This window comes from Myodes glareolus, chromosome 7 (genome assembly GCF_982192425.1).
Source record: "Myodes glareolus chromosome 7, mMyoGla1.1, whole genome shotgun sequence".
Lineage (NCBI taxonomy): Eukaryota > Metazoa > Chordata > Mammalia > Rodentia > Cricetidae > Myodes > Myodes glareolus.
In genome coordinates, this window is record NC_142032.1 from 40,148,353 (window position 1) to 40,290,366 (window position 142,014).

The 142,014-nt window shown below is 43.6% G+C and overlaps 1 protein-coding gene and 2 pseudogenes across 4 annotated transcripts; all 3 read right to left on the reverse strand.

The window, feature by feature from the left end:
* Nucleotides 1-16,215: 16,215 nt before the first annotated feature.
* Cemip2 (cell migration inducing hyaluronidase 2) lies at nt 16,216-103,840 on the reverse strand. Of its 4 annotated transcripts, XM_048438704.3 has the most exons (25): nt 101,275-101,703; nt 99,744-99,806; nt 86,819-87,161; nt 82,618-82,758; nt 81,660-82,221; nt 76,118-76,287; nt 69,483-69,671; nt 67,593-67,762; nt 65,200-65,409; nt 64,737-64,942; nt 64,534-64,603; nt 61,380-61,508; nt 58,658-58,746; nt 53,307-53,438; nt 51,400-51,435; nt 50,308-50,463; nt 45,562-45,739; nt 43,409-43,624; nt 39,186-39,394; nt 33,425-33,607; nt 30,850-31,069; nt 26,783-26,881; nt 21,436-21,590; nt 18,629-18,732; nt 16,216-18,282 (listed from the first exon to the last, which is right to left on the reverse strand). In XM_048438704.3, exons 3-25 carry the CDS (start codon nt 87,147-87,149, stop codon nt 18,086-18,088), a joined length of 4,152 nt encoding a protein of 1,383 aa, XP_048294661.2. In that variant the 5' UTR covers nt 87,150-87,161; nt 99,744-99,806; nt 101,275-101,703; the 3' UTR covers nt 16,216-18,085. The 4 variants fall into 4 exon arrangements, with proteins under 4 accessions (XP_048294661.2, XP_087764161.1, XP_085549823.2 ...); XM_087908035.1 differs by lacking the exons at nt 99,744-99,806; nt 101,275-101,703 and adding an exon at nt 103,788-103,840; XM_085693697.2 differs by lacking the exons at nt 99,744-99,806; nt 101,275-101,703 and adding an exon at nt 103,275-103,360.
* LOC125403399 (eukaryotic initiation factor 4A-I pseudogene) lies at nt 33,615-39,178 on the reverse strand (annotated as a pseudogene).
* A 21,699-nt stretch (nt 103,841-125,539) lies between the features above and the next one.
* LOC148121359 (large ribosomal subunit protein uL14 pseudogene) lies at nt 125,540-130,718 on the reverse strand (annotated as a pseudogene).
* Between the last annotated feature and the right edge of the window lie 11,296 nt (nt 130,719-142,014).

The window sequence follows — 142,014 nt, forward strand, 5'->3', positions numbered from 1 at the left end:
ATAAGGAACATTCTGCTGAATAATAAAATAAACCACCAAAGTCATAAAGAAACAAAATAAACAAGAAATAACCCAAAGGAAAGCCAGGCAGATTATTGCAGTTGAGAGACTCCTAAAAGACAGGAGGAAGGAGTTAGATGTGATATCCTGGATGAAATCTAAGGCTTAGAAGTAAAAAGCCATTAAACACAAACAACGGGGCAACAGGTCTGTCTCAACAGGCAGAGCGGTTATCTAGCACGTGTGAGGCTCTGGCTCCCATTCACAGAACTACACAAATCAATGTGTTGGCACCAGCAGCCTATAAACCAAGCAGGAGGATCAGAAGTTCAAAGCTATTCTCACGTTCACAGCACCCAACCTGAGTGGTGTTGCTGATTCAAGATTCAAAAGCAGTGATTCAAAATCATTGATTCATAACCAGCCTAGGATATATGAAATCTTTGTCTCAAAAGCAAACAAAAAATTATGACTAAAGTATAAACCTTAGTTATTATATGAGCACAATTTTATTATTTATAACAATCTAGCAACCCATATTTATATAAGGCATGAATAACAGTAGAAATTAAGTGTAACTAAAGCAAAATCCTCAGTAATACCTTCACAGACTTTCTGTACATTTAAAACTACCCCAAAATTAATAGCCATTAAAAAAAATATAGCAGAGGGGCCAGAGAGATGACTCAGCAGGAAAAAGTACTTTTCTTGCAAACCTAAGGACCTGAGTTTGATCCACAGAACCCATGTAAAGGCGGAAGGCAAGAACTGACTTCCCAAACTTGTTCTGTCCTCCACACAGATGCTTGTCATGTGTGCCCACACATGCAGAGCAATAATGAAATTTTCAAAAAATTATAGAGGAAATTGTATGAGATAGCCCCTAAGAGAGGTTTTGGCCTCTGAATTGTGAGATATAAAATAATGAATCTCCAAATTTAACAAGAATAGAAAGAAATTCTCTCATTAATGATTTCAAATTGGGTCATGAGTTCTCAACAGTAAGTACACAATCATAAGAGCCTATTATCATTTCATATATATCCATTTTTCACTTTTTAATGCTGTGTTTTCTAAATGCACCCACAAGAATGGCACAGGCACAATTTACTCCTAGTTACTACAGCATGGCAGTCCAGAGTATGAGTACACTACATTATGTTTGTGCAGCCCCACATTGATGGTTAATTTACAAATGGAAGTCTCTGCCCTACCAAGTTCCACAGCCATTCAGTCCCAAAGAAACACAGAGGATTATACTAATTATAAACTGTTTGGCCTATTGCTCTGGCTTATTACTAACTAGCTCTTACAACTTAAATTAATCTGTAGTTCTTATCTATGTTTAGCAAACGTGGCTTGGTACCTTTTCTCAGTAAGGCATTCTCATCTTGCTTTTCCTCTGCATCTGGCTGGTGACTGCATCTCTGCCTTTCCTCTTTCTAGAATTCACCTAGTCTGGTTGCCCCACCTATACTTCCTGCCTGGCTACTGACCAATCAGTGTTTTATTAAACCAATATGAACAAAAAATCTTTATAGTATACAAGAGCACTATCCCACAGCAGTGATCATATTCAAATTTTAGAGTTTTTGATGCAGTAATGAATGTATCTTCATGTTTGCTTGTTCCCATGAACAAGAACTTCCCACATACAAACATTATTATCATAACACTTAGAAAGTGTATGAATGTCCCTGGGTTCAATCTCCAGCACCTTGATCGAAAATAAATAAATAGCTGGGAGATCATGGTGATGCACGTGTTTAGTTCCAGCAGTCAGATAAATAAATAGCCAGATAGTGGTGGTGCACACCTTTAATTCCAGCAGTCAGGAGGCAGAGGCTGGCAGATCTCTGTAAGTTTGAGGTCAGCCTAGTCTACAAAGCAAGTCCCAGGACAACCAGGACTGTTAAACAGATAAATCCTATCTAAAAACCAGTACATAGATAGACAAATAGACAGAAAGATAGATAGATAGATAGATAGATAGATAGATAGATAGATAGATAGATAGATAGACAGACAGATAGATAGATAGATAGATAGAAGCTTTTAGCTACCAATTGGACTTTGTTCTCAAAGTATACCAACTCATTTTTTTTAGCTGACACTGTATCTCAGAGTTTCATCTTATATAGATATAATCTTTTGAATGCCATCTCATTTCTAATTTTATTTTCTATGACTACTAACAAAGTTAAACATTTTATGTGTGTATCCCATTCAGATTTCCTGTATTTTGTGTTATAATGAATATCCCTCCCCCATTTTTTGTTTTTTTTTTCTTTCCTTAATAATCTACCTAACTTTTTTGTTGTCATTGCTTTTTCAAGACAGAGTTTCTCTGTGTAGCTTTGGTCATTTTGGAACTAGTCTGTAGACTAGACTGGCCTCAAGATGGTAGCGATCCATCTGCCTTTACCTCCCAAGTGCAAGGATTAAAGGCGTGTGCTACCAGGGCACAGCCTCTATCTAATTTTTAAAAAATATTCCATATACTAACCACTTACTGGCTGTATTCATAAATGCTTTGCCCAGTTGTGTGGTCTATTGGCTTTCTTTATGATCTCTTCTGTCAAGCAGGTGTGTTAAATTTTGCTGTGATACGAATGCTTGTCCCCCTAAATCTCACTTATTGAAACCTAACCCCAAAGTGATGATGGTAAGAAGTCTCGGAAGGTAACTAGGACACAAGGGTGGAAGCCTCATGATGAGAGCAGTGTTGTTATCAAAGGAATCTGAGAGCTGCCCCGGGTCTTCCGTCATGTGAGGATGCAGTTAGAAGCTGCTGTCCACGAATTATAATGGGGACCCTCGCCAGACACTAAATCCATCCATATCTTGAACTCAGACTTCCCAGCCCCAGAACTGTAAAAGACATAAACTTCTCTTCCTTTTAAGTCACCCAGCGTATTGTATGTTATAGGAACACAAATGAACTGAAGCAGGCTAAACTGTAGTAGAACTACCATGCTTATACTTGCTTGTTTTATCTAAAATTTAATTTTATTTTTTGTATGTTTGTGTGTATGTCTGTATGTGGGTATGTTTATGTGAATGCAGTGTCCGTGGAGGGCAAACAGGGCACTGGATCCCTCAAGGCTCCCAGTGGTACTGGGAATTGAACCCAGGCCCCCTGATAGAGCAGTACGCTGTCTCAATCTCTGGGCCATGTCTTCAGCCCCTCTGATGTTTTGAGGCATTGAGAATATCCTTCTCCTGTTTCAATACCCCAATGATATTCTCCTACATTTTCTCCTAAAAGGTTTATAGTTCTACATTTGATCTATATGAAGGTTATTTTCCTTTGTGATTGGAGGTAAGAATTCATTTGTAAGAATCCAGTTGTTCTTACATCATTATTGAATCATTTGTCCTACAGCCATTCATTTGTACCGTCGGCCTTGTTACATCTGACAGGTTCTATGAAGGCTTAAGTTGCTTGTATAAATGCAAATCTATGAGATTTAATTCAAGATGCTAACATAAACCATCTAGAATATAGACCATGAACCTATAATATCAGCTATAAACCTGTGGTTCAGGTGGAAATGCCCTATAAACTTTACTTTGAGAAACATAATCCTGGGTCTATGAGATTGCTCAACAGGATAAGCACTTATCATACAAACATAAAACATAAAGACCAGAGTTCTGATCTTCAGGATTCATGTAAATGCCAGGCAGGCATAGCAGCCTTGACCTCAGCAATCAGGAAGTAGAGATTAGATCCCTGGAGCAAACCAAGGCTAGGTAGACAAGCTCAAGTGAGAGACCCTACCTCAGTACATAAGGTGAAGAGTGAGATATCAGCCTCTGGCCTCCGTACACATGAGCACACACATGTGCAAACACACATGCACATGTTCATACCACATACATGAAAGATACATGGTCCCAGGCATTGGTAAACATGCTGTGTTAAGAGTCCAGAGGAAAGTATCTTCGAACACAGAGATTCCTCCCCTTAACAGTCCGTTCTAGCCCATGTGGCCCCTAGCAATTTAACACTCCCTGGGCAACAGCTCATTTCAAGACAATTTGACTCACAGAAATCTAATCAGAGAGGCTTAGCCATCCTTCACTCTAAACTTAGAAGCTTACACTAAGCAGGTGGGTATAGCTGAACAGCCAACTTCAGCATAGTAATTAATTAGCAGGAGACTTGACTCTGCCCTTGAACAGGTCTCCCACACACGATGTAACATTACCTCTGTACTCCTCAACAAGCTAATGACATTGGCACAAAAAACGAATTATCAGACATATGAGCAACACACATACACATGCACCCGTGCACGCACACTCACACGCACAGACAAAGCGATGGTTGCAATGGGCAGAATTTGCCTCGGAAAGTCTCCTATCACACTTAGAATAAACTCAGAAATTAGGCCATTAGTCCGTGGGCTCCCACTTTCAAGTTTAAAAGTGAAAATAACAGCTACTTAGAAACTGCTTTTGCTACAAGGCGCTGACTCATTTGGGTCCCCAGGTGACTAAAAGTGAGGTACAATCTTGGCATCCCTGTCTTCAATTTGTATCTCTCTCCTTTGTCTTAAAACTGGGTCAGATTCCTGCTCAGCTCTAATCACTCCAGAAGGGCTGGAGTGATTGTTCAGAGGTTAAGAACACCAGCTGCTCTTCCAGAGGTCCTATGTTCAATCCCCAGCAACTACAGGGTGGCTCACAACCATCTATTATGCAGTCTGGTGCCCTCTTCTGGTGTGTGCATGTTAGCAGAACATTGTATGCATAATAAATAAATTCTTTAAAAAAAAAAATCACTCCAGGAGCCTCTGCCCGAACTGCCATCTTACCTATTTCACGCCTCTTCCAGGCTAAAAGCAGGAAGATAAGATTAACTGAGGTATGTTACTGTTACCTTCTACGGTGTCCTGTCCCAGATTTCCAAATGGTACCTGAGGGTCTCTAGTCACTGCTAAATTTGTAGTCACCTTGAATTTCAGGAAGAACAAATCGTTGCAGACTGGTCACCCTTGTGCTGGAGCAAAGGCTTCATGCAAACCAGCTTGTCCCTACAAAGCAATCATTTCTTCCAATTACCTTTCAAAACCAGAACTGGGATAGTGCTCAACCATGCCACAGCCTGATCAAACTGGCTTAATTATGCCCCATCCCCAACCCAGTTCTATTTTGCTCTATCTAAAACCTAAAGCTCTGGTCAATGGAAAAACTGGCTGAGCCCTGAGTCTTGTGTTGGCTTAAATCCATGCTATTCATCATTACTTTCAGCTGCCTTTAAAAGTTATTTTTATTCTTAATTATGTGTATGAATGTGTGCCTGTGTATAGGTGAGTGCCCCTGAGTACAGGTGGCCAGGAGAGGGTGTTGGAATGCCTGCAGCTGGCATTCCAGGCAGCTGTTTGAGTCCTCCTCTACCCACATCTGCCACGGACAGGCTAGCAGGAGTCACTCAGACCGTGGGAGAAGCAGGGTCTTGGTACACAGGAAGGCACAAGTTCGGCAAATGACAGTCACACAACACACAAGAGAGTGGTGTGGAATCTGCTGCGTTTTTACTGAATTCATGTTTTCAATATATAGCATTCAAACAAAGAACAAATCAGGAAGTCATGTGTCATTGGTTGGCACAGTATGAAAGCTTTTTTAGTCACATCAGCGGTATTTAAGAAAAGTATATTATCAGGGACAGGTGTTAGACATAAAACATCCTTAGAAGAGGAAATCTTGTCCTTGGGAACGTAAACCTCAGACAAGTGGTTTCATCTTATGAATAGAAAGTTTCTGTCTCATTATCACTATCATGGCCCTTCTTCTTTCTAACCCTTTCTTTATCTCATCTAGTGGCCAAATATGTCTAATCAGCTCTCTTCACCTGCGGAAATATACTTTTTAGTACCTTCTAATGCAGTGGACACCATGGGGGTTGGGATCTAGCAAGCCTATCCATGAAGTTCAAAGTATAATATAACACTCTTTGTCTATCAACATTAACCCATCTATTCCCTTGCTCATCATACACCCCGTGTATGACAAAGGTTCTGCTGTAGTCTTATACATTCCCATACTGTATTTCCGTATCCCAGAGTTGTTCCTGAAGAGATGTATAGAATATCATTATTATAAAAGAGATTGTGCAAAGCCCATATCCCACATAGCCAGCTAACCGAAAAACCTGTCTAAGCCCCAAGGGCGGCCTATACTGGGATGTCTGCCATTGACCTCCAGGGGGCCTAGTCCCATAGGACACGTAGCTCTTGTCCGGCATAATGCCATATGTCATGTCACACAGACAACACTGGAGTTGGTGTGGCACACATTCACACGCCATATGGGTTCTGGGAACTGAACTTGGGTCCCCTGCAAGAGCAGCAAGTGACTTGAACCTTTAAGCCTTGTGTCTAGCCCCTGTTTGCTTTCATTGAGAGCAAGTGGGACCCAGTATGCTGGAAGAACCTCCCTCTTTCCCAGCGAAAGCCAGAGTCCATCCATTGCTCTTTCACGTCTTTCTTGACTCCGAGTTTGTTCTTGGACTGGGGAGATGTCTCTGGGGAAAGCCCTTGCTGCGCAAACATGCCACAGATCAGCGTTTTGATCCCTGGAAGCCATGTCAAACCGGGCGGAGTGAAGCCTACAATTTCAGGGCTTCCAGAATGAGATGGGAGAGAGTTGGGGAATATTATTTTCAGGGGTGTGACTTCTGTTTATGCTGCATCTGATTAACTGTGAAGCTGTGATTCTTTGCCTGTCTAAAACGCGTGATGGTCCTAATAAAGAGCTGAATGGCCAATAGCGAGGCAGGAGCAAGGAGAGGCAGGCAGAGAGTAGAAATAGGAGAACCCAGGAAGAAGAGGAGCAAGAGAACAAGGAGAGGAGGACATCAGGGGCCAGCCAGCTACACAGTAAGCCTTGGAGAAAGAAGTAAAGGAAGGTATACAGAAACAGAGAAAGATAAAAACCCAGAGGCAAAAGGTAGTCAGGATAACTTAAGAAAAGCTGGCAAGAATCAAGCCAAGCTAAGGCCTGGCAATCATAACTAAGAATAAGCCTTCATGTGTGATTTGTTTGAGAGCAGGGTGGCAGGCCCCCCATAAAGCAAAAAGAGCAAAAACAACACACAATAGGAGAGGGTGTGAAAGAGATGGGGTAATCCCTGGAATCTTGTAGGCCAACTAGCCTGAGTATGTACCACAATTTCAAACAACAAAGCGATCCTTTCTCAAACATGTTGAAAGAAGACCAATTGGAAGCTGTCTTCTGACCTCTACCCCAGTTCCCTCACACACACACACACACACACACACACACACACACACATACACAAAGAGAGAGAGAGAGAGAGATCAAGAGAGAGAGAATGTGAAAGTCCCAATGTTATTACCCATTAATCAGATCTCCAATTGGCTGACTTTTGTGTTTCTCAATAATCATGTGTCTTCTACAAAAAGTTAATGGACCAAATAAGAGTAAATAATCTTGTGTCATTTTCATCAAATAGGACACAGCCAATGTATTGAAGGGATGACTTAGAAGATGACTACCTAATATAGCCAATATATTATTTAGAGACTTGGGATTCAACGCATTTTTAATTGAGAAAAAAAAAACTCCAAGGAGTTTACAAGAGCTAGAAATTAGAGATCAGTTAAACAACCCTGCTTCTGAAATCATTCAGATCCCCCTCCATATGGGTAAACTCCCCAATTCCCTGAGTCCCATCTTGTTTGTGTGACATCTCCCCACTTGGATCCTTACCCCTCCATGTGTTTCCAACATGGAACTGCAATAGGAAAAAGTTATAATTACCAAATCTCATCCTTTTAGCTATTGAAAAAAGGTGACTTACAGAAATGCAAGGCACCGCAAACAAAGAGCATGTCCAGAAATAGGTCGGGGTGAGTGTGCTTCCTTGTGGCTAAAGCCCTGGGCTCAAATCCCAAAGGACTGTATGCTGCAGAGCCTGACAGTGGCTTTTATCTGGTCTGTGTTCTTGAACAGTTACCTAAACCAGGACAATCGCCTATTGTCTACAACATGCCTGTTCAACAAATGGATTCCTTTCAAACCCAAGTGCTCACATCCTGTTGCTGGTCTTGACTGAATTACTCAGTGACTCAATCACTCCAGGCTGTGGCTCTTCCAGGTTTATAATTCTCCCCACACTTAGATGGCTGCACTTTTGCATTTAGGTCAATCTGTGGGTGGGCAAATTGCCTTACAAATCAGCCAGATTAGATAATTAAAACGTTCAGGTATGCGTTACTTTTAGCACTGTAGGTATTGTGGGCAGATATTTCAGTGGAATTACTGCTCAAATGAGAATGTATTTGGGACATGGAACCCGTTTCTGAATTAGTTTAACAAAGACTGAAAATCCCCAAGTGTTGAACAGGGAACTCATAAACATGACGCGGAGCTACAAAAGAGGTCTGGGAATTCAGTCTTGCCAATAACACACACATACACACACACACACACCACCACCACCACCACCACCACTACCACCACCACTTCTTGAAATCTTGAGGAGAGAGCAAGTAGTGTTGATATGATGTGACCATGAAGAAATGGACAGAAACACAGGCAGGTTTGTTACCAACAGTATTCCTTCCCGAGTCTGCAATCTAGTTTCAGCTTCTTACATAAAACTTAACTCAAAACCATTATGCTGAATGCTAGCGATTCCTCTTCTTGTGCAGGAAGTGAAAAAAGCGAGATGGTTAGCCATGAGGTGTTTTCATCCCATTTCTTTATGACAAAGGGGATTGGAAGAGACAAACTATTTAGCTAGACTCAAGTTGCCCCTCTCAAGACTGGCAAGAGCAGAACGCTCTACTGCCCAGCTATAGAATGGGTGCAGTTACATAGTTTCATTGTAGAAGAGTTGTTTCCACATTTAGTAGCTTGGGTCCGTAACGTCTGGGTTAGTGAGTTGTGGGGCCCTCAGAACCACCAGCATAAACGTAACCCTCCTGTGGGTGTTGAAACCAATTCCCTGAACAAAGCACTGCCTGCTTTCAGGTGCTGCTGTCCAGACACAAGTAAGATCAGGGCGGAGGCTCAGCACAGGGCAGCCTCAGTGTGGGCCCAACATCTTGCAAGCTTGTCTTAAAACTCAGGTCCTAATCCTTAGCTGCTATAAAATATTAAAGAATTTACAAGTATCTGTAACTCTGGCAGAGATTTTTTTAAAGGAGCCAGCAGGTGTTTCAGACTGCCAGCTGCTTGTGAGCCAAGGCCATTCTCATTTACTGCCTCCTGTGATGACACAAAGTGTTTATAATCCCCGTGATAGTTGAGAAAGCCCTCCCAGCAGCACCACTAAAGGCCTTCACTGGCATCAGACCGTAGTTACATTCATCAGAGCTACAGCAAATAGCTACCCGGCATTTCACTGCCTCCATCCCTTAACTGCTAAGGGCTGTCTTCCTTAAACTGACTTCAGAAATGTGTGTGTGTGTGTGTGTGTGTACATATATTTTTGAAGGAATCAACAAGGTTTCTCTTATGAGCCTTCTTTACCATCAGAACTTATTTCTTTTTCCAATGTTGGGAGTTACTCATGTTCCTTACCTTCTGAGGCATGCTCTCCTCCTTCAGAAGCCATCTTGGCCTAGGTGCCTCCCCCAGAAAGTAAGCGCTGATGAGCTGATGGTGTTATGATTAATTGTCACTTTAAGAGACAAGTCACGCCCACTCACGGCGACCCCTCCCCTCCTCTCGCCATCTTGGCTTCTGTGTGTCCCCTTTGGCATGCGTGCCCCCCTTCTCCCCGCTCCCCTTTTTTCTTCTTCTTCCCCCCTCTAAGTAATAAATATCCAATTGTATTCTGTACGATTTGTCTGTCCATGTGCCTTCTACCCACTGCCTGCTCACACCCCCGGGCTCTCTGGGACCAGCCCGTCGGCCATGTGTCTCCCTGCCTGGGACCAGTCACCGCTCGGGACCAACTGCCGTCTCTGCCTGGGACTAGCTGCTCTGTCGGCCTACTGCCGCTGGAGATCTTGCAGCATTTTTAAAAAACGGAAGAAGAGAAACTGTGGGTGCCCACCCAAGGTCCCATCCTTTCCCCCAGTCAAGGATCAGTTTCCTTATCCCCAAGTCCATCCAGCCACCTCTTGCCACCTTCCATAAAGCTCATATATTAAAAGGCATTTGCTTACAAAGCAAATGCTTGTATTTGGTCATCCATCTACCTTAAGACAACACATTTGTATTAACAGAGCTTTGATATATACAAGAGAAATCTCTCTATATCCAAAAACCAAGACACCTGTGCCTGTTATTCTGCATTCTAGTCGTAGCTAGCTACATATTTTTCTTTCAACTCCTTACAAAAACTAAAAAGAATTGCGAAATCCAAAAGACGCCTGAGATTTCAAAGCAGGGATAACCATAGCCAAAGGAATAATTTTAATGGTGAGAATTTCAGACATCATCAAGGGGCAAGCTGATCATGGGCTTCGTATAAAGCTTGTCTCAGTCACCGCCACATAACCCCGGTGTGCTTCAAATCTGGCTGGCAGTAATCAGTCAAAGCAAATTCTGGGGGAGACATGTTCGAAAGATGCAATCAGAAAGCTGAGAATGTCCAGGACTCTCCATCCATGTGGGTAGGTGTGTTTCCACTGTACGAACTGTGGGGAAGAAGCGAGCGGCTTACTAGGTGCTATGGGGTTTTCAAACTGCAGCCTTCTTAAGCAGCACCTGGCAAACGAGTCTACTTTGCAGGAGGCCTGCTCCATCTGCTGGGGAAGCCAGTGAGGTGGGGGAAGGGCAGAGCCTGTGCTTTCAAGTGCCTCCTGAGACTCTGTTGCAGGTTTTTTTTTTCCTTACTACTTTTTAAGTTCTCTAAATGTTGACAAAGAACAAAACAAGGAAACCAGCCAGTGGGCTCTGCTCCAAGATCAAGGCTCAGCAAATTTTCCAGGAAAGAGTTTAAGAGTAGGAATCTGGGGGCCCTGTGGGCAAAAGCCTCCTTCAACATTACCAAGTCACCACACAATGAGCAGTAAGTAGCCCATATGACAACGAAGGAGCTTGGCTGGGTTCCTTCCAGGTCTACCTTACTTACAGACACAGAAACATCATTTGCCTGTAATTTTCACACAGTAAAAGGCCTTCCTTTTCATAACATACCTAAAACCAAAAGGCCGTTCTTAGCTCTTAGCAGAGCCACAGAACACCAGAACTCACTCCTCCATCAACAAAAATGTATTAAATATTTCAAAGCGAAGAGTTTGAATACATTCACGGTAATAAGTGATGAACTCCAAGTGATAGATATGGCCATTTCCAGAAGCAGATCAGTATCTCATGCATACATATCAAAACTTTATAATGGACCTTGTGTATGTAATTGTGGAATTCAAATCACTAGAAAATAGAGAAGCAAGAATTCACCATTTTTAACTCAAAAGGGGAAGGGAGGAGTTATCAGGTTAGTTTGGCAAGTTGAATTATGGAATCATGATCGTAGCTCCTTCCCGTTTCTGGGGGTGGTCTTTAAGTGTGTCACTTTTCTTATTTAAGACAATCATTTTATCTATTTAGGAAATTTTTAATCTATGAATATACTTCCCAACTTCATAGCATTTTCAGCTAAAACATTTTGCTCATGTAGTTACTATCTTTGGAGGTCCTTTGGGGCAGAGTTGCTCATTCAGAAAACAAAGTTCAATCTCCAATTACACCATGTAACAATAAGCATGTGACAGTATTAGACCCTAAGTTAACCTATAAGCCCCACCTGCCCAAGAGCCGTGTGACATCCTGGGATTCTGGGAGTTGTAGTTCTTGGAAAATAACAACAAATCCTCATGGGAAAGTGTGGTGTCCTATGGGTTTTGTCCATCTAACCTCGCCAGCACGTGTCTTGACACCACACAGCTGGAAAGTTTGCAGGTGGTTGTTCTAACCAAATTCCATCTTGGTCAGTATTTAAAATTTTAATAAAACCTTGCTTAAACTCAGCCAAAATTGTGGAACTGGTTTTTCTCCAGTGAATTTCAGGTTTAACACCAGGACCTGAGTGAGTATTTCTAAATCATCTAGCTTCCTCACATTGAAGCTAAATAAAAGTAAAAAACATTCTTCTCCAAATGACTTGGAACACCCACCCAACAAACTGTGTGTAACATCTTGTCTATTGTAAGCAAGGATACAAGATGGGCTCTCAAGGACTTTTTTCATGGTTGAAAAGGGTTGGGGTCTAGACTGGCAGTTAGAGCATATGCCTAGTATGCGTAAGGCCCTATATTCAACCCCCAGTACTAGCGGGGCGGGGAGGATAAGATATGATAAGAGGAAAACAGAAGGGAGAGGGAGAGAAAGCGGAAAAAGGGAGAGACAGGGAGGAAGAGAAAGGCGGGAAGCGGGGAAGAGAACACAGACTAGCTCCGCCCCAGAGCGTCTTCTCCCATTTGTAGGCTAGGTCAAGTCAGAGGAACAGTAATGATACAATCATCTGTTACCCTATTAAAGCTCTTCACTCTGGAATTCCTCAGGTTATTAAACATGACTAAATAAGTACCTGAAACCTCGGTAAGAATTCCAGAGGCCTGGCTTGTACCCTAGACAAAGCTGGGTGTTGGAACTTCCAGTATCTCCAGTACTCAAAAGGCTGAGGAGCAAAGATCTCCTTGAGCAAGGGGCTAACCTGAGCTACATAGGCAGGTTTAACTTAACACAGTAAATAAAAGAACTGCAGGAAATGAACCTCAGTTCTGCAGAACAGAGCTAGTAATTCTCAAGTGGGATCCGAGCACTTGTCTGTCGGAAGGGAATGTGCCCTGGGATTAAGTGTGTGCCTCCCTGAGGAAGGCCTTCCACTGGGCTGCTTCAGACGGAATGAAAACTCCATTACCAGGAGCACTCAACCCTTGCCCATCTCCTGCACGTCCTCCCCTCCTCCATACTAAGTAACCTGCTCTACGCTAATGGCGGAAAGCTATGAGAAGGGCGTGGTGAAGCTGGAAAGCAGAGGCGCCCCGAGCCTGTCCCCACTCCTGCCCAAGTAAACATCAGCCAGGCTTGGGAGTTATCTCCCATGTGGCCGTGCACCTGCCTTTCACCTTCTCAGACAGTCTTCACCTTTCAAAATAATCTTTGCAGCGCAGGCTCAGGTGGACCCTCTGTCAAAGGCATAAAACAACCACCGGCTGACATCTGGAAGCCACCGTACTTCTCAGTCAGCTGTTTTGTGGACTGCCTCATTTCTGGAACTCAGGGAAAGCCCTCGCTTGATCGAAAATGTCCACCAAATTGTAAACCACCTTAGAATACAATTTCTCTGCACAAGAAGAGCACAGGGAAGTCTCAGCAACGGTTTGTGTGACTAATAAGCAAAGACTATCACTACAGACTGAAAAGGACTTCTAAAAACGTCTTTCACATCCACACCCAGCCTGATGCAATTCCGTTCAGATGAGGACTAGCCAGCCTGGGTTCTTAATACTCTGGCTGGCAAATAGACAGCTGTGGGCCCACCCGGTCCTTTGAGGCACTGGGCAGATGAGCCTCAGTATGATAAGCAAATATGTGGTGGAGAAATAAGAGGGAAAGAGAAGCAGAATGGTAGCAGAATGGTTCGTGCACCGTGGAAAGACACAGGAAGAAATGAGGGCGGTGAGGGGTGGGCAGATATTGGAAGCCTGCTTGCCACCCATGTTGATGTCTGGGCCAAACTGTTGCCAAGGATCATGTCTGAGTCCCAGATTCTACAATAGCCAGAGTCCATGTTGATGTCCATGGCTCCTGTCGCCACTGAGGGCCATGAGGATGCCCAGGGTTAGGTTAGCCACCTGAGTCCAGGTTGGAGTTCGAGGGACAGGATACATGCAGATCTGAGTGACCTGCACTGCTAATCAATGTCATGGTGATGTCTGGGCCAGAGTTACAACTGAGGGCCACGTCAGGGTCCATGGCCTTTCTGCAGTCAGGGTCTGGGCTGATGTTCGAGGTTCGTTACTGTACCCCTCTTCCCCCCTCCCCATAGTACTACTCCTGTATTGTGGCGCCTGCACTACAGGACCATTCACGGGCCGAGCAAGGGCCTGGAGATTTAAACACACAGAGACACGGGTCATCCTTGAAACAAGAATGCCCCCTTTTATTGTGTTCAGGGGCAACTTATATAGGGATCCTTAACTGATAGCCACGCCCCAGCCAAACCCACCAGAAACCATTTCCTTGCCATCAGGAACTCCTGAGGGTCTTGTGCTCAGAGCAGCTGCAAGCATAACACGTTGTTTACAAGAAATTCCGAATCTGGGGGTTAACAGCTCCCAACATGTTACCATGAAGGCAATGTTGGTGTCTGAGGGCCATACTGCTGCTGGGGCCCGTGCCGACCCGAGTGGCCTGGGGCAGTCATGATATCTAGACCCAGCTGCTATGGAGGACCATATCTGGCCCTACTGTGGCTGGGGTCTGCTGAAGCCTCAGTCCATATTGCCACCAAAGGTCACATAGAAGCCCAGGGTTGAGGCTACGACCTGAGGCCTTGGTGGTATTTGTCAGCCATGCGGTCACCAGAAACAACCCTGAGTGGCTGTCGCCCAGGGCCAGGATGTCTTCCAGCCCAAACTGCTACTGAGAGCCATGTCTGAGTCCGTGGTCCACATGCAGCTGGGGTCTGTGTTAATGTCTATGGCTCATGTCACCACAGAAGGCCTTAGGAACCAGACAATGTGAAATCATAGGGCCATGCCGAGCCAGCCCCGCCTTTTGCTGGCCCTGTATCTGAACACTACAGCAAGAGAGCTGCCCCTGCACCCTGGAGAGATGGCCCCACCCCTCACCACGCACAGTGAGGATGGATCCAGCATGGACGAAGGGGAGCTGACTCTGACCCCTCGCCTGAGGCAGGTGGCCCCAGTGGCTCAGACTGATCAGCTCGGCTACTACCCAGGCCCAGACCACACCTGGGTGGTGGGTTGTCCCACCCTAGCATCTACCCCATCAAAGACTTGCTGGAGCTTGGGAAGGGACTCTATGGAACAAGACTCAGGATCTCCATGACTCAAGGCAACAACAGGGCATCCCAGAGGAGTTCTAGTGAGGATCCCGTGATGATGGCACCAGGAACCCGACCAGGGATTCGATGCAATGAACTTTGCTAGTAAGGTGACAGGACCAAGGGGTATACTATATGACACACAGAGGCCTCCAGGGCCATCAGGATGACAAGGTGGCGGAGAGGCAGGAAAGGAGAAGCAAAGAGGTTTTTGTTGTTTTCATTATTGTTTTGTTTAGGAGATTGTTCTTATTTTTGTTTGTTTGCTTGCTTACCTTGCTTTGTTTTCTTTGGGGGAGCTTCAGGTGTGAGGGGAGGATATGGGGGGACCGGGAGGTGAGCAGAATTGGGGTACATGATGTGAAAGTCCCAAAGAATCAATAATTTAAAAAACAAACAACTTTTAAGCTGGGTGTAGTAATGCACATCTTCAGTGCCAGCACTCGGGAGGCAGAAGCAGGTGGATCTCTGTGAGTTCGAGGCCAGTCTGGCCTACAAAGCGAGTTCAGGACAGCCAGGGCCATTACACAGAGAAAGCCTGTCTGAAGGAAAAAAAGGTCTTTCAAAAAGTAATAACAGTAAAATACTTAGTATTGAGAATCCTGTGAGTGACATAGGTATCTCAAAATAACATACAGATACATGCAATTTTTAAGATTATTTATTTAGCTTTATTTTATGTGCATTGGTGTGAAGGTGTCAAATCCCCTGGAAGCAGAGTTCACAGACCGTTGTAAGCTGCCACGTAGGGGCTGGGAATCGAATCCAGCTCCTCTGGAAGAGCAGCCAGTGCTCTTACCTGCTGAGGCATCTCTCCAGCCCCGTGTAATTGTTTTTTAATCACAATGGTTTTACAGATGGAAGTTGGGTTGTAAGTAGTATTTCCAATGTGGTTGCAGGGAGCTTAGAAAAACCAAACCAAAAACACCTCATGTGCCCCAGCTTGGACCTAAAATCGATGAACTCATGAACTCCAATCTGGGAGGAAGACAGTGGGGCCCAGGCCCGCGAATTTTTTAAGGCTCTTCAGGTGATTCTGACACACAGCCAAGGCTGGGCTCCTCTTATGGAGAAACTTTGCTCCCTGACCTTTTAATAAAGTCTTGCAAATCTGTGTGGGTGGTCATCCTTTATTTCTGCCAATACCTTCTTGAAAGCAGGAATCTGAGAGCTCAACAACTACAGAGATTCATAAATACACACACACAAAATACATGTACATGTATTTTTGTTTATTTAACTTAGACCCTAATTATTAGTACATAAATCAGAAAAACTGAGTGTCTTGAAACCTGCAACCCTTTCTAAGTATTTTTTTTAAAAAAAACCTGAATTCTAAAAAAAGCACACATCAAATATATTTAAGTCATAATATAACACACACACACATTCCCACACACAATTCCATCACCTTCAGGAGCCATTACCCAGTAATATATCTAATAGGTAAGATCTCGCTGTACAAAAAAAAAAGAAAGAAAAAACAAACAAAAACCCACATCTGAAAAAACCCAAACAAACAAATAACCAGACTTTGATTAAGACACGTGCCCTTCCTGTGAGCACTACAGTCGGCATGGTTTCTCACAGCACTTTGAGGTAGCATGTTCTGAAAAGGAACACAAGTCACGGAGACACACAGTACAGGCATCAGCCTCGGCCCTTCACGCAGGAAGATGAGCTTGTCTGCATGCACTGCTAGTGGCAGCCCTAACTTGCCTAGCTATTCACCCACGCAACTCCCTGCTGCATTGCAGCATTACGACGCAACTTCCTTGTCTGCCAGGCCAGCCTCCTTTGCCACATGTGTCCCCACTGGCTGGACAAAAGCCCAGTAGAAGGGGCACTGGACATCACGGCATCCTTTCTTCTTGTGTTTGACAACTATATTCATGAAGAGAGACTCCTGCTTTTAAGGCTATGAAGAGGTTCATATTGTCTCCATGATTCTGACCTAAAAAGCTGTCTCTTTCCTCACTTGGAAACCATATCTATGGAGAAGCAGTGAGTTCTCTGGGGTTTTCTGGTAGGATAATGAGCAGGGGAGCTTTAAAAGAAAATCCACACACGAAAACACAGGTATAAGATCAAAACCAAGGACAGATTTCGTTTCGCAAATTAATTTTTTGGGGAAAGAGGGGTTGTTTTAGACAAGTTTCTCTACATTGCCCTGGCTGTCCTGGAACTCACTATGTAGACCAGGCTGGCCTCCAACTCATGAGATCCATTTGCTTCTGGAAAGCTGGGAACAAAGGCATGTGCCACCATACCCAGCTCCCTTTTACAAGTTAAAATGACGGGTTTACAGTTTGGGAAGTGGCTCGTTTCTTTTAAAGAAAAGTCAGCACAGCTCTTCGTTTTAAATACAAATATACAGTCAAGACAGGCTAAGGATTAAAGCTGCGAAAAGGTCCACCAACTTCAGACCTGGGTGCAAGTAATCATTTTGTTTTTGTTGTTGTTATTGTTTGTTTTTGTTTGTTTGTTTTTTGCTCAATGGCCACAGATCAAAACCATTTCAAAAGCCCTTTTGTCCCAATATGGTTCGCTCTTTGAAAAGTGAGCCCTCAAAAGCAATTAATAGACAAATGAGTTAAAAGAGTACGCGTCCAGGCAGGAGGGGCATGTGCTGGGCCTAAGTGGCCACTTAAAGCCCTCACCGGCTGTCCAGAAATGAGCCTCCGGCATCACTGAAGGTCAGCCACTGGAGTCAACTGCACAATGAGCATTAGACTTCAAGTATCAAGGTGCTACAGCAGCCGCTGGGACGCCCTCCCCGCATCCCACTATACAAAAAGGGAAGCGCTGCTGACCGGCTTATTGGTGCGAGGGGCGGGGCGAGAGAACTGCTCTCTGAACTCAGCAGCCTCAGGAAGACAAAGGGTTCTTTACCATCTGCGCAATGCCAAGGTGCACGAGCTGGCACTCAAGCGGTTGCTTTGAGTTCTTTCTCTCTTTCATTTTTTTTTTCTCAAACAGGAAAATGGTTCTGTTGGGTTAACAGTGTCACCTTAAAATGTCATAAATTAAATAAGTTAGTTCACATTTTTTCTTTCCCAGCACTTAAATTACAGTAAGTTTCTAAAGCACTTTCGAAGCCTGCTGTAACAGTTCGAGGTCTCTCCGGTGGACGCTGCCGGCCCTGGGACACCCATAGTCCTCCATCTGCAAAGGGACGTACTGCTCAAGCACTCCCAGGCCCTGCTCAGCAGGACTGGTGAACAGCTTAGTCCATGACGGCTTAAAGTTTCCGCTGAATCCCAAAAATACAATACCGCCTATAAAGAAAGAGAGAGAGAAAAGTTGAAGTACATAGCTACCAGTTCCAGCAAGATAATGAAGGAGGTGAGTCAGAGCTGAGCAACACAGAGACACACACACGTATACACATACACACACACATACACACAAACACCTTCACTTCCTTATGTCAGCAAGGAATTCTTGCCACCCAAATGACAGGCCATATCTCAACACATTTCCTCTGACACAGTCCTTTATGAAGAAATTATTTCAACGACACTCAAGGAGAGCTCATGAAATCAGTCTGGCTGACAAGCAGCACCATGAAAATATTTCCACTGCCGCATCCTAAGGGCGTCATAGGATGCTGCAAACACAAACCTTTGCTATGAAGATGTGCTGGTTTGACCAATCCCAGAAGTACTAATGAATCAGAGATGTTCATCTGCTTGATTTCTCCTCTTGTGCTCAACAGAACAATTGACCTGTGGGTCAAAGTTAGAACATCAGAACCAATGCCAATCACTCAGCACGAATTTCCTGAGATTCTTTCTGGACTGAGAGCATTGGAAGCATAGTAGACAAAAGCAAATTTAGGAAGGAAAACAGGCCAGATGCCTTTCATCCCCGGTGACACACGTCTCAAGTCCCTGCTGCAAAGAGAACCTCTCATGTTCTTAGGAGGGGCAGTAACACAGGGAAACCCAAAGAAGTGAAAACCAAGAGTCACGTAGGTGCAAGAGCAGACTGGAACCAAGCCTTTCAAGGACTGGTCTATTCTCTAGAGTACTCTATTATCGTATGTGCCATTACCTCTTTATTATGAATGGGTAATCACAAACTTAAAATGTAAATATAAGGGTTGGAGTGCAGATCATTGGTGCGTGTTTGTCGGTCTAGGATAGAGAGGCCCTAGACTCACTCTCCAGTATGCTACAAGAACAGTGCTACAAACAAAAACAAACGTAAGCCATTCTCTATGGTTTGAAAATGTTTTTTTTTTTTTTAAATTTGTTTGTTTTAGTTGCTGTCGTTAGGGCTGCTGAGGTGGCTCGGCAGCTGAGAGCAGTTGCTGTTCCATCAGAGGACTGGGGTTTGATTCCCAACACCTACATGAAAGCTCACAACCACCTGTGACTCCAGTTCTAATATACCTGATGCCCTCTTCTGGCCTCTGCATGCACCAGCCCCAAACATAGACACACAATAGTAAAAATGTATAGTGTTTCCTGGCACAGTTGCTATGGCTTCATGGTTTATTTTAGTATCTAACCAACACGCTATTTGTATTGGTACAATTTCTTTAAAAAGAGCTTACCACTCTTCAAAGTGGACTGCAGTACCAGCTGCCAAGTACTACAGGAAAGTAACCTGTTTGTTCCCACATGCAGAAAGTGTGCTACTTGCATAATCTAATTTAGTTAGGGATATCTTGTAATATTAATTTCCATTCAGAAAAAGAATCCCTTCTTTAACTCTGGCTGCAACTCCTTTAGCAATGCAGACACTGTCTTCATCCGGGCTTTGACGAGTGCGTATATGGTGCACTTGGTTGTAGTCTTCCTAAGGCAGTGGTGATGGGATTCAGAGTTACTGGAGAGGACTGGCCACAGAAGTCCCTCAGCTCTGAACGTCAACAGGATGAAATTACCAGGCCAGTCTGGAGAGATCCTTACCAGATGCACCCAGGCATGCATGTATGATGCATGTATGAACACATGGGTGCATGCATGAGTGCAGTCTACCCATAAGCTCTCAAAAGAGACACTGTCAGTTGCACTAGAACTTCATTCTGAAGCTCTGGCTGTCTCACTTTTGCTAAGCAGACCAGGTTGGCCTCAACCTTATAGTGATCTTTCTGTCTCTGCTTCCAGGATGCTGAGATTACCACTACTTCTGACCCCTGCCCCGTAACTTCTCAACCCTGTATTAAAATGCAATATACACTCCTAGCAATCCTAGGGTCCAATGCATACGTTTCTGCAAACTAAATACAGTAATATAACCAGCAGGCAAAATAGCTCACTCTAAAAAGTCTCTCTAAGATAGCCCTATTGCTGATCCTCTTAGTCACAGGCTCTGCATACATAAATTCAACAAGTCATTCATTCAATTTATTTGGGAAAAAGCACCAACCAGGTGGCAGTGGGTGAAGAAGGTACTTCCCATACAAGCCCGATAACCCAAGTTCAATTCCCAGAACCCACATGGTAAAAAGAGAAGAACTGTAAGATATTCTCTGACCTCTACATGTGCACCCTGGCATGCACAGACCCACATTCCTGTCACCTACAAAGGACACAGTGAGAGACTGGGGGGAACATCTGCATGTATTCTGGATACAGACACAGGCCTTCCCTTAGCACTGTTCCCTAAACAATACAATGTAACAAGTATTTACACGGCATTTCCACAGATCTTGCCATTATTCAGAGAGAGAATTTAAAGTGTAAAGAAGAACTGTGAAGGTTATATGCAAATATTACACCATCTGAAATAAGGGACTCAGGCACCTGCAAATTCGGGTCTTTGCAGGGAGAACTCTGATAAATCAAACTTCTCTGGATACTGAGGGAAGACTACAGAGAAATGACCTCCTACACATACACACAAGCCATGCCCCCCTCCATACACAAACAACATACAAATGTTACTCCAAAATATTCTAAAGACTTTATGGGACTTATTGGGAGCAGTTCTGCAGGCTACGAGAATATACACCATCAGATCAATGGGAAGGGCTAGAAAGTCAGGCCAGCCTCACTTGACAGGAAACGTGGGCTCTTTCCATAAACGGCTGCACAGAGCAGCAGGATCTTGAGTTCTTCACCCGTCCTCAGTCACAGTCTGGTCAGTCCAGAAAGAGAAACATCATCCAGGGTCTCTTTTCTTCAGAGACGAACGAACAACAAAAACCAGACCCTGCTCTTAAAAGAGAGCTGGGACGCACAACCACTTAAAAAGTTACTCCTTTTCAGATACCGGTGACCTGGGCCGTGACCTCCTAAATCCCAATCACTATACAATGCTCTGTGAGAGTCCATCAGTGAGACCAGCGGCCACTGAAGAAAAAACTATCACACGGAGCCTGAATGTTCATGGAGTGAACAGAGCTCAGAAGGAAACCTGGCAATGAGGAGTCACATTGAAAGGGAGCTTTTCTCTGGGGCAGGGAAAGCTTGACCTACCTTGGAGGGATGCTAGCCTTTAAATACTCTTCCATCTGACTGACATCCGCAGGAAGGAACATCTTCTTTTCTGTCAGCCGGAAGGGAACACTGCAGGCATCCACAACCAGGAGGAGCACACCTGCACTCCGGAAGGTGAAGTCCGTACCATTCACCTGAGAATACAAAAATGCCTTAATGTTGCCATCTGCATTTCAGAAACATCCCTAGGATGCTTGAGTTTGGTTAGTTCGTTCTAAGCCCAGGCTTCAGAATGTATCATGTTGGTTTACTGTCTCCCTGCAATGCCTAAAATGGTACCCATAATCCTTTTAGTTTCTTCAACTGTAGGTCATGATCCAATGTAGAGTCCCATGACTGAAAGGCTTCTTGGATGCACAAAACCAAAAAAAAAATCCATTAAAACATAAAACACATAATGCATCTGGGGTATTTCTGGCTGTGCTCAGTTGCGTTGCCTCTTGTGACCTGCACATCCGACACTGTGCACGCTATCAGTCACATAGTCCCAGCAAATGCTGCTTCAGACATCTCTGCTGAAACAAGGGCACTACATACTACCATCCACAGTAGGTTACATGCACAGTTTTCTGTTCAGGTAGGAAAACAATAGTTGAATTATCAAAAAGAAAAACCTTTAATATTTTCCTGCCATCATTCCTCTGTGTATAAGTACCAACTTGCTATATCTTTGGATTGAACTGTGTTAGAATGTTTGATTTTAAAACCTTGTTTGAAATGCTAACCTGTGTCTCATTAAAATTTTTTTAAAAATCATCTACTAATTCTGGCCTGGGATTAGAACAGAATTCCCAACAGTTTCTAAAATGGCCCTAAAGATCCTTTTGTCATTTTGTATTACGTATTTATGTAAGGTGGCATTCTCAGCATTGATGACTATAACATCAAAGTATGGATAAACTCCAAAAAACACTGAAGATATTTTGTATCTTAAAGTATCAGAGATGCTGTCAAAATTTAATTCCTTTTGTAAAAATGAACAAACCCAGTCATCTCACTATTCAAATTCACTTTAATCTTTGACAACACTTAGTAAAATTATGTGCAGACCAAGAATTGTTTTGAAATACATTTCTTTTAGTGTTTGATTTGTGTAGTTATTTTACATATTTATATATCCAAGGTTTTTACAAAACTTCCTCTGTAAAAAGAAGGCTATGAATAGGAGAATGTTAGGAGGTCTTGCTAGAGTCTGCCCCAGGAATTGTTGCCGGCCACATGACATATTCTAAGGGAGATAGGGCAGCCCCCAGTGAGCTGCACAGGTGACGCTGACGTGTTCAGACCTCAGCCATGAACACCTGTGGCATCACTGAGATGAGGGCTCTGGAGTCAGCGCTCAGATGCTGGCACCCATCACACGTAACCCTTCAGTATCTAGGTCTGGAATAGCAAAGACACTGAATGTCTCCTTCGTCCTCCAAATACAGCTCTTCTTCTCTAACATCAAAATGGCAAAATGGGTCTTTTACTGACACTTAAGTTATGAGGTATTGAAGTAAAACAGAATCAGGGAAAAAAGGAAACATGGGAAGGGAAAGGAGTCCTCACCCTGGAACCTGGCTGAGAATGAAGACACGGCAAGGACGGATAGATGGAAATTGCCCACTAAGACAGCACATGTCTTCCTAAAATATCTTAAAGACATTAAGTGTAGTGATGAGGCAAGCAGGCCTGCTTTCTGTCCCACACGGCTAGCTTTACAACCGAAATAACAACACACAAATTGTATTCATTTAAACACTGCCTGGCCCGTTAGCTCTAGCCTCTTACTGGCTAACTCTCACATCTTGATTAACCCATTTCTATTAATGTGTGTAGCACTACAAGGTGGTGGCTTAACGGGAAGATTCTAACCATCTTGGGCCGGAGCTTCATGGTGTCTGCCTGCCTCTGCTTTCTTTCTCCCACAATTCTGTTCTGTCTTCCCCATCTACCTATGTTCTGACCTATCAGGCCAAGCAGTTTTCTTTATTAATTAACCAATGAAAGCAACAGATAGATAGAAGACCCTCCTACATTAGTTAAAGTCAGAATGTGTGACTGTGAGTTTTACCATGTTAGCACCCTAACAACCCTGAACCCTAAAAGTGTGTCTCACAAAACTACCTTATAGGTTCACTGACAGAAAGAGTAAGAAAGCCTCGCATGTTTCCTTCCATGCTTACGTTTAATCTTTGAGCACTGCTGCAAATGATGTCTTTTGAGCAACATAAGTTAGCACGCCAAAGAACTGAAAAAAAAAAAAAATGAAGTCCAGCTCTCCTGAGAAGCCTAGACCATCTTGAACTGTGCCCTCCCCTTTCCAGAGTGCTCCCTCTGCCCTCGCCAGGCACCACCCTTGCTCTCTGTGTTCACACTCACAGCTAAGGCACAGAGTCTCCCCTACCTCAGAGGTTGAATGAGAATGGCCTCAAATGTTTGGGCCCCATTTGGCAGAATTCTTTGTTAAGGATTAAGAGATTTTCCTTGTTGTCACTGGGTGGTAGGTTTGAGGTTTTAAAAGCCTATGCGCCCTACCCCCAGCCCTTCTGAATGCTGTCTCTCAGCTCACAATGTGAGCTCTCAGGGACCTCTCCAGTGCCCTGCCTGCCTGCCTGCTGCTGCCATGATGGTCATACTGAAACTGTAAGTGCCAATAAACTCTTCCATAAGTGACTTTTGCCATGGTCACTTCACAGCAACAAAAAGTAACTACAACGCTCTACTTATTAATAAATTCATTAATGTTGGCTTCTTGTCCTAAAATTCTTTCTAAGGCAGCCGAGAATCCAGCTTTGCTGAGAGGAGGCCCTTGAGGCCTCTGGCGGCCATGCTGGCCTACTCTCCCTACCACTGACTGTACCACTACAATGTTTCACAAAACCTTCCCTAAGTCACAATCTGTGATCTTGTCAAGAAAAGGAAATGCCATGCCCTAATTTCAGCACTCAGGATTTCTGAGGGAGAGGACCATGACTGCCAGGCCTGCCTGGGCAACTTATGAAAATCTTGGTCCCCCTCCCCCCAAAAAAAGGGAAAGGAAAGGGAAGGAAGGGGAAAAAAAAAGAAGAGAGATAATGAAATAAAATAACAAACGGGGAAAGCTAGAATTACTAAATATTAATTTCTCATCAATAAAAGAGAAGACATAGCAAAAATGACTTCATACTGACCAGACACTGCTTCTATCTATTAAGAGTAAATCCTATTACACTAACAGTTAACAAGAGCTCGAAGGTTCTCTCCGCTATGCCAGTCCTTCCTGAAATATTACTTCTAACCCACAACTTTGCTCATGGGAACTCACGATGATTTGTTTAGCTATGGTTAAGTTGCTCTAATTGAGGAAATAGTTCTGCAAATTCCTGATGCATTTTTTTTTCTTTTTAAATTGTATTCTATTTATGTGTGGTGTGTGTCTGTGTGTGTGTGTATGGGGGGATGTGTGTACCATGGGGTGAGTGTGGAGGTCAGAGAACAATTTACAGGAGTCAGTTTCTGCCTTATACTGGGTCCAAGGGACTGAACTCAGGTAGTTAGGCTTTGTGGGAATCACATCTAGCCACTGAGCCACTGTGACTCTCATGTGCAGAAAGAAAGAAAGAAAGAAAGAAAGAAAGAAAGAAAGAAAGAAAGAAAGAAAGAAAGAAAGAAAGAGAGAGAGAGAGAGAGAGAGAAATCCATTATTCTCAGAAATTCAAACTGTGCTTGCAAAAGGCACCTCCCCCCGCCCCACCAAAACAAACAAAAAACCATAAGGAAGGAAAAGAAGCTTTCAGAAGGAGCTAACATCACACCAAGGCCTCAGAAGTGAGTTATGATGTGAAAGTTCTGGAGAAAAGTGTGCCAATAGGAGTCTGCAACCGCTGATAAGAAACCCTGGAAATCAGGGCTCAGTGGTGGCGACAGCAGCCTATGGTGCATTCACATCACATGACTGGGCATAAGGCTGGGTAAGATGGCAAATTTCATGGGATGTGTATCTTTCTACCTTAAAACATTGGGGCAGGTGTAAGCCTAACTTGGTCCCACACACTTGGATTTGGGATCATCTTACTCATTGCTTTAACACACTGAGTTCCTGCAGAGACCCCAGAAGGCTAGAGGGATGCTGGACATCTGCTAGCAAAGAGCTCCTTACACAGAGACCCCCAGACCACCCTGACTGGACAGACCACAGTTGAGTACTAGTTTCTAGCTGGGCCAGAGGGCCAAAGTCTAGTGCTGACACTATGACTTGCATCTGTTCCACTGAGGCTCTTGGAAAAGACCATACTCTGTCTCCGCTTCCTTCAGACGTGGGGAGCCTTCAAAGAAAAGGCCAAAGGAACTTAGAGGCCATCGTTTCCCATATCTTAAACAGCCTGGGAGTTTATTTTAATTCACAAAACAAGATTAGACATGGTTTTCCATATTTAATGAACATGAGAGCTATTCTTTAACTAAAGATACTTTCCTATGTAATGGTGACTGAAATGTAATTTAAATAATTTTTTCTGGGTGTTTATTCATTTTTAATGTCTTTTTTTAAATTAAATTATAAAAGTTTCCATTTCAGCCCCTTAAATAATTTTTTAACATTAGCCTAATATAGCAGTTCTCCATCTTCCTAATGCTGCACCCCTTTAATACAGTTCTTCATGTTGTGGTGATCCCCAATCATAAAATTATTTTGCTGCTTCTTCATAATTCTAATTTTGCTACTGTTATGAATTTTAATATAAATATCTGATATGGGACCCCAAAAGGGACACAACCCACAAGTTGAAAACCACTGGTCTAAGAGTAATCAATAAATAATCCTCTTGAAAAAATAACTCTAAAACACAACCATTTAAGAGGCCTTTACACCTTAGCTGTATTCCTGACACAAGTAAATCAAATGGGGTAACAAACCCGTGACTGGTCCCAAAAGTAATGCATATCACTAGGACTGACAATCAAGGCAAGAAGCCACACCAGTTCACAGACATGCAGTGCTCTGCACTTGGCAAAGGCCAAGAAGTGATGCTGTCGTTCAAAATCTGTGCTCCTACGAATTCATAGTCTGATATTCTAATCCCCAAAGTGATGGTATTAGGAGCTAGAACCTTTGAGGAATGTCGGGAAGCCCTGGTGAATGAGACTTTGAAGGTAAACCCAAGACACGGCAGTATACAGACAGGAGGGGCAGTATAGGAGCCAGGAACCTAGCCCTGCCCCACAGTACTTTACCACAGCCTCCATCTCAGACTTCCTAGCTCTAAAACTGTGAGCACTAAATTCTGTTGCTTCTAAGTTACTTAGTCTATGGCATTCTGTTGCAGTAGCCCCAAAGACTGAGGCAAGGCCGGACTATACTTACAGAAATAACAGATGGCTCTCCTCGCTGCGTTTCTGCTTTCCCGGGTGACTGGAACCGTACAGGGAGGTAGCTCTTGTGAGGGTCACTGGTAAACACCATCTAGACAAGAACACATTGCATCTTTGAAGACAACTGTATCCACGTCCCATGGGTCTCTCAAAACATACTCAATTAACCCAAATGGCTATTTCTTTATCTGAATTTTATACACCTACTTCATGACCTGAAATTCTAGATCATGCATATAATACACAAAGTATATGCTTCTTGATTTCTGGAACAATCATGGTTTCAAAGAAGAATCTTGTTAATAAAATCAAAGTGACTGGGGGTCTGGTTTGTTGATCCATCACATGCTTACCATGCATTCCCACAATCAAGTCAATAAAACTAACTCAGTAATACGTGCTAAGTGTAAGTCTTTGCAAATATGTCATGGAAAAACAGGCACACATCTCTTTAAAGAACTACAGATTGTTGTGAACCAAACCACCCTCTATCAGTACTAGGAACCAAACTCCTATCTTCTGCAAGAACAGCAAGTGTTCTTAAGAGCGAGCCATCTCTTTGGTCCTGGAACACATCTCTTTAAAACATCTTTTTCAGATCCACTATCCTGAACTGAGATTCATCAATCTAGGACCAAGGATGACGGAGGGCTGTACTGTTGACCAGCTTCTAGTGTCCTCAACAGGGCCAGGTCTCAGTCCCTCTCCAATGTCTGTAAAGTGCTGCATAAACATAGCCAGTCAATACACACAGGCCCCCATTTCCCTCTGTCCTATCACCGCTAAGAGCCAGAGCAGCCCTCCACTTCCCACAGGCACCCCCATTCCTTCTTGCCTCTCTGCTTTCTCTGATGCTGCCCATCCCACCTCCACCTTCCCTTTCACTGCTCCAGTTTACTCTTGGTCCCTGAAGTCCACCTCCCCGGCCAATGTGTCTCAGTCACAATTCAGGCAGATGAACAGCATACAGTCCGTACAAATCATCATCGACAATTCCATGGAAGAAGAATCATCGCCACACCAAGCAACATTTGGAAGTTGAGTATTTCTTTTGAGTCTTAGTTTGGGGCAGAACTATGTGAATCTTTCTAATTATTCCCAATACACATGTGTTTGGCTCTAAGATATAACAAAAACAATCCTCTCAAGTTTCCAAGTAAACATGATGCTCCCAAACACTTCAAATGCTTCGCAGCTGCACAGCCAATCAACTGCACTGTTTCTTCCTTCCTTTTTTTTCTCTGTGAGGTGGGTTTTCTCTATTGGAAACCAGCTGGCCTCAAGTACTTGAGATTATAGGCATATACCACCACACCCGGCATCAACACTTTTTAAAAATGAATTCTTCTAGATGTTTTTGGGTATAACAACTAAGAATGCTAAAGGTAGAAGAAGTCAAGGACACCAGTGATGATCAAGTTATTTTGAAAAGTTATTGATGTGGGATGTCCTTCTGTATATGTGTTGCTTTTACTGGTTGATGAATAAAGCTGTTTTAGTCAATGGCTTAGCAGAGTAAAGCCAGGTGGGAAATCTGAACAGATATATATAGAGAGAGAGTAGGCAAAGTCAAGCAGACACCAGCCAGCTGCAGAGGAAACAAGACATGTAGAAAATGAGGTAAGGGGCTGGGCGGTGGTGGCGCACGCCTTTAATCTCAGCACTCGGGAGGCAGAGGCAGGCGGATCTCTGTGAGTTTGAGGCCAGCCTGGTCTACAAGAGCTAGTTCCAGGACAGGCACCAAAAACTACAGAGAAACCCTGTCTCAAAAATAAAAAAATAAAAATAAAAAAAAAGAAAAAAAAAAGAAAAAAAGAAAATGAGGTAAGGTCATGGCCACGTGGCAATACATACACTAATAGACAGGCGTTAACTTAAGATCTAAGAGCTAGCTAGAAATACGCCTGAGCCACCAGCAAACAGTGTTGTAATAATATAGTTTCTGTGTGATTACTCGGGTCTGGTTGGCCAGGAAACAAAAGTGCAGTCTGTTTATAAGTTAACAAGTTTATTCAGTATTGAAGGACATTATGAACACTGCACTAGAGCATTCAATGTCTTCCCCTATATTATCTAAAAGTGAAAATATTATATGCGACTGGGAATCTCAGTGGTAGAGTATGTATTGTGGTAGAGTATGTATTGTGGTAGAGTATGTATTTAGAATGTTCAAGGCCCTACATTCTGCACAAAGCAAGGAAAGAAAAAAATTTACATGAGCCAGGCAAGAACCCCTATCTAAAAGCATATACCCACATGCAAGCACTCTTCTTGCACATGGAGTCTGAAGTTTGTTGGTGGCTTTCTCTTTTACTTGAATGGGAAGGCAAAGATCATTAGCAAATATGAGAGAGTGGGGTGGTGGCAGTGAATGACACTGAAGAACTGGCAGCAAGGTGTGGTGGCTGAGGCAGGAGGACCTAAATTTCAAAGTGAGCTTGAGCTACAGAGACTCAGGCTCAAAACATAAAACAAAACAAAATAACAAGGGAAGGGGGTACAGAGTGAATACTGGGAGGGGAAGACAAAGGAAGGGGGTACAGAGTGGATGATGGGGGAGGGACAAGAGAAGGGGGTACAGAGTGGGTGATGGGAAGAGAGGACTAAGAAAAAGGGGTACAGAGTGGATGATGGGAGAGGAAGACAACACTAGTTCCCACTCATATGCAGAACCTGGATTTAACTATAAATACGTGAGGGATAGGAGAGCAGAGGGGACTACAAGAAGGAAGGAAGAAGACCTTCAGGAGGGGGGAAAGAGGTGACAGGGTGGGAGTAGATGAGAATAAAGAGTAATGATACATAGAATTGAAAATGTCATAAAGAGACCACTGTTTTCATGGATTACTAAAAGAATGAATGAAAACATGGACATGACAGAGAAAAACAAAGTTCATGTTATGAGAAGCATAGATCTTTCATCCTCTTCCTGGTGCTACTAATGGTAAGAAACGGGGGCGGGATTTATGGAAGTAGAAGAGGAAACCTGATCTTCTCAAATCCCCTACAGAAAGACCTAAGCACTTAAGTATTTTCTGTATTTACATTCAGATGTTCTTTCTTCCTTCCTTCCTTCCTTCCTTCCTTCCTTCCTTCCTTCCCTCCCTCCCTCCCTCCCTCCCTCCCTCCCTCCCTCCCTCCCTCCCTCCCTCCCTCCCTCCCTCCCTCCCTCCTTCTTTGGCTTTGTTTTGGGGGCAGTTCTTGCTCTGTAAGACTGTTGACTAGATGCAGGCAGCATCAGCATCATTTCAGGCTATGGGAGGTTCCTAGGCTCGGGCTGGAGCACTAACTCAGTACCACTGCAGCAGAGCAGGAATTCCCAGGGGATGCTGGCCCAGGAAGGCACTGTCAGAAGCATCTTTTCCTTCACTTATTTGTTTCTTGGAAGATTAAGTATGTCAAGATAACTGGGATATATTCTGAGCAAGTGCTTATCTAGAGAACTACTTTTACCACTAACCAAAGTCAGCCTGTATTTTCAATTACAAGAAAATATAACAGCATATGCTTCAAAATAGTGACCATACACCTTTAAAAGAGGAAATAAGTTTTGATATGAGCTGGAATTTTGCACTACTAATAAAACAAAGAATTATGGGGCATGGTGTCATATGCCTATAATCCCAGCACCCAAAAGGTCAGCCTAAGCTATAAAGTAAGTTCAAGGCTATCCTTCAATTGATGAGACCATGTCTCAAAAAACATTAAACACATATACACATAAATAAAACAATTTTATAACATGTTTAGACATATGAACCCAATGGTAATTTAGAGCAGAATCCTAAACCTAGTAAACAATTTTTACCAATACAATAACCTTCCATTTTAAACCATAAAACTCACAATCAAGGTAAATTAACCTATCCAGACAATAGACGCTTTTGATATACTTGGGGACTGCTTTGTTTCTTAAGTGCAACACTCTCTAGACAAAATCCAAGAGGGGTCAACATGTATTTATAAAGTTGCACGATGGATTCCAAAGCCAAGTACTCCTACTGCCAAGACAAGAAACTGTGACTTCCCTCCACAGGTCCCCTCCTTCTCCCTGCTTACCTGGTGGGTGCCACAGCCCTGACAGAGTCCTGTAAGCATGGCTGGCATGCGCTTGACCGCCGAGGGCTTTTTGTAATACTGTGGGTACGCTTTGGCCATGCAGTTACTGATGTCTTTGGAGTCTGTTGCTGCCTGAATCTTGACTCTTTCGCATCCCTGAGATGAACAGTAACTGTGACCATCTCTGTGGCTATGGGCTCTGAGATACAGAAACAATAACCTGTAAAGTAGAAACCAAGTCAATTGATGTCAGTTCCTCTCAGAAGCATAAAATTTCCCAACTTGATTCATGGCCGAGGGGATATTTCTCCAATAAACAAACTTTTCCTTCAAAGAAAAATAAATTGCAAAGCTAATAAAATATTTCACTTTCCTCCTTATCCCCACAGTGCCTCAGATGGCTGCCTTGGGGAGCACTGTGATACTTTGATTCAGTCGTCCTGAAAGACATCCAAGTTGATTTCTGGTTTAAATTAGTTCAAGGGGTCATCTGAGAGGAAGGAATTTAGCTTGCCTCAAAAACTTGAAAACTATATTTATATTGAGCTTAGAAATGGAAAATTAATATCAACTATTCCTTTTGTGGTTGCTGCTCATAAATCACTGTGGAAAGAAGGATAATAAAGTAGCAACTGTGGCTTGTTTAACTAAGGTCAAGACAATCAAAGCCTTGGGATGCTTTCCAAGGGCACATGGGCCTGGGGTCCATCCTTCTCAATGGGGCCAAAGCCAATTCTGAACTAAAGTCTCCCTACCAAGGTGAAAGGGAAATGTGCGTTCTAAGAAAAGCTGCAGCATCGTCTGCAGACCTAGTGTTTCCAAACCGGAGGAGTCAAGATGCAAAGGGCTTGATTAAAAAGTGACTGATTCATCAAGAGTTCACATTTTAAAATGAGGTCAATGCAAAGTAACAACTGAAAGGTAGCATACAATCTAAGCTGATGGTACAAAATTCTCAAAGATAAACAAAAACATTATAATAAATTGGTTTTAAAAGGTAAGAACCAAGCAAGGTGGTGCATGCCTTTAACTATAGCACTCGGGAGGCAGGACAGGTAGATGGATCTCTGTGAGCTCAAAGTCAGCCAGGTCTATACAGAGAGTTCCAGGCCAGCCAGAGTTTATAGTGAGACCCCCATCTCTCCCTGCCCCCACAAAAAAAGGTTAAGAAAATTGGTGATTGTCCAAACATCTAGTAATTTTAGTGCGAATATTTAATAAATAGGGGCCTAAATGGGCAAAAGCCTTTTAGTATATAATTTAAATGGTCAAAATGAATAGAATTAAAAAGAAAAAGATCTTCAGAAGCTGGATGTTTTTTAATAACCGAACCAGAAAACAATGTCCCATATTTGTACATGCACAATCACTAATTTGTGACCACTGGAATGTCCTTACAAATTTGGTCGTTCCTTTTATTTTTGTGAAAATTCAACTAAGCGTGTGGAAATTCTGTCGTCATTAAAATAAATGTCCAGTTAGACTGTTTATATTTAATTAGAGGTCGAAACTTGGAGACTCTTGAGCTTACCACACTGGCTGCTGGGTACCAGAGGGCAAACGAGCTGCTTTGTAAACAGAGGCTAACCAGATAGTTACCAAAGAGCCCCAACTTTCGTCCCCCAAGCAACTCTGCTCCCACTTCTTCCCACTCTGAACTTTTTGTCTTCCCCATACATGCCATGCCAATGTTAGTCCATGCCTCCATGCATCTGTGCACCATTCTTCTGACTGTTTCCACCTCCCCATGATTGCTCAAGAATTAGCTAACGTGCAGCCTCTGCAGGATGCCACTGTCCTCTCAGCTCACCTGTGAGTTACCCACTAAGGCACGCTAACTACACCGCTGTAGACTTACAGCATTTAAGCTTTTCCCTCTGATAACTTCAGTGACTGCGAATTTACTGCCAAGATGGAGTCTATCTACGTCTGTATCTTTACGCCCAGACAGCAGCCGATCAGCTTACGGACAGAGTTGGAAGGAGCATGCTACTTGCTGGAGAGAAGAGGAGAGCAAGCCTACCATAGCCCACAGGCTCAGAGACTGTAACTGGACAAAAGCAGACAAAGCCACCAGGACCCCAGGAGAGCAGGATAAGAATTAAAAAGTGGAAAGACGCAGCCTAGAGAAAGTTGGAAGCAAATACGCCACGGTTACACAGTGATGTTCAGAAACTCACGGTCAGCTTGAGAACTAACCTTAAGTTCGAAGGGGGAAATGGACTTCCAGTGAAATATAAATAGTATCTCATGTAATTATTACAGAGTTGTTGTGGAAGAACAAACTAATTTCCAATCGGGCCTACTGACGGCTCTTGACAATGATGATCTCTTCCTCTAAACTGCCTTAATAAGTAAACAGTAAATATCTTCACTTGAGTCCTACTTCCAACAATAATTATTAGTCGTCTGAGCTGTGCTCCTAGCCCCTAAGAGTGACGTGCCCAAGTGCCCACGCCAACTGCTCTGCTAAAGAGCTGTCACACCCCGTCTGTTCTTAGCTATGCGGAGGAGCAAGAATTTCATCATTAAAGAAAACCAGCATTAGTTCTCATTCACTGCTTCTGTGAATTACCCTGTGCCAGAGTCAAAATAGAATTTCCTCTCGGATGGCTTCCTCTGCAGCTCTTCCATCGACTGTGCGGGCTCATAGTCTTCCATTCTGGACAGAGAGCCATTCTGCCGCTGCAGGAAGCCGAAGGTAACCTGAAAGCTTGTGTTGGATGGGTAGCAGAGGCCAACTCGGATCCAGTCGTCCCTTTAAGGAGAGACACCAGAGAAAGTTCACAGAGAAAGTTAGCATCTTTAGAATGCTGCGACATATGGAACTTTCAAGCATGACCTCTCTGCCTTTTGAGTCCCGAGCCTGAAACACTTAACTGGTTCCCAAATAGCTTGTATTAATGTATCTAGAACAGAAATATGATCGACCCAAACAAAAGAATATTTATATAAATTTAATATTTAAATATTATATAATTTAAATATTTATATAACTATAAGCTTATATTTATATAAATATAAAGAGAAAATATAAAAAATTTCAAGAGAAGTTGGAATTTATTTGTGAATTAAAGTTAGATAACATATTCTTAAACAGATACGGTTCAAGTTACACAATTAGTTCCACTAGTGTGAAACAACCAACATCCCTACACCCTGCTTTTCCAGTGGCACAACTGAGAGAAATGAAGGCCTGAGCCATTTATCCACACCATCAAATTACTGTAACGGTCTTCCTGAGCATTCTTAGATACAAAATTACTTCATTAAAAAAATAAAATATTTTCCTTTTTTGGCATTTTCTCATGTGACATTTTTATGATAATGAGATAAAATATAATCCAAACCTTATCACTTTAAACATTTCCAGTTGTAGAGTTCAGTGCATTAATTATATCCACAGGGCTCTACCACCACTCTCCTTGCCGTAACCTTTCTCTATCATTCTAAAGAGCCTTAAATACGGCAAAAATTGAATATTACTCATACATTTTACCAAGTAATCTCACTAAGGAATAAACATGAATGCAGACAAAAAGCTGTAAAAGCAAGGCTGCCCTATGAGGTATCGTTTATAACAGCAGAGCAGGGTAGGAATCCTCAGTGTTCGAGACTGTTTGAACAGCTTCAGTCCATCCACAGGTCAGAAAGTCTGAGGTGAAGGGAAAGGGGACTATAACGTTTATCTGCCTTGCTTCAGTTAGGATTAAGGATTACTCAATTTTCTTTTTGGTTTGTTTGTATTTTCCTTATTATGTTTAATAAGTACAACATTTAAAGTTTTAAAATGTTAGCTTCAGAAGAAGTGTATGACCTCTCTGTAATTACACTAAATTCAGAAAAATTATTCATCTCTTCCTCTTGCCTCTGCCCATCATGAAATTTTTATGAACTTTTAGCTAATTGGGCAAGGAAAAAATGACTTTATTCCAAGCTCATGTTGATTTTTGAAACTTCTAGGCTCACTCCTTTTACCCTTCAAAAGTCTCACTTGTCCAGGATTGAATGAAAAGTTTGCATTGCACCTTATAGCACCTGTCTATCATTTCACTGGAATATCTCACCTCAAACCCATGATCCAGCTCAATATAACTTGCAGACCACAGACTCTCTTTGGCATCCCTCCCCATCCTTCCCCCTGTTCTTTTCTCATTAGCTTCTTTGCAACTCCCTGGCAATATCTGGCTGGGTCTGAAGAGATCATACAAGGAACCAAGACTGAACGTGGGGAGACCGAGCAGGGAGCTGCTGCAGGCATCTGGGCAAAGGTGTTGGTGGCCTAAATTCAGTTATAAACTATGGAGACTGAACTGGAAATATCTGGATGACATTAAGGAGCCAGAAATGAGTTTGCTAGCAATGGGATGGAAAGGGGAGGATTAGCATAGGGAATAAGTTGGGCATTGGGGCTTGGCGGTATCAGTAGGACACTTGTAAGCTGCAATGTTAGAGAAAAAAATGATGGTTTATTTGCAACACCCACTAATCTCACACCAAGGGTGTCCACCATCATGAGCACCCAGCCTTAGAAATGAGCTACTTATCCCCAAACTCCCAGTCCATTTCAACTGCTTATTAAGCAAAGGTAACAACTCAAAGCTTCATAGCCAATAAGATTAAACAAGTTAATCAATTTTCAAGTATAGGCTTGAGGAACTGCATGGAATCCCAAGAGCTTGGCCACAACAAAATTCTAGATTACTTAACCCTGCAACTTCCACATAATCAGATTCAACTAACCAACTGCAAATTGAAACTATTCAGAAAAACAAAACAAACTACTATAATTGTTCTGGAAATATAAGTTTTCCCCCTGCCATTGTTCCTTAACAATATAATGCAACAACTGCTTACAATGCTTTAACACTGAAAGCAATCAACAGCAACCGAAAAATACAGGAGCATGCATACGTGTGGATTGTATGCAAACATCATGTCATTTCACATAAGGATGTGAACAACTATGAAGTTTAATATTTGCAAGGTTTCCTAAAATCCGGCTACCCAAAGTCAGAGAGCAATGACTATTGCTCCCCTCCATTCTCGTTTACATTTCTATCCTTTCTCTGATGTTCCCTACATTCCTGTTCACCAAACCCACCATTCTGAGAACAGGCCCTTTCTCAACTCTGGGCTTTTGAACAAGACTGACAAGTGACAAGATATCACTACCTCTCTGTGTCCTGGCACGACTCCCCTGTCGTGCCCTATTATTAGTGTCCCCATCCTATGTCTACGAAAGACTTGGAAGATGATGACAATGAGGAGAAGGAGAAGCAAGAGGAGGAAGACGAGGAGGAAACAAACATCTATTTACTTGATGTTTTCCCCACCTCTCTAATGTGAGCTCATTCACCTTTATGTCAACTGACAGACAGTAAATGAATAAACTAGTGAGAAATAGAGCCTTGGATTAAATGTGACACTGTGAGGAAAGTCACCTGCTTAACTGAGACAGTGTGCTGAGACATTATTAGAAAATCTCTCTAACATTGTAAGATTCTAAGAGGTTTTGTTGTTGTTGTTTTGTTTTGGGGTTTTTTTTGCCTCTAAATGTAACCTTTATCTAAAGAGAGAAAAACAAGATGAACATCCCTTGGCTTCCTTCCCTCCCCCATTCCAGCTGTTCTTTAGTTCTCTGGGACTGAACCCTGGCTAGGGCCAGGGAGCAGGACAACTCCTCAAATGAAATTCACAACACTAGGCAGGGGACATCTTTTCAATGGAAGTGTTGTAGAAAGTCTCAATGTCTTGAAGTGTCTTCTTGTCTTCTGCTGTAACCATGTTAAAAGCCACACCTTTATGGTCAAACTGACCATCACAACCAATTCTGTGGATGTAGTTTGCCCTGCTAATGGAACAGTCATAATTGACAGCTTCTGATCAGCAGATCAGGGGTAATTAATACTCTTCTAGACCAGACCGGAACTCCCTCATGGTCACATCTCGTTCCTTTTGGTCCATATCCCCATACATAGCAGAAACAGGGAAATCCCAGGCATGCATCCTCTTGGTGAGCCACACTTTCCTTCTGGTACTAATAAAGACTACTGCCTGGGTGACAGTATCACACAAGTCACGGTGTGTCAAGCTTCCATTCCTCTCGTTCCACACTGATGTACATTGGCGGATACCCTCCAGGGTCAATTCTTCCTTCTTGACAAGAATCTGAATGGGGTCTCTCACTGAACTTCATTGGTGACCTCAAAGACATCAGAAGGCATTGCAGCCAAAAGTAAAACTAACAGGTACTGCTGAGCTTTGGAAATATATCATAGATATGGTCCTTGAACCCATGGCTTAACATTTCATCTGCCTTATACAGTACAAACATCTTGATGTAGTTGGAGGACAGGTATCTCAGGTTAAGCATATCAAACACCTGGCCAGGGGTACTCACAATTATATTGGGGAGCTTCTATCTATAGCTTCTGCACCTAAACACGTGCACTGGTGCTCCCCAAACAGGCAAGACAAGAGGCACCCATGCAGTCTCTTAGTGTCATAACTATGTTTCGTATCTGCTGAGTCAATTCATGAGTGGATGCCAGAAGAAAAGCCCGGAGTGGCTTTTACATGTAATTCAATCTGCTGAAGAAATGATATGGCAAATGGAGCAGTAGTCCCAGTCCCAGAGTGGGCTTGAGCAATCACATCATAGCCCCTTGACACAAGGAAGATCGGCTCTCTGCTGGACGGCAGAGGACTTCTTAAAACCAGAGGCATAAAAACCACAGAGGAGGTATTCAGAGAGATTCATGTCACCAAATCTCATTCCGGTTACTCTGGATGATGGCTTCAGGCTCCATCCCATCAGGGCCATTGTCTCTGGATGGGGAATCCTGATTCACAGGCATGATCCTTAGTGAGACTGGAACTTTTGCTGGACCTCACACCCAAGTTAAGAATACTCTTTGAGGCCACTTAAGACTGCTACCCTACTGTCTACTCAGCCTCTCTGATTAACCTGCCTTTAAGAGAACACTGTACCAATCAACCTCACTTGCCTTGGATTTCTTATGTAATCAACTTTTACAAACTAAGTTGTAATTTGAAGTTATGTCCTCTTCCGTGTTCCTGACACAGAGTATGTTATGGTAATAAACACTGAAAATAGTAAATAGGTTGAAAGCAATCATATAAAACAAACATTCACCACAGATGCTGGAAGCCACACGGACACAGGCTAATAAGACTGATTGTAGTGATGCTTGCAGTACCGTTTGTTATCTGAGACAGCTGGACTCGTGAGTCAGTAAAACTTCATTCCTTGTGAAACTGTTAAAGATTTCTCTAAAGTGCCCACCTTCCTTCCCCCATGGGATGCTTTCTGTGCTTTTCAGTCGACAGAGTGAAGCCCTTTGCTGAGGACAGATGCAGACTCAGGGATGGGGACAGACAAACAGCATTCAGGCAGACAGATTTCAGCGCACACAATGGGCAGTTTACAGGGAGGAGGCAGGAAGAAAGAGAAGAGGAGAGTCCAAATCTGGGTTGGAAGCCTACTGGCTGGAAAACTGCTTCGACTGATTTTCCTGAGGGCAACACCAATGCATTTTGGGGACTCAGTGGTTATTATCGGTGCACTGTAAGTGACACAAGACAAGACAGAGGGATACCTCCAGGCAGGAGTGGAAATACCTGCTATTCATGCCCCAATATCCCTTCCTCTTGTCCTGGAAGCCATTACCAACTAATCTTGCCACTTTCTTTCGTCCAGTCTATACTTGGACTCAAAATTCTTTCACTATTGTCAGCTATTGTGATTCACACCACAATCCTAGCACTTAGAAAGCTGAGGCAGGAGGACTGTCACAATTACTTCAAGGCCAGTGTAGACTACACAGCAAGGTTCTACCATTCCTCTTCCCCATAGGGGGAGGGTGGGGTAGTAAAAAAAAGAGAAAAGAAAGCAAGGCAGCCTTTTAATTTTCCACATGCTAACTCAGAAAACCACATAAAACCAAGGCCAGCATTAGAAAACTGCAAGACTCAGCAGATGGCTTCAAGACCTGTCTTCTGAGTAGATGATACGGCTGTGAGTAGGGCTCTTGCTAACCTACTTGAGGTCCTGGATTCAACCCAACTACCTCAGATAACAAAAGCAAAGCTGACCCCACTGTGAGGCGGCCTTTCCACACATGACATCTGATAACAGAGAGAAAGCTGAATCGGTCTGTGTCATCGATTCACACTATCACACTTCCATCCACACAGCCTGCAGACTGCTTCTCTGCAAGAGTGAAGTGCAGGCCGCGGCTTTACGTTATGTCATCCTTTTCTCTGCGGACTGCCTGCGCAACGGTTTGCAACGACACAAATAAAAACATTACTTGTTGAAGTTCACGAGGTACAAGAAGGTGATACGTGGCGCCGGACCGTTCCAGTGGATGGTGTAGCCCTTCTCCAGCATGACAACAGGCTGGTACTGTGGAGAAACAGCCCTCTGGTTGATACCCCGAAGCACCATTGGGTGGGATGGATATTCATCTCGTGTGATGATCATGCTAAGATTCGGAGTGTTCCATGTCTGAACATACACCTTTAAGGAAAAGTTAAGAATTGAAGGGACGTGAATAAAAGATTAAACAGCTCCAAGAACTTACCCAGTGCATGTCAAGAGTCTGAGCTTTGTAAAGGGATTCTGTGGTAAGTGCCAGACCAAATATGCAGTGGTCAAGTGGTCTAAGCCATGCTTATGATGTAGCCTGCTTGAGCTAGACATGGCTAAAACCAGACCCTCATTCCGCTAGCCAAGATCATCATCAATTTCACCACCACAGGCCTGCTTATTCGTCAGAATGGACAACAGCTGGGGCTTGCACAGCTTGTCACAGAAACTCATCAGCCGAGGCAGGGGAAACTGATATGCCCCAGGCAAAATCTAAGACTCCCCTCTGATCTAAGGGGTGGTAAATTCACATCTGAGAGCTCGGCCTTTAGTCTTCCATGATCTCCATTTGCCCAAGAAGTCATTTTTCACCCACTGAAAAATAAAAGTTAAAAAGCTCTCTACAGCATCTGGAAAAACATGTTAAGCTTAGATAAACTGGAAAGTCCTGAAGCTTTTCCAGTAGCATTTGAGCCACGTTCCAGGCCAAACTAAAGCCTTCTGCCAAGGCATCCTCCGCAGGACACGCCTCAGAACAATTTCCTAAAATAAATCAATATCCAGCAACATTCTCCAGAAGAACAAAATCATATGCAGAATACTAACATTCTACCCACAATTCATTGGACTCTTCTAGAACTCTGTTCATACTGGCTCCTCCACTTTATGTTCTTGGAGTCAGAATATATTTCCAATACATCCTCTTGAAGATTTTAATTGTGTACTGACCCCATTTAAAGATGCAAAACAGAAACAGGAAACTTTGTAAGACTAGCAATTACATTTCTTTAAATACATTTTTGGTGCGTGTGTGTGCACGGGACTGTGGAGGCCAAAGGATGTCTCAGGTGCCATTCCTGCTCAGACACTGGCCACCTCATTCTCTAAGACAGGACCTCTTACTGGCATGGGCCTCATCTACTAGGGGTAGGCCAGCCAGCCGCTGGGATCAACTCGCCTCTGTCTTCACAGCACCAGGATTACAAGTGTGCACCATGTTTCTGTGCTGTTCCCCAGCTTTTAAATAGATATTTATCACAGACATGGCAGACATGATTTAGTATCCTAAGCGTATTCATACTTAGCATACACTTGAGAGAGAAACAGACAGACACACCTTCTGCCTTCTGCCAGAGGACAAGCTGAGGCAGTGTGCATAACCCTGGGCTCCCATCATGAGCACTATTCTTCCTGAGTGTTTCAACCTTCAAGCCAGTCAGGAGTGGATGAAAATTCCCCCTCAAATACTAATAAGACTAGCACAAATATAATAAAGAATAGCAATTCTGGAAAGCTAGGTATGGGTGCACACGTCCTTAAGCCTGGCACAGGGAGGCAGAGGCAGGAGGATCTCTGAGCGTGGTCTACAGAACGAGTTCCAGGATGGCCAGAACTACTCAGGAAAACTGTCTCCAAAAAACAAAAAGAAAACATGCAAACAAACAAAAAGAATGACAATTCTATCTTGACATCCTGTGCCAAAAATGCACACTTCTAAGTGAAAGCAAACAGCTACAGATTTGGGCTTTTGCCCAAATTTCAATCTTCAGGAAAGAATTTCTGACCTATGGTCCCCCAATTCTCAGAGTCTCCTGGGAAGCATGTACGACTCAAGCCTCCCTTCAACTACAAACAGAACTAAAATGACTGCCCTGCTTCCTAAGGTGGAATGATTAGGTTCGTATCTGAAACAGCATTACAAATCCAAAGTGCCAAATGGTGGACTGAGTAAATGAATAAGAACCTGTAGTATTTAGTTAAAAAAACTGGAACTTATGAAAATGATGAGCTATATAACCATATACCACATACTTTACAGATGTGTATAACATCTTCATTAGTGAGCATTCACCATTTTCAGTCAGTCTGGCACACGGAGACATAGACACACACACATACACACACACACACACACAAGTAAACATGGTTAGCAAAATAAATAAAAACTGCAGCTACAAAAAGAGTGGCACATGCCTTTAATCCCAGCACTCGGGAGGCAGAGGCAGGCGGATCTCTGTGAGTTCAAGGCCAGCATGGTCTACAGAGCTAGTTCCAGGACAGGCTCCAAAGCCACAGAGAAACCCTGTCACAAAAAAACCAAAACCAAAAAAGAGAAGAAGAAGAAGAAGAAAGGCTACTCATTTTTCTTTTGTTTTAACTTTAGAGTATCCATAGAGTCTAAATATTGATGGGGACATTTAATGTAGAACTGGGCAAATCTGAATAAGAACAAAGTGAGAGCTGGGGATCACATTTTAAACCACTCTTTTCGTTTTTTATTAGCCGCAATTAACTCTCCATCCACCCCTTGTTCCCTCTGCAGGACTTGGTGCTCTATCACCACCTCCCCCCCCCCCATTCTGTTCAAAGGAATGAAAAATTCCCACAACAAAGAGTTACAGGAAATGCTGTCCAGCCTTGATCCCTCTTAAGCCTTTTGCTTGTCTACAGAGAACAATCTAGACTTCTTTTCTTTTTTCTTTTAATTTAAGAGTAACATTCTTTTACAGTCATTTCAAAGTCAAAAGAGTAATGATGAATTCTGCTCTAAGGCATTCTAAGAAAACAACAGAAGGCTAAGAAGATGCAAACCACATCAAACTTGGGGTACTGGAGGAAACACTGAATGAGAACCCACAAATGCGTACACTTGTGCTTAGCAGGCTGTGAAGCCACAGGAAAAACCACACAACAACGAGAGGCATCTGGTATGGGCCCTCAAAGTCCAGTGTGATGTCAAGCACCCCTTTCCCTTGTTCTTCCTCCAGTTTCCTTCTTTGTGTTCAAATCGGCCCCTTCTTTTGTTCTGTAATCTCCTCTGATTTTTTTTTTTTTTTGAGACAGATTCATACTCTGTAGCCCCAGCTAACCACAAAATAGAGACCATTCTTCATTAGCCTCCGGAATGCTGGAATCACAGCCATGCATCACCACACCTAGCCTGGCCATCTATTATAAAATCCCACATTTTTACTGCCCTAAATAGGGGCTGAGGATTCTGTCCTCTTTCTCCAGATTCTGGGTAACTTAACTGACACCTTGGTTCTGTAAGATCGTTCCATCATCCTGAATCTCACGGTTAAAACCAGCTTTGTGACTTACAGCGACTCTTCAAACGGCAAAGGTCAGACCAATACTAAATGTGTTATATGAAAGCCTCCCGTCCTGTCACTGCCCTCATTACACACAGCCACAAAATACCTTTGAATATGCCCACTTCTCACTCCAGCAATAGCAGAAGTCCAGGGTTCAAATCCAGTCAGCCTGACTTCAGAGCCTGTGCTCCTCACCATGAATACTTTGCCAGTGAGCCTCTCATCAGTTAAAACACACACTAGCTTAATGATGTCAAAGAAGCATTTCCTCATGTGTCTGTGCTATCCCCTCCACGTCTCCACAGACGATCATATCATTAGGATTTCCCTGGATTCCTTCTCATCTCTGTACTGCCAAACCTCATTCTTTCCTTGGAACACCAGGCTTTCTCAGTGACTCACTGCTGTTCTGTCTCAGCGTCAGACTTGGCAGAGAGAAGGACACTGAAAGCAAACGACATACTTGGAGTGTGGTGAGAAAAACCTAAGCGTCTAGAAACATCAGAGCTAACTATCGGTTTTGATACATGCCTATAGTCTCAGCCCACAGGAAGTGAAGACACAGCCGGGAAGATTGCCAGCTCCAAGCCAGCCACGACTTCTCTTGTCCAAGCTCTCCCAACTTTATCTGACTAAGTGCATTTGCCTCACCTCCCCCACTGACCCACTTCTCTGATCTAACTGGCTTGGGGAAGCTTTGAGTAAAGTGCTCCTCCTTTCCCTTCTATCATCACTTGCTTTTCTCCCTTCCCCAATAAAAACTACTTGGGAACCCCCCCAGTCACCCTGAGGAGTTGCCATCCTCCTCCTGGGGGTAGCTCTGCTGGAGCTGCAGGCCTGCCGGGCCTACCTGGGCATAGGTCCCACTGCAGACCACGGCGTTCCACTTAGTGACGTTGACGCAACTTGGATGGCGGATCAGGTAGTTGTCCATCCTTCCCACATAGACATCCTTGTATCCCGTCACAGAGCCATCGACGTCATGGAAAATGGAGTTCTTGTCACCGTCCAGCTCACAATCTTCAAACCAGGGGCCAGGCTTCCCAAAGAAGACATTCAGAGAGACCTGGGCACAAAAAACCAGACACATCACAGACGCGGGCTCCTGCCACTGGGCAGCCAGTAGATCTGAGTCCTACAAAACAGCATGTCTGAGCATTTCTAAAGCCTCATGAAGCTCGACTGGGGAGCATTAAATTGCAGCTTTATTTTTATTCCCCCCCCCTCCCTTAAGCGATAAAGGCAGGGGAAGAGAAAGTGGAGCCCTATTTATTTGTAAACTATCATAAACTCCATGTGTAGTTGGGCATGGTGGCGCACACCTTAAATCCCAGCACTTGAGAGGCAGAGGCAGGCAAATCTCTGTGAGTTTGAGGCCAGTCTACTCTACAAAACAAGTTCTAGGAAGGCCTGTTCCAGGTCTACAAAGCTAATTCCAGGAAGAGCTGTTACTCAGTGAAACCCTGCCCCCAAAACCAAAGATAAATAAATAAATAATCTCTACAAGTGAGATTCTGTGCATTCCTCTGTAAGCAAATTAAACCTGAGTTAAACAAAAATCCATTCAAAGTACACCAAAATCATTTTACTTCACTCCAAATGACTTAGTTACTTAACCAGATGCACAGTCTCACCCAACAAAAACTCGGTATATAATCCAAAACCAACACACAGTGCTGGTGCTGGCTCAAGATGGCAAGGGGCTGCTGAGCACACTAGAATCTGCCAAGGAAACAGCTGCTGTTGCATCTCCTTTGAACACAAAGGATGCCTGGCTCAGGAGTTCGGTTACAGCCTTTCCTAGGAGGCTGGGGCTATGGCTCAGTTGGTGGCCCCCTCGCCAGGGTATGCAAGGCACTGGTCTGAATCCCTAGCACAGCAGATGAGAAATGAGATGACAGAAACTGTTTACTAAACACGACATCCCGTTAGAAAGTTGGCTGTGGGTGATAGCACTTCCAGCTTTTAGCTATTTCCCATTAGGAGCCAACATTTGACAGGGCACACAAAAGTGTTTCTAAACGCGCCTGTGACTCCTCAACCAGGGATGTCTGTGTGTCAACAGCACATCTAAATGATAAGTCCCTCGAAGGAAAACAACATTGCTTGGAGTCAGCTGGCGCCAGGTTCTTGGCCACTGTTCCCCTTTCTCTTGCATTCACACACTTCCCACAGCATCCCCATCATAGGGAGGATGGATGAGCCCCTGAGGCAATCACTATGGCTTCTCTTAAGCTAAGGCTTGGAAAAACTTATCTTAAGCCCTATTTTAAACCAGGCCACTCCACATTTTATGTGGACGTAACAAAAGAACTGTAAGCTATGTCCAGTTTTGGCTGTCTGTGGGTCAGGGAGCTGGAGGCTCAGTCTCTCTCACACCACAGCTATCATGGCAGGGTATCGGCAAGATGAAGCAGGCCTGACTTTCCAAGAAGATTGGCCTGTATATTACGAGTAATGGTGAAACTGCTAAGAAAAATATTCTGGGGGCAACTGCAACATAAATATAAATTCTAAGTCTTTTTATAGTCTTCTGTCCGATCCAATTTCTATCCCATTGCCCCATTATGTATCTTTATTCTACCGTTTTATCCCTAGTTTCCTACACGCCACAGAAAAGTGACCACCAGGCAGGACCCAAGTCTCTCGGTGTTCCAAAATCACACGCCATCCTTTCCTATGAAACTGGACAGTCTTCCCTCGTCATCACTCTCAGCCATTATCCTGCTGCAGACGTCACCTGCTGCTGGCAAAACCAGCCCAAGTCACACCAGGCTTCCGTTCCCATCCCAAACTTAATGGGATCGAGTGTATAAGTTAGCAGTTGTAACTATATACACCCTTCTTCCTGTCATTTAGACCCAGGGCATGTCCTATGTTTGGACCTTGTCTGTGGGAACGTGTTCTTCCCCTCCCCCACCCCGGCTGGACCGTGTCTGTGGGTACATGGTCTTCCCCTCCCCCACTCCATGCCCTGTGATGGAGCCATGGGAACACACTCACCTGTGGACCAAACTTCACAAGGGAAACATTATTCCTGGGTGTTGTCTGCCAGGAATTCTTCATGAGGAAGCCAATGGCACTGCTGTACCTGTCTGGAGTTGGCATGTACTTCTTGAACGTGCTCTTTGTGAGATGAATGGGCCCATCGTAAATCTGAAAACCTCGAATTGGGAATGTCCTAGTAAAATACAAGATATATTTAATAAATACGGGCCAATCCCCTTCACAGCATTTATGTTTTACGAAGACTGCTAAGTATCCTGTAAGTACCAAATAAAAGTCCAAGACACAGTGGTAAGCAATACACAGTCCTGATGGAGCAAACAATACAATATCCTTGGAGAGACCAAAGATAATTAAATAAAGATAACTGAAGAGAATTGGTGCTATGCTGACAATTAAGACACGGTAATAAAATAGACTGGGTGGGGAGAGACATGCTGTTTGGGGCACAACAGAGGTCTCTCTAAAGAACTTCCCTGAATCAACTTAGTGGTGCTGCTTGGTGTAGAGCTGGGGATGTAGCTTAGACTGATGTAGTTGTAGAGTGATTACCTAACATGTCCAAGGTTCTGGGTATCATGTAAAAAATGAGGAGAAGGGGGAAGAGAAGAAGGGAGCAGAGGAAGATGGAAGGAAGGGGAGGATGCTTCATCTGGTCACACAGACAAATCTGTGTGAGCAGAGAAAGCCTTCCGTGAAGCCACAGAACAATGGTTAAAAAAAAAAAAAAGGCAAGACATAATCAGATGAGGAAAAGACAGCTGACCTGAGCTCGTGGGAGCTCACAGACTTTGGACCAACAGTTAGGGATCCTGCATGGGACTGACCTAGGCCCTCTGCATGTGTGTGCCAGTTGTGTAGCTTGGTTTGCTTGTGAGGCTCCTAGCATTCGGATCAGGGCCTGTCCCTGGCACTTGAGCTGGCTTTTGGGAACCTATTCCCCATGTTGGGTTGCCTTACCCAGACTTGATACAGGAGAGGAGCTTGGTCCTGCCTAGAATTGATGTGTCATGCTTTGTTGACGACCATGAAAGGCCCGTCCCTTTCTGAACAGAGACAGAGAAGAGGGTGGGGGCAGGTAGAGGGAAGACAGGGGAGGGGGGAACAGGAAAAGAGGGAGAGGAAACTGTGGTTGATGTGTAAAATAAATGAAAAAATGTAATTAATAAAACATGTATATACACATACAAAGCAGGTGAGAATGTTGAAATCTAAGCCCTCAGGCCTGGGCTGTCAGAGGGCTAGCTAGATTAACGTTTTCCATGTATTCCTTTTCCTCTTCATAATTCCTAACCAGAATGAATATATAAAGCTAGTACTTTAATTGGTGACTTTATTATAATAAAGTGGTCTTATTTAAAGCATAATATTCTGAATTCTTTGGGTTTCTTCACCTAGTAAAGTCTCTACTAACAATACTGCAGGGGATTTCCACAGCAGCTGGCTGGGCCTTGGCTGAGTCTGGCAACAACCATGTTGAGAGTAGCAAGGAGCCCAACTGTCCAATTAAAACTATAGTTCCTGCATAGCCTCTGGGCACATAAATCTACATGACTTACCCTCACAGACAAGACTATAAACATAGTCAAATAAGACCTAAATTCACTAATCCAGGAGCAAGTTTTTGTTGTTTCTTTGCGCCTCTTAGCAAAGGTACAAAAAGTACTTTGAAATAAAACTAGAAGTCAACGTAAAACAAAGACAGAAATAAGCTGGTCACTATCACACTACAGCATGTCCCACCCACAACCTGTGCCTCTATAAAAAGCACAGTTAGAGGGAACTACAGAACAACCGTGCACAAAGAAATGAAGTCAAGCTCCATGGGTTCAAATCCCACCTCCACTACTTAGCAAGTGTCTATAAAGCAGGAAGATGCAGCATACACTTGCTTGTGTTTCATGAAGGTTAAATGAAGGTGAGCTAGTTAAAATAGGCCCTGGCAAGCGTTTGATAAATGTTAGCTACTGAAGATTCTTGGAGTATGGCTGGGGATACATGGAGGAACAGAGAGCACTTTCCTCAAACATACGAATCCTTCAGTTTAGCCTTCAGCACCACAACATACAAGACAGAAAGCTCTTTTACTAGAAGTCTCCATGATACAACAGGATTGCTACAGAGTGGCGCACTCACTACTTCACAAGGACAAGAGCCCAGACAGGATCCAGCATGACATACCAGGAAAACCTACAGTCTGTCTGTCCAACTTCCCTGCCTCACCCTGAACCACACCCAGAGAGAACATTCCCCAAATGGGCTGATTCTCAGTGCACCATGCATCAGAGGGGAACTGGGGTCTTGAGAACATGACTGAGATTTTCCTCTACCCGGTTTTCCCACAAATATAATGTAGACAGCTCCAAAGGGAGCCTCAGACCCAGGGACTGGGTTAACATGCTTTGAAGAATGTTCTAGTGCTACCTGTTGCTTTAAGAACTCTCATTGCCAATATGGTAGTTCCACAGAAAACTGGGAATCAATCTAACTCCAGACTCAGCTATGCCACTCTTGGCCAGATATCCCAAGGACACTCCACTCTACCACAAGGCACTTGCGCAGCTGTGTCTGCTGTGACTTTATTCGTAACAGACAGACACTGGAAACAACCTAGATGTCTTCCAACCACAGAGTGGATAAAGAAAATGTAGTACATTTACACAATGGAGTTTGTGTAACTCAGATGTTTAAAAAGAAAATGACATCATGAAATTTGCAGGCAAATTTGAATGTAACTAGAAAAAAATGAATGTAACTAGAAAAATAATATCATCCTGAGTGAGGTAACCCAGACCCTATGATGTAAATGATAACCAATCTAAAATCTACAGACCCAGAGAGGTTAGGCATGGATCTTCCTGGGAAAGGAAAATAGAATAGATTCTGAGGGTGACTGGGGGCAGGTAAGGACCAGAATGTGAGGGGTGAGGGTGGGGGATGGGGGAAAGAGTGTGATTGGAGACAGCTGGAATTGGGGAGACTTTGGGAGGTGGCATGGAAACCTAGTGCAGTGGAAACTTCCTGGAATCTATCAGGGTGACCCCAGTGAGTACTCTTAGTAATGGAGAATATGGAGTCCAACCTTGCCGTCTTTTATAGCCAGACAAGGCTTCCAGTGGTAGGACTGGGTTATATTCCATTAAGTTGTTGACAAAGGAAGTCCTGTGGAGATCCTGAAACAAGCCAGGCTGACACTAGGACAGAACACTGCCCTCTGGAAACTGACAGAGGGGTCCCATTGCCAAGGTCGACTTCAACACAGCTCACTGAAAAGATAGAGGTCGAGCTGGTGAGGACTTGGAGCCTTCCCCTACCTTCTAGTCTCTTTGGCACAATAAGAAAGAGAAACCTAGACACCAAATCAGCCATAAAACCCTCCACCTACAATCTGTCCTGCAGGCAAGATAGCTGGGGCAACAGTGCAGCAGAACATGTGGCAGTGGCCAATCAATGTCTGCTTTAACTTGAGGCCCAATCAACGAGAGGGAGCTCAGCTTTATCTATACTGGCCGGATGGTCAGAACTGGAGACTGGGTAGACCAGAGACCTAGGATGGAACTAAACACAAATGGAGGTGAAAAAAAAAATCAATGAAATGATTCCTAATGATATTCTGGTATATTCATCAGTGCCTTGCCTAGATGTCATCAGAGAGTCTTCCTCTGGCAGCAGACGGGAGCAGGTACGAGACCCACAGCCAAAGAAGAGTCTAAATTGAAGGTCTCCATTGGGTCTCTCCCCGGAGAGATCAGGGAACCCCGCAGAAAAGGAGGAGGAAAGACTATAGGAGTCAGAGGGGATGGAGGACACCAGGAAAACATGACCCACTGAATCAACTAAGCAGAGCTCACAAGGGCTCACAGAGACTGAAGGGGCAAGCGTGGGGACTGCATGGGTCTCCAGCGGATCCTTGGCACGCAGTTGTGGCTGCTAACTTGGTGTTCTTGGGAGACTCCTAACAGTGGGAGCGGGTGTATCTGACTCTTTTCCTCATATTGGTTCCCTTGTCCAGCCTCAATAGGAGGGCTTTTGCCTTGACTTATTGTATCTTATTTAGTCCTCTCTGGCTGTTGTCTTTTGGAAACCTGATCTTTTCTGAAGAGGAGTCAGAGGGGGAGTAGATCTGGGGCACACAGGAGGTGTAGGGGAGCTAAGGGGAGGGAAAACTGTTAGGGTGTTTTGTATGAGAGAAGAACCTATTTTCAATTTCAAAAAGTTCACAAGAAAGAAAAGAGGACTCCGATTGTGTTGAGAGAAAACCCAGCCCATCCTGCCCCCATCCCCTCACCATCTCAGACACACTTAATTACATTGCCTCAGCTGGGTTCTGAGTTGGCTTTGGCATCCACCGAGTTTCATTTTCTAGGGCTCTTTTCAGAGGGAATTTCCCTTTTCCAGTGGCTATTTCTGAAAAACCAGCATCATGAATTGCAGGGAAACTGACCTAATGTCATAGTTTATGGTTTGGCAACTTCTATGTCTCAAGAAGAAGAAAACATCAAGAGAAAAAAAAAAATCCACTTATATAAGGTCTTACGTAAGGGATGAGAAACAAGAGCAGCTCCTTCATAAAACTGCTAAGAAAACCAATGACGTGGATAATTAGTAACGCTCTAAAATCCTATGAAGACAATAGACAACATAACACTGATAATAGTGAGTCCTGCTAATAAGACAGGAAAAAAATGCAGGAATAGGTTCTGTCTCCACTGTTTCATTCTCCACTGCCAAAGTCCAACTCACCTGTTCCTGGGTAGCGTCCGAGGCTTCTGATCTATTCCTCCTATACCCATGTACTTGTTTTGGCCGCCTTGATTTCCGTAATTCTTACTCTCCCCGACAAAGAGCGATTCCGACACCTCCTGGCTGGAACCTTCGTCACTTGGGAAGCTCCCATCACTGGTGAAATGAGGACAGTGCTTAGAGACATTCTTGGGGAACTTTAAACTGTCCCCCCAAAGAAGGCAAGCTAATATTTAAAAACCTAAAGCATAAAAACCTAACCTAAAGCCTTTCTCTCATGTGCATCAGAAACCCTCAGGAACCATCTTTATACTGTAAAGACTCCTTTCATCAATTAGTGAGTTAGTTGGAAAATTATATAGAAGCACGTCAAGTTTCAGGCTAGAGGTACAGAGCAGCTGTGGAGTACATCAGTGGCGGGGACCGGTGTGATCCCCAGCACCGTGGGAAAACAAAAGCCCACACAGAGACCCATGTACACACACACACACACACACACACACACACAGAGAGAGAGAGAGAGAGAGAGAGAGAGAGAGACAGTGCATCACCAGCATGGACCAATATGATCCTCAGCACTGTGGAAAAACAAAAGCCCATACAGAGACCCATGCACACGCACACACACACACACACACACACACACACACACACACGCTCATGAAAAGTTTAGTTCTCGAGGCTCATTACTAAGTTAAAGCAGATTTCTAAGAGGAAAGTTATTATTTTTCATCTTCACTGTTTATCTTCCTCTTTCATCCTCTATTTTTAAAGACTTTTAGCCTGAAGCTCAAGAGTTTTCTTGCAAGTACAGTTAACAACTACTCTACCTTTCTGTGAAATTCCAGCAAAACTGATCTACAATTTTGGCATAAATTCAATTCTTCTATTTTTTTAAAAAAAAGAAAATGTGGTTTTTTGGCCCTCTAGTGGTACCAAGAAGAGAGTGATCTTTTTTATTCTTTTTTATTTAATACTAATAAATTATAAAGCAAACTCCCTACCCCCATCCCAAAACGTACAAACAAAAACACTAAGGTTGATTTTACCTTATAGCTTTAAAATAATCGAATGTTTTAAAGCATTACAAACCTGGCAAAGGTCAACCCCTTTCCATTATCTGCAAATCTGTAAAAGGAAACAGTACACCTAAGTCATCTGGAAACACGGAAGAGGTAATCCCTCAGTGAGCAACCATGAACCCCAGAGTCCTGATGCTCACTCTCCAACCACACAGAAGTTCAACCTCCCAGTCACCACAGTTTGATTCCAAGGCAAGGTGTCAGGTTCAAATCCTGACTCTGCCAACTGTGTTCTCAACCCCCTCCCCTCTATAATTTAAAATAATATGCTCTTTTTCATAGGATTCGTGAAAAAATTAAATACACTAACTCATTTCAAGTATTTGAATAGTGTTTGGAACATAATATACATCATATCAAGGTATTAGCTAAGACGTCTGTTTTTAATCATTATTCTTTAGAAAGAATTATATCATGCTATTTGCCTCAAATGTTTTCAATCTGAGACCAAAGCCATTTCTACAGATTTAATACAGTGTTAAATTTGGGAGTGAAAACAGTCAGAGATGGTGGAAAAAGACAAGAAACTAATGGTCTATTCTGTTAACATTAAAACTTAATTCACTATGCACCAGACCGCTCTCAAAATCCTGCAAGTGAGAAAAACAACAGCAACAAAAACAAACAATGAACTAAAACAAGTGAGGTGCTTCCTGCCTCCAGTAAGCCACGAAAGAGCAGGCATATTAAACTGGACTTAGAGAACTTCTGTCTTCAGTGGCATGGCAAGAAGATCGGACAAACTTTAAAGAGTTTCCAAGAACAACAACAATACAAATAAAATAAAATAAAAATTAAAAACCCCAGGGAATTTCAAAATTTTTATTTAGCTCTTCAACATAAATAGTGTTTGCTATATAAAGCTAAATCCCAGGTGTCTGGTTCACCCCATGAAGCCTTCTCAGGCCACCAGACAAGTTCAGTGCCACAAAAGCTCCAGAATGAGAGGAGTCTAAACATCTTCTGTCTGTGAGCTGTCGTAGCCGCCCTCCAAGTTCCTTCTGTGTGGGAGCCCAAAAATGTGAGCCTATTTCCAGCTGAACAAAGGTCAGAGAGTTGGAACTCACCTCTATTCCTTCAAGGTTATTGTGTGTCCACTTCAAAGGTCCCACCTAGATTTAGGTCAGAGAGTTCTGCTCTTTCAAGGTTATGGTCAACAGGTGTGGCTATCCAGATCTTGTACTTCAGGAATAGAGAAGTAGATGTTTCTACCTCAAACAAAAGTCTAAGGATCTAACTAAGGTTCCAGCTCCTTTAAGGAGACAACATTGGATTCCACCCAGGGAGTGGTTTGCCTCGGTCTGTTTTGATCTAGAGCGTAAGCAGGATTTGTTTTGTTCTAGCAAAAGAATGTTTAACTATTGCTGTTGCCCGTGACCTTCAACTGGTCTATTCATTTCCTTGTATCCTGTTAATATAGTTTTTTTGTCTTACTCATACCTTTTGGGGTCAGAGGTATTTTAAGTAATTGGAAATTAAATATGGGTGATTCAGTATTTACTAGAACTCCCTCCTGATATTATGTTTTTCTGTCTTATTATTTTTGCATCTTCGTATTCTTTACTAATATTTCTAAATTCTAACGTCCCTACCTGGGTGAGAGGTATTTTTGTCAAGGCTGGTCCCTGACAATCCTGTGCACTAATGATATTAATAATATAATATTATATATTATGTATCTCAGAAACACCTTCAGTCTACTCAGTTTAAAAATAAAATCCAATGGGCTGCAGTGGCCCTCACTTCTAACAGTACTTGGAAGGAAGATGGAGATCAGGGTCATTGCCACGCAGTGAGTTCAAGGCCAGCCTGGAATACTACCTCCCCCACCCCCGTCCTGCCTTTAAAATATAAAAATAAAAATCTTTAAAGTAGCCAGCAGTGTCAGCAGATGTTACCCCTACATATCATACTTACGCTGAGTTCTGGACAATGATGTCTCCTCCTCTGACCCAGGCACCATTATCGTTGTTTTTAAAAGCAATTAGTCTGTCAATGACAGCAGCAACCCGTGGCTTTTCAGGGTCTGCATCCTGATGAGGCCGGAACCTACAGGGCAAAAAAGTGAAATAAGCAAAAGAAATTGAAACTGTCTATGTATATACACGCTACAGGTCGGGAGGAAAATCAGAACTGTTTATGTATATACAGGCTACGGGTCAGGAGGAAAATCAGAACTGTCTATGTATATACAGGCTACAGGTCAGGAGGAAAATCAGAACTGTCTATGTATATACAGGCTACAGGTCAGGAGGAAAATCAGAACTGTCTATTATACTCACTATGGGTCAAGAGGCAGGATGTAGTTTGGGCCAAAATAAACAAATAAAAAAAAAAGCTAAGATACAGCTTAATTATTTAAAGTTCAAATACAATTACATTTAAGTTTCCAGAAAAAAATGCTTTCATTCTTAAGTCTTCTGTAAACACACGCACAGAGAAAGACAGCCATATGCAGACCAGGCATTTCAGTGTATCTTCATAAAAATTTAAATCACGTGTTACCAACACATGATCACTGCAAAAACTAATCATAAACTACAACACAAATCTACATGAATTAAGTTATTAAATTGTATGCTGTTTAGATGCTTTTAGCTAGAGAGACATTTATACATTCAGTAGATGGTTTCGAAATGCCTAAACCTAAAAGACCAACTGAATTTTTATTAGAAAGACTGTATTTCCCATTTCCTTCACTCAACCACTTTGACACAGACCTTAATGAGAAAGGCAAAAGCTGGTCACATCCAATTCCATATGCCTACCACATTACAAAGACAGGAGAAAGAATTTTTTTTTAAAAAAAATGTTTTTAATTGAGTTTCAAAAATCAATTCATTGCGCTGAGTTTTTCAGTCACACAGGAAGGAGGAGCCTTTGCATGATGCTGCTACTGCATCTGCGGGCCCACAGTATGTGCTCAAACATGGCAACGAGAGACGCTTCTTTGCGGAAAGAGAACGCAGCACAGGTGTCTTAGGCCTGGGAGCTCCACATTCTCCACCAGTCACTGTACGCTACAGCAGACAGGTCACTGGGAAGGAGTGAGGTGGGAAAGGGTGAAATAGAGAGGCACACATGTGCCCTTACTAAGCAATGGGAGGGCAGTGAAAACAGGAAACCAGGAAGCCATGTGATCAGATCCCCACTTCACCCCCACCCCTAGTTTCCCTCCCCTCCCAACACAGCACAGGATGACATTTGGTTAATGGATTGACTGTAAGGTCACACAGAGGTCCCTTAGGTGCGTCTGAGAGATGCTGGTGGTGAAGAATGGGCGGGAGCATCAGGGATGAAGATGACATCTCGGCTGGTGCCCTAACTAGCTCAGACTGACGAGGTAAAGAGAGGGCCTCACGCTGGGCCAATAAAACTTTCCTGACATTGGATGATCGGCTGAAAAGCTTTGCCTAGAGTTGTTAAAGGAGGTCCAACAGCTGGAAGAGCTGGGAGGGAAGGATGCAGTGCTCTAAATGAAGACACCCAGGTACCATAACGCAGCACGTGGTCCCCTGTAACAGCCTCATCATCTTTCCTGACTCCGCCATACAGGCCAGTCCCTGATCATTTGCACCAAAGTGATGCCCCTGGTTTCAGCATTTTCATTTGGTATTTAGAAAACACAGTTAGGGGCTGGAGTGATGGCTTAGCAGTTAAGAACACTGTATGTTCTTCCCAGAGGACCTGGGTTCAATTCCCAACCACCACATGGCAGTTCACAACATCTGTAACTCCAGCCCCAGGGAATCTGACACCCTCCTTTGGTGCACAAGGGTGGTACAGAGAATATAAACAAATAAAATTCTAATTTAAAAAAAGAAAATAGTTAATCAGCTCTGTTTTCATCATCATGACAGTTAATTCTTTTAAAAGATTGAATTTTATGCATGTGTATGTGTATTTCTGTGTCTCTGTGTATGTATGAATACAAGAGTGCAGGTGCCCACAGAAGCCAGAAGAGAGAGCTGGGTCCCCTGGAGCTGGAGTAACAGGTGGTTGTGAGTTGCCCAGCATAGGTGTTGTGACCGAGACGCCTGTCTGTCCTCTCAAGAGCAGCAAGCACGCTGAACCGCTAAGCAGTCTCTCCAATCCCTTGACTGCTAATCCTGATGACACCTTGATGGGATTTACAGTCATTACAGAAACACATCTCCAGCCATGACTGATGAATTTTCTAGACTGGGTTAACGGAAATAGGACGAGCCACCCTAAATGCCAGTGGTACCATTTCATGGGTTGGGGTCACAGATGGAACTAAACGGAAACAGTAGGCTGGCCACCAGCATCCCTGCCACCTCTCTCCTCAATGACTGTGAAGTCGGCTGACCAGCTGCCTCACACTACTGCCACTATGCCTTCCTTTCCCGCCATGATGTCCCTTAAACTGTCAACAAGCACGGACCCTTTCCTCCTTGAGTTGCTTCCTGTAAAATATTTGGTCACAACAACAACAATATAATCACTTGCCTTGATTTAAATGTACTAATTAGTTATGATGCAGTAATTGGTTATAATGTCTCACCCTGCCCCTTTTAAAAAGTTCTTTATGAAATTCCCCGATTTCAAATGAAGTTCCCTTGAGAGTTCCCATCTTTGGATTCCCATTATTTCACATCTTGCAGACGTGAAGAAAGACTCATCCGATAATTAGTGAGTCAGCGTCCCCCTAAGGAACAGACTGAATATATCTGCTGGATCCTACGATCGTGGCATTGAGTTCACGCCTGATTTATTACTCATTTGTGCTTTGTCATCTTTACTCATGTCTGGGTTGCATGAACACACGTGGGCACAGTCTACACAGCAGTGTACACAAAACTGAACATGGATGCGGCTGCCAGGCGTCTTGTCATTCTTCTTCTATAATTAGTTCTTTCCAGGTCGACCTCCCAATGGAGTCTAATCCTTACCAATGGGCACACATTTGAAGACAGGTTTGAGAACTCATGGAGTGCAGAGCAAGGAATGCCATCTTCTTAGTATGCCCTTGGCCATACAGGAAATACCTTCTGAAGCCACACCGGGTAACCTAGTTACGATGCTTCTTAAATCCATTTACTTCTTCACTCATGTACGTACATATAATCAAACACGCTCACAGTATATCATGTGCCCCTGCACACACGTGCGAAAAGATGCGGAACAAACACATGTGGAGGCCAGATGTTCCTATCTGCTGGCTTTCTTACTCACTCTTTGCATTAGTTTTTGAGACAGGGTCTCTCAGCGGACCTGGTGCCTGATGATTCAGCTAGACTGTCTGTCTAACAATTCCCCAGGGTTCCTCTTATCTCTGCCTCCCACCATGCCTGACTTCTCTGTGGGTGCTGGAGATGGAAGTGACATCTACTTGCAAAGCAAGCACTGAGCCAGCTGAGCCTTCTCCCTGCAGCCCCATATAAACTCTTTCAAAGTGGGGAAAGGAGCTAATTGTTCAACAATGATCCTGGTGGCACCAACTTGACAAAGCACACCTCACTAAAACTATCAATTATAAAAGACTTTTAAAAAGTAAGTGTGGCCAGGTTTGGTGGCTCCTGCCTATACATACATACATACACTTGGGACCCTGTGAGTTCTAGACCAGAAGGAATTCCATAATGAGACTGTCTCATGCACACACAGGAAAAAAAAAAAAAAGCAGGGGCAACTTTCCATATTTCCATAGCAACTTCATCATTCTTTTGACATTTCCAATATGCTGATTAGCTTCTACTGTTTAACCTGGGAAGAAGTAACCTCAACTGAGGAATTTCCTACAACAGGCTGGCCTGTTGGGCTGTCTGTGGGGCATTTTCCTGATTGCAAAATGGTAATTACAATTGTGGTGGGCCTGGGTCTGTAAAAGGCTGTATAAGCAGGCAAGCTCAGAGAGCCAGTAAGCCACTGCACTCCTCAGGGTCTCTGCGTCAAGAGCCCGCCTCGAGTTCCTGCCTCTGCTGCCCTCAATGTGGACTGTAACCTGGAAGCAGAAATACGCCCTCCCCTCCCCAAGTTGCTTTTGGTCATGGTGGATTTTATTCTTGTTTTCTGTTTTTCGAGACAGGGTTTCTCTGTATAGCCCTAGCTGTCCTGGAACTCACTCTGTAGACCAGGCTGGCCTCAAACTCAGGGAGAATCGCCTGCCTCTACCTCCCAAGAGCTGGGATTAAAGGCGTGTGCCACCATCGCCCACCTTGGTCGTACTGTTTCTATCACAGCAGCAGAGTACAAATAAGGACAGCCTATTTCATTCTCATCTATTTGCTCCTTTTATTCCTATTTTGGATTGATCATCCAATAAGGCACCATGTGTTTTTATTTACATGGTGCTCCTCCTTGACCTTCTTTAGATATTCCCCGGTCACTGCTCTCCTTTGGCTTTAACTTGACCTTGAGAAATCCTGACAGGTGATTCACCAAGAGCACTTTCCCCAGTTTTCTCCGGACTCACAGCTTAGTAACACATGGCAAGAACCCTGCCTCGCGCATTAAGTCAGACTCATCGACCTCCCATGCGTTCCTGCTTTATTCCTTCAACAACCGAGCCAGTCACTACTCTTCCACGTGTCCAGCAAGTCTTTGCAATCTATCACCCATTCAACCTCTCAATCTGGTCAATAAACTTGAAATATATGTATAAAAAGAGTATGCTCATGGTATTTACTGACTATGACTTCAGGTTGTCACATTATGAGAATACTTTATTTCCACCCGAGACGTTTTGTTTACTTTGGCTGGAACACAGCACACGAGCGAGCCTGCTGCAACACTGACCCACATCCCAAACACATTATGTGGTTACACGGGAGAGTACTACAGCCTGCCAGGAGGGGAACCTGAGGCTACCAGCAAAAACCAGAGCCAGCTCAATCCCCACATCTGGGACCATTCCCTTGAAATAGATCCAATGCAATGTCCCATCTGACCACTATCCATGAATTCTAGATGCTTAGGATTGGGGGGCTGCCTTGTTTTTCAGTGACTCAGACTTGTTCCCAATGAGAAACCTTGTTAACCTGTCTTCTGTTTTGATTTCCTCCTGAAATTTCCTCTAACATCAATTTCCACTGCGATAAAGGAGAAAGGAATCAGTTTCCTTGGCATTTTGTTAAGATAGAAGCCCACGCTCAGGACTGAGACAACAGAGAGATTTCCCAAAACTCTTACAGGAGGTTTCCGAACTTCCTCTATGTGGGCTACATCAGAAAGAACACCACGTACTTGAATCTGAACGTTCTGACCGAGAAGACCAGCCTGGGTGTAAACTGAAAAAGCAGCCCTACCTTGCACTGTTATCCAAGCAGAGGTATTCCCTTGGGTCCGAGGCACTGGAGTTGGTTGTTTTGACACCTTTGTCAACAAATAAACCAGCCTGAAATACACAACGATGGGCTAAAATGAATATAGAGCCTAAGGTACATCCACACGGCTAAGGTACATCCACACGCATAACGAGCTGTGAAGATATTTTTCGGCTTATCCTTTCATCTAAAACTGGGAATGGGGGGGGGGGGCGGCGACCCACAAAGCAAAGGTACTGTGAAAAGCAAGTTTTCCTGGATATTATTAGCTTATTCATTTGCTCATTCAATAGACACTTATTTATTGCACACTTAATGGCATATATGTTAATTAGCAAGAAAAATCTATTCCCTGCTGTTACTGATACAAAGGGGCATGCAATTAAAGACACAGCTGTGCCCACGGCTATACGCATGAGGACTGGAAAGCAGGAGGCATTGGTGGCAAAAAGGCACTGAGATGAAGCTTCCTCAGGGCAGGGAGAGAACTCCAGATGTGTCTCCTGCGTGATGCTGAAATCCTCAAGATGGGGAGGGACTGGCTGAGCGCAGAATGGGCGGGCGGTAAGCACGGAGCAGCTTATAGTCCCAGAGAAACAGACTCACAGAAGAGTCTGAACAAAGAAAGTCTAGAGAAGAGGTTGCAGGGAGTGTTAGAGAACAAGTCCTCGACAGGACAGACAAACAGGAACATGGGAGGAGAGGGAAAAGACAACCACATGTCAGGCCATGCACACACACACGCACTTACACCTGCAGATCTAATTCTCTTACAACTAATGACATAAGTATGTGTTGTCATGGCACATGACACCAAGAATTAATTAGAGATAGTTTCTGTACCATAAATATTTTTTAAAATGGTATGCTGAAGACAACGGGGATCTTACAAAAAGCATCAGAAGCAACACTACAAACAAGAAAAAAATACTGCAACTAAGGATAGGTTAAAGGGGGCAGAAGGGAAGAGACCAGACATGAACGAGGAGACACTGTCATTCAGGAGGGAAATGAAATGACCCGGGTTTGTGGCCCAGTGTAATTAGGTCAAACATGGAATTAACTAGTTGTTTAACTCACTGAAATAGACACAAAGAAATAGGGCAAGCATAAAAGAAAGGATTTCCATTTTGAATGTGTTTCTAACATGTCCATAAAACACTGAAGTGGAACCCAGTAAGCAGCAAATGGGTATGGCTGACCTGGACCCAGGGAAAGGTTCAGGCAGCCTCAACAAACAGAGCCACAGGGGCTGGTCGGAGTGCACACCCGTGGCAAGTGATCCCAACAGGGCGGTTTTCTCCTTAGGACTCCAATTCAATTTCCTTTAGTTATGAAATAGTCTGCATAATCATTCCCAAGTTTAACAAATTAAAACCTAATTATACACTCAGATTTAATACTCTTATAATTAATAAGTGCATACTGTCACATCATATGACACTAAGAATTAGAGATCATTTTCCTATCACAAATGTCATTTTTAAAAATTAAAGATTTTCCCCTTTGAAATGCTACTTTCCAAATACTTTTCAGTATTTTCAGTCTGAGTCAGTCACCCATCTCATGGCAATGACAGCAGTTTGTTTCTTCTCTCAGTTCCTCAACTGATCCAAAGCCTCTCCTAACTTGGGTGTCTGAGTATTGTATGTGTACCTGTGTGAGGGTTGGTGGGGGGAGTGAACCTGTGTGTATAAGTAGGAAGGTCAGAGACGAGCATCAGCTGTCCTGTCTGTCTATCACTCCTCACTTGATTCTTTTGAGACGGGATCTCTTGCAGAAAGAACCTGGGACTGGGCTGGGAGCCAGCAAGCCCCAGGCACTCTCTTGTCTCTGCTTGCAGCAGCTCAGGGGTTACAAGTGCTCACAGCCACACCCAGCTCTTTGCCCAGGTGCTCAGATCCTAACTCGGGACCACATGCCTGCACAGCAAGCATCTTATCTACTAAACCGTCTCTCTAACCCCAAAACTGAGATAGGTATTAAAGGATCCTCCGAGGGTCACACATGGAAATATTGTGTTCTGATATGAGTCATATCACAGCAGAAGATCTAATGATTACACGTGCAGTAAAAAGTGACTTGTGAGCAAGAAAGGAATCAAGGATGTTCATCACGATGGAAGGGAGGGGTGAGTGACAAACACAGAAACTGGGGTTTCTGAATGACCTGTAGGTGATTTGAATTAAGCGCAATGTCCTTAAATGGCATCTCGCCATCCACATACTCGGAGTGCTACTGGCTAAAAGATATTCAATGAACACTGTGGAGAGAAGCAGGGAAGCGAAGCAGGAGTCCTAAGCCCCAGACACGTACCCTCTAACACGTAGAATCCCAGAAACGTCACATTGAGGATAAGAAGGTGAGGAAGAAGGAAGGCGGGCAGGCAGATGGGTGGGTGGGCAGACGGGCGGGCAGACAGCAAGGGACAAGAGAGAAGAGGACTGACCAGCGAGTCTATGACAGATTTACACAGATCGTATATGCAGTGTACGCAGTGTCCTGGGATGATGCGACTGGACTAGTCCTTACCAGATGCTGGTCCTACATTAGGAGTCCCAGGCACCAAAACCCTGAGGCATGTGAACATCTGCTCGTCAGAAATTACTCTCTCTGTGCCACTCTGTCAGCAGCAAGAGGAGGGCCCGACTGCAGTGGTGGATCTGCCCTGTGCCTCACACACGCTTCAAAAGCCAGAGCCTACCTTAAAATTTGAATGCACCCTGTTGTTATAAAATATTCCCAATGGAGTGAGTTCCGGTTTCTCCAGGAGTTGCAGCCCAGTGGATTCCCCAGTGGGTTCTTTGTGGAATAAATACCATATTCCAGCATCCTACAAATGCAAGGGCGAGGTCATTAAAATCAGTTTTTAAATTTTGTAAAATGTATAAAATAACAGGTTTCATTATGATGTTTTCATATGCATGGATCACTATGCCTTGCCCATATTTATCCCATCCTCCTCTGGCCCGCCTTCAAGCTTCTCTGTTTTCCACAAACAGTTCCCTCTGCTTGGATATTACATACACAGACAGACAGACAGACAGACACACACACACACACACACACACACACACAAAATCCAGGTTCTAGCTATGAAGAAAATGTGTGGTATTTATCTTTCCTCCTTGCTTCCCTTCCTTGTCCCCCCTCCCCTGGTCCCATAACAGACACCTTCTTCCTGACCCCTTACCGTTCCCCTCCTCTCATGTCTACGTACACACACTTGTATTAAATTTAGATTCTGAATGAGAGAAAGTATACAACACTGTCGTTTCATGAATATAAAGCCTCGGTTTTTATGAAGCCACCACGTGAAACACCCTCATAAAACCCTCTATAACAAATGTTTCCCATTGTTTTCAATTTAGAAGTGAGTGCAGAAAGGTTGCCCACATTATATAGCATCCCCAAGCAGTTATATCTGCTTATTTTTCAAAGCAAATACAATTTTGCTTACACAACTGGACAAAAGACGTAGTTGGCAAATACCCAAATCCAGCTTTCCCATCGTTATAAGTCTAAAATGTTATGCAGACCGAGCCCTGCTTGCCTTCTGTATGACCGGGACAGCACAGCCTTTAAGCAATGTGGTTTTCCATGTTTACCTCCAAACCTGATCAATAGATGAGTCATGCCTATTAAACAACTGTCTGCTGGCAGGCAGATCTCACTGGCTTCTTTCAAACAACTCCAATGCCCTTCCTGTTCTCGGGCAAGTTTGTGCCAATGTGGGGGAGAAAACGCCACATGTATGAATCAGGGCGCTGTCTCTCAGTGTGGACCCTGTCTGTTTTACTGAAGGACTACTGGCCCTAACAGCAGATCAGTTTAAAAGTTTCTGACATAAAGTGAGACATGAAAACATTAATAAAAGTTCTTTAATAAGTTAATACCCCATTCCCATTTTTTACATTTTATAACTGAATTAATAACTAGCCCAAGTGAAGGATAAATTTACACTATGGAATGTTGATGAAGCAGCATTTAAAAACTTACACAGTATAAAAGGATACTGGTTCAAATTCAGCATGTGTTTATTTAGTACTCACTACATGATTATGAGTAATATGACTATTGTCGAGTAATTTACAATCTAACGGAGAAGAAAAGGTAACTAAGACATGGCACAGGCAGTATCCTGATAGGTGTCACTAAAGTCCTTCAGGGACACAGAGGAAGCACGGAGTGTGGAAAGTATACATACCTACACACCCAACTGACTGTAAAGTCAACATTTTTCCATGATCAAAGTTTACAAATGGGTCTTAATAAAACAAACTATCCTGAAAGAACCGTTGGCCACCTCAACATTTTGGATGCAATTCAGACAGCAAAAGAAAACTTAATGGAGCTGGAGAAAAGGCTTGAGACCATACCCCTGCAAGCAGAAGGCAAAGCCAGCCCTCCCAAGATGCCATGGGTTTGGGGTTGGGGGCTGTATAGGCATATAGCAGCAGTTTGCTGTTAGGCACCGTCATGTCTAAAGAGGTAATGACAGCTTTGTAAAAGGCAATGGTAAGGTACAATGAAATGGCTTCTCCTACTCTGCGAGAAGAAGGCCTTGACAAATGTTGTCTTTACTGAAGCAGTTTTCCTAAAGAGAAGAGAGAAAATTCCAGAATGACCAGAAGAACGTGGGTGAGTCACATTCGCTAATCTCGCTCAAGATCAGGAGGGCGGCTCACAGACTTGCCCCAGGCCTTCGTGGGCTATTTTCAACTGCTCTCCTCTGAGGTCCCAGCTTCTGGCAAAGCTAAAAGGAAGCAGCGTTCTGGCTGCTGACTTTAAAGCAGGCAAGGCTGCAGGCTTGTCTCTCGGTCCTAACTTTCCAGTAAGAAATGCTGGGTACAAACCCACACGAACTCCTCAGATACTGGACAGAGAACGAAGGAATGGAAATAAGAAATCATCGACCGTCAAAAGACAGTCTTCAAATGTCAGAGTCCTTCAGGTTACATTTCGTGTTTTCAGAACATGACAGATGCAGGTTCAGCGGTTCCACAATGATGCCTGTATTCTGTTTGTTCAGGGAAACACTCCCGTTGGTTCCCCTCTTTACAGACACCTCAGAAATGATTTTACACATTTCCAGCCCTTTTAACATGTTGAACAACTATGATGCATACGTATGGATATTTACACGTTGCCGAATGTTCACAGACCTACACCCTAACTTTCAGCCCAGTTACAGTCTTGATAGTTTTGTTAAAAATTCATTTGTATAAATCAGTAATTTTGAACTACACTCAACTGTAAGGATAAATTAGCCCATGTTTACCAATGGAACAATCTCTATCATTTAAAAATAATGTTTTTTTTTCCTCATGGAAATTGTTTTCCTGTGTGTATAGAAACCTATCTGTGTGTCTTAAACAAACAGTAGCTGAGGTTTCAGCTGCTTTATCAAGATGTCCCTAAAAGAAACTAGCCCTTGTACTTACCAAAAAGATGTGTTCCTTGACCAGAACGACAGAGTAGTCTACACACTGTCTCATTCCAATAAGAACATGGGAAGGCTTCCCTTTTCCATGAGCACCAGAGTTGGAAGTGATGTGCTGCTTGTCCACCAAAGACGGAAACACGAGAAACCAGAAAGACCACACAGAGCACACTGTGAGTCCCTCCTGGAGAGGGCACACTCCTAGACCAGCTCACCTGTGTTCTTTCACTGGTCTTCTGTCTAGACAGAAGCTCCTAACTGGCAAGGATTTAGAGAAACGAGAATCACCTCGGTGAGCTTACTCTCGATTAGACAAGCAGCACCAGGAGATGGCATCACGCTTTCACCACAAACATCACTCTCATGGAAGCCAGCGCAGTCAAAGCATGAAGACCGCCAAAACAGTGTGATTTACCTGTGAGCCTGCAGCTGCGTTATTGATCAGATGGTTGTTGGGGTGGGCAATCCAGAAAGTTGAAACGGCCCTGCAAGGCATTGGTGAAGGTGACTGAAACATTCTTCACCGAAAGCCTACCCCTTAAAATCTCCCCAGCAACAGTTCCCCCAAAAGTCCAAGGGCTTGACTACCACCCAACTCCCTGTCCAGTAATTACTCACATACAGTCCGTGGTAGGCACAGGCACGTAGTTTCCAAACACACCGTCGCGCATGATGGTGCACATGGAACTGTTCCTGTCCGTGGGGAGGAGAGTTCCTGGCTTGGTAAGAAGCCCCAGGTTATGGAACAAAATATTTCTCTGTTCCACACCGTCTTCCAAAAAGAAGCAATGACCTAGTGTGTCGAATCCAATGGTGTCTTTGATCTGCAGAAATGGAGGGTCATAATGTCACTGGACACAGACTGTTTGGGGCGTCCGTAGAAAGTGATCATATAAGACAACTGAGGTCATTTAAGAAAAGGCTAGGCGTCTACAGATGGAAAGACAGATTCTTCAGTAAGAGCAGGCTGAAGCACAGCCTGTGGTCACAGCTTACTTGTATAAAATGGAGGCGTCGTGAGAATAAGAAGCGCTAACATTTCAATAACCGTTCCACGTCAGCACAATGCGAGGCTACTTACTAGCAAGCCATTGGTCCCGTGCACAGTGATGCACCTTGAAAAGCTATGGTGAATAGTCAGGCCATCCACAGACGCTGGGTATCTGTATCCTCCTCTCGAGTCTACGTCTCCGCACAGGTGAAAATGGACAGGATAGCGTCCCAGGTGCTGCTGGCCCATGTGCTTCAATTCCACATAAGAAAGATGAACTGAAGTAAAATTCTTCTCTATCTATAAGGCAAAGTATTCCGAATGAAGTGGAATCCTTTCAGGACAGGAAAGGAGGAATAAGCATGCATATATAGTATGTAAACAGAAGATGTCTACAGAGGAAATATCTTACAACATTTTGGGGGTTGAGGGGATGGATCAGTTGGTAGAACGTCTGCTATGCAAACGTAAGGGCTCGAGTCCAATCTCCAGCCCCATGTAAAGAGACAAGGAAGGGAGGTAAATGTCCGTGATTCCAGTACTGGGGAGGCAGATACAGGCAGTTTCATGGGGCTTGTTGACTGCCAGTCTAGCCTAATTGGTGAGTCCTAGGTCCCAATGAGACTCTGTCTCAAAATCAAAGTGGATAACTCCTGAGGACCAAGACTTAAGAATGACTTCTGACTTCCACACATAGGCAGTGTGTGCGTGCGCATGCACATACACACACGTACCCACACCCCCACACAAGCATACACACACCAATAAAATAAAATAAGCACATTCGTTTTCCTTTTGTGTTTTACCAGAGCCTCACTTAATAACTGAGCACCTTAGGTGCTAGTGATGTAGCTCAGTCGTAGAGTTCAATTGCATTGTGGGAGGCCCCCAGTCGGCTTCCCAGTACTGTGAAATGGGAAAGCAATAGTTAATGCTTTTTTATACAGACTCATGTTTTAAAGAGCCAGGGGACTGACTTCTAATCGGAAATATGGAAAAATGAAACAAGAAAAATCACGTACTGCTTTCTGGGGGTGGGGGTGGGACAGGATAGGATAGGAAGTTGTAGGGTGGGGCCGGGTTTGTTCTATTCCTCAGGCATTGCTATGTAGCCCTGGCTGGCCCGGCTAGTACTCAATATGTAGCTCAGGCCGGCCTCATCATCATCTGTACAGGAATCCTCCTACCTCAGCCTAGCAAGCCCTGGGATGACAGGTTTGCACCGCTGTACCTACCCGCGTATTTTGTTCAATACACATAAGACTCAACAGTGCCAGTAAGGTTACCCATGATAAAGCCACGGCTGAACTAAAGAGGTCAGAATCCGAAGATGCACTTCGCCCCCATAACCACAGATGAGAAAAAGACCAAAATTCTAACTGTGCTATTTGGCGACTACTAAACGTACCCTGCTTTTCATCTAGATGCCAAGGTAATTATTAAATCAGATCAGAGGCTGTCTATCTGGGTCACTCAGAGTCTTACTCCCTCTCATCTCTCTATCCTCCACCACAGCTTCTTATCTACTGGACAGCTACTTATTTCTAAGTCCTTACCAGTGTTTAGTAGGAAAAGCTCTCTTTCCCCTATGGGGAAATCTTCCCTGTGATGCAGAGTTGGAGGACTCTCAATATCTTCAAGTACTGGGTTTCTCAACCACATCATTGAAGCAGTAACGCTGCACCAGCATTTCTGAAGCCAGAGACTCAGAAGCAAAGCTAATGACCAAAGGCCGCCCACCCCAGAAAGAGGGCTCAGACACTCATAGCCAGATGTGGATCAGACCCCAAAACTGGTCACACAGAATACTGTCTGCCATAAGGTAACTGCTTGTTTTTCTCCGGAATAAAAATCTGCACCCAATAATTTTTATAGAACTAGAGTTTGATTGTGCATATTAGTACTGTTGACCCCTTGGTAATATCAGCTTTTTAAAAAGCCAGGAGATTCTGAGAAATTGCAGAAATGGATAACCAAGGTCATCACGGTGTTCTCTGTGAGACTGTGTTATTCATGATGTCTAAAGTTAACAATTCTTCACAGAATAATTCTTAATGGATGAACTACAACCCAGGCTACCTAAAGGCACAAAGTTCTCTGTGTGTGTGTGTGTGTGTGTGTGTGTGTGTGTGTGTGTGTGTGTGTGTGTTTAAGACAGGGTCTTACACAGCCCAGTACATTAGCCAAAGCTAGCCTTGAACTCCTTGATGTTCCTGGTTCAGCTTCTCAAGTCCTGGGATTACAGGTGTTTACAACCATACCTTGCTCTCTTTTAGTTTCATTTGGTTTTGTTTTTAAACATTTTCTAATATTTAAAAAAGAATTACAATGTCTTTTCAATATCCATATAATGAATAATACCCACACAACACATATAAACACACCCTACCTAATTCCACCACTCAAAAGTTCCTTAGCAACTTAAACGTGTCTCGGTACTTAGCTACTAGGCATCACAGAAGCCATCAAATCCTTTGGCCCACCATCACGTGTCCTCCAAAGGTGTCATAATCGAAGAACTGGCACTGATTCTCGGCGTAGCAGGAGGCCTCCATTTCTCCTTGGATCACAACGTTCCGGGTGAGAATCCCAACCTCAGCTCTCATGTCTATGCCGTCTATGATCTCACCGACATGCAGGAACTGGGGGGTCTCTGGTGATGCGGATGAAGGAAGGATAATGTCAGAACAAAGAAAAGAAGATGAGAAGCCATCCAGAAAAGCATTCTCCCTCATCTGACAATCTCAACACATTATCTAACACCTCAGGATGACAGACACCCAGAGGCAGGGAGCTCACAGACTGTCAATCCACTGCTCGCCCAAAGTCGGAACTCCTGCTGTGGCCCAGAGCCCCAGGCAGGGCCAGAGAGCTTGCTTCACCTTCTCTAGCTCAGCCCTGCCTTGGTTAGCACTAAAGGCATGGGATTGGCCTAACGCCTTCTCCCTAGTTCTAGCCACCTGATGACCATAGGAAGAACCAAATGCCAGACAACCTGAGAAATAAAACATTTGCAGCTCTTGTTATGGATGTCACCCGGGCTTCCACCTCACACTGGGAGCCAGCACCTGCACACTAGCCAGCCCCCCCTTTCTTTTCTCCTGCTTACTGTCTTTTAAATAACTACCTTTCCCAGAACTTGATAAGCAATTTCAAAGAAGTTTAGTTTCTCTCTCTGATGTTTTCCTATTAAACTCAGGAAGGAGTGTGGGACTTTCCCCAGACAGTAATGATGGATAGCATCACTGTAGCTTGGGAGTTTCCTTTTCATTTCTGTGTGTCTGATGTTATCAAAAGAAGGAAAAGTAGAAAACTGAATAAAACACAGAGGGGAAAAAAATGCCAACTCTAAGCTAAGAATTCTACTTAACATTCTACTTACTCCTTTTTCTAAAGCACAGAGTTTCATACTTCAATGTTCTTTACTCAAAAACAAGCATGTACTCCTTGAAGGGTGTCTGTAGCGTTTGCTCTGTGGCGTCATGGTATAGTCGTGAGTACAGAGGTAAGAAAGCAATGTGAAGGAAACAGTGTACTAAAACCCAGAAGGGAAACGCGGACCAAGGCCTTTGGCAGGACCAGCGGGCAGAGGCAGGAGTGGGGAGGAGGACCTGGCACATGGCAGCTGTTCATTGTGCTCACAGCCCACAGTAAGCGCCTCGTAATCTGCTCTCTTCCAAAACCTGCACTACTCACAATCACAGCAGGAGAACAAAGTCTCATCAAATTATCTTATCTGGCTCTATTTTAAATATGACTAACGTTCTCTTTTCTTTTTTAGTCAAGCAAGTAGAAATTCAAAGAATTCTTTCTTTACTTAAGAGAGACTGATATTAATGCCAGGCAGTGGTGGTACACACCTTTAATCCTGGCACTTGAGAGTCAGAGGCAGGAGATTCTCTGTGAGTTGGAGGCCAGGCTGGTCTACAAAGCAACAGTTCTAGTCTTTTTTTGGCAGCCAGGTCTACACAGAGAAGCCCTACCTTGAAAAATCAAAAAGAAAGAGAGAAAGAAAGAAAGAAAGAAAGAAAGAAAGAAAGAAAGAAAGAAAGAAAGAAAGAAATTAAAAATTAATTCATTGTTAGTCAGTTTTACTAATATCTGACAGTAAAATAAATAGTAAGAAACGAGGATAGATTTCAGAACACCAGTCTGCTCAGTGTTCATCCTTTCCTTCAATAACAAAACGGAGACAGAGGAGCACCAATCACCTGCTCCGTCACACCCATGGTGGGTACACTGCCTGCAAGAGCAACATTCTATGTGCCACCCTCTGGAATCTCGCATTGGCTGCGCTTACCACTAAGCCCTTGAGCAGTAATCAAAGACTAAGGAAAGAGTGTGTTTCCAAAGTCAAGTGAGAAGTCTGGTACCTTTAACTTTGACCTGAAAACGGCTGCACTCGGGACACGGGAGAAGAGTGAACTCCTCTGCTTGGTACATGGAATAGTCGGTACTGGCAACCACAATTCGGTCTCCGGCTTCCCAGCTGCTAACATCATCCAACAGGTGAAGCTTCACTCCATCTGCAATCTCCACCCGGAAACCTGAGAGAGAGATTCCTAAACAAACAAACAGGTATCAGAAGAAGTGTTTTCCAACGTACCTCAAGACCCAGCAGTACCACTTTTGGGTATATACCCAAAGGATGCTCAACTGAACCAAAAGAACATGTGCTCAACTATGTTCATAGCAGCATTGCTTGTCACAGCCAAAACCTGGAAACAAACTAAATGCCCCTCAACTGAAGAATGGATAAGGAAAATGTGGTACATTTACACAATGGAGTACTACACAGCAGAAAAAAAATAATGACATCTTGAAATTTGCAGGCAAATGGATGGATCTAGAAAACATCATATTGAGTGAGGTAACACAGACCCAGAAAGACAAATACCATATGGACTCACTCATAAGTGGCTTTTAGACATAAAGCAAAGAAAAAATAGCCTACAATTCACAATCTCAGAGAACCTAGACAACAATGAGGACCCTAAGAGAGAGACATACATACATGGATCTAATGCACATGGGAAGTAGAAAAAGACAAGATCTCCCGAGTAAATTGGGAGCATGGGGACCATAGGAGAGGGTTGATGGAGAGGGGAGAGGAAGTGAGAGGAGCAGAGAAAAATATATAGCTCAATAAAAACAGTAAAAAAAAAAAAAGAAAAAAGAGAAGTATTTTCTTAAATAAATAATAATCAAATGAATGAATGAATGAATGAATACATGAGCATGTGTTCCTGAGTTACAAATCAAAAACTAAAATAAACACAATTTGGCCATTTTCCCTCTACTGCTAACCATGTGCTAATTGTCTCTAAATGATAAACAAGAAAATAAGGATTCTGGTCCCCAAAGGAAGAGAGCCCATATACTACCAGCCATGATACAAATTGTTATATCAGTAAACTATTCTTTAAAATTAGTCTGAAGATTCTCACTGCTAACAGCCTTTGCTTATCTCATCTCAGTATAAAAACTGTAACACTGCCACCCCTGCCCCAAAGTCGTCACATGTACCAGGAACACATCACACTTGAACAGAAGCAGCCAGACCCAGGAGAGGTCTGAAAGGAATGTCCGGTGGCTTTATTTGGTCCAGGTCACCAGAAGCGACAGACATCAGTGCCACCCTGTGCTAGGAATGAACGCATGCATACTGCAAACATGCCTCATGGCTGGGCTTCGCACATGCGTTAACCATTTCTTTCTAAAATTTATAAGCAATGAAATCAATTTTTCCAAGTTCTAGAGGCTGTAAGGATCCACAGTCTAGGCACCAATAAAGTCAGTAAAGGCTGGCCTCCTCATGGCTGCCACCTTCTCTCAGTTCTACACGGTGGAAGGGCAAACACAGTCTGCATCCTTTGCCTAGGATGAGCGTCCACTCTTGTTCACCAAACAAATTACTGTCTACCTCATTTATAAAATGATGGGAAACTCCTGGGGAAGAAGCTCAGTAAGTAGAACGCCAGTCCAGCACACACACTGTGCCTGAATTTGGTCCCCCGGCACTGCAACTGAGACGGCAAGACTTCAAGGACGTCTGAGCCATCCTTGCTGGAAGTAGCCTGTGCTCGTTAGTATTCATACCTTCCTCATCCTCACAAGGGGCATCAGTGAAGGCAGCAGGGTAAAGCCCCTCATGTACTCACTACTCTCTCTCCTTCACAGTACAGGTCACCAACGTCTGCCAAATACATAATTAGAGCCTGTTTGATACACTGTGACCTTAAAGTACATGATTGTGACCTATCCGCCTTAACTCCTTTGGAGAATGACATACTGTAAATGAGGGACACTTCTGACTACTAATGGGTGGTATAGAAATTTGAATGAGAACGGCCCATGTGCTCACACATCTGAATACTTGGTTCCCAGTTGGAGGAACTGTCTGGGAAAAACTAGGAGTGGGGGAAGTGTGTCATGGATTTTTGAGCTTTCAAAAGCCCATGCCATTAACAGTTTGCTCTCTCTGCCTCGTGGTTGTATCAAGATGTGAACTCACCTATTGCTCCCACCTGCTTGCCTGCTGCTACACTCCCACTAGGATGGTCTCAGACTCAAACGCTCTGAAACTGTAAGCCCCAAAGTAATGCTTGACTTTTATAAATTGCTTTGGTCATGGCGGTTAATCATAACAATAAAAGGTGGACTCTCCAAATACTTAGCCTTTGAAAATCAAAGCTGGTCCCTAATCAGGCAGAGAAGAATTGAAGTCCTAATCCACCATCTCTCTGGCTTACACTTTGGCTTGTTGCATTCAATGAAGTGTTGAAGCATTTACTGTTCCTACAATATCTGTGCTTTAAAAAAGGCCACGAGCAAAAAGCTGATCTCAGGGAAATGTGCACAGGATAGAAGACAGCTGCTTTACAAAATCAACAGATGAGAAAGATTTGTGTTGGATAAATGCTTCTCCGGCATCATCTTAACCTGCAAGATGATGCTGATTCTCGTGAACTGAAGAATATGGCTACTTGAGGTGGGAGGACAGAAGGACAGGAAAGGTGGGCAAGAAACAAGAACAATACGGTCTCACCCTCTTAGTCAATAGCCGGATACAGCCTAACCTGACCAAGCCATGAAATCTGTCGCTGGAGACTAATCTGCCCTGCCTGTGTATTTTCTGCAAAATGCACACATGTATGCATACATGCAAACACAAACATTCACACAAGAACCTAGTAAGCTTTGGGTACATTCGCAGTAAATTTCTTAGACTCGTGTTTACTAAGACAAATAACTCCAGCAACTATAATGGATTTTTATTTATAAAATTTTGTTTACAAATGAAAATGTTATAAATAAACAAAAAAATTCTACTTATAACATATTTTTATTTTCATAGATCATATTCTTCCAAAAATGGAAATAGGCAACTTAAGAACAAAGATCATCAGAAATCCTACCACAAATTATTACTCCAAAATTAAGGTTTTAATAAAATAAAATATTCCATAAAAAGGAGTGATAATACGTGAGTAAGGAAGTCAGGATCAGAGGGAACCTTCACCCGACGATGGATGGAGATAGAGACGAAGACCCACATTGGAGCACTGGACTGAGCCCCCAAGGTCCAAATGAGGAGCAAAAGGAGGGAGAACATGATCAAGGAAGGCAGGACCATGAGGAGTGTGTTCACCCACTGATACAAGGGGACTGATCTAATGAGAGTTCACCAAGGCCAGCTGGACTGGGACTGAACGAGCACGTGATCAAACTGGATTCTCTGAATGTGGCTGGCACAGGGACTGTCTGAGAAGCCATTGATAATGGCACTGGAACTTGTTTCCTCTGCATGTACTGGATTTTTGGGATCCTAGTCTGTTTGGATGCTCACCTTCCTAGACCTGGAGGGAGGGGGGAAGAACCTGAACTTCCCACAGGGCAGGAAACCCTGAGTACTCTTAGGGCTGGAGAGGGAGGAGGAGAGGGAGTGGGGAGAGTGGAAGGGTATTGGGAGGAGGGGCGGAAGTGGAAACTTTTATAAATTAATAAAAAAGAAAAAAATTTAAAAAAGGAGTGATAATGAAATATTCTATTTTTCACATTAAATTTCAATACTTTTTTCTAAGATACTATACTAAACTAAATAAATAACTTTTGATTTGAAAAGTCATTAGAATTTATTTCTCTTTTAAAAAAGAAAGTCAGAAAGGACCTGGGAACACTTTAGTGTTTGATAATTTCTCACTTTTTTCTAGGCTGAGGAAAAAACCCTGCCCACAACAATCTCCACCTGACACTCCTCATTGACGTCTAAAAGGAAGCGAGTTTAGTCTCCTGCTTCCTACGGAGAATTTCCACCCCTTCCAGAAAGCAGGAGTCACTGAGGAAGTCAGCCCATGGCAGATGGCAGGAGTTCCCACTTCTAGAAACGAGCAGTCAATGTGACGTGGAAATTAAGGTCCCTACACAGGAAGAGCTGACTCAACCCCTGCTGTAGTCGCCACCAGCCTGGAACTTTCCTGTAGACTGGGAGTTTCCAGGACCAAGCTCCAGCTACTAGGGCTGGTGTTGAACACCTGGGCCTAAGGCCACTCTGGAGGCCGGGAGCAGTGCTGGGTCCAACTTCTCCACCCACCATAGGTACCACTTCTGCTCTTAAACCCACATGGCTCAGAAGCAGTATGTGAAGAGTTCTTGTCACATGTCAGAGATTTCATTTATTTAATTTTTTAACATTTTATTTATATTTATTTTATGTGTATGGATATTTTGACTGCATGTATGTCTGTGTACCACATGCATGCAGTATCTACACAGGCCAGAAGAGAGTATATCAGATTCTCTGGACTGGCTTTACAGACCGTTGTAAACTGCCATGTGGGAGCCAGGAACTGAACACGGGTCTTCTGGAAGAGCACAGTTCTTTTAACCACTGAGCCATCTCTCTAGCCGCTCGCCCCGCCGCATTTATTTGCTTTAAAGCAGAACACTGTGTTTAATTACAATCATACAAAAGATTTTATTATGACCCAAGTCATATCTGTGGCAGCATCAGCATGTATCCAGTGCCTACATGTACCATGTTAAAACTTCATGTGTGATACATATGGCCTCCTTATCCTGTGTTTCTCTTCTTATCCTCATTCTCCAAATGAGAAGACTGAGGTTTAGGAAGTGAATCCCACGTCTATGATCAAAAGGAAGCAAAAGAACCAGGGTGGGATCCCAGGCATTCTATCAACAACTGTCCAAATTAATGGAAAATTGGTTTGGTTCACTGATGAGCAAACCTGGGTAACTGCAGATACAATAAGCATCTCTTAATTTTGCTCGGCTCACATTAATTTCATATCACACTTGCTTGGAAAAGGCAAGGATTATACAAATGGGTAAATTAAAGAAATCTCAAAAATCAGACAGCCCCTAAATACCCAGTGCTAAGCTTTAGTCGAACAAATCACAGCAGCCTGGGCTACACAATGAATGGCAGGCAAGCCTGGGCCGTAGAGGGAGAGTCTGCTTAAAGAAAAACAAAGTTTTAAGGATTACAATAAAACATATATCTGAGATTACTGACTTTTTCCTGGTGCATTCCTAAAGGATGAGGTTCTAAAAACCATGGCAGTGCAGAAGCAGACTCAGGCAGGCCAGAGGATCAGGTTCAAGGCTTTTGTCACTATTGGAGGCTACAATAGTCATCATGTTGGTCTTAGAATTATTAAGTGGTCCAAGGTGGTAGCCACTGCCATCCGGGGAGTCATCATCTTGACCAAGCTTTCTACAGTCCCTGTGCAGAGAGGCTACTGGGCAACAAGACTGGCAAGTCCCATACTTCCATGCGAAGTGGCAGACCACTGTGGCTCTATGTTGGTACAACTCATGCCTGTCCCCAGAGGCACCAGCATAGTCTTTGCTCCTGTGCCCAAGAAACTACTGATGATGACCAGTATTGATGACCGCTACATATCAGCCAGGGGCTGCACTTTACCTGGGCAACTTTGCCAAGGCCACCTTTGATGCAATCTCTAAAACCTACAGCTACCTGACCCCTGACCTCTGGAAAGAGACTGTGTTCACTAGGTCTCCTTATCAGGAGCGTCTTATGAAAACCCACACCAGGGTCTCTGTTTCAGCTGTGGCTACCACATCAGGGTTTTTATACAAGAAAAGTTAAGTGAATTAAGTCTGTTAAAAAATAAATAAAAATAAAATTGAGAATCCTAGAATATGGTGAGCTGGAAAAAAACATTCTAAACAATATGGTTAAAATAATTTTTATACTGCATTGCTCCTTTATTTTCCATTTGCCCATAAGATAAATATTTAGATAGATTATCAAGAGGTGGGGCACTGAGTAACAGGGTGGGGATTTTCCCTCTGCAGGTGGCCAAAGGTAGCATTTACTGGCTCTTCTACATAGAGTCTAAGCAGATCATCACGTTCAATCACGGTGTCCACCAACCAGATCGGCTCTGTTGGTCAAAGTTAAGAAGCGAAACTACTTCTATTACTTGTGTGGCTATAATAAAAGACCCTGACAACAGCAATGTAAAGAAGGATTTTTTTTTTTTTTTCCCTCACAGTCGGAGGGGATACTCCATCACGGCGGGGAACTCAAGGTAGCAGGAGCTTGAAGCAGCGGATCACACTGTGTCCACCCACAGAGTGAAGAGAGGGACAAACCCTGGGCAGGGAATGGTGCCACCCACAGTGGGGCAGTCTTTCTGCTTCCATAAACCTTGGAAGCTACTTCCTCAACCACCTGCATGCCCAGAAGACAGGGGTCTGTAGAACTCATCAAGGTGACAATCAGGATCAACCACCACATGACTTAATTAGACATTATGACTCAAGATCCAGACCACAGTCCAAGGAGGACTGCCTCACCTAAAATAGATCACTAGCTAGTCCAGACTTCCTGAGTCTACAAGATCTAAGTTTAGTAGGAAAATCTGCCAAGACAGACGGATGTTTGAACACGGTAATGCCCCACCGCTATCTGTCTCAGTGCTTACCCATTTCTGCCAGGGGTCAAACCACCTCTGCCTACCTTCAATCCATTCACTATAGGCTGTCACAGAGAACTTCTGGCCATCCAAGGTGTAAAATTCTCCTTGAGCCAGAGCCTTCCCACCGGTGCTGTGGTTTTCATAGTTCCTCACTGATTCGTTGCAGGAAGAGCTTCCACCATCGATGACGCCAACTAAAGCCCAAGCTTGCCTAGGAAAGGAAAACAGCAAGCACATTTGGTTAGCTGTCAGAGAACCGGCCCAAGCGCCGGAGCGGACATGGATAGCGAGGGAAGCTGCTTTTCAACATCTGCACCTCATTTCCCTCTCTTCCCAGGAGGCTGCAGTTTCCAGGCTTTTGCTGAAGCCGCTGATGCCACAGAGGCAAATTCACCTGATTTTCGCAAACTTGTTTTTCCAGCTTTGTCACAGGTGAAGCCCTGATGACGACGGCATCAGTTAATCACGGACTTCCTTCCTGGACACCCACACGCGAGCATGTGTCATTCTGGACATGATCTCTTGCTGTCTCCTAAAAAAAGACTGCCATCTGCTCTCCTGTAGTGTTTGGTGGTTGTTTTATTTTTGAGTCAGGGTCTTGGGTAACCCAGGCTAGCACGAAATTATGTAGCTGAGAGAATAATCTTAAATTCTGGACCCTCTTGCCTCCACGACCAAAGTGTGGGGCTGCCATCACACCTGGCTTCTCAATTTGTCTTGGTTTTGTTTGGTTGATTAGGGATAGAGCTCAGGGCCTGAAAGCTTTAAAAGTCAATGCTGGGGGTCTGGGTACCTGAATGTTCAGGTAGACTAACTCAACACTGAGGTGAACCGTGGCTCTCAAGCCTTAGCAGTAGTACAACTCGAGGGAGGAATGGCTGAATCAGATGGCTGCCCCACTCTGCTGCCACCACAGCCTGAGAGTCAGAGGGTCAGAGAATCTGCAAGTCTAGCAAATTCACAGTGAAGCCAAATGACGCTCCTAAGGGCCTGAGAACCCTTAGCATCTAGGGAGTGGGCTCCATCAGTAGAGAAGCTGCCGGAAAAGCAGAAAAACCTAAGTTCAGATGCCCAGCACCATAAAAGGCAGGATCCAGCGGCACACATGAGTGATCCTACTACAGAGGCAGACACGGGCAGATCACTATAGCTTACTGACTAGTTACCCTAGACAACTCTATGGACTCCAGGTTCAGGGGAAGGAAGGTCTTATCTTAAAATATGAAATGGAAAGCAATTGAGGGAGACACTAAAGGTTGCCCAAGGGCCTAACCACGCCCCCACACACCCCTAATTCAGAGGTCACAGTTTACAGCAGTAATTATCTCTCTTTTGTCTTGGGTTCTACTCTTTGAAAACATGATCTAAGACAACCCGGGCATTACCAGTTTTTAATGTCTGTGCATTTAGGCACAGTTGAGAATCACTAAGTACGAAGCTTCCAAACATCCTTAAAGCCACAGAATTGTTAGTCAACAAATTTCAATTTAAAAAAAAAAAATTACCTGCAGAAAGCAAAGTGCTTTTAAAATGTCAAAATGGACTCGCCCCAGCTTGTGTCCAAAGTTTGTCAAAGAAAAAAAAAAATACAGCAACAAAAGCCAGGAAACTTTTTTTAAGCCTCCTGGTTCAAAACAAAGAAAAATGTGAACTTCATACTTTGAGAAGAAAAATACTAAGTGTAATCTATGCCAGACAGATGGCTAGATGCTCAGAGAAAAAGTTCACTCAAGCAAGCCTCCAGCCTCCCAAGTCCCACAGCTGCCCCTGTGAGGATTAGGGGCTGAGAACCAGTCAGAGCTGTTTCTAACCCTTGATACAGCAGAAAGGATCAAACAAAGAGTGTCTCAACTATTATCTCCCAGTAGAGAGGAGAGGAAGAATGTCAGAGGCTCCCTTTCCTGCCCAGAACTGCCTGAGCAACTACCAAACAATGTTCTGTTCTATTAACATTATCTCAAGAACACTCCCACTTCCTCCTCCACTTGTGGGAAATTTCAATGCGCTAGCACCCAGTCTTCAAGAGGTGCCTGCTTATGTACACTGGAGGTAATGTCAATCCAATGGAAGCTGGTGTACACCATTCTAACTCCTCCATTAGGTGAGTGGTGATGTGTTAAAGAAAATTTATAAGGCAGTTCAGTAGGGGGAAAAAGCAAAGTCAAGACAGTTACCATTGGTGACACAAGATCAGAAGCACTGACCTGGGGGAACAGAAGCTGCCACGGCTGTCACAGCTACACCAGGAAGCACAGCAGGTGCTCTGGGGTGTGTAGTATTAGTGACCTCTAAATGCTGTGGAACATTTGTTTAATGATGCAAAGATGCGTTGCGTTCTTTTATGTTACATTTATTTAATTTTGTGAAGCTGTGTTTCTTTGCCTGTCTAAAACACCTGACTGGTCTAATAAAGAGGTGAATGGCCAATAGCGAGGCAGGAGAGAGACTAGGCGGGGCTGACAGGCAGAGAGAATAAGTAGAAGGGGAAATCTGGGAAGAAGAGATCAAGGGGAAAGAAAAGGAGGAGGACATCAGGGGTTAGTCACCCAGCTACACAGCAAGTCATGGAGCAAGAAGCAAAGATAGGATAAACAAAAAAGCCCAGAGGCAAAAAGTAGATGGGATAATTTAAGAAAAGCAGACAAGAAAAAAGCCAAGCTAAGGCTGGGCGTTTAAAAGTAAGAATAAGCCAGGCGGTGGTGGCACATGCCTTCAATTCCAGCACTTAGGAGACAGAGACAGGCAGATCTCTGTGAATTTGAGACCACCCTGAGCTACAGAGCAAGTTCCAGGACAGGCTCCAAAGCTACAGAGAAACCCTGTCTCAAAAAACCAAATAAATCTCAAAAACCCAAATAAACAAACAGAAGTAAGAGTAAGCCTCTGTGATTTATTTGGAAGCTGAGTGGTGCCCCCCCCCAAAGAGCGAAAGAGAAAAGAGTAAAAAACAAAGCAACTGCAACTCTGATTTGGACCTTCAAGGTTCCCCAAAAGGCCCATGTGTTGAAGGCTTGTTTTCCAGGCCATGGAGCTATTAAAGAGTAGCTAGACCTTAAGGAGGTGGTAGAGAGAGGGAGAGAGGCCTTAGGGTGGCCAGCTAAGGGCTGTAGAGGTAAGAGTACTGCTGTTCTTCTGGAAGACAAATCCTAAGTGGCCTGCACTACAGGAAGCAAGCAGCTCACAATCTAGCTCCATGGGATCTGACACCCTCTTCATGCCTGTGTGGACACACACATACACATACTCACACACGTACACACACATTTACACACGGATCACTGGGGGCATGCCCCAGCAGAGCTTTATGGCACTACATACACACACACATACACATACACTACAAACATATACACACTCACACACACTGCAAACACATACACAACACACACTCACACATGGATCACTGGGGGCATGCCCCAGCAGGGATTCTGACACGACACATATATACACACACACACACACACACACACACATACATCATTGGGGCATGCCCTGGCAGGGTTTCCGGCAACCCAGGCCCCTCTTCTCACTCTCCATCCTGGGCACCATGGGGTAAGCAGTTTTACCCACTATCATTACTGTGATGTTCTCTGCCTTGCCACAGACCTAAAGCCACAGGGCCAAGTAACCATGGACCGAACTCTCTCAAACTGTGAGTAATCTCTCCTCCTAGGTTATTAGTCTTGAATATTCATTCTGTCATGGTTCCTGAAAGCTGACTAACACAACAGACGTGTACCTTTATCAAGAATATGTTTCTACTCCTGGCCTAACCATTACAGGAATGGGTGCATGCGCACATCAGTAAATGGGTAAAGGAACTTTTGCAGAAACACATCTTATAAAGGTCCAAGCTGGAAAGGCATTCTGATATCCACAATAAATTGCAACATATTCATTCAATAGAAAATAAACAATGGTTGATGCTAGGCATAGTGGCACACACCTTTAATCCCAGCACTTGGGAGGCAGAGGCAGGTGAATCTCTGTGAGTTCGAGGCCAGCCTGGTCTAAAGAGTGAGTTCCAGGACAGCCAGAGCTACACAATGAGACCCTGTCTCAGGAAAACAAACAAACAAACAATGGTGAAAAAAGGCTCGCCCTATGTGTTGAAATATGAGCAGTGCTCATGAGGTGAGCAAAAATAGCCAGACACAAACTATTTAGTCTGCTACCATTTCTATGAAGCTCGAAAGAGGACTAACCTAAGCCCTGGCACGCTCCCTAGTTCAGGAGAACACCGCCTGCAGAGAGGAAGGAATGATTGGTGCACAGCAGTGGGGGCAGGAGGCCTATGAGCTACTGCTGCTGTTTTCTTTCTTGGCCTGGGTGGTGACTACATAAGGACCGCCTTGTGATCCACCATTAGGCCTCCCATTCCTATTTCAGCCCTTCTCCATTTGTGTCTCAGAGCAAACCCTCAGAGGCTTTGCTCATGCTTGCCTGTGTCTAGACCTCCGTTCTTTGCTGCCTATGCTGCATACTGCTCAAACTCCTGGAGGCCCCCTGCCTCTGGAGCATGCCTATGCCCCATGCTAGCTTTTGGCTGTTGGTTTTCTGGCTTGTGTTTTGACATCTCATAAGAACAAGTGAAAAAGAAGCAATTCAAGATGGTAATAGACCTCTTTCCTTCACTAACATTATCTTCGAGGCTTTGTGCCCAAAGGAAATTTCCGCGTGCAGTTTTGAGGCCCTCTCACTTCTGACAGTGCAGACATTTCCCAGTATGCCTAAGAACATTCAGTAGAATTACCTATGGGTTGTTTTTTTGTTATCTTCCTTCCTTTCTTCCTTTATTCCTTCCTTCCCTCCTTCCCTCTCTTCTTTCTTCCTTCCTTTCTTTCTTCCTTTCTTTCTTTAATTAAATGGTGACCTTGTTACTTCCCTCAGCCTCCAGGCAGCTCAGGAATTCCAGGGTGATGAGTAGAGACTCTTCTACAGAATTAGTAGAGATAACTTCTGTACAAATGATTAGCTTAGCTCTCCAACTTTTGGCTGCCTCTCCTGTGTCAGAATGACAGAACTGAGCCAATGAAGCGAGTGGAATCAAAATAGCAAGGAAAGGATTCCAATCAAATTAGCACGCAAAAGATTCCAAATGAGAAAGAAAAAGAAACCTAAGCATGTCTGCTACCCCTTAGGGCTTTTATGACAGGCTTCCCATGGACCGTTGCCCTAAGCTCTCAACTGCTCAGTTGTCTCAATTAGCCTAGGCTCCAGCATCTTCAGCTTCATTATGCTCAGAAGGTAATGGGAAGAGGAAGTCTCTTCAGAGGCAAATTACCTTCACTCTGCCCAGGGTTTTTCAGAACCACATCCCTGTGCTTTCCACTGGCCCTAGAGACAATTCATGGAGGGCTTCCTAAACCAAAGCCAAGAATGTTCTGTGTACCACATCTAACAGTTAAATCCATGGTTCAAACAAGAGGCAACCTGATGCACCAATAGGAAAGGCCCCTGGGAGTGGCCGTGCAGTCAGCTAAATCAGCAGCTGCGGTCTGTGGTTTTCTGGCCCCCTTCTCTGCTTTCACAGGATACAGACTCTACCGCAGGGCTGGGAAGTGAGGAACAAGGTCTACCTACCTGTAGCCCAGCCCTTGGATCAGCTTACTTCCCAACCGGTCCTGGATCATCTGGATTGTTCCCTGTAACAGGCTCTTGACGGCTGAATCTCCAACAGCAATAGCTACAATCCGACCGGGTTCCTGAGCTCTCAGAAACTCCTGAAGCCGCCTGCTCTCATTGTGGTACTCGTGGGTATCAAACTTCTCATTTTCCAAAACTCTGGCTGTGTCTTGGTCAATGACCCTCACATTAAGGCCCCGGGAAAAGTCCTTTTCATAGGCATAGGAGCCAAAGGGCAAGCCTGAGGAATGCAGAGTCCTTGCCAACATCGTCCATGACGTCCTCCGTGCCCCATGTAACTCCAGTGTCCCGCCAGCCTCCACACCAATAAACTTTTTGCCAAATGTTGGCATACTTTCACCTTCATCTGATTTGCCATACAAGGTAATTGTTGCTTTGGATCTATAGCGGCATTTTTCTGCTCCAATATGAAGCGCCCCACCATCCTGGATCAGGATGTAACGAGTCCTCAAGGTAACGTTTCTGGATCCGTCTTCAGCATCCCCAAACACAAGCAGTCCTGCAAGGAGCAACACTACTTGAACCTTTGCAACTGTGTTCTAGCTAGCGGATGGGGGTCACTGGGGGTGGCCCAGGAGTGTGACTGGCCCCCTGGTTCCAATCCCAGTGGTTTCCTGGCTACTGCCACGATGTGACCAGCTGCAGGCTCCTTGGAGGAAGAGGCACCAGTCTTCCCTGTCATTGTGACCCTTTGGAGCTCTGGGTCAAAATAAACCCTCTAAGGCACTCCTATAAGTGCTTAATGCCAGCAATGAGAAAAACTGGATATCCCTTTGTCTTTCATCTTTCTTTTTTTGAAAGATGTTCACTACAGATATTCTATATGAGGAACAGCAAACGAGCCCCACATCACAGAGCACCCATGGGGCCCCCACAGACAGGGACTGTTACCTACCTCCATCCTGAATGACTATAGAATCCACTGTAGCATCTGAGGTCAGGCGAAACATATCTCCCTCCTTGATAACAACATGTTTTACAGAATCTTGTCCTGGATCCCAGTTCCTGAGACGAGGGTTTTGATCTGGACAATTCTCTACAAAACAAAAACAACACACCCCTGATACAGAACCCAGTCCAACAAAGTACAAGGAAACGACGTGACCAGCCAAGCCCAAGAATTACTGTCACTGAACACAGATTTGCATGGAAAATGCAGAGACACGGATCTCTGGCCACTGAAATAGAAATCCCACCCCTTCCCAAACACAAGAGGTATGAATTCTTTTCTTCAATATATTAAAAAAAAAGATGTTAGCACAAAATTAAGTCATCACCTGGTTCAGACCAGACTTCACAAGATAAAATGAAGTTCCCCTGACTACCTACTTTGGAAACAACAGTAATTTCTCTTGGACCCACACAGTAATGATGTTTTAGAGAAGAAAATCATAGGCTGGCAATGGAGCTCACTAGCATAGTGCTAGCTTATTAGGCCTGAGGTCCTGGATTTGATTCCCCTAATCTCAAACAGACAGACCGACAGACAAACTGACACACATTCTCTCTCTTTCTTTCTCTCTCTTTCTCTCTCTCAAAATACCTTGACTAAAGGAAAGAGAAATTGCAGAAATTTCTAACAAGTGTGCTAGATATCCAAAAGTTCCCTCCTAAACACAGGGATCCAGAAAGTTGGCAGTAACAGCACCTCTTTCCCCGCGTGTACACTTTCCCAACGGAACGACAGAAGGCAAGGGGCCAAAACCATGACTTCTCATTTTCAGAGATGAGGAAATTGCAGAGTAGAGAAGCCAACACAAAGATTAGTTAGCAGGTTGAGTGATGTGGAAGTTCCGCCTGAAGAAATGAGGTTCCTGTGCTTGTAATCTTCCGTTACCAGAATTGTAACTTGCCTCTTGAATAGTAGATAATAAAAATGACGACTGTTTGTATATGAAATACTTCTAGGGAAAAAAAAATCATAGCTTCACTTTTGATCAGCTAACAACTCACGGTTTGCTGGCGACCTTTTTGTCCACTCTGCAGCAGAAATTATAAATCTTGTAAAGTATAGATGGGGACGGGCATACTTCTACAAGTCTCTACACTAGCCTGGGAGAAAAGCCAGCATGTGTGAGATAAATAAATGATAAATAATGCGGTCCTTAATGTAAGTGCAAGTGTCCTCAGGCAAAGGAAGAAAAAGCTGGGGGTACTAAGGCAGCTCCAAAGATTCAGACCCCAAAGGGTGGAACTTAGTACTTAGATAAGAGGAGCATGAAGAGACAAGAATACACGAAATGTTGGGACCGGGGAACGGAACAATGAACAAGGCTTAAGAGCATGGACCACTCTCAGAGTTTGGTTCCCAGCACCCACATCTGGCTTACAACTGCCTGTGACTACAAGGCCTGTAACTTTCAAGGGATCCAATGCCCTCTTCTGACCTCTGTGATCAACCCTCATATGTGGCCTTCGTTCACGCAGATATACACAGATAAACTTAATTAAAAACAATAAAAATAAACCTATTTTAAAAATACGTGTACCCATGTATATACATCCCACCGACCTGGTCCATTTGTTACTCAAGTCACCCTGAGTAACAATTAAACAGAATCAGGGATGAGTGACATGTGCTTAAGGACAAGAAACACTGTGTCGAGGCTGACGGACCCTGTGTGAAAGCAAAGACCACTGGTGAGGAAGACAGCATTCTAAATTTGAATTTTGAACCTGTGCATCCCATGCTGTAATCTTCATATGCTGTCTCTCTGAAGTAAGAGCAAGAAAAATAAAATTAGTCTCACTAACTAGGGCTTTGGCAATTATTCGATGGGATTACTTTTCTCATATCAGATTTATAATAACTATTTAACTCTTCACATAGTTCATTAAACTAAAAGCAACCCTTGGAGCTGGCAGTGTAGCTCAGTGGTAGAAATGCTTGTTTAGCATAGACAAAGCCCAGAGTTCAGTCCCTAGCCCTATAGAAAATAAAATGACTTTTCTTCAGCCTCCCTATTTTCCTCATAAATCCTAGAGCTGGAATTCTCCAGAGTGTTAGATAAGAAGCAAACATCACATGTTATAAGCTACTGAGAAGGAATGCCATCTGTGGAGACCTGAAGCCCACTGTAAGAGTTATGCAATCAATTCCTAGACAGCACACTCCATCAAAACTATCACTCAAAAAATTCCTGAGTTGTTCCTTCCAGAACAATATACTTAAATGAGAAAATGTGTGATGTGTAGAAATCATTAAAAATCAACTCTGCCAGCCCCCACTCCTAGGCTGGCCCACTTGTGGAGTAAGCACATTTACAACAGCAAAAGCCAGAGTGGGGCTGACCGTAAAACACCTCAGCACCCAAGGTCTCTCCAGCAATCGTCTCTGCTTGCACGCCTGCACGGGGAGCTAAAGAACACTGACTCGGGGAGCCGCTTTTGGAGCCCAGAGTTTTCTGGACAGGCTAGGAAAATACCAAGGAAATCCACAGATTGCAGCTCTGATTTCCCCCTAGTCTGGCTTCCCGCTCCTGATGATTATTTGGAAAATGTGAATCAGAACTTGGTTATTGTGTTTGGAACTGGGAATAGAAAGCCAATACTACATGCAAGGGAAATCAATGTTATAAATTCACAGTGTGGCCAACTGGCTTGGTCATTGCTCTCACTCCCTGTTTATTCTTTTAGAATTGCTGGTAACTACTTCCCCTCCAGAACCTTAAAATTGGCAAAATCTCTGAAGTACCCCAAAAACCAAAATAAAATATTTGTAAGTTTTACAAAGGGAAAAGGGGGCCTCAACTGTTACACTATTATATCCAGTTAAGGAGGCTTCTACTCAGACAAAAATCTGTAGTAGATTTTGTCAAAAAAAAAAAAAAAAAGGACAAAAGACACTGGGGTACTTAACTCAGGCTGTAACGGCCTAGCTCTCTATGTCACAGCCCTGGGGTGACAATTAGATTGTTCCATGGGCACTTCAATGAAGCTGCTGCTTGTTGAAAACATTGAAGTTGATGGGCAACAAGTTTCTCCAAAACCAATCCAAATAAATTTATTACTACCACTAAATATTCTTTCTCTCTCTCCCTCTGTGTGTTTGTGTAAGTGTATGGGTGTGTGTCTCTGTGTCTGAGGAGTGGGGAGTGGGTAACACACGCACGTGGAGGCAAGAGAGTAGCCCACGGAGTTACTCCTCAGTCAGGCTAGGCAGGCTCCATTCAGTCTCGGGAATCCCCCCCCATTCCATCTTCCCAGCACTGGGATTACAAACCCATGCGACCAGATCTAGTTTTAAGATCTTTTTGACTATTATTTATGTGTGTGTGCTTGTGAATGGACGTCATGTGCATGCAGGTGTCCAAAGGAACCGGAAGAACCTGTTGGAGCCCCTAGAGTTCAGCGTGGTTGTGACCCGCTGTCCCACCGCTCACAGGTTCCGGGAACTGAACTCAGATTCTCACAACTGAATCATCTCCTCAGCACTGATCGTTACATTTCTGACCTGGCTTCTTGAAGAGCAAACATCATTTAAGAAACTAACGCTCCCGACATGATATTCAGCTATGAACTGACTGGGTAGGGCTGGACAAATACATCAACTTACATATATAAATATGCTTCTTTTAAGGATACACTTTATATAAAAAACATTTAAAACTTTTTTTTGCACTGTTTACCAAGTCCGTTCCAAAGCATAAAACAATTTCATTTTTAGTTACTTGTTTGTTTTTTAAATGAAGTCCACTTTATCACTATATGCATGACCAAATAAGCTCACTGCAATCCAGAACTCGCAGCTCCCACAAAGTACAGTCCTGCACTCCCACGGGAATTAGCAAAGATTCTGAAGGGCATTTTAAGAGATGCTCCAAGAACAACTTGAGCCCTGAGACACAGTGTGGGGCCAAAAATGCTGAGAAAGCCAAGCCCTCCCATTTACAATTTCCCACAGATTTGTCCAACAACTGCTCCCATTCATAAGACATCACACCCCATCCTACCCATGCATCGGGGTGATAGAGCCAGCCTAAGCAACAAGAGGTTTCTTTTTGTTTTAAAGTATTCTACCTCCTCTCCTTGGCTCTTCTTTTGGATCATGCTCTATGTGCACGCATGCATGCTGCCCACGGGCACACAGTACCTACCATCTGGAGCGTATTTTGAGGATATTCCCAAAATGACTGCAAGCGCCACAAAAAACGAGAAGCTGGTGATAGCGAAGCAGATGAAGGTGTTCTTGTGTCTCTGCTGCTTTCGGTCCTCCCTCGGCGTCTGCTGCTCCTCCGGGGAGAAAGCAAATGTTGTTGGGGCTTCTTGGCTGGTGGAGGTCAATTTGGCTGAAACGTGGTTCTTTGGGGGAGGAGGAGGCCGTAAGGGAACCACCTTCCCAGGAACGTAACCAGGTGAGCGATGGCCATTTCCGTTCTGAGGTTGCAGGAAAGCAGGGGAGTGTCCCCTGGAGCCAGCGGCATACATGATACCTTGTCACTGTGAAAAGGAAAAGGTTTTAAATGCGTGCCCTGTAAGGGCTTTAAAACTTGGTTTTGAGGCAGGGTCCTGTAGACCCAGGTGGGCCAGAACTTAGTATGTTAACCAGGCTAGCCTCAAACAAATCTACAAGTAGGCAATATTATCCCCATTTTGTTTCATGAAAAAGCTGAGCCCTAAAAAGAGATTCACACCAACCCAGGCCCTGACTCTAACGATCAGGCCCTTAACAGTTTGCGAAGGCATAATAAGACCCAACAGGTCTCAACGGCATGTTTATCTCTGGAATCTTCCATGAATAAGTTCACTCGACTAACGATACAAGATGATTTTTTAGGTGAGAAAAACTGACACACACACAAAGGCCCTCCTCTTCATGTTCATTACTGTTAGCACTAAGAACAAGTTGTAACTGACACTGTTAATCTGGTAGGGAGAAAGGAGGGAGGGGCGGTAAAGGGAAGGAGGGGGCAGGAAAGAGCCAGCTAGCTCCACCATATAATGTCTTGCTACGGTAACTATTGATAGCTTGGATGTGCTCAACAGCTTCAGAAATATGACACCCAAACTCTTCCATTGCATTCTTCCCGGAGCATCCTGAGTCACCTGAGTTCATCCAACACCCTCACAACAAATTCCCCGTGTCTACTACCAAATAAAGGACAAGAATTTAGTTGTACAGGGACCTCCAAATTGCTCTAAATCATCAACAAACTCATTAAACATAAAATGGCCCACTTAGAAGGGTTTCCCGGACCCAAATGACATAGAAATGGGGAACACAAAGAAAATCTAATCAGGAATTGATCATGAGTTTCTATGAGGCAAAAATCATTCTCCGAGTCAGTGTTTCTGGCAAAATGATGAGGCCTATGGGGCTCGATGTGTGAATAAAAACCATTGCCTAGATGAAGCTTAAAGCCATTATTTAGAAGAAGCTTACACTTCAGACAAAGAAAACACACTGGCATCCCAGGTGCTATTGAGGAAACTGCTCTATGCACCAAGCAGCGGACTCAAACAATGAACACAGCCAAGCAGAGTGTGACCTGCTTTAACAAAGAAAGGGATAGAGAGGATGTTCCTGTGTGCCAGGTTCACTGGAGGGGACACAACTGTCACCATCTGCTGTGAAAGGGGTGGGGTCGATGTCCCTTGAGCTTCAATCTTTCTGCCTCATTGTCTCAGGGTGAGAAGGGCTGGTGCTATTTTATCAAGCTGAAGAGCTCTTTCAGAAGATAATGTGCCACACCAGATGTAGCCACAAAAAAACAAAAAGCAGTGAGAGGCTCAGGTGATCACCAGTCCTCTGGAAATAACAGAGTAACAAGCCATCAACGTCACAAAATGGCAACTTAACATGAAAACTCAGAAGGCATCCACCATAAATGAATCCTTCTGAATCCATTAGCCCACTGGCTGAAAACGAAAAATGAGCCTCCACTCTTGTCCTCAAAAGTAAGCTAATACTTCCATGATATTTTAGAATAAACAATGCAAAAGAATCTTATTTCCAATTCATAAAAATCTTATTTCCAATTCATAAAAATGATTAAAATTATAAAACAGAAATATGTTTCCTTCAGGTTTCATTCCACATTGATGGATTTACTCTAGACACGGTACTATGAGTACATTACTTTAAAAAATATCGATTGCCACTTAGGGATGTAAATTATTCATGAAAAACGATGTCTCACTAACCCTGGAAGCAGTGGTGCTGAGACTGTCATGAGAGAAACGATGAGGGTCAGACAAAAGCACTGCAGCCCAGACACCCAGCTCCCAACTTAGTCTTAAATTGCTTGTTTGGAAGATTAAGATAAAATTCTCCCAATTGTATTCAGCCTCCCAAACTCTCAACAATAGCTACTTAATCCTGAAAATCCTATAGCAAAAGGGCACTGAAGTTTCCTCTGCCATTCCAGCTTCCGTGCAAGATCAGGCACAGTCCGGGCTTTCCTGGGGCCGCACGCTTCACTATAACGGTGTGTGCTGGCATCACCCGTCACTTCTTTCTGTTTATTTTATGGGCATTGTTCTTATCTTTTGTTCCGTTTTGTTTTTTGCTTGTATGTATACCTGTGTGAGGGTGTCAGATCTTGGAGTTACAGACAGTTGTTAGTTCCCAGTTCCTCTGGAAGAGTATTTAGTGATCTTAACCACTGAGCCATCGCTCCAGCCCTTGTCAGCCACTTTTTAAATATAGCTCTTATAGAATAGATTATACAGAAGGGGCTCATCCAGGTTTTCCTATACTTTGTTTTATTTATTTGGTTTGGTTTGGTTGGTTAGTTGCTTGTTTGGTTGCTTTTTCGTGACAGGGTTTCTCTGGGCAGCCCTGGTGTCCTGGAACTAGCTCTGCAGACCTGGCTGGACTTGAACTCACAGAGATCCTCCTGCCTCTGCCTCCTGAGTGCTGGGATTACACCACAGCGCAGCCTTACTATACAGTTTAAAGGCTACTATGGCATGGCACAGACCCTAAAATAAACAAGCCATCTACAATGAGAATATCCAAATTTTTCACATAGATATCAGAAAAACATTCCACAGTTTTTAAGGCATAATTTTGGGGGTTTGATGATATTTCAAAAGTCCTTGAAATAATTCTTATGAGTATTTACTTACCTGATGCCTTAAAAATATTATTAGCTCAAAAGACTTGATAATAAACAAGCAAATAATTAAATTTTTACACTAGTAATGCAAGTAAATATTTACGGCAGATAACAAAAAAAAATGTCTAAGTCTATAAAACCTTACTTACAAATGCTGATGTTAGGAAAAGTAGGCATTCAAAGAAGTATGGAATATGCAGTATTTTTTTAAATTCTCAGTCTCTTCTCACTTACCCCAATAACCCTAAAACCTCCCTAATATTTTAATTAAAATATTTTTCTTGAGATACAGACATGTGCCTCAAATAATAGCAAGGCTGAAGGAACAAATACAGTTGATAAGGAGGCATAAATTAATTTATGTGGTATAAGTACAGTCAGTTATCACAAAAAGCAATTATTTTTAATATCATAATGTTAAGGGCAGCAAGGGTTTTAACCTATAAAAGGAGTGACTCTGAGAGCACTGCTGGGGGATAAACAACTGACCATTGTCAAAGGCTGTACCATCTTGGCTAGGAGAGCATCTCATTCGAGTCTCTAAGTACCCATTCCATTTGCTCTTCTCTTCCTGCAGTGTTTAAAGTCTTCCTTTCAGCCTTATTAATTAATTAAGCCTCAATTAATTTATGTATGCATCCATTCGTCTCACTTGGTGTTTTCATGGGACCTTACACACAGTAGGTACTCAATAAGTAATTGCTCATCACAAAATCTGGTGAAGGAATTCATCATAGATGCTAGGAGAGGAGAGGTGTGTGTGTGTGTGTGTGTGCACAAGTGCACATGTCTATGTGTGTGTGTGTCTCCCAGGTATAATAGGGCATATATTTATTTATTCTGTGTGTATATATATACATGCATACACTGGAAGGAAAACAGAGACGTGTAAAAACTGTCTGATTTTGTATTAAGTTTGTGCCCAGAAAATCTGTTTAACCACAGATTTCTCTATTTTTTTCTCCTCCCATCTCTCCTCACTCCACTTTTCCTCCCTGCTTACCCCCTCCACAGGAATTTCCCATTTATCCTTTCAATATCCACAGCTCATTAAGAAATTTAACTAATCTGTTTCACTGATTGCAGCTGGAAGAAACTAAGAAAATTATTTCAAGAGAAAAAAATCAATTCTTGTTTAACTTTTACAAAATACAGTTCTAACCCATAGTCTGCTGACTGATGGGTTGAGCCACATCTGCAAGCAGAAATTCTACAAACTAGCTATAATAGGTTCAATCACACAGTATGAAATGCAGGAGACACAAGGGAAAACAAATGGAAAATCTTCCCTTCCACTTCTTGCTGACAGGAAGAAATGATGAGATGGATCAAGGGGAAAGTCCTCTGTATACGGAGACAGCAGGTGCACACTCAAGTGCTTATTACAGGGTGATGGAAGACACTTGCTCCCAGTCTATATCAGTCTCCTAAATCACCCTTCTACCCACTGCAGAGGCTCCCGCTGTCCTTCATCAGACATGCACACACCCAGAACAGAACACTCAATAAGAATCCAAACACCAGGCATATGGTGCACATCTTTAATCCCAACATTCGAGAGGCAGAGGCAGGTGGATCTGTGTGAGTCCAAAGTCAGCCTGGTCTACAGCGTGAGATTCAGGACACCCAAGGCTACACGGAGAAACACTCTCTTGAGGAAAAAAAAAAAAGCAATCCTTTTGCCTTGTTTACACTCAAGTTCCTCATTTAATGAGTGGGGGGGGGTGTCCATGCGCGTGCGCTGGGAGTAAGGACACGTGCCACCACTGCCCAGCTACCACTATAATTTTAAAGAGAACCTATCTTTTTTTCTTTTGGTTTTGATTTTGGTATGAGTGCTCTGTCTGTGTGTATGCCTGCATGCCATGAGCGGGCATCAGCTCCCATTATAGATGGTTGTGAGCTGCCATGTGGGTGCTAGGAATTGAACTCAGGAACTGAACGGTAGCCAGAGCTCTTAACCACTGGGCCATCTCGCCAGTCCCAAGAAAATCTATTTTTAAATGGAAATTTTAGGCTTGAAAAAACAACCATGACATCAGCATAATCCAATCAAAGATTTCCTGAGCAGAGTAATGATCTTTGAAAAAACAGTCAACTGAGTGGTCAACAATCTTTGCTTCTGAGACTGTCTGCACAACTCGTTAAAATTTGGCTAGGCAATCTTTCTCTTCTTCTAAGATCTTAGAAAATCTTTACAATGTAATCACTGTTATGTCTAAAAAGAAGTAAAAACAAACAACAAAAAATAAAATATTCCAGAAAAGAGATATACATAAATTATAAAAGCAAATAATACATTTTACTATAGTCCTCTGAACTTCTGACCCAGTCAAGCTGTTGGCTCCCAGCTGCTTTGAATTTTCAATTAAGATTCTATATTCCCAACTTCCTGTCTTAGAAAGACGCATGTCAAAGAGAACATCAAAGTGACATTCAGGTTTGTATGTGGTTTAGTTTAAAGGGATAATGTTGTGGGGTCCCATTTAATTTGTCTTAACATAGAGATTGTTCCTGATGCTAAACAATGAGCTCAGGCTTTAACACACAAAACAGCCCAATAAGAAATAAATTTAGGGACTGGAGAGATGGCTCAGAGGTTAAAAGTACTGACTGGTCTTCCAAAGGTCCTGAGTTCAATTCCCAGCAACCAGATGGTGGCTCACAATCATCTATAATGAGACATGGTGCTCTCTTTTAGTCTACAGGCCAACATGCAAACAGAACACTCTATACAAAACAAATAAATAAATCTTAAATAAAAGAAAGAAAGAAAAAAAATAAACTTAGCGCACACACCTTTAATCCCAGCATTCAGTAGGCAGAGATAGGAGGACTTCTGTGAGTTCAAGGTCAGCCTAATCTCCAAAGTGAGTTCCAGGCCAGCCAGGGCTACACACACACACACACACACACACACAGAGAGAGAGAGAGAGAGAGAGAGAGAGAGAGAGAGAGAAGAAATAAACAGCACCCAGGAACTTTTTATAACCTTTAATTTTTCAAATATCCAAGTACATACTTAAATGTCATCAAAGTCATAAAAATTGTATGTTTGAACACATATAGATTTCTATGGAACAAAGAGAAGCTGGAAAGGGGTGTGTGTGTGTGTGTGTGTGTGTGTGTGTGAAGTTTAGAAAAATATATATTATACATTGTATTCCTAAAGCATACAATATAAAATATGTTTTTCTAAAATAACCACTATGAGGAATTTAGCATGAATCCTACACCTACACATATAATGGCTACTTGGAAGAAAACAGCAGGTTAAAAAAAGCTATGTGCTCTTTCCTCCGAGATCTTAGCTTTGAATGAGCACACCCCAGAGAACTGCAGGCCCCACGGCCCATACACACTGCTACGACAGGGCACACACTCCGCCAGGATACTGGCCCTCTTAGCCCCTGCCATTTCCAGCCCATCTCAACCCCAGAGTATATCACAATCCCTGCTGTGGTCTGGCTTTGAAATCTTAGCTGACTTTTACTGCAACTGATCTCCTTAGAGCAGTACTGTTTCACTGTCATGAAGCTGTGTACACAATCAAGGTTCCCAGGTGCACGAGGAGCAGCTATGCCCTGATTACAAATCTCCCCGTGAACGGGAAGGATGAGGGATTCAGCAGCTAATTACTGTATGCTCCCCTATCAGCTTTCTCCACTTGGTCAGTGTAGACACAAAGGATGAGCATCACCAAAATTAAGTACTCAGCAGTATTCACATCCTCCTTCTCACCCACAAAACGCCTCTAAAATATACGAAGTCTATGAAGATAAAGCTCACGGAAAGTATAAGGAATCTTCCAAACATACAACCCTAAAAAGATCAACCGCACTTTAAGAAAGAAAAGAAAAATCGGTGCCGCTAGTCATTCACATTGGGAAAGTATTTTTACTTAACAATACTTTTCCTGCTCCAAATATCACTTTTCAATTCAGTTATACTGTCCTAGAAAGCTATAGTCAGGGTATAGTAAACACTTGACAAACAAGAATTAGAAATAATGAGAGGCTGCCCTAAAAATAATGAAACAACTCCGTACTTACATTTAAAACAGTAAGTGTTCCTTGTGAAATTAACAACTTAGGTATAGTTTCGCTGAGAGTATGTCCTTAGCAAGTTACACTGTAATCATCTGGGCAGACACAGACTCCTCATGGAAAGGATATTTGGGGGCCAGAGAGGTAGCCAAGAGATTAAGAAAATTGGTTGTTCTTGCAGAGGACCCGGGTTCAATTCTCAGCACCCATATGGTGGTTACCAACCATCTATATGACCCCAGTTCCAGGAATAGGATGCCTTCTTCTGACTTCCCTGGGCACCAGGCATGCATGTGGTGCACAGATAACACATGTGAGTAAAACATTCAATAACACAAAATAAGTACATCTTTAAAAATAATTTAAATATTTACATATGTCTGAGACCAAAAATCAGCCAAGTAATACTTTCTAACCTTTAAGCATTTTCATTAATTCTTATACCCCTGTCCTTCACACTCTATGAGGAATACATCTGACAATAAATACACTGGGGTGGAGGGAGAACTGTGAATGGAATGTAAAATGAAATTTTAAAAATTAAAGTAAAAAAAATTAATAAATAATAAATGTACTGAACAGCCCTGCCCTTTCAACTCTGCTAATCAAATTCATAAGAAGCAATGGGTGATAACCCTAAGTCCTTCAACAGCTGAAACATGGCCAAGACTGAGATACACCATCGCCTCAGTGTTAGGAAAAACACTGCCTATCTAGAGTGGGGGGGGGTGAGGGAGGAGAGGCAGCAAAGAATATAGCCAATACCACTTCCCCAGGCAAAAATAAAAGCAAAAGGGAGCAGAGAACACAGGCCTCTGGGTGGGACTGTGGAGCTGTCAATCATGAATGGCCTTCTAGAATAAGCTCCTGCAATGGGACAAAGAGACCAGACCAAAGCAAACTGGATTCAGCCACTCATGTTCAATGCCACATAACCGAACTGTAGTTCAAAGAAGGAAAGGAGATCTCAAAACAAAAATTTCCCCTGAAATAGAGGACTCTGCAATAAGAAGTACCCTCCTGCTGTGAGGCACAGACAATAGGAACCTGCCTTGGGTAGATGCTAGCCAGTCAGCTTTTATTGACCCTTCGGTTTCCTTCTTTCTACCTTACAAAGCCCAATGTCTGCCAGCCTTTCTTCAGAGAGAGAGCTGCCCCCATTCACAAACCCCAAATAAAAGCCAAGCAGATCCACTACTGTTATTGTGTGATTCCTACTTCTGACAGATCTCAAAGGTTCCTCGATCTGAAGAATCAAAGGGGGAGTCATCTGCATCTCGGCCCTTTGCTGTCTGTTTATCCCAGTACTCTTCTTCAGATTCTCCCCCATTCGTTCTCTTAAAAAGCTCCTTCCACCCCGTTCCAAGGCTCCTTAGGTCAGGCTCCCCCTTCACCCTTATTCCCCATTGGCTAGAAAGACACAGAGAGGCTTCCAACCTGCTGACAGTGACAGATGGCTGTGCAGAGGCCCACAATGGAGGCTCCCGCACATCATCTCCTTGCAGCTGACCTTCCAAGGAAAAACCCAAAGCTGGGGTCTGACCTGAAGGAGGTCGATTTAATTAACACAGCAAAGGGCAGGGCTGCTAGTGGCCTGCATTGGCGGGCTGCATTCTCTGCAGACTGCTAGGGACAACCCTTTAAAATGCTGCCCAATAAGAAAGCGCGAGCAGGAAGTTGTGTCCGTAGAGCTGAAAGGTAAGGGAAAGGCCAAAAGATGAGGTGTGCTTGACTAATACGCGCAGATGAACGCGCAGATGAATCAAAAGGTCATCATCTAGTGACACACTAACACTGAAATGTTAGGACTCACAGAATAAAGACTATGTTCTGGTCTGTTTTGCAAACCAAGGACTATAATCAAAGATGCCCAAACTGAAAAGACCCAGGCTACTCAATCATGGGACCATAACCCAAGTATATTACCGTCTTTTGCCCCAAAAAGAAGCTTTCTAATCCGAGAACACAAGAACAAATTCTAGTTTGTTTGTGTTTGGTTTTTGAGACAGGGATTCTCTATGTAGCTTGGCTGTCCTGGAAGTCTCTCGCAGTCTTTGGATCCTGAAGGCATGACGTCACCTGCAGGTGAGTTCCAAGCCAGACTACAAGTCATGCTCAATCTTCTCCCAGAGCATGTGAAACCTCAGCCAAGCAATGTGGGCATATTACACCTTGTCAGCAATTGCCCTGGTGTTCTCCAAGACTATACATGCCTGGTACTGCAGCTGCTCCTCCCATTCCCAAGATGGTGGCCGGATTTTGTGCAGCTAAACAAGGGAGGGCTGAAAATCTAAGAAGCATGGCCAGCTCCGGTGTCCCAGGTTCAATAACAACAGCAACAAAGATGAAAAAGACTAGAAGGTTCCAGGTCAAGATAAGACCTGGATAATGTGGTAACTGGGCAACTCAGAAAAGTTAGCTACTGGCTGACCTTGGTAAAAATGGCTGAAGGTCAGGCAGCTATGTAATAACCTAGGAAATCAGCAGCCGCCACTAGTAAGTGAGAGGATGCCGTAAACCTTGCAGAAAAGGCTTCCCGTCCCCTTTCCTTTCACTGTTCTAGCTCCTCACCGCTAACAGCCTTTATTTCTATTTGATTATGCCATCCGGTGGCTGGCAGTGGTCATGAACGCATTCCCATTGAGCAATTAAACCCACATCTTTCACAAGTATAATCTTTTAAACTTCATGTGGGGGCTTCATAGTCAGTCAACAAAGTTGGTTTTATTGTAGTGACATTTTTAAAAGAAAAGACACCCACAGTGAATTTTTCTCACTTATACTGAAATGGGATGTAGGCTTTTTTTTTTTTCCTACTACTGACTCAAACTTGCCAAACTATATTGGAACCAATAGTCAAAACCATTATAATGCTGAAGGCTTCCAGGCTCCGAAGGAAAGCCAATAACTACAGAAGAGCTTCCAAATCAGTAGCTGGTTCACTCAAGAGACTCAGTAACCAGACGTGACCAAAAGGACACCTAGTTTGTAGTGCAGTGGAAACTATTCCTTTCTCAGTGGCTTAATATGAATCGTCTTAAACTGCAATTCTCCAAGAGCATTTCTACACAGTGCTAAAACGACTGTAATGCACTAAAGCAAAGACCACCATCTCTTCTCTGCAACTTGTAAGATTCTCATCCATGTGGCAGTGTGACAAGCAGAAGGAGACAGAGGTAGAGTTCGAGGTATGACAAGTTCAAGGCCAGCCTGAGCTACTTGAGACACTACCTCAAACAAACAAACAATACCAAAAGTTCTTACTAAATACAACTTTACTTTTGCTTACTGTTCAAACAAAGAAACAGTTTTGGTTCGCCTCGTGTAAAAAGGTCAGCATTTTCCGCCTTGAAAAGACAAATCTGTCTACAGAGGGAATTTCAAAACAGATTTGTCTCATAGATTAAAGGACTAATTTGTAAGGAGACAGTAATTACAGTTTCCAGGTGGGTCTGTTTCACTTTTTAAAGAGACGTTTTACTAAAGACCCTATGCCTCCTTTATCCATCTGATGCCATACGCCTTGCCTAGGGTAAAAATGCAATATATGCTGGTTCTTGACAACCAGTGTTAAAGGCTCTCAAAATGAGCAAAGAGGAAACACACACAATCCCTAGCATGCTTTTATCCTGTGATTCACAAAAAAAAAAAAAAAAAAGTCTGAATGTTTCCAGGAACTTGCTTCTTAAGAAAAGAAAAGCGCACTTCTACAATATTGCAAATTTGCATCCTGTTTACAGAAAATGCAAGTAAAGCTAACATTTTTACACCGAGTTCCTTATTTATCAAATACCACTGTACTACATGGATAAATAAGAGATGAAAAGACATGAATCTACCTTTTAAATTAAGTACAATGGGTTTCTAAGCCCAAGTGAAAACTACTTAAATACTAAAATAGCTAATTGCCAACAAAGGCAAAATGAACTAAAAGAATAACTAGGGAAGGTGGGGAAAATTACTGTCTGGAAATAAGAACAAAGGGGTTCTTGTCCCAGCTCAGCCATCAATTTACTACATGACCTTACCTAATTAGTGAGCCTCTCGGGTCTCCACTTCCTTGCTTTATCATTATTTTTAGGACCCCCTGGAACCACAGGCCGGGATTCAGCAAGTACAGCAGTGTCTGACGCCCTGACTCCCATTCACGTCACCCAAAAGAGCCACATTTAACTTTATAGCTTTAAATTTCTGAGTCTGGGTTTCCATCGAAAGTAATTTACAAAATTGGTGGGTATGAGCTCACCTCACACCCATCTCCAGAGGAGAACTAAAGCCAGTAGCACCCACAGTTTCACGTTTCACCCCGACAACAGCAGCTGTTAGGAGAGCACTTAACAGTCTGGTGGAAAATGATACCTCTTTACAGTTGGAGAAAATAAAAGTGATTTTCATAGTCTCAGATATGCACTGCCCCACCCCCACCCTAGTCATATGTTGACCTTGTTGGGACAGCGGAGTCGTCGGAGTCAGAGAGAGCTGCCTTGGGAGACAAACTCAGACAAGGCCCTCTTGAGTGATGCCCTGGACCAGACAGCCCCTCCCTCTCACCAATGCTCACAGGCCAAAGCCAGCAAAAAGATTTTCGGTGAGTGGGAGGGGCAGATGCCTTGGCAAGAGAGGTACATCACAGGACAGCAGCCAGGCGCGAACACCTGCTTCCATTCTGGAAAGAGTCAATAAATAGAAACCTAGGGCGGAGGCCAGTTTCATTAAGCCATCATTTTCATTTATTTATAGCTTGTTTAAAACTCCGGAATAAAGTACCATTGGATTGGTAGTGTTAATTCAGTAATTTGCATATCAATTGCAAATTTAATTGACTCCATTATACTCAACAAGCATTTTAAAACTGATCTCATAGGTGAAGAAATTTAGGGATTTGCCCAGTGGTAAACTGTTTTCAACTGCCAAAGCCTTCTTTCGAAGCAAACCTTGCCTGACTTCCCACCTTCAGTTTTGCTGGGTATAGTGGCAAGCCAGTAACTCCAGGGCAGTCATGGTGACCGAGCAATAAGAGGCCAGCCTAGGCTATAGGGAGACCCTGTTTCAAACACATAGACAAAGGTGGCACTTGTTAAGCCAATTTTCAGTCCCTAGTATTTTGTCTGATTTAACAAATAGTTTCAGAAACTGTTCTACTGCCCAGCCTCCGGGAGGCACTTCCTTTGTCCCCGTAAAGCTTAGGCACAGTGGGTCCCCACTCAACGCCGGTGAGATCCTAGTGTTCTCGGTTTGCTTGGGTCCCCAGTTACTCTCATTTCCTCGGCTACAGTTTTACTCATCTTCAATGGAAAACACACAGGAATCCCCTGCCCCTGGCTTCCCCATCTACAGCCAGCCACTCCTTCACTTCCCTCTCCCACTAACAGAAAGTGCTACAGAGCATGCTGAGAGTCCTTCCAGAATGTCTGGCCCATGATGAACGATTTGTAAGTATTCAGTTAATGGATCCATGGCAGATGGGCAGACTACTAAACTATTTCAGCGTACCTGATAATGTATAGACATTTATAAACGTGGGTCTCAAACTATAAATTCAATAGTGATTTTGGTTTTCTCTCTCTGAAATGTGGCTCAGGCTCATCTCTCTTAATTTCAGAAGCTTGCCTGGAGGCGCACAACTAGTAAGTGGTATCCTTTCAATTTCATAATGGCCCACAAGCCCACTTAGCTTCGTGCATTTTCTTGGTAGCTATGAGGAAAGGCATGGCAGAACTGAGGTGTGGCCACACTTCTCTTTTATGCGATTCTAATGCTTCAGGAAATCCACTCGTGAGAGGTTAGATGGAGAAAGGAGACCTTCCCCCAAACAATTAGCCATGGGACCAGCATTGCACAGAACTTCACAGGAGCCCAACAAAGAATGTCTATCCTAATGTCTTGTACACACAAACACACAGAAATACACTCACCACACTTCTCAGAGAGAGAACAGGTGATGGATCAGAATTCACTTCTAGCCTTAATTCTCTGTCCTGTAAGGTCAAAAAATAAGATAAACAGTACGGGACAGAGTGACTTTAAAGTCAGAAGACAAAGTTCCAGCCCCAACCCACCACTCCTTTGACCCTAGAGCACATACACGTAACTAAGGAGAGCTATTTCCAAGACAGGAGAAGGCACCATGGCAAGATGTCCTCTATATACCAAAAGAACAGCATGCCTGGTGCACATTCTGCTTTCCCCAGAAATACAAACTCAAAAGAACCCTTCGATAGATAATGAGGGGCACACCAGAGTAGGATGCCCAGACCAGTGCTGAAAGTTCCAGCTTCCTTAAGGGTATGTTTAATTTATATGTATGTGGATTTAGAGACCTTTTCCAGCATATATACCTGGTTACAGTGAGAATTCAGGTCTCCCTCAGCTCGGATGGAACTTCTCTCCCACCTCCTCTCCCTCTTTTTCTTTCTTTCTTTTTTTTTTTTTTTAAACTGGTAAGAGCTCTCAAGACATCCACCCACCTTCAACATGTTCGACCATGCAGCTTCACCCTACATCACTGGCACTGGGGAGTACAAGTCAGTGAGTGAAGCCAAGTGGAAGTTCTTATATATTAGGCACTCTCTTTAACCCCAACTGCTGATGAAAGGAGACATATATCAAAGTCGGCTTCCCTAGCCTTAAGCGGAGGATTTAAGTGAGGTGTTTCCGCTCCAGAGAGAGAGAGAGAGAGAGAGAGAGAGAGAGAGAGAGAGAGAGAGAGAGAGAGAGAGAGAGAGGTCTGGTGACAAACACCAACCCACACAGGCGAGTCAGGACCTTAGTTTTATTGCTGGGGGGGGGGGGGGGGTAGTAAGTAGTATTAAGTGCAGTCCCTCAGGGCACTCACAGTGAGAACCCCATTCTTTGCCAGGACCTGCGGGGAAGTGTTGGGGGTGGGGTCCTATGCTAAAACTGCTTCCCAGCTTTAAAGATGCCCAGATTCTGAAGCCTCGCTTTCCCACAAGGATCAGGGTCACACTAACGCGGGGGGCTAGGAGACAAAGCTCCCCCACAAACTTTACAGAAGCGCGCGCGCGCTCGCGGACGCCAAGACTCCACAATGCACATTCCACCAATCTTTCACTGTAGTCCGCATCCCCCACGCAGCCTTTCCAGAAAGTTTAGTGCTGTTCACATCGACTTTAAAACATCTATTGTTACCCTCTCCGGGAACTCAAAGTGAGCGAAAAAGGGATCATGCTCCGATTCCCAAGGACCCTTTTTCGTGGAAGAAGGTTGAGTCTCCGGGTGCGTGCGGACAACCCCGGCGGGGAGGCGCCGGCGAAGGCGGACGCTGGAACCCACGGGGACGTTGTGCTTCTCCGCAAATAAAAAACGCCAGCGCAGGGATGGCCAGGCCTCCAGGATGCCAAGGTGCGCTAGCGGGGTCCGCGCCCTCCCGGCCCCGGGGACCGCCAAGGAGGCGGGGCTGGGGACCTGCGACCGGCAGAACCTTACCTTCCCCTCCCCCTCCTGGCGTCGGTTTACTCAGGTGTCTACGCGGTGGCCCGAGGAGCAGGAGAGGAGCTCCCGGTGTCCCCGCGTGTGGATCTCCTCTCCATGGCCAGCAACCCGGGACCCGCCGCCTTTTTGAAGCCAGCGGCAGTCGCAGCCTCCGCCGGAGGAGAAGCAGTGGCGACCGGGGAGTAACGCTCCTCCCTCTGCCTCCGCGGCCACCTCCTCCAGCCAGCCCGGCTTGGCGCTCTGGGATCCTTCCCTCCGGGAGGAAGAGGAGGGGAATCGCCGTCCAGCCGGCGCGAGCCCGTGCGGCCCTGAGACAATAGCGACAGGGCGCGTTCCCGAGCCGCGCAGGTCCCCGGTCGGCGGGCGAAGCGGCTCTCTAGGGTCCCCCTCGGCCGCCACCGGCCACACAAGCGCCGGCTTTGCTGGGCCGAGAGTGCTGCGGATTGGGCCGGGGGGGGGGGGGCTTAGGGAGGCGGGCGTAGAGGCGGGGCCTACGGTGGGTGGGCGGAGCATTGTGGGCGGAGGCTCCTCCCATCTCAAGCAACACACGAAGACTCAGCGCCTCCCGCTGCCTCCAGCGGGAAGGGCTTCTGCTGGCACTGCCGGCGGCCAGGGCTATCAAGCAGCGCCCTGGGCTTGGCTACAGACGACTACCTGGGCGTTCGCGGAAACCGGCTAGGCTGAACCTGAGTCTTCGCTCCTCAGTAACCTTAGCTGTGCCTGAATCGGTTTTCCCTGTCGTCTCCTGCTGACCTGAATCTGCGGCCTCATCACCTGCAGAAATCTGACCACGCTACTTGGCAGCCATTACCTCCAGGGTTAAGCCGGATCCTCTGCCCTCATCACCCCTAGCTGAGTCTAATACTGCTTCCCTGTCACCTCTTGACAAGGCCTATGTGAACCTACAGTCCCCATCAATCGAAACTGAACCTGCATTTTCTCCGGTCTATCCACGCTGCTGAACCCCCACTACCACCAGCCCCCCCCCCCAGTCTCCCAGGGTCGATCGATATTCTCTTCTCTCATCACTCAAAACCTGAGTTAGACATGATCTTTGATCGCTCCCGAATGAAGCTGACTCGGCACTGCATTATTCCCCAGGAATACCCCACACCAAACTTTCAGTGTCTCAAGTCACCGCACCTCGACTGCCCCCACCTGGCCAGCAAGGATCTGGGTTCGTAGCCCTCCCCGCAGAGGCAGCGTGCTCTTGGCTTCAGACTGTCCGGTAGAGAGATTGGAGCAGTCCCAGCATTTCGCGCAAGAGTCAGAATAAATATACCTAGGTCTGGTCACGCCTTCTACTCGCGCTGTTCTAGAGTGGCTGAAACTTGCAGCGGTCAGGGATGAAACACTGAAAGCCACTCCTCAGCCCACCCTACACCAAACTACACTGGCCTGGTGGCTTAAGTAGCCCTAACATCACCTGGTCCCTTCGCGGAAGTTACTCTTGCAGAGGAAAAAAAGCCTTGCCTTCAGCAAAGGGCGCGACCTGGCTTGATCCGTTAGATCCACAAGGTCCAGAGCAGACAGCTGCAAGATTGCCAAATCGGGACAGTCATCATCCTCTATTTAATTCAGAGTTGGAAGTGTTCCCCCTGGGGAACTGTTTCAATGAATACTGTAACACAGGCTTGCTCATTTTTCAGTCTTGCTTTCTTTGTTTGCTTTCTCCACCCTTCTAGTAAAAATTCAACCTTGTAACCATGACACACTAGCAGGCAGGAAGGGGAATACCCTATTTCCAAGGTTTGGTTCAGGACTTTGTAGAACTGAATCAGTGCTTCCAGACTGGGGCCCGATAAGAATCTCCTGAGATCATGGGAATCTTGGATTCCCCCACCAAAGCACTATGGACTAAGTCAACGGAGTTTGCAAAATGCAAATTTTGGAACCGCTTCTAGGACGTATCCACAATTAGCTAAAAACCTTGGAAAGATGCAGCTTTCCAAGGAGTAGCTCCACCTACTTCTGAGACACTGCAGAATTCTTACCCATCTGCTGTCGCCAGCCCCAGTCCTTTCTGGGGAGAGAAAAAGGACGACTTAAAATAATAGCACAGATGATTTTCTTCGACAAACTGCAAAGGAAGAAGGGCATTTTCAGTGGCCTCAAAGTGAGACATTCAGAATTTGAGAGGCCCTAGAAGGGGGGGGGGGGGGGGGGTGGGGGGAGCTGCTGAGATATGACTCAGTGATTTAAAGCACTTGTTTCACTTTCAGAGGACCCAGGTTCGATTCCAGCAACCTACAGGCCAGCTCACAACCGTCTGTAACTCCAGTTCCAGGGGATCCAATGCCCTCTTCTGACCTCTGTAACATGAAGGCCGGCTTGTTGGGGTTTCTGTCCCGCCTGGTACCCCACAGCCGGCAAACCCCAAAGAAAATTCACACACAGGACTCCATAAGGTTATAAACTGATTGGTCCATTAGGTCAGGCTTCTTGTTAATTCTTATAACTTATGTTACCCCATTATCCTTATCTACATTAGCCACATGGCTCCGTACCTTTCTCAGATGGGCAAGTTACATGCTGCCTCTTCGGTGTTCTGCACAGGAGTGGCGGAGGGAGCTTCTGCTTCCAGAATACTCCCAGTCTCTTTGCTCCACCCCTACTTCCTGTCTGGCTTTCCCGCCTACACTTCCTGCCTGGCCAATCAGCGTTTTATTAAAATATGATTGACAGAATACAGACAATTCTCCCACACCAGACCTCAATGGTAGGTACACAGATATGCAAGATATACATGCAGGCAAAATACACATAAAAATAAAAATAATTCTTAAAGCCGGGTGGTGGTGGTGCATGCCTTTAATCCCAGAACTCGGGAGACAGAGGCAGGCGGATCTCTGTGAGTTCAAAGCCAGCCTGGTCTACAAGAGCTAGTTCCAGGACAGGCACCAAAGCTACAGAGAAATCTTGTCTCGAAAAAATCAAAATAATGATAATAATTCTCAAAAAAGAGAGGCTGGCCTCTCTCTCTCTCTCTCTCTCTCTCTCTCTCTCTCTCTCTGTCTCTCTCTCTCTCTCTCTCTCTCTCTCACACACACACACACACACACACACACATACATTCCCCTATATATCAAGATTCTGATCCTGTTGCCTTCTGGGTATGGAAATGGCATCTCTGCAGATGTAATTAAGTTGAGGGTCTTGATTGAGAGATTTATCTGAGTTATGAAGGTGAGCCCCAACTGAATCACACTTATGAGAGGAAGGCAGAGGGAAATGTAAAACACGGTGGTGTGGAAGGTGTGGAACCAGGGAGGCAGTGAGGAAGTGACGCAACCCAGGACTCGGGGAGAAAAGCAGCCAGCAGAAGCTGGAAGGATCCAGGTAGAGTTCTCCCTGGGAACTGACTGCACTAGTGAAACTGTGTTCAAATGCCAGACCTCTAGAAACACAGTAGTCAATCTGTTGTTTTGATCTATCAGTTGGTGGCAATGCGGTTCTGCGATACCTGCATCCTGACTTGTGCCAAATTTGTTGAAAATGACTCTCCCCTGAATCTTTACTGAGCATCAGGCCCTTTGCTTGGACTTCAGATATCTTATACAAATCCTCTCAAAAGTTATTACGCCAGTTTTGGAAAGGTAACACTGAATCTAGAATGTTCAAATAGTGTGTGCAAGAGTGTTTTAGAATTAAGTGGGTCAACTCCTCCATAGCTAAAATTCATCATCACAGATTTACATAAACCATCTTACTAGTGGTTTAGATTGAAAAACGCTTTCCACTCTCTGTATTCATTGGCAAACCAAGGGACATGGATGCCGAGAGTTGGGGAGACAGGAATTCTGTGTCTGTTTTCTGCCCAGTTTTCTTGTGAAACTACAACTAACTTCCAAATTGAAGTCCATTAACAGTGAGTGGCTGGACATCTTTTTCATAGACTACTTTTGAAAATTTTATAAACTTTGTTTTAGATGTTTGTTTAGATGTTTTCATCTGGAACATGAAAAATCAAAAGAAACTGATAAGAAAGGAGGAACAAAGGAGTCAGAGTGGGAGCACAGACTCCCCGTCAGTAAAAATGACAGTGCTTCCTCAAGCTCTGAGGAAGAGTGTGGCAAGATGTTCTTTAGGCCTGTTCACCACATGGCCTCTGTAAGTAGAAGGGTTGAGAAGCAAGTGACAGAAGAGGAGACACTGTATGGCAGTGTACTCTCAATGCCCGCCACCAACCACACTGGAGGCTTTTGGGCAAGCATGACCCAGTAGAATGACTGGTGAGGTGTTTGGATACTCTCTGGAGCAGCCGTCGGACGTGTTCCATCCTGGGAACATCACCCACTTACGTGGTGCTTGTTGTCCTCACCAGTATGTTCAAAAGCATCAAGGAGAAAGGGGTGCTCAGAGGATGGCCCTCCCCGACCGACTGTGGTCGTGACGCTGTCTTCACCATCTGGAGGCAGAATAACTCGTTGAGAGTTAGGATCCTTTAGTCAGATTGCCTGGCTTAGAACCCTGGTCCACAGCTCACTACTATACCTCTGATCAAGATGTCCAACCTCTCTGGGCAAAGTATTTGCATTTTAAAAGCGGCGTAGTAATGGTGACTAGCTGGCAGAGTCATTGTAAGAATTAAACACAGAAATGTTGTAAGCAGCTTAACATGCAACTCATAAGTTCCCATCAATCTGTGCAACTAGTACCTTTGATCATCTCTTCTTTAGCTCCCCATGATTAGGCTAAATTGGAGTTTTAAGTCATATTACCTTCACCGTGGTTTTTTTTTGTTTTGTTTTGTTTTTTGTTTTTTTTTGTTTGTTTGTTTGTTTTTTTTAAGAGGGGCATAGCAAACTGACTGCTCTTGGAACCCAGACCATACTTGAAGGTCATAGATAAATAAAAAACTCTACCCTCTGCTGCCTGTCAGGTGGATGGAAATGGAGGTACCCTTGGAAAAAGAAGGAGTACCTCATGCTGAGACAGGGAGCAAATTAGGGCCCTTCTGTTCAGCGTTTTGCAGCTTCCAGCTTTAAACCTTTTGATGACAGAGCATCCCTTGACTGTCAGCTGCTCTCGATGTGGCAGTTTTCCTCCAGACTCTTAGAACCTACTTCCTTCCGTCTCTCACCCTGTGAGTGCCAGGGTGAGTGCCAGTTGTGTAGACCTGGTCATACTTGTTCCTGTTAGCACCAGTGAGCGCATGGGTATGGAAATGATTCATGAGAAAGGTGCTGACTTCCCATCCACCCCTTAATTCAGTTTTAGAAGCAGCCCCGCTCCCATCCTCTGGGTGCCGATGACATTAGAGAATGTCAGTGTGACCTTTCTGCACCATGGCCCAACTGTGTGTCTACAGACCATCGTTTCTTTGCTTATTTCCCTGTGTTCAGCCAACTACATTCTCACACTTTATTGATCTTAATGAAGGCTGCATGCTTCCTGTTGAGCTTGCTGGCCATTCCTCTTTACTTGTGATGTAAGCAATCCTGGTGTAATTAAAATTCCTGAGTTCCTTATTTTTTTTCACACACACACACACACACACAAACATGTATGTGCTCTACTTCAAACCTCTAAATTCTATTTGATTGAAAGGAATTAAATCTCTTTTATCATCATCAAAAAAAAAAACCCCAAGGTGTTCTACTCTGAGAAAAAGGTAACCTCATACAACATCTAAAAAGATTGCACACAAAGTATTTTGTTGTGGTGGTGGTAGGTGTACATGCGTGCTGTATCAAACGTATCTGGGTGTGTGCACACATGCACATGTGGAGCCCAGAAGTGGATACTGAGTGTCTTTCTCTATCACTCTCCACTGGTGTTTTTACACAGGACCTTTCACTGAACCTGGAACTCACTGAGTGGCTAGCCGAGCTGCCCAGCAAGCCCCTGGGATGCCTATGTCTCTGCCCGCCAGCACTGCTGTGACAGTCACACAACCACACCTGGCCATTTACACGAATGCTTGGGAGCTGAAGTCAGGTTCCCATTCTGTACAGCAAGTACTTGGCCCTACCATGAATCGTCTCTCCAACCCCTAAAAATCCTTTGTAAGTAACATATTTTCCGAGTTTTCTTTTCTTTTTTTTCTAGTATTTTTCTTTCATGACTTACATAACCTCTTTTACGTATGTGGTAGTCCTTGCTGCTGGCACCCAGAGCTAAGAACCTGAGAAGGGCATCTCTCGCTGACTCTCTGCTCACAGTTGAGAACTGCCCCTGCAAGTGGTTATGAGTTGCTTCAGGTCACCCAACCTGAATGAAGTTGCTTCTGTAGCTTAATCTGGATTAATATTTTCCAGCAAAATACACCTAAAATACCTTCAGCTTCACTATTCCTGAGTTGTATGCACTTCACGACATCTGTAAAGAGAAGAAAGACACAAGAGCTGGGGCATCCCTTCAATATGCTTGGATACACAGTATACTGAGAGATTCCTAATAGAATAGGAATTTGTGTAAGAATAGAGTGTACTTGTTTCATACACACACACACACACACACACGGCACAAGTGTGGCCCACAAAGGGTCATGTGCTGGTAGCTAGCTGCCCACGGTGACGATGGGAGAGGGGATGGACCCCATAAAGAGATGAAGCTGAGTGGAGGATCTAGATTAGGTTGGGGAAATAATGCAGTTCCCTCCTGTCCAGATTCTGAGGTTAGCTCCTCAGGGAAAGGGGTTGTTACAAGCTTTAGAAAGTGAGACTAGGCCCTCTGAGTCTGCAGCTTCCTCCTCCACCAAGCCCTTCATCAGCTTCCAAAGCTGTGACCTCCCTCTCTTCTTTAGAAGCTGCCCAGGTGTTTTGTCATAGCGACCCAAAACGGAGTGACCCAGCACATAAATGTCAGCTTGGAATAATACCAACATCCTGAATCATATGTTGGCACCTCGATTTTATTTCTTCCTTCCTTCCAGGCACCCAGCGAAGTATAAATCCACTGTCTCGAAAGGTTGGGAACCTTGTGTTCTCTCTGAACAGGAGAATTAGCAGGGAAATGTGTAATTTCCAGTAATGTGTCACTATTAAAATTACCCCAAATGTATTATGCAAAATGCTCCATATTCCCCATGTTATTACTGAAAACCAATTTAAATAGAAAGGTCATGATAGAGTCCCTCAGCATCCCCGGACCATTGGATGGGAAAAGAGTTCTCTAGGAATTGCAAACTCACTATGAATTGGGAAATCATAGTTAACAACTTTTTAAGTACTATTACAGTTAGATTTCACAGTTTTTAAATTATTTTTCTATATTTCAATATGAAAAAATGAGCACAAAACTATTTTGAAAGACACTGGCCTACTATATGTGGTAACTCCTTACCCAAGGTCCATGTGTATCAAACCATCACACATATACTTTCAAGATATTATTTATTTGTTTATTTATTTATTTATTTTAGTTTTTCAAGACAAGGTTTTTCTGTGAAACAGCCCTGGTTGTCCTAGAACTCATTCTGTAGACCAGGCTGGCCTCGAACTGACAGAAATCTGCCTATCTCTGCCTCCCAAACGCTGGGATTAAAAGCATATAACACCACTACCACCTAGCTTTAATATACACTATTTTTATGTGTCAATTATGCCTCAATAAATCTAGACACAAATTACTTAATATTAACAAACAAAACTGTCAAAAGTTCCTTATTAAAACAAAAAGAAGAGAGAAAGAAAGGAAGGAAGGAAGGGAGGAAGGGAGGGAGGAAAGGAGGGAGAGAGGGAGGGAGGGAGGGAGGGTAGGAATAAAATGCCGTTAATGACAAAAGTAGAAAATCTGATTTTATGTTATATTTGGATACAAAAAATTGCTACATGCAACCGGGCATGGTGTCACATGCCTTTAATTCCTGCACTCATGAGGCAGAGGCAGGAAGATCTCTGAATTCAAAGCCAGCTTGGTCTACAGAGTGAGTTCCAGGACAGCCAGAGCTAGAGAGAAACCCTATCTTGGTGGGGGAGCTACATAATTAATCTAAGGCACTGTCAGAAAACCACTGTTAAAATGTATAAGTTGCTTTATAGTGAGGAAATTTTTCTAAACTTTTGTATTGCTGCATTGCTACATCTTCTATAGGTAAGCTACATTCTGCCCAGAACATCCAGAGAGAGCTCAGTTATTTCACAATTATTTGTTCTTTATCCCTTGCTAAACACTGATGGATTCCAGAAGAAGGTAAATGGGACCACAAAGTCCCTACGTTTTTATAGAGGTTTGTGATAGTTAGCTTTTGCCTAGTTGGCAAAACTAAAGTTACCTACCTGAGAAGAGGGAATCTTGCCTCCATTTGATTAGTCTATAGATAATGTCTAGAGGGCTGAAGCATGATTAATAAAAACTCAGGGTCAGAAATTGGAGTTCAACCTGAAGGTCCGAAAAGCAAAACAGCCAGCCACTGACTCTTACCTCAACCACAGTCTGAAATGGTGATCGTGCCTCCAGGACTCTCAGAATGAGACTGTGTGTGAGAGAGCTGTCCCCCCATCCCATTTTACATTCCTTTCTAGGGCTGGGATTAAAGTTGTGCAACACTAGGATTAAAGGTAGGTGTCATTGTGGCTACTGGGATTAAAAGTGTGTGTTACCATAACCTTGTCTGTAAGGCTGACCAGTGAGACTGTTTTACTCTCAGATCTTCAGGCAGTCTTTACTTATTAAAATACAATTGAAATGCCGCTACAGAGGGCATTTGATTAATGATTGATGTGGGAGGGCCCAGCCTAAGCCTGACCAAGCGGTTATGAGCTACACGAGAGATCAAGCTGAGCAAGCCATGGAGAGCAAGTAAGTAAGCAAGGCTCCTCCATGGTCTCTGCTTCAGTTCCTGCTTCCAGGTTTCTGCCTTGAGCTCCTGCCCTGACTTCCATATAACCTGTAAGACATAATAAAACGAGATGAAGTGAGGCAAGGCCCCCCCCTCCTGATGAGCAAATTGAGCTGAGGTCTTAGCCCAATGGGAGAACTCTTGCTCAGTGTGCACAAGGCCCCGGATTCTAGCCCTAGCACTTGGGGTGTTATTAGTTATTTTTGCTATGATAAGACTCCATAACCATTCTGGAAAGGCAGTTTGTTTTGGCTTATGGTTCCAGAGGGTTAGAGTCCCTTAACAGTGGAAGAACATGCCAGCAGACAGGCAGTAAGTATGTTCACCAGAGCAGGAAGCTGAAGGCCTACATCCTTTACCACAGTCACGAACCAGAGAAAGAACTCTAAGCACCACATGGCTTTTTTATTTCAAAGCCCATCCCCAGTGTCAAGCTTCTTCCAGCAAGCCTGGGCCCCTAAACGTCCACACACAGTGTTACCAATTAGGGACCAAGTGTTCAAATATCTGAGACTATGGGGGATAACTGTCATTCAAATAATACAATGGCACAGACGGTGACAAACTCTCTAAAGTAAACAAAAATTGTGAGTATTGAGTTAGATGGAAGTCATATTTGTAAAAATTGACCTGGGGTCTCAAGAAAACGGCCAGGTAAACCAAAGTCTTTCAGCAAGACAAAAAGTTTTGCGTCTACAGAACAGTGCACAGCTGTGCTAAACCGAGCCAGCCATCACACCCAGGTGGGTGTGTCACTCGGGTTTATTCCTAAACCATGGGGTGTTGCGCCCCACTCTGAGTGGTCAGAGCTTCGCAGCACATTCTTGCACTCTCAGCTACTACAGAACAGCGCGTTTTCTAGGGAGAAATGAAACTCAAGCATAGATTTTGATTTCAGGAAATGCAGACCTTGGAAGAATTTTAATTTCTGCCAAGTAAGTTCTTCACACTTATTTTTTTCTTTTTATGGAGTTTTGTCTTCTTTAACCCTTATATAAGAAAGATGATGCATTTTATTTATGTTTCCCAAATATTGATGGCTCCTGGTATTTACGTTTTTGTGAGCTCTCTTGCCCATTGACCCTGGGCTGGACATATATCTTTCTCTGTCACAGCATTCTATAAGGAGAGCACTTGCCCAGAGAGACGGGACTTGGTAGGGGAAGAAGTTGTGATAATATGGACAGGGAATTATTCTCCCAAAATGCCATAGTTCAGCTGAGATCTAAGGAAATTAATTATCCTGCAGAAGAGAATTTTGATGAGAAAGATAAGCTATATTGGTGAAAAGGGATCAACTGAGGAAAGTTTGGGGAGCCAGGGAAAGGCCAGCTACAGACTCTTCTCCCTAACTTCTGTTGGCGCTGCCATCTACCCAGATACCACACTGTATCAAAGGAAGTTATAAACGTATGGTCATTTTTCTGGACAGTGTTTCACTCTGTGGAAATACTGCTTAGTTGAAAATTAGCAATAGCTGCATGCATCTGACCAGGCAGTGCACGGCTACCGTGCAAACACATCCTGCTAGAGAGAGCAGGGGATAGACCATAGACTGGACTGAGAGGCCACGGGTGGGAAGAGAGGACCACAGCTATAAGAGAGAAAGAGAGACCTAGCTGGCTCATTACTCCAGCACAGCCTAGTCTCGCCTGCCCTATTGAATAAATTCAGCCATTAAAGTAACCATGCAGAAACACCGCAGCTGAAGCCAAGAAAACACCTGACAAACCAGACCCGCAGTTTTCGCTTCCTTTCTCTTTAGAATCGGTCTCACTCCATAGCCTAGGCTAACCTCAAACTCTCCTTCATCCTGCCTGAGCCTCCCACATGCTGAGGTTACATGTGTGAGACTCCATTCCAAAATCAATGAGTGCATCTTAGAGAGAGGTGATCTTGTCTCTCAGAAGGTATCCGGCAACATCTGGAGGCAGTTTTGATTTTTTTCACACAAAGGTTTGGGGGTAAAGTGCTACTGGCATTTAGTGGGTATAGGCCAGGCAAGATCCTAAATATCCCCCAGCCCACAGAATGAGGCAAAGACTCTCCCAAACTCTCAATAATACCTATCATAAGAAATTCCGACCTAAACAAAGCAGTTTCCTATAATTTTTGAAAGGGTCGTTGTCACATAATCCCTCACTGAGGTCACGCCGATGTATTTTACCAAGGGCATTAAATGAAAATGCCATAGTTCCTGTCCCTTCACCAGAGTCACAGAAGCACACTGTAGGTATACAGCATATCCCTACATTTCAACAGAAACAGCTGATACCACCATCTTTAGTAACGAGGCTGGGTGCATTTTCCCACGTGGGAGTCAGCTGCAGTTTCTTCATGCTCACTGTCTCCCCATAACTTTGTTCTCTTCCTCTGTGCTCTATTCTTTTTTATGCAGTACTGAGGATTGAACCCAGGCGAGCACAGCCACTTGATGCCTCCAACCCTTTGTGTTGATCTGCTAAAGCTCCAGATGTGTCCCTTTGTTTATGACTTGAGTTGAAACTATGCTCTGTTTAGCAAATTCACTTAAAGCAGTGAGTAGCTGGAAACCAAACTATACCAAGAAAAGTACAAGTAAGTGAAAAAATATGTTTGCATCCTGTAACTTGAACCAATGAAAGAAACCAACAAATGATGTGTTGGAGGAAAAAAAATACTAATATTTGCTGCCAAAAACTGTACAGTGAGATACAAAGATCCAGCTTGAGCGAGCAGGGGCAGATGGACTATGAACCTCAAAGAGGACACAAGAAAGCCCCCTGTGAGGCCAGGAAGCTGAGGATCTGAGAAATGGGATTTCAAAATGCACGAAACTGCTTAAAAGAATAGTGAGACTTGGCAAAAATTATACTCAAGTTTAGTTTCTTGATTCCCATTTACTTTCTGACCCCTGTGACCCTTCTGTCTCTTTCAGCCCCACATAATATAAAAATAGCTACTGTCCCATGGCTCGGATTCTGTCTTGGCTTTACGGGGGACGAGTTGTGTGACCCTGTGGGAGCTACTTAATCTCCCCACGTCTCCACTTAATGATCTGGAAAATGAGAATAATGATTCTCAACCCACAAAGCAGTGAGTTGGTAATCAACATGACAAAGAGGAGTAAGCAGCTAAAGTTAGCTAATATACTTGTGCACACTAATGCATGAACACGGTTACTCTGTCTCTAACAAATGGCATAGTATCTGAATATTTAATCTTCTGTTTGGGGTACCCCTCCTCATTTCACAGACAGACTGAAAGTCAGAGAAAGCAAGTAAGACTCATTTTCCTCATCACCTTTAGGTTGTCTGCAATATCAAAGAAATAACTGTCTTCACAAGGTGTGGTGGTTTGAATGAAAATGGCCCTCGTAGGCCCCTAGGGAGTGGCACTATTAAGAGCTATGGCCTTGTTGGAGGAAGTTGTCACGGAGGGTGGACTTTGAGATTTCAAATGTTCAAGCCAAGTCCAGTGTCACTGTTCTCCCTCCTGCTTGATGGTCCAGATATAGAACTCACAGCTACCTTTCCAGCACTGCATGCATGTCACCATGATTGCACGCTGCCATGCTTCCCACCATGATGATGATGGACTAAACCTCCGAACTGTAAGCCAGCCCCAAATAAGTGTTTTTCTTCTTAAGAGTTGCTGTCATGGTGTCTCTTCACAGCAATTGAAACCTAACTAAACACTGGAAAACCCAGGAGAAAAAGAAGTCTTCATCACACAGGCAGTTGGAAAAGGATCTTCAAGGATATTAAGAGTCATTGTGAAGACCAGAAATTAATCTTGATCTCTGCAGCTGATCACAGAAGTGATGCCAGCAACGAAGTCAAGGGATGCAGAACTTGGTTCTGTATCATTTCACTTGCTGTGTTTTCTATAAACCTCCTTCAGGTCTCATCTCTGATTGGGTGTCTGTTGAACAAATGAAGAGGTCTAAGAAGTCCAAGTTCAAATCCCGACTCATCCATTAACTCATTTTCTCACTTCAGACAAATTTATCAATTCCTTTATGCTTCAGTTTTACCACACACAAGTCAATAAAATGAATGCAAGTAATTTTCCAAGGGGACAGCACACTATTTTTAAAAAATAAGATATCTGCCAAGGTCCCCAGCATAGTCCTGGTACCATACTTTGCTCCCTTCCCCAGATCACACAATCCCAAAAGCCACATGTGAGAACTGGAGTCAAACAAAGATAAACACCTCGCTTCAGGACCTAAAGAATATTCATCTCAAGTGGTGATGTTTGCTTGCTTTTGTTGCATTGGGGCCTCACATTCCCACTCAGCTCATAGAACAAAACCTGCTAAGAAATAGTGGCGCATATACTGCCACTATGAGCCAGGCCCTGTGTGTCTGTCTGTGTGTGTGTATGTGTGTGTGTGTGTGTGTGTGTGTGTGTGTGTGCAGGCCCTGTGTGTGTGTGTGTGTGTGTGTGTATGTGTGTGTGACAGTAGAAGTGGATTCTGTTGGTCCACACCCCATCCTTAGGAAGTAAGTATCAGTGAAAAAAACTAAGGCAGAACAGGTAGTTTATCACTAGAAAAGTGTGAATTAGTAGGCACCAGCAATATGAACCCAGGGAGCCTTGCCCGTTAACCACTTCCTGCACCACAAGAGGAAAAAAACAAAACAAAGAAACTGCACACGAGCTCCAGTGTGAAGGACATTTGACTGTCATAAGGCAGATGTTGATCCAGAGAGCACAGGGATCCCAGTCAAGTGTAGACAGCTGAAGGGATTCAGGCTCGACAGAGAGTATAAAATAGTAAGCTGGACATAATCAGATGCCAAGGAGGGGAATCCTGCTGGGTAGAGCTCAGACAGAGCCATGAACTGGGGACCGTCGGGGTCACCTTGTGACATGGAGCCCTGACGTACTTTCGCTTACACAGGAAATAACCCTGTCACTGACAGTTGCTCACTGTGAGGGATGCTGACGCACAGAGGTGAGGCGGGGGTGGTGGGAGCGGGTGGCGGGAAGAGAGGCGGGAGAACTTTGTGCCAACAGGTTGGCTGTTTGGAGCATGTTCTGTGCCCCAAGCCACGTGTGCAGCAGAGGGGGATGGACTCCCATAGCCTGTCTTGACGTTTTGGTTGTGAGCCTAGCTTTTAACAGCTGGACCATCTCTCCAACCACCCCTCCCCCAATGATTGCAATATCTACAAATCAGGTTTTTAAAGTTTTAACACCAGGTTCAACACGGGGTTGAATTTTAAGGGGGAAATGGGAAGAACAGGGTAAAGTGGTCTCAATAGGACTCTTGTTCTCTACTTTTAGAATTATTATTAAATTATTAGATGTGCTATTGCACCAGGCTTTTTCTTTTGGGCCACCAGCCAGCGCCCAAATCATGACACGGAGACTTTATTATTAGTTTTGAATGCTCAACTTTGCTCAGGCTCTTTTAACTTAAAATAACCTGTTTCTCTTTACCTACCTTTTGCCTCCAGAGCTTACTACTTTTCTTTTTTACTTTTGTTTATCTTACATTTACTATTTCTCCTTCTGTCTGGTGGCTACCTGGCTTCTAGCTCCAGGGAATCTCCCTCCTTCTCTCCTCTTTTTTCTCAAGTTCTCCTTCTGCTATTCCCTCTGTCTATTATAGCCCCACCTATCCTTTCTCCTGCCTTCCTATTGGCCTTTCAGCTTTTTATCAGACCAATCAGGTGGCTTAGGCTGGCAAGGAGAAACAAATGCAGCACACCTTTACATAATTAAACTCACATCCTAACATTGTTAAGCAAATCCAGCATAAATACATGTAACACACCTTCACCCAGTTAAAGTAATATTCCTCGGCCTAAATAAATGTTACACATCTTTACATAGTTAAATTAATATTCTACAGCATAGTATCTTGCACTAACTCTCAAGTTTGGTAGTTAAGTCTCCTTACTGAAGAAAAAACAATAGTGCCAGTTCTCTGGGTGTGTACCAGTGAAAAGAATGCACACATGCATCATACACTTTCTGGAATGCCTGAGAGCACTGTCAATATCACTCCACAATGACAGCAGTAAGGACCCTGAAGATAGCTAACACTATCAGGAACTCCATTCAGCTTGTTTTTGAAAATCCTTCATTTTTAAATTAAGTGTGTTTCAGTATAATCAGCCTATATGTAAAGATTTATTCCTTGCTAACTGTCTCACCCCACTACAGACTGTCCTCTATTGAGGTCAGGAAGGAGGGAGGAGAGTGGGAGAGAGTAGCAGGAATTCTGGGAAGAACCAAGTTAATATGTGCCTTGCATCTGGATTCCAACCAGTCGAAGAATGACACACGTGTGACCAAGTGAGAGTACCTGAACATGGACCAAGAATTACAGTGTCATTCAGGAATCACTGTTAATCTAGTCAGACTTGACCAGGGTGCCATAGTTACAGATGTTCTGATGGCTTTATTTTAAAAAACATTGGCAAAACAGTGAATGGAACATCTGTAGCGATTTGGTGATAATTGCTAACTCCAGGTTGTGAGTAGATGAGTGTTGATTCTGCTTTTCTCTGTGTGTATTTTTCTGTATGTTAAGTTTTCCACATCGAAATTGTTACAAATTGCTTCTTTTTCTCTTGAATGCCCTTGTCTGTTTTATTTCGAATTTTTATACTTTTCTTTACTTTTTTTAAATAGAAAATTTGGTATGTATGAGACATAATTTAAAGCCTGATCTCATATTTGATTGACATTTTAGAGGTGTATCTCTAATACAATTCCATCATGGACACATGGAAAAAATACTAAGGCCTTTTTTCTTTTCATTCCTTTCTTTGTTCTCCCTCTCTTATTTTTGCATGACTGAGTGTATACAAGTACTCTGTGACTTAGATCACTGAGCTACATCTGAGTCGTTCCCTTTAATACCTAAACAGTGCATCTCCTGGGAACAGGGACTTTAGAACACAGCATAACACATCATCAAATTCAGCACACAGTACACATTCAGGCTTCATCAATGGGCTCAGCATTGTTCCCAATCCAGAACTCAGGATCTAACCAAGGGTTGTGTGTCACGCTTGTCATGTTTCTTCGTGCCCTTTAGTCTAGACTAGCTTGTCAGGACTTCTCTGTCTTCTAAGACATAAGTGTTAAAGTGCAGGCATTGTTTTGAATAATGTCCCTTAGAATAGGCAGAAAAACCAGTGACTGTTTATTATTAAAGCTTCTGTCAATTCAACCTTTCTCTTTTGTAAGAACAGCTCTAACTGGTTTAAAAGAAAAGAAAAAAATGAATGGTTAAACTTGCGAAGTATCCATGAGGAGCATTATCCTCTAGAGGGTTAGGATAAGTTTTGCTAATGAAAAAACTTAATAGAATAAATTTCTCTGACAGAATCAGCTTTAAGCTAGGCAAAAGATAATTAACAGCTAAAATAACTTAGTATTAAAACATGCTATCAAAGAACTCTTTGGGGATTTCTAGAAGTTCGAGTCTGTTTCTGTTAATTTCACTTATTTTGAACCTTGTAAGATATGAGTATTTTATCTGAGCTATGCAAGATATATTTAGCAAAAGCAAGAAAACCATGTTATAACTTATGGATATCTGCCATAATTAGATTCTTAGATAGAGGGAAACTTGGAGATCATCCCATTCAACTCTTGGTTTTTTGTTTGTTTGTTGGTTGGTTGACTTGTCTCAGAAAAAGAGACCCATATCTAGACAGCATCAGACAAGTCCTCACAGACATTTGGATAAAGCAGCTCACCTGGTACTGTTGGTAGGACTCTAGAAGACCTCCCACCGTCCATACAGATTCTCTGTCATCATCCGCTTGTGGTGTAAATTAGTAAGACACCCAGAAGATGTGAAGTGAAAAGTAAAATTCTAAAATAGCACACACAATAGAATCTCACTTTTATAAAAGCAAGTACAGATGGTTATGTGTGGGTGGAGAGCAGAGTTGAGAGATAAATACACCAAATGTCAGTAGTGGTTGCCTCTAAGTAAGACGAGAATTGATTTGATATGACTTTTGTGTATGTGTATGTGGTACTGGGTTGAAACTAGGGCCTCTGAAATGCCAGAGAAGTCAAATACTTCACACTGAGCTACCCATGCAACCAATAACTGAACTTTCAATCTGAGTGCAATGAGAAAGAGAACTCCAAAGCATTTGGGTTTTGTTTGGTTGGTTTGGAGTTGTTGTAGATCTCTCTCTTTATTTTGTCTTCCTTTCCTCTCCCCCCACCCCTTGGTTTTACAGTTTTGCTTTGTTTTGAGACAATATGTAGCTTGGGCTGGCGTGGAACTTTCTATTTAGCCCATGCTGGTCTCTTGATCCTCCTGCATCAATCTTTCAAATGCCTGTACTATGAGTGTCTGCCACCACGTGCAGCCTGAGGATTTGTATTTTATCCGTATTATTTCACTAAGCAGGAAATCTCAAGCAGTAGCGGTTCCACTTTCCCTAGTGAATAGCGACCACCATCAAAAGTGTGTCTGGCAGTGTCTGAAACTGTTGCTGGAAGCACTCTTCCCAACACCCAGGGCATCCATAACAGTGAAGAACGTGAACTCAACAGAGAACTTAACAGCGGTCCAGACACCATCAGAGACGCTCTCTCCTGCAGTATATGGGGACAAACAGAAAGACTCACAGCCAGGCCTTGAGCAGAGCGCGAGAGACCTTGGACCATGCAGCCTTAAATGGGGTGTCTCCTCCCCCCCCATCCCACCCAGCTCCAGGAATCCCGCAGAAGAGGAGACAGAGAGTGTCTCCGAGCCAGAAGAGATGGAGCACATCGGGAAGAAGGCCTCTAAATCAATATGAGCAAAGCTCACACGAACTCACGGAGACTGAAGTAGCATGCTCAGGTCTGCACAGGTCTGCGCCAGGTTCTCTGCATGTACACAATGACTTCCAGTTTAGTGTTTTGTGAGACTCCTGAGTGTGCAGATAAGTGGGTCTTTGACTCTTGTGCCTTCTCCTGGGCTCTTTTTCTTCAATTTGTTTGTCTTGTCCAACTTCCAGGTGATAGTTTTTATTTTTATCTTATTGTAGTTTTTGTTATTTTTTTTATTTTTTTAAATGAACGAATGCATGACAACCGGGCTACTGGGGTAAAGCTTACCTACTTGGAGATGGAAAACCAGTTTTTTCTCATTAAGTCACACTGGATATATCATCCCTTCCAGGTCTGGTCTCATGTTCAGGAGTAATTAACCAACATATCATGAACTCTACAGTCTTTTGTTTGCTTGCTTGTTTGTGTTTTGGTTTGTGTATCATTAATTCTAATTGTTCTTTAAAAACTCAGAGTCAGATATAAAGGGATAAAAGCTGAGAGCTAAGAAAAGCAATGCAGATAGCCACTAGAGAGACTTTTTACCTCTACCAAATCCTCAGACCAAAGGGGCTACCCTGCCCTTAGACTGCATCCTCTGACCGCTTCAGACTGCATCTCCAGACTGCACTGAGCTCCTGTCTCCTTCTGCTTTATATTCCTCTCTCTGCCCAGCCATATCCCTTTATCCCTTCCTGTCTCCACTTCCCTAGTGCTGGGATTAAAGGTGTATTCCACCACTGCCTGGCCTCTAGTGGCTTAGCGCTGCACTCTGATCTTCAGGCAGGTTCGTTGTGTGTGTGTGTGTGTGTGTGTGTGTGTGTGTGTGTGTGCGTGCGTTTACAGTTTGTTTTGGGGTGGTGTTTTGATTTTGAGGAGTTTGTTGTCATATTGGGTTTTCCTCTGGTTTTTGACAAAGAATTTAAAGCTGAGTGAATAGGGATGGGGGAGGGATCTGGAGGTACTTGGGGGAGGGGAGAAATATTATCAAAATATATTTAAAGTTAGAAATTGTTTTAAATAATAAAAAATTAACAAAAACAAAAAAGTGGTGTGATACAGAAGGGACTGGACTCTGAAGAGAAACAGAACAGACCTCCATCATTTGAGAAAGGTTTCCTTTGTATGAATTGTGCTTTGTACGAAACGGAGCTAATGAACAGATGAACAGAAAAATGGATGTAGATGGATAAACAGTAGCATCAATGTACTTAAATATATATATGAACAGGCGTGGTGAATTACAGTCCAGAGGGTTGGAGATGGGTGGAGGGTGCAACAGATGACTACAAGGCCTGGGTCTTTATGTTTTAATGTACAAGGTGATATTCATAGTGACCACATCTCTTCAAGCTGTTGACACCCTTGTGGGGAAATCCAGGAAACCTCAGGGCTGTACCAATCCTGAAACTTTGCCCACTCAATTGTCCTGTGTCTTGAAAAGCATCCAATCATCTTTGGTGCCTGAAAAAGTGGGTGGAAATCTGGAAACTGGTTGCAATCAACCATTAAGGAATTTTTTCTAAAGACAAGGTTTCTGTGTAGCCTTGGATATCCTGGAACTTGCTCTGTAGACCAGGCTGGTCTTGAACTCAGAGATATGCCTCTGCCTCCTGAGAATCAGGATTAAAGGTATATGCCACAATGCTTAGCCATTTAAAGAATTTGTGATCTCTGTTGAAGGGCTCCTTTAAAAATCTACAGGAATCTACAGTCTATCCCTTCAAAACAAAGGGAATAAAGAGCACATTATTGTGGCAAATTCCAAAATGAATTTCCAGAGCAACTCATTGACAGCTCTGAGGTTCACCAGCTCCAGATTAAGAAATTCTGAATTTGCCAAGAATCAACTGAAGAGGGCTCCTAAGAGCTCACAGAGACTGAACTGACAATCACGTAGCTTGTATGGGTCTGAGCTAGGTCCTCTGCATACTTGTTATGGCTGTGTAGCTTGGTGTTCTTGTGCAGTTCCTAACAGTGGAAGTGGGGGTGTCTTTGACTCTTCTGCCTACTCTTGGGACACTTTCCCTTGCCTCATCCAACCTTGATATGAAGGAAGGTATGTGCCTAGTCTTACTGTAACTTGTTATGCCGTGTTTGGTGGATACCCCGGGAGGCTTGCTCTTTTCTGGAGGGAAAAAGAAGAACGGACCTGGGAGAAGAAGAAGAGGGCCAGAAGTAGTGGAGGGTGGGGAAGCTGTGGTCAGGATGTAATGTATGAGAGAAAGATATTTTTTAAAAAAATCTATATTAAGTTGTGGCAAGAAATGACTGATGCTGATAATGAGATACAGGCTTGGCCAGAGAAATTTTGGTGATCACATCTTTGTATTTTATTGGCAGAAAGGGTTCTGGCAACTTTAGTTCAGTTTAAGTAGCTTGGCACTAAAATGAGAGAAAAAAAAGTCAAGCAGATTGGTACACATCTATAATCTCAACAATTGGGAGGCTAAGGCATGAAGATTTTAAGTTCCAGGCCATCCTTAGCTACATGACTGAGACCCTGTCTCAAAAAACAAAACACAAATTACAAGAAAGAAGTTAGAAGACTGCATTTTTCTGGTTGATATTCTGAGTTAAAAACAATGCCTTTCAGAATAAATAATTCACCATAGTTCCAAGGACAAGAGTTCATGATTCCTTACAAACCAACAAAGGAAGCTATATTCACTTATTAACAAGTCTATTGAATTCCCAGTGTATGCCAAGCCTTGTCCCAGAAGCTGAAGGCATGACAAAGGATGCTGACTGATAAAGTGCCTGCCGCCATGGGGAACCTACTGTCTCTCTGAAGTGAAGGACTGAAACAATGAACAAAGGCTGTGTGGCATAATGTCATATTGTAGTATGCACCCAGAAGAAAACTGGGATTAAGACAGGAGAGCAATGGGGAGGTGTGTGCCAGGAAGCCGACAGGCAAACCTAACCATTCAGAGGGCTGGTCACAGCTATGTCGAATCTGGTGTCTTTGACTGAGAATAGTAATGTGGTCATAGGCATATGGCAGGCAACTACTGACTTTGCAAATGTGTTCTTTTCTACCGCGATTGGGAAAGAAGGACCAAAAACTATTGACATTTAGAAATGCTGTAGATAATGATACACCATTGCAATTTTCCCTAAGGACTATATAGACTTGTAGCCCTCTATCATAACTTAGTCCAATGAGAACTAGGCCATTTCAAGATCTCACAATACATCACATTGTGTGAGCAAGAAGAGGTCAGCATGCTGAAGGCTGCAGTAACAGACATGTATTACAGAGAGTGGGGAGGAGGAAACCCTGTAAAAATTCAGACTTCCTTTTATATCCATAAAACTTTAAGGACCCTCAGAGTGAGGAGTATGCTGGAGTAAGTTTCCAAAGTAAAGGTTAATTATTGCATCTTGCCTCTCTCCCAGCGAAAGGAAATGCAATGTCTCCAGGGCCTCTGTGGGTACGGAAGGCAACACTTTCCATACCTACACTCATGGTTGGGGCCCATACACTGAGTGCCACCAAACGCTGCCAGCTTTCGATGAGGCCCTAACCAGGAAAAAAGAACAGATCAAGTCGAATCTGCTGTGGAAGCAGCCCTGTCTCCATGGAGTGTGCTGACTCTGTGGTGGAGCCACAAGAGCCGTGTGGAGTTTGTCCCCGGAACCCTAACTTTTCCCAGAACTGCTCCTGAGCAGGTCCTTGAGCTGAGCCTTCCGCAGACGGTGTAACCACTTTATTGGTGGGGGATCTGGCTAGTCTGGCACGTGATAGGAGTCGCTCTCAAATCTCTGCTGCTATAACCAAGTCCCTTCTCTACCGCAGAGCTCCATGGACTTTCCCAAGTCCCCAGAGAGGAGCTGTTCAGAGGCCCAGGATTCAGGAGAAGGAAAACTCTTCCTCAAAACTCAGCTGCTCTTCAAGGCAAAGGGGGTCCAATGGAGTCACCCTTTTCGCTACTCTCTGTGGCTGACACTCAACGCCTTGTGAGTCCAACTCACAAAGCTTGTCTCCACATCGCCTTCATTCCTGCTACCCTGGCTGCTTGATTCACACATTCATCACGCCAGCAATGGAATGACGCGGGCTAGCTGTCAGCCCATTAGCCCAGTAATTCTGTCTTGTGGGCTTTCCACGCCTCTCTGTGCTGTTCTCATGTGGAGGTTAGCATTTCTAACCTCCCCTCTCCGCCACCAATCCTTTTTCTTTCCAGGCTCCTGGCTAACTCATCAAGCCATTTGCCCCTGGATTTTTATGAACTTTAACCCCAGACTACTTCTGTTTCTACAAGAAAATAAAAAGTAAATAAATAGATGCCCAGGTGCATAACTAAAAGTCATTCTGCCCGAGAGGCTTTTTTCTTTGCCAGCGCCCCTACCTCACCTCTGAGTGATCCTCAGACAAACTACAAGATTTTTCTCTTGTCCCAGTTGGTCATAGAGAATCCCTTTCCAGCCAAGAGTGTGCCCTGGTTGGGAGGATTACTGAAGCAATGTCCCTTTAAATGTCTGGATGACTCCTCACACATTTTGCTTGTCCCCGCTGGCCCTCCTAATGTTCAAGTCTAGATGACTCACCTTCATTTATTGCTGCACAAATAATAAAAACCCAGAGACAGATATTGGGTTAAAGCTGAAGATCAGAAAAACAAAGCAGCCAGCCACTAGACAGACCTTTTACCTCTACCAAATAATTCTTCAAACTGAAAAAGCAAGGTCCTGTCTCCCTGAATCCTCAGACTCCACACTCCCCTGAGTTCCTGTCTCTTCCCCTTTATATTCCCCTCTCTGCTCAGCCATATTGCTCCTGTCTCCACCTCTCTAGTTCTCGAATTAAAGACATGTGATCCGAAGTGCGGGAATCACCATTCTGTGAACTCTGTTTCTCTTTTAGACAGATTCAATCTCGTGTAGCCCAGGGTGGCCCTGAACTCACACAGATCCTTCTGCCTCTGTCTCCTGAGTCTGGCATTAAAGGTGTGTGCCACAACTTTCTGGCCTCTAGTGACTTGGCTTTATGCTCTGACCTTCAGGCAAGCTTATTTATTAAAATACAAATAAAATATTCCTACAATTTACGGGAAATTGCTGTGGTATTCCCCTTACCTTGTGATTTTGTTGATATGCCTTAACTAACAAACAACAAGACTTTTCACAGCTTGGAAACCATAGACCAGGTTCTGTCTCTGTAAGTGCCTTGTATCAAGGAAGGAGTCATTTTTAAAGCATGATTATCCACTGGAAATACTGTGCCCTTGCTGCCAAGTGCCAGGGCTCTGAAGCATGGTTTTCATACCACAAAATCCATAGGACCTCTCACCACTGATACCAATGACATCTGCAGGACCTCATGCCTCAAGTGACCAGACCCGACATCCTACAGGGGCTTTCTCTGCTGTTAGCCCCCACACGGCTGAGTCTTCCACATCACCAGAAATATTCACATGGCTTCAAGTTGTCTTTTATTGCTGGGTGGTGATGGCGCATGTCTTTAATCCCAGCACTTGGGAGGCAGAGGCAAGCGGATCTCTGTGTGTTCGAGGCCAATCTGGTCTACAGAACAAGTCCCAGCACAGATTCCAATGCTACAGAGAAACCCTGTCTCGAAAAACTAAAGAGAAAAATAAATTTGTCCTCTGTTTTATATAAAAGTAGTACTGAAAGTGATTGAAAAATCGGAGGATCCCTGTGGAGTGATTTGGTTATATGTAAGGTTTCGGTCTTGGTAAGCATAAAAATAACCTCCCTTCAAACAAACTTGGACCACTTTTTTCTGAGACAGGCAAAAACCGAACTTTCTAGTTGATCAGTCAGGCGTGAACTCTTAACATTGACAAGAGGGAAGAATGTTCTGCTCTCCTCCTGCCTTGATCTCAAACGAGCTCTTGCAGATATTAATACATTGCATGTCCTTAAACACAGGAAGGAGCTGAAGTCTGTTCTCAAAGACTAAGATCAGCACAGTACTTCTCCCTCCACACTCAGAAGCTGAGACTATGTCTAGCTGGTTGCATTAAACCCAGCAGAAGGGTCTAAGTATTCATATACTATCTTAACTGTTCTATTTTAAACAAAATCTCGTACTGTGGTTATTGCTCTTGTAGGGTAGCTGGGCTCCGGTGGTGCCAGATTGCCCTGGCTGTTGTTGTTAATTGTAGTCTTACACTGGCTTTTAGGCATCTGGGTTTGGGATAATTAGGACAAGGTCCTGATTTCTGATTTTGTCTTTGTTGGATGACTGTTTTGTTCCTTGTTTTCTATTTGCCACATGATCTTCAAGTCTTTGTGGCCTGGATTTCTGGGGGGCCAGCATGACCTCTGATTTAGTAAGGAATCTCTGTCCAAGTTGGGAGCCGGCCTTCCAGCAGTTAGCCTGGTCTTTGTTGCTATGGGTGGATCTCTGTTCTGACTAGCGCAGCCTGCACCTAAGCAGGTGAAGGCTGCCGGGGCTGGGGAGAAGGGCTGTTCTCCTGATTGTTGTAGCCTGGACCTGAGCCACAGCAGTCCCACTGCTGGGGGTATGGCCCCGTGGGTATGGGGGTGATGAGGTGGGAGGGGCAAGGACTGTAGGATGGGCCTTGGGAAACAGAGTTTGGGGAGTGGGGCAGTTCAGCTGGCAGGGGAGTCACTCACCTGTTCTTCTGACTCACTTACAGTTTTTGTTGTTGTGGTTGCTTTGTCTTTTGTTTGCTTTGTTTTTTGAGCAAAGACTTCTCAGTGAATGCATTTTACAAAGACACTGGAGAATCCAGCAATGCTGTCTGCACTGCGTGCAATCCTGGGCTACCAGTCTGCACATCCCATTGCATTTGGACCTGTGACAATAGAACCTTTCATCTCACCTTTATTGTTTACTCTGACCCTTGCATTATCTTAAAAATAAAGAAACACCCCCATCTTTTCTTAGCTATGATTTAGATTTGTGGTTGAATTACCACTGCTGACTGGACTTTTTTCTTGGCTCTGGTTTGTCTTTCTGAACTGTGGCTGTCACATGTGGCCCACACCATCAGCAGGAAATTTGTCTGGCTGTCCCTTGAGTTCCTTCAGAAAGATGATGGACAGCTTTTTGACTCCTGTGTTGTCAGCACCATTGATCACATTTTGCTCCTACTTCAGAATCCAGGGAAATCCAGAATTTCGCTCCAGAGGGTCCACCATATCCTTGCTTGTTGGAAGAGGTGTGTAACTGGGGTGGAGGTGGAAGTTTCAAAAGCCGGTGCTATTACCAGGTAGTTTGTTCTCACCCTTGAGGCTATGTAAGTATGTAAGTTATTGGCCAATGCTCCTGCTGATGGTCATAGACTCGCCCTCTGAACTGCAAGCTCCAACAAACTCTTCCATACGTTACCTTAGTTATGGCGTATTATCACGGCAATGAAAAGGTAAATAAGACAGTAGGCAAGAACTCTATCAACTAAGCTGTATCCCCAGGCCTTTGTTTGTTTGTTTGTTTGACACAGGGTCTTGCTATATTTGACTGCCTGACTTCAACTTTAAAGCAATCCTTCTGCTTATTCTCCCAAGTTCTAGGATTACTACATGAACCGCAGGGTGTAGCTCACTTTCAAATATTTCTGTGAATGAGTTCTTTGGAGTAGGAGGGCCTTTTGTCTATATGTTACTTTCATTGGTCAAATAAAGAAACTACCTTGGCCTTTTGATAGGACAGCAGCTTAGATAGGCAGTGTAGACCGAACAGAAGACTGGGAGAAAGAAAGCAGAGTCAGGCAAACACCATGATTCTTGGGCCTGAGACAGACGTAGGTTAGAATCTTGCCGGTAAGCCACAGTCTCGTGGTACTACACAGATTATTAAAAATGTGTTAATCAAGATGTGAGAGTTAGCCAATAAGAGGCTAGAACTAATGGGCCAGGCAGTGTTTAAATGAATACAGTTTCCGTGTAATTATTTCGGGTAAAGCTAGCCAGGAGCCGGGTGGCAGGAAGCAGCCAGCCACTCCATTTACAACAGTTCTTTAAAAAAAAAAAGACTTTAATGTTTGATTATGTATGAATGCAGCACCAGTAGTAGCCAGAAGATGAAGTCAGGTCCCCTGGAGCTGGAGTGACAGCCAGTTGTGAGATACCATTTGGGTGCTAGGATGCTCTGCAAAAGCAGTCAGTGCTCTAACCCCTGAGCCACCTCTCCAGCCCCTACATGAATTCTTTCACTGATAGTTATATCTGTTCACATTTATCTTTACACTTAGAAATCTAGTGGTAGAGAGAGAAGGAATAGGGCTTTGTGCGAATGACTGTGGTTTTATTTGGGGCCTTCAGGTCAGGGACTATACTGCTAAACCACAGCCCTGGCCCCAGGGAGTCTCACTATTTCTCATTTCTAAAACACTGGTGATCAAAAAGTAAAACATTTTAGCCGTGTACTTTTGTTAGTTCCTTTGCATAAAGGTTCGCTTTTACTTTGACCAGTGAAGTGAGAAACTAGTGGTGTGGCCCACCAAACCTTGTGATATCTTCCTACGACGGTTAAATAATATAGTGGCTGAATCACTCCATGCACAGGCATAAGTTAGCTGCCTCATGAATATTTTCATTTCTGCTATCGTAAATGACATTCAGTGATAACAGACAATTCATTTGAAAACACTCTACTTTCTTTTAAAACCAGAAAGCCAGAGCCCAGAGGTTAAGAGCACTTGTGCTCCTACAGAGAACACGAGTTTGGTTTCCAGCCCCTACACGATGGTTCACTACTATCCTTCACTCCAGTTCCAGGGGATCCAACAGCCTCTTTTGACCCCCATGGGCACCATCCATACAGGGGCTACACATACAGATGTGCAGAAAAAGCACACACATAAAATGAAATAAATCTTAAACAGAACCAGAAATCTGTTCCTTCCCTTCAGAGATAAAATATGTATTTATTGTTAGCGTTGCTCTTATCTCTGCGGATTGGGTAATGGGAAAGTCATGGAAAAACCCAGGTGACAAATCCTGAGAGCGTAAGCTTTTCTCCGGAATGGAATGGCGACGCCAGGAAACCGGAAAGCCAAACAGCTGCTGAGACCTTGAGAACTGCGGAGCGAGGAATGGAGGCTGCGTTTTACGGGTACTTCCTCGTAAAATTTCCTGGTAAAAGCTTGTTTGGTTGGCATGTGACTTGCTGCGGTCACAGAATGATGAGAAAGGATTGCGTGCAGACAGCCCTAACACATTTTAACTTGGCTAAAGCTTATTATTGGAGGTTTATACCTGATTCTGAAGAAACTGCTGAGTATCAAGAGTTGGGCCAGCAGATGTCTCTACTATAATTCCTATGATCTAGGACAGTGGTTCTCAATCTGCAGTTCATGATTCTTTGGGAGTCAAGTGACCCTTTTACAGAGACCACATATCAGGTCTCCTGGTATCACATATTTACATTACAAGTCATTCTGGTAGCAAAAGTACAGATATGAATTTTATGGCAGGAGTCACCACAACACGAGGAACTGTGTTAAAGGGTCGCAGCATTAGGAAGGTTGAGAACCACAGCTGTAGGAAGTGGCTTAATCTGCTTTCTATCTTTTCTGTATTACCTGATGTAAGGAATTCATATGGGTCTCTGTCTTTCCAATATTTCCTATTGACTCAGGAAGGCCACTCTGTAGACAAATACTCGTTGAGGGTTGGGGATTTAAGAAGGCGATAAGACTTTGCTTGAAGGATTTAGAATATTTCACTGCAAATTGTAAAAAGCGTTTGAAATTTAGAGTCACAAAACTTTGGAGTTCAAAGCTTTCTCCACCACTGATGAACTCTGTGCTCCGGGGTAAGTCTCTCTAGGTAAGTCTACCTAGAGAGTAGGTTCTCTCTAAAACTTTGTGGAAGAAGACAGTATTATCTGTTCTCCCAGTGTAGAGTTTTTATGAGCACCAAGTAAGTTTCAAATATTTAACTGTTTCATGAACCTTTCAATATATGATAACATTTCCTACATGGTAATGATACTTCATACTAAGTGAAGACCTTGGGAGGAAGAGTCACACAACCCTCGGGGGTCAGGGAGTGTCACTTTCTATGCCTCAAGATGAATTCATAAGAACTAGATTAGAGGCAGAAAGAATGTAAAAGCCAGAAGGTGGGGAGGAGCAATGTGAGACGCTGTCGTCTGAATGTGATGCGGCTGAAGCAATCATAAAATCAGAGCAGCTGTGGTTGCCTACACAAGACCTGGACAAGACCCAGCCAGGCTAAATTACAGCCTAGCTGCATCCAGTCCTCACCCTTCCTCGGGAGCTGTTAGCAGTGGATAATTGCTGGGGGAAGCAGACTCATTCTTTTTGAGGATGACACCACCGGTAGATTTCTCATAATAGCACGCAGGATCCCAAACCCATACACATGTGGGCAGGACTGAGTGGATTTTTTTTTAAGATATGAAATTGGGAAGGGGGCATGCTAAGGAGTATATAGGCAGAGTCAGAGATGAAAAATGGAAGTTAGATATGATCATATTTCATCATACATATATGTATGCCATTCTAAAAATAGAGAGAAAACGTTAAAGAATTAAATTACAAAGTACAAAACACAACAATCCACTGCAATTCTGGAAAATTGCTAAATTCAATATAATTTCTTTTGAACCTAGCTTCTTTCTGTGATATGCTAGGAAGATATTTCCCCAGAACTGACACAGTTGTGTTCCAAAGGAGCCAGGTTATGAATCCATCAAGCAGTGTAACTTGGCAGGCTCATCAATGGAGTACTGGTTTTGAAAACATAAAGGATGCACCACATGAGACCTGGTGGTGTGTGTCAAGGTAAAGTCCTGGCAAAGAGGTCCTGAGAAGTCATTTTATGTAGCTCCAGTTGCTGTGGAGACTGCAGGATATTGTAGATGCCAGGACCGTGGTTCGTACACCAAAGGGCATGTACTGGAGCTTGAGAGATAATCTCTGTGAGTTGTGGGGGCAGAACTGGAAGGACTGAGCTACTCAAACCTTTTGAAGTCCTCTTGATTACAGTATGAGCTCCAGTGTCAGACATGGAGCTGCAGGATTGATTGTTTGGCCTGGTGAATCCTGCCATTGTTTTGCTTTGATCAATGCGTCAGTGTGCCAAAATTCTTCCTTTTGGAATGGGAATATCTGCTCTGTGCCACTCTATTCTGGAAATCGTTTTTTTTTTTTTTTCAAAACTGTATAGGCACGCACAGTTAAGAGACTTCGGACTATTCGAGTGTTAGAACTGCTATGGTGAAATAAAAATTTAGAATTAGAAGTTTGCTTAATGTTTTAAATTACTTTTAGACTGTTTACCTGTCTGTATGTCTGTCTGTTTTAAATAACAGAGAGATTGGGACTGGGGACATTAGTAGCACTTGTCTAGCATGCACAAGGTCCTGGATTTGGTTTCTAGCACCACAAAGGTACAGGTTCCCTCAGATCTTTATTAATAAACACTTGGTGACCATTTAATAACATGATCCACAGGAATAGACATGTGACTGTAAGGTGCAAAGACTTAACTCTGAAATACATGGCCAGGAAGTGTGGACAAAATGACCAAATTATTTTCCAATGTTTTAAACTATTAAAATCATTAACAGGTTATGCCTTGGTTTGTTTTCAGTACTTGGAGCTTTATATGTATTTATTATGTAAAGATCTGTTTATTTTTACCTTGTGTTTATGAGCATCTTATCTGCATGTGTAGTGTACCAAATGCATGACTGGTACCAGGAGAAGTCAGAAGAAGGCACCAGATCCCCTGGGACGAGAGTTACAGATGATTGCGAGCCACTAGGTGGGGGCATAAAGCTGAAGCTCTCAGCAGGTCTTAGCTCTTCATCACTGCACCTTCTTTCCAGTGCCTTGATTTTTTTTATTTCTATGCATTTTTCTTGCAGTGTGATTGTTATTTTCATAAGCGAGCCAATCATGCTGCGTCTTTGTTTTGAATGTGCATATGAATGTGGTGGGTATGTTTTTAATGCATGTTCACATGTATGTGGGCACACATAGATGTATGTGTGCATGCATCTAGAGCCTGAAGATGATGTCAGGAGTCTTCCTTGGTCTCGCTCCCTCTAATTCACTGAGGCGAGGTTCTCTAATAGAAACAGCCTCTACTGCGGGGTTGTTTCAATAGAACCCTGAATCAATATACAGCTAGTCTAGTTAATACTCTTAGGTTTTTTTTTCTGTCTTGGGATATTTATTTTGACATCCATGGTACATAATTGGCTTGAATCCCTTGGTAACAGCAGAGAAAGCTATCAGTATGGCAGATCACCATAATTATATGGAAGATCTCTTTTTGAACATATGCCCCTGCTTTCTGTCTGTTCTATGATCAACAATGCCATAATCTTTTGTAAAGAGCATGAATAAATTTTAAAGTATGATATATTTCCACCTCTACAGAATATTTTCAATCCATGGGAATCTAAAACATCGATTTCTGCATAGAACATTTGTTCTAAAATTATTACTTTTTATACCAAGTTTTAACCATTTTAAAATCATTTTCCCCTATGGAAAGCTAAAAGAGTCATGATTTTTTTGTATAATACAAAGTTTTTTTAACATTTTGAAAGAAAATTTTCCTTTAATATGAGTAGTCTTTCTTCTTAATTATGCAATAAATAGAACTATGCAAATGGAACTATTGGTTTTAAAAATACAGGGCAATATAAAAGACTTTTGTTTTCTCTTGCTCCAAGGAAATTCAATATAGTGTTTTAAAGAAGTTGGCAGGGACACAAAGTGGGGTGAGGAGGGCCCTGTGCCCCAGTTTCAAGTGTTTGAAACTCAACCTGAATTCTAGACTGTTCACTGTGTGTGAGGTTTTGGCTTTCGATCTAGAATATTTTAAACACATAAAAAGAGTATTTTAAAATGTTTCATAATATGTTTTAGAAATGAAAGTAAGACAGGTGCCCCAAAGAAGATAAGCGATTCATAATGAACTGTGATATTAAAAGCATTGAGCAATTTCTTCATACCCCCAAACATGGTGGTTCTCAGCCACCCCGACAGGATTATTTCAGGCCTTTTTGACAATGAAACCATGGAAGAAAAACTTAAGGTGATGGCCCCATTTCATATTATAGTCTTTATTTGTAACCAACCACAAGTCACCTCTCCAAAACCAGTTAATTATCAAGTAGCTTTTAAATATCACCTTTGACTCTGTGCCAATATCTTCACACCAGTACAAAAGATCTAGGAAATCACGCTGTTAAAGAAGAACAAGACTTTGATTCTTCAACAGGAAGAGGAATCTGTTTATACAGGACCAAGTTCAAAGCCTTGCTTGCTCATGCCATCACCCAGTTTACTCTGGAAGGGACTGCAAGTTCAAACGCTACTGCCGTGGAGGTGGCCGTTCCCAGATCCATCTCCAAAAGAGACGAATGGAAAGTTAAATACTCAAACCCTGGGATATATGAGGTGTCTCTTCTTTGGAGAGAATTTCCCACAGTTCTAGCATCAGATGAATAGGTTGTCTCACCAAGAATACAATGTAGGATGTTTCATGTCTTCGTTTCTCTTCTGCCGCTGTCATGAAACACTCTGGAAAGCAACTTAAGGGAGAAAGGGCTCATTCTGGCTCACAGTTCCAGGATACAGTCTGCCCCTATGGGAGTCCAAGTGGCAAGAGCTTGGGGTAGCTGGTCACATCGCAGCCACAACCAAGACAGAGAACAATGAATGCATGCTGCTGCCCAGTCCCCACCCCCTACATAGCCCAGGACCCCAGCAGGAAATGCTGTCACCCACAGTGGGTGAGTCTTCCCATCTCAATTAACGCCCTCTGGATAGTCCCCCAAAGGCATGCCCAGAGGTCATTTCCCAGGTGATTGTAGATTCTTTCAAGTTACCAATTACCACTAACCACATTATTACAATTGAAATATGATCATAAGACTCGAAGTTTTTAAATACCTAAAACAGACCTGGCAGTGGTGGTGCACGCCTTTAATCCCAGCACTAGAGAGGCAGAGACGGGTGGATCTCTGTGAGTTCAAGGCCAGCATGGTCTATAAGAGCTAGTTCCAGGACAGGCTCCAAAGCTACAGAGAAACCCTGTTTCGAAAAACAAAAAACAAAACAAAAAATACTTGAAGACATTTGACGTGAATAGATAATATGGCCACACAGAAATCATCCCAGGAGCTATTGTTCTTCAATGGGAAATACCTTTTTCTCTCTTTTCTTCCTTTTTACCATGAATTCCTGATCCTCCTACCTCCACCTCTTGGGTGCTGTCATTACAGGCAGGTGCTACTGTCCTCCGTTTTGGGAAGTGCTGGGGATCAACTTCACGGTTTTGTGAGTCTTCTACCAACTGAACTCTGTCTCTAGCTCCTCTAATAAATATTTTGTTCATATTGAGCTGAATCCTAGTCATGATTTTAGCCACAAGAGTGCTGTACGTTTAAAAAAAATCATCACTTCAAAAAGGAAGGTAGGAAATAGGAAAAGCTCTTCCTGTCGGAGGTTCTCATCCTCGCGACAGGCTCACCCAAGGCACTGGACCTGCACAGAGTGGTAGAGGAGGTGCCTACGGCACTGGCCATTTCCACTTTCCAGCTGACCTGTTTGGAAGGTATGAAGATGTTACTTTAGAAACAAGGTTACAGTTATGAGATACCTTAAAGGTTTAAAGTCCAATGAATGTATGGGTCCAGTTTAGTATGGGATAGGCTGAAGAAGGTTGGTGCAAAATTCTTCTCCAAGGAAAACGGTACATTTTATAAGTAGTAGATGAAGTCACAGCTCCATGGTTTTTAAACATGAAGAATTCTGGGCCTGGAGAGACGACTCATCGGTTAAGAGCACTGCTTGTTCTTCCAGAGGATGCAGGTTTGATTCCCAGAAACCACATGGTGACTCACAAATGTCTATAAACAATTCCAGAGATTAGGATGTATTCTTCTGGCCTCCCCAGCACTAGGCGTGCAAGTGGTGCACAGACCTAAGTACTGGCAAAATATCATACATGTACAACATTTTATGTATTAGAAAATCCATGGGGAATTTGGGAGATGGTCTTTTGTTAATTCAATGACTATCAGCTAAACAGTAAGTATTTAGGATGTGTCTACTTTACACTGAGGCTTAAGATAAGCAGTTGGCTCTCACACCAATCAGGTGTTTATTGTAAATCAATGTCTTTTTTTTTTTTTCTTTTCTTTTCTTTTCTTTTTTTTTTTTTTTTGGTGTGTGTGTGTCTCCAAGACCTGAAACTGAAAGCCACCAGCCAACCAGTCATGTGTCACTGAAAATCCTGTAGCACCGGATATGACTGGAAAATCAATGTCTTATTTACAAATAAACTTTAGTATATATAGCTAATCTAAAACAATGTAAAAATTGCAAGCCCCCATCCCTGTGACCCTATCAAAATGATGCTTTTCTTTTCTTTTTCTTTTTTGCTATTGTGAGAGTTAAGAACACTCCATGGAGGGTAGGAAAAGAGCTCAGTCAGTCAAGTACTTGCCATGTATGCATGAAGATCTGATCTGAGCCTCTGCACCACCATGCATTTGTAATCCCAGAGCTCAGGAGGTAGGGACTGTAAGAATGCTGCGATTGGCTAGCTAGATGTTCTAGCCTAATGGATGAGTTCCTGGTCAATGAGAGACCTTGTCTCAAAAAATGCGGTAGACTGCTGCTGAGAAACACCTGAGGCTGTCCTCTAGCCTCCATACACATGTGCGAGTTCACTACCCCACCTACACACACACATCACACACACACATCACACACACACACACACACACACACACTCAAATGAAGCCCCTGTGGTCATGTGACTCCACATATTTCTGGAGACAACTAAATACATAGTTTTAAAAAGTCGATTAGGAGTGCGTGCAGCATGCTGGACTTAACAGCGAGGCAATCCAAGTTGCTTGCACTATGGGGCCGCAGTGTGCTACCACGGCCAGGATGGGTGGTGAAAAGACCTCTCAATGGACTGTCTGTCTGGACAAGCACACTCAAACAACTGATGCCACTAACTGTATCATGACCTTGGGCTGGAAAATGAAGGTGGCACAATATCATTACAATGAAGACAGCTGTTTGCAGAGACTTAGTCCACTTGTAAGAAAGTACAAACGGAGAGAGTGGCTGGTGGAAGCATCACAGACAAGAGCATCACTGCTCTGCATTGCTTTAGAAACCTCAGACTTCTGCCCTTAAGTGAACTTCCTGGAAGATGAGAAAAGGGAAATACTGTCTGAGTCATTAAGATGGCATGGCCTTCTCTAAGCTCTGACGACATCTGAAGCTGAACAGTATCAAATAGAAAGTGTCTTGCTTCGGTATCAAAGGCCCTTTTAAATCCCTGGTTCGAAACAGCAACCGGTATAATAAAATAATCAGTAGAAATCTAACGGCATCATGATACGCCATTGTAGAAGATTCACCTTCAAACAAGACTTACTAAAGTTATTCAGTTGGAAGTGAAAAACTGTGTGCATGAAAACATTTTAAGAAGAAGAAAGCTGGATGTGATGATGCATACCTGCAATGACAATACTTTGGAGGTAGAGGCAGGGGGCTCAGGAGTACAAAGTCATCCTCAGACACTTGGTGATTGTGAGCATAAGCTTTGAAGGCCTTTTCTCAACAAAAGAAAGGATGGGGGGATAGGGAAAGAGATATCACTCAATATAAACGTATACTACACTAATTTCTTGGTGATACTATTGAAGTTCTTTAATGTGGATGTTCTTTATTGTATTATAATAATTTCTACTTTGTTTAACTCTGAAGTTATTTAAGCAATGTTATGATAAAGCAGGATTGTGAAGAATTGGGAACTCAGGTCCCTGGACTGATAGAGCCAGCAATGTACAGTAGTCTGGTTGTTGATTGACACCTGCCCTTCACAGTACTTCCCGGGCTTGCCAGCGTTCCTCGTGCCCTTGCGTTTCTGTGTTCTTGGTAGAACATACCATTGAAGTATGTACCCTTTCTCAGATCGTTGTTGGTAATTTGGCCTATTTTTAAGTTTTATTACCATTGAATATAAATATTTGCCTAAATTCAAATAGTTTTTGGTGAAACAATAGAATAGAAGAAACAGTCACAGAGACTTCCAAAGGCTATAATCATGGTTTTCATTAATTAAAAACTTGTCCCAGAGGCTGGGGAACTCATTTGATAAAATCTTTGCCTACCATACAGGAATACCTTGTTTAGATTCCCAGCCCGCATAAAACCAGGTGTCACAGTGCACACCTGTAATCCCACACTGAGGAAGTAAAGGTGGGAGGGGGGGGTAGATTAGAAGTTCAAGGTCATCCTTAACTACTTAGTGAATTAGAGGCCAGCCTGGGCTGCATTAGTTCTTTCCTCTCTTACAAAAATAAAAAAAAAAATAAAAATTAAATAAAATAAAAAAATAAATCTTCAAACAAAAAAGTTTGATGTGTCAACTGGAAACTAATCTTACTCCCTTAACTATCTTGGGTGTTCCCTCTTATGAGATCAAGCAACATCAAAAGTACAAATGAAAAATAAATTTGTATCTAGAAAATAGTAATACTGACATGAATGTATCCTGCCCCTCCCCAGAATGCTTCTGTTTCTATTAACCTGTAGGCTTAAATCTTCATAAACTAACTCTACTTCAGGGAGAGGAGAGAGAGAAACGGGTAAGAAGTCTTCACTTACAGTCACTTGAGATAGCTCTAGCTCCGTTATTGTGGTTATATGCTGGCATGATTGTAGATTTCTCATGTTTGATTTGAACCTTAAGCTGTAGAATGTAAGTTTGGTTGGAAATGATTTTAAAACAAATACTGTCTATGGTTTAAAATAACCATAGAGGAGGCTAGAGCTGGGCTAAGTAAGAGTACCTGTCTAGCATGTGCAAGGGCCTGGATTTGATCCTCAGTGTTTAAAGATAGATAGATAAGGGGCTGGAGAGTTGGCCCAGTGGTTAAGAACACTGACTGCTCTTTCAGAGGACCCCAGTTCAATTTTCAGTGCCCACAGGGCAGCTCACAACTATCTGTAACTGCAGTTGCAGAGGATCCAACACCCTCACACAGACATACAAGCAGACAAAACACCAATGCATATGGACCGCTGTCTGAGACCATGTCCCCAGTGCTTTGCTGAGCTGACCCTGCCCCTTACCAGCCACTGCCTTCAGGAGAGCTGGCCCCACCCCTTGCTGACCTGCAGCACCAGCAGTGAAGTGGGCGGGCAAGGGAGAGCTGACACCTTTCCTTCCACCTCAAGCCCGAGAGCTGGCCCCGCCCCTCAACTGAGGGGGGAGGGTAGCGGGGAGGTCCAGCAGAGACCCTTGATAACCAACTCAGCTACCACCCAGGCTCAGATACAAGGCATTGAGTTGGTCCACACCAAAATCTACCCTATCTATGAGCTACTGTAGAGTGTGAAGGGGTCTGTCCTACAGAACCATAGCTACAGAATCTCCACGATTCGGGCAACAGCAGGATATCCCAGATGAGTCTCCGTGAGAGTGCGGAATTGACCGTGTAACAGAAGCTAGAAGCCTTGAAAAGGACCAATGACTCCTTGCAATGAAAGCTGTTTGGGCACAAGGGTATGTTGTGTGACACACCCACCGCTCCTAGTGCCGCTATGATGAATGAACACGTGATGAAGAGGTGGGAAAGATGGAGGAGCAGAATGGTAGGTACATGCACAGCGGAACCGGAGCCTCGGCAGTCGTGACGTGTATGAGAGAAGGCTTCATAGAGGAACAGGCTATTGGAGGGGTTGGGGAGATGCTTTTCTGTTTTATTTTGTTTAATTTTTTATTTTCTTTGGGGGGGATTTGCAAGAGTAGAGAGCAGATATGGAGGAACAGGGAGGTGAGTAGGATGGGGTACGTGATGTGACCTTCTCAAAGAATCAATGGGGGAAATTATGTTATGGTATGACCCCGGTCTTCAGGAGGCTGAGGCAGGAAAATTATAAACTAAAGCTCAGCCTGGGCTGCCCAGTGAGTTCCAGGTCAGCAAGCCAAAGCTACAGAGCGTGACCCAGCTTCAAAGAAACAAAGTTCAAGTCTGGAAAGGTTATTTATATGAGCATGTTTGTGGGCCTTCTACAGCGCTTTCCTTCTACAAATATCTCTTTTTCATGGAGAATTTCATGCATGTATATAATGTTTCAGTCAAATCCCTTCTTTCCCTGATCCTTCCCCTCCAACAACTCCTATCCCTTCCTCCAACTATTCCCTCCCAATTTCCTGTGTGTGTGTGTGTGTGTGTGTGTGTGTGTGTGTGTATGTATGTTTAAACTCACTCAGGTCACTTGTTGCTGCCTCTGTGTGCTTGGGTGCAGGGCCATCCACTGAAGCACGGGTAATCTCTAAGAGGCTGCTTCTCTGTGGAAAACTGACTCTTTTCCCTTTACGGCATCCAACAGTTGCCAGTATCTCCTTAGCTAAGTGTGGGACTTCCAAACCATCTCCTCCACCCACGCTGGGATTTCATCTAGCTGGACCTTGGGCATGCAGTCCCAGCCAATGAGAACCGATATGTGTGACTGCCCTGTTGTGGCCACAAATCACTGTCTTGCTGTAGTCAGCCGCTGCCTCCGGCTCTTGCAGTCTTTTCACCCCCTCTTCCTGGATGATCCCTTAGTGTTGGGAGGGGTGTGTGTGCTGCAGCTGCCTCCTTAAGGCTGAGACCTCTGCAGTCTCTTGCTCTCCACACATTATCCAGTGTGGGTCTCTGTGTCAATCACCATCCATCACAGAAAGAAGCTTCTCTGATGAGGGTTGAGGAACGTGCTAATCTGGTAAGCGTTTGAGAGTTGGTTTAATACTACCTAGCTGAACACAGTAGCAGGTTTATTTAATGACTTGGGTTCATTCCCAATAAAGCTTGTTGGATATCATAAGCCTTACGTCATCAACATGCTTGGGAAATTCTTTTGAAAAATATTTTATGGTTTTTGTTAAACTTCATAAATGATTAACTTTATTCTTCATGTATTAAAATGCCCCAAAGGGAATTACTGTATTTCATATTGCCATGGAAACTGACCTCATTAAACTAGAGATGAAATTATACTATCTTTGACGTTTAATTTAAGTAAATCTTATAAGAAACAAACACATAAAAGCTATCAGGGAAACATTTGGTGTTATAAGGATCTGACCCAGTGACTGCTCAGCTAGCAGATTTCTGCTATTTCTGGAAATGGCTCCACTCTACCAGCAGAGGGCACCCTGTGCATACAGGGCCAAAAGGTGAAGTTGCATTTGCATCTTAGCGCATGGTTTGGCCAGCTCTGAAGGAATGGTACAGCCCGTGTGTGCAGACTAAAGCTAGTTAGCCTGTCGCTACACAGCTCTGTGGAACCTCGAGATTTTTTAAGATTCCTCTTAGCATCAACATTTATGAGGCCTGAGTGCAGCCTTAGTACAAATAGGAACTCTGTCTGTAATTACAATTTAATGGCCATTTTGGGACATTCCTATCAATGTGTCCAGCATTGAGTGGGGACAAGTTAGCAAAATGAGTCAGTTCTGTTTCTATTCTGTTTGGCCAACTCTACCAACACTTTGTATGGACAAAGTTAGAGAGCCAATCAATTTAGAAGCTTAGCTTTGGGTTTTGTTTTTTCTTGGGGAAGAACCTCTCTATGTAGCTCAGACTGGCTTCCAATTCACAGACTTGCCTCCAACTCTTGAGGACTGGAATTAACAAGCATAGGGTACCACAGCCAGCCTTGGCTTTTATTACATAAATTAATATGTATTAAAATATACTAAATATACTTATTCATATATATATATAAACTTGGTTGGTGTGATTATGAGAATTTATATTCTCATTAAATATTCATCAAATATCTAGCCTGGAACAATATATTCAAACATTTTATACCTAGTATGTTCTAAGGCTTAAATCCAGGTAATATTTATTTTAACTGTGCTGTGCTAACATAACTCAGATTACTCGATTATTTTCAACTGAGACACGAACAAATTGCAATGACAGAGTGTCACCACTTAGAGGTGGTGGGGCCTGGGACAAGGGAGTCAAGAAATGAAGTAGAGTCAAGAAATGAAGTCTCACGCACTCGCCAGCTTTATTCAGAGCCTTAGACAATGTATGCGGGTTAGGAAGGCCACACGAGCCAAGTCCTCATGTGTTCAATCTGTACGCAATCACACGGACAAGCTGCACATGGCAAAAACACGGTTTTCCATAAAGGTATATAAAGGCTAGTTTAAGATTTGAATCGAATAACTACAGCAAACAGTAACGAGCTATCTGAAGTAAATTCTCTCCTATCTGCTACACCTGGAAGGGGCACAAAAAACACCTTCCGAGAACAATTTCGTGTTTTGAAGAAACTGAGGTCCCAAGGCTCTTGTCTTGTTATCTTAGAGTGTTCTCATAAGCACTCGGAATTTTCTTCATACAACTCCATTCCTGGACCCTGTTCCAACAGCAGAGGTTATTGTGAAAATTTCCAAACTCCACACATTTCAGAAGTAAGTGCATGCATGCGAGTGTGTGTTAACTCAAATTGGCCTGGAACTCAAAATTCTCCCGCCTCCACTCCCTGGATGCTGACCGCTACAAGTGTGCGGCACCACAAAAGCTTGTTTTCTGGTTTTTCTGCAGCATTATTTTAGGAACGAAGGCTACAGCTGAAGTATCTTTCTCTGCTCTTTAAGTGTAATCCCGAACAACAAGGTTATCTCTTTCGATGTTCTCTACATTGTCACATATATCAAGCACAAAAGTCCCACCACAAAGAACAGCAAAGAAGTTCCATGAATCTTAACTCTTGAGTACTTTTAAGAAACCGGGGGGGGGGGGGGAAGACTTTCAAGCTGTGCGTGTGGTTCACATCAGTAAGAGCTTGAGAAACTGAGACAGAAAGACGGCTGCAAGTTCAAGGTCAGCCTGGGTTACCCCGTGAGTTCAAGGTCAGCCTGGGTTACACCGCAAGTTCAAGGCCAGCCTGGGTTACCCCATAAGTTCAAGGCCAGCCTGGGTTACCCCGTAAGTTCAAGGTCAGCCTGGGTTACCCCGCAAGTTCAAGGTCAGCCTGGGTTACACCGCAAGTTCAAGGCCAGCCAGCTCTAAAGAGAATGGGAAAGAGCTTCACTCTGGACACGCAGCAAGCTCTCACAAGCATCCTCCATGGGCAGTGCTCACGTCTCTGGCTCTCCCTGACAGCCGCTGCCTTCTCTGACCATTCTCTTTAAGAGCTGTGCATTCTGCCTTCCTTCTCAACTCTTGCTCCTCTTTCTTTTCTTCCTGCGGAGAGTTCCCTGCCCTGGATGCATGCTTTCCAGTACATCTTTCCACAAAAGAGAAACCTTGGAAAGGGAAGGATAGAGAAAAAATATTCTAGATGTCCGTAAGAGAAATGATGAGGAGCTGGACAGAGGGCTCAATGGTTAGGAGCATCGGCTGCTCCCAGATGAGGGTTCAGAGCAGCCGGGTTGGGGTCCCAGCACACTCAAGGCCTTTGTCACTCCAACTCCAGGGGACCTAACGTGCTCTGGGGAACATTCACACACGTGTACTTCTACACACACAGCACATCGCATAGTTAAAAGTGTAAGAAAAGGCTTTTTAAAAAGAAAAGGTCATGATGGAGTATCTCACACCATCAAAATGGGGAAAGAAGGAAACTACAGCTGTGAGGGATGCTTTTCAAACTCATGTTTGCCTTCTCACCAGCTCTGACCATAGCAAATTATTAACCAAATTTAACATTGTCTGCCTTGACTATAGCATCAAAACCAGAAATAGGACCAGAAATCCTTTGGCTTGAAGGATATCAACAGTTGCTTCGTTTTCCCAGAGGACCAAGGCCCTGACAGGATGCAGTGTTTGGGTGATCTGATTGATTGCAAAGCTGAGATCGGAATCCAGACCCATTAACCTCAGCCTGCCTTGTCTGTCACAACATGTGGCCTTGAACTAAATTTTTAGCTATAATAATAACATCAGAATGAAGTCTTCCTTACCTTGAGAAAAGTCACAGTCAAAACAGAAATAAAATTATCTAAGCCTGGTGGCAGAGCAAGTTTTGATTGTGCCTGTGTGAGACAAAAGACACAGAAACCAACATTATAACCCTGTTGAGGAACCTGAAGAGGCTGAGGTAAGAGGATCATAAATTTGAGGCCAACCTGGGTTGTTACAAAGTTAGAGGCCAAATTTTATCTTTCTTATACGTTTTTCTCCATTTTATTTATAGAAA

What these genes read in the sequence shown, in the direction of transcription:
- Cemip2 (XM_087908035.1), bottom strand. Translation starts at nt 87,149, where the DNA reads ATGTATGCCGCTGGCTCCAGGGGACACTCCCCTGCTTTCCTGCAACCT. An exon ending in TTTTCAGGTCAAAGTTAAAG is followed by an intron (nt 67,763 to 69,482) that starts GTACCAGACTTC and finishes CCGCATCACCAG; the next exon opens with AGACCCCCCAGTTCCTGCAT. An exon ending in ATCATTGTCCAGAACTCAGC is followed by an intron (nt 51,436 to 53,306) that starts GTAAGTATGATA and finishes TTCCTTTTACAG; the next exon opens with ATTTGCAGATAATGGAAAGG.